The 139216-nt window shown below is 49.9% G+C and overlaps 8 protein-coding genes across 13 annotated transcripts; 5 read left to right on the forward strand and 3 right to left on the reverse strand.

Annotated features, from left to right (window-relative positions):
* The first annotated feature begins 1030 nt into the window (after nucleotides 1–1030).
* Nucleotides 1031–34722, forward strand: EVI5L (ecotropic viral integration site 5 like). 3 transcript variants are annotated; one of them, XM_036282038.1, is made up of 22 exons: nucleotides 1031–1190; nucleotides 4933–5037; nucleotides 7106–7219; nucleotides 13073–13256; nucleotides 16634–16841; nucleotides 17269–17493; nucleotides 17608–17682; nucleotides 18366–18491; nucleotides 19859–20002; nucleotides 20149–20238; nucleotides 21404–21501; nucleotides 21585–21645; nucleotides 25758–25811; nucleotides 26932–26964; nucleotides 28038–28178; nucleotides 30285–30413; nucleotides 32138–32278; nucleotides 32390–32545; nucleotides 32645–32791; nucleotides 32874–32969; nucleotides 33042–33137; nucleotides 33274–34722. In XM_036282038.1, exons 3-22 carry the CDS (start codon nucleotides 7126–7128, stop codon nucleotides 33544–33546), a joined length of 2571 nt encoding a protein of 856 aa, XP_036137931.1. In that variant the 5' UTR covers nucleotides 1031–1190; nucleotides 4933–5037; nucleotides 7106–7125; the 3' UTR covers nucleotides 33547–34722. The 3 variants fall into 3 exon arrangements, with proteins under 3 accessions (XP_036137931.1, XP_036137932.1, XP_036137933.1); XM_036282039.1 differs by lacking the exon at nucleotides 7106–7219 and having other exon boundaries at nucleotides 33274–33546; XM_036282040.1 differs by lacking the exons at nucleotides 7106–7219; nucleotides 13073–13256.
* Nucleotides 34723–36189: 1467 nt separating this feature from the next.
* Nucleotides 36190–39704, reverse strand: PRR36 (proline rich 36). The gene is made up of 5 exons (XM_036282172.1): nucleotides 39425–39704; nucleotides 39209–39308; nucleotides 38838–38950; nucleotides 36921–38744; nucleotides 36190–36737 (listed from the first exon to the last, which is right to left on the reverse strand). The coding sequence occupies exons 1-5, from the start codon at nucleotides 39702–39704 to the stop codon at nucleotides 36235–36237; spliced, it is 2820 nt and encodes a 939-aa protein (XP_036138065.1). The 3' UTR covers nucleotides 36190–36234.
* A 5711-nt stretch (nucleotides 39705–45415) lies between these two features.
* On the forward strand, nucleotides 45416–52404 carry LRRC8E (leucine rich repeat containing 8 VRAC subunit E). The gene is made up of 3 exons (XM_036241194.1): nucleotides 45416–45467; nucleotides 49052–49194; nucleotides 50058–52404. Exons 2-3 carry the CDS (start codon nucleotides 49057–49059, stop codon nucleotides 52299–52301), a joined length of 2382 nt encoding a protein of 793 aa, XP_036097087.1. The 5' UTR covers nucleotides 45416–45467; nucleotides 49052–49056; the 3' UTR covers nucleotides 52302–52404.
* Nucleotides 52405–54949: 2545 nt separating this feature from the next.
* MAP2K7 (mitogen-activated protein kinase kinase 7) lies at nucleotides 54950–66443 on the forward strand. Of its 2 annotated transcripts, XM_036240603.1 has the most exons (12): nucleotides 54950–55156; nucleotides 56887–56934; nucleotides 61104–61245; nucleotides 61419–61485; nucleotides 61593–61706; nucleotides 61794–61913; nucleotides 62065–62172; nucleotides 62259–62438; nucleotides 62541–62621; nucleotides 62721–62863; nucleotides 63456–63501; nucleotides 63627–66443. In XM_036240603.1, exons 1-12 carry the CDS (start codon nucleotides 55033–55035, stop codon nucleotides 63759–63761), a joined length of 1308 nt encoding a protein of 435 aa, XP_036096496.1. In that variant the 5' UTR covers nucleotides 54950–55032; the 3' UTR covers nucleotides 63762–66443. The 2 variants fall into 2 exon arrangements, with proteins under 2 accessions (XP_036096496.1, XP_036096497.1); XM_036240604.1 differs by lacking the exon at nucleotides 56887–56934.
* Nucleotides 66444–67189: 746 nt separating this feature from the next.
* TGFBR3L (transforming growth factor beta receptor 3 like) lies at nucleotides 67190–68930 on the forward strand (the record flags this gene model as incomplete). Its single annotated transcript, XM_036282173.1, has 4 exons — nucleotides 67190–67387; nucleotides 67477–67815; nucleotides 68457–68583; nucleotides 68686–68930. Coding segments are annotated over 4 exons (909 nt in total), but the record flags the coding sequence as incomplete, so codon positions are not given.
* A 1711-nt stretch (nucleotides 68931–70641) lies between these two features.
* SNAPC2 (small nuclear RNA activating complex polypeptide 2) lies at nucleotides 70642–73288 on the forward strand. 2 transcript variants are annotated; one of them, XM_036240471.1, is made up of 5 exons: nucleotides 70642–70861; nucleotides 71640–71759; nucleotides 71902–71970; nucleotides 72262–72532; nucleotides 72625–73287. In XM_036240471.1, the coding sequence occupies exons 1-5, from the start codon at nucleotides 70679–70681 to the stop codon at nucleotides 72954–72956; spliced, it is 975 nt and encodes a 324-aa protein (XP_036096364.1). In that variant the 5' UTR covers nucleotides 70642–70678; the 3' UTR covers nucleotides 72957–73287. The 2 variants fall into 2 exon arrangements, with proteins under 2 accessions (XP_036096364.1, XP_036096365.1); XM_036240472.1 differs by lacking the exon at nucleotides 71902–71970 and having other exon boundaries at nucleotides 72625–73288.
* Nucleotides 73289–75746: 2458 nt separating this feature from the next.
* CTXN1 (cortexin 1) lies at nucleotides 75747–76229 on the reverse strand. The gene has a single exon (XM_036241333.1). It carries the CDS (start codon nucleotides 76227–76229, stop codon nucleotides 75981–75983), a length of 249 nt encoding a protein of 82 aa, XP_036097226.1. The 3' UTR covers nucleotides 75747–75980.
* Nucleotides 76230–77282: 1053 nt separating this feature from the next.
* On the reverse strand, nucleotides 77283–109687 carry TIMM44 (translocase of inner mitochondrial membrane 44). 2 transcript variants are annotated; one of them, XM_036241026.1, is made up of 13 exons: nucleotides 109683–109687; nucleotides 105120–105125; nucleotides 90244–90420; nucleotides 89135–89215; nucleotides 88230–88358; nucleotides 85156–85295; nucleotides 84776–84861; nucleotides 84018–84110; nucleotides 83795–83919; nucleotides 82317–82367; nucleotides 79087–79176; nucleotides 78188–78298; nucleotides 77283–77824 (listed from the first exon to the last, which is right to left on the reverse strand). In XM_036241026.1, exons 3-13 carry the CDS (start codon nucleotides 90325–90327, stop codon nucleotides 77705–77707), a joined length of 1110 nt encoding a protein of 369 aa, XP_036096919.1. In that variant the 5' UTR covers nucleotides 90328–90420; nucleotides 105120–105125; nucleotides 109683–109687; the 3' UTR covers nucleotides 77283–77704. The 2 variants fall into 2 exon arrangements, with proteins under 2 accessions (XP_036096919.1, XP_036096918.1); XM_036241025.1 differs by lacking the exons at nucleotides 105120–105125; nucleotides 109683–109687 and adding exons at nucleotides 92833–92934; nucleotides 94760–94964 and having other exon boundaries at nucleotides 90244–90414.
* Between the last annotated feature and the right edge of the window lie 29529 nt (nucleotides 109688–139216).

Below are 139216 nucleotides of genomic sequence, written 5' to 3' on the forward strand. Positions count from 1 at the left end.
CCCACTATTAATTTAATCACTCATTCATCAAACATTTATAAACAGTTCCCATGTGCAAGTCCGCTGTTCAACAATGCTGGGGACCCAGCGAGACCCGACTTAGGCCCTGCATGATCCTTCACCCCCAGCAGCCATCAGTCCGGGGAGGTTGGGGTATGAAAGGGCCATGTAAGCAGTGATAACACAGCCTGATCAGAGTTTTAATAGGGGAACATAAGGCAGTGTGAGCCTCAGAGAAGATACTTAACCAGGCCAAACTAGACTAGGGCAGACCAGCCAGAGTCCTCGGTGTGGCTTCCGCCTCCAACAGCCCCGCCCCCAACACAGAGCCTGTCTCTAAGAAGATGCTCTCCATCACCTCTCCTTCAGCTTTAGAGATTTCTGGTAACGCCCCTTCTCAGATCCACCTCGTTAGCCTCTCCCCTATCTGGCCCCGCCTGTCGCTGTCTAGGCCCCACCCCTTTAGCCCCGCCCCTACGTCTTTCAACGTAGGTTTCAAGCCCCACCACCGGGAGGTTAACCTCACATTAAATCCCATTGGCCACAGAGTGTTACTTCACTGCCCTCCTTTCGTTGTCAATCTTCTTTATAGAGTCCCAACAGTTGCCATGGCTTGGTTTGAGGGGCAGACGACAATGTACATCTCAGGGAGCCTCGTTATTGGGCAGAAAGCACGGTTCTGGGCGGGGCTTAAAGCCAAACGCTTGGCTGCCTCAGTCGGGTTCGTCAGGGCCGTAGCCTTCTCTCAGAGACACACCCCTCTTTCCTCGCTATTGGCCCTGTCAGGTGTTGATCAACAGAATTCCACATTTCGATAGGCAAAACCATCCGTCCTTCACTGCTTCCCTAATTTCGATTCGCTTCTCTCCTCAGAGACGGCAACGTTTTGACCGTAGCCAGAGCCCCCCCATCACGGACTGGCCACGGATTGGCTAAACGTCCCGTCACTCCTGGCCGGTGGGCGGAGCCAGGGTAACGGGGTGGTGTATTGGCTGACAAGGCTTCGGAGGCAGGGCAGCGGCTCCTGTCAGCGGGTGAAATGGCAGCTGCGGAGCCCGCGGCAGCAGCGGTCCCAGGGGACGGCTGAGGGAGCGGGGCAGGAGCTGCGGAGCTAGCGGCGCGGCGCGGATCCGGCTGTGGGGCCCGGGACGGAGAGGCTCGGCACGGCGATGGAGGCGCGCTCGGCGCAGGTAGGGAGGAGGCGTTATACCGGGCGCCTTTTCAGGCCGCCGGCTCCGTGCTGCGGCCTGCGGGGGGCCGGGCAAAGCCCAGAGTCGGGCTGCCTCGCCCTGGAACCCGCTCTGGGAGCCCTCTGCACTCCCAGCATGGACACTGGCCGCCATCAACCTCGGGCCCCGACCTCCGCCCACACGACGCTTCCCGACTTCTCAGTGCCCTTCCCCGGACCCTTCCGGAAACCGCCCCGCACCCCGCCCCTCTCGGGGAGTACCCCTCAGGCCCGTGACCCTCACCCACCCTCTTTACTGACTAGGACCCCTCCCGGGACCCTTCAGGGCCTCCCCCAGCCCCCACCCCGCAGATCTGCTCCCCGCGGGCCCAGGACACCCCCCACCCCCACCTATCCTTTAGAATCCCTCCCAATTGCAGACCCCTTACCACCCTGTCCCTCCTCTCATTTCCCATCCTGTCTCTGGGCCTAGACCTGCCCCCACCCTCAAGGTTACCAGCCTCAAAGTCCTCCTTGCTCCTCCCTTCTGACCCCACAGGACCCCTGCTTAGACTCTGTAAATCAGGATTCCTGTCCACAGGCCTCACCTCAGTTTGCTGGCCCATCTCCTACACTCAGCACCCCTGAAAAATACTCCTGGGGTCCTCCCAGCACACTCCATTAGCTCCACACACACCAGTCATCCTGACCCATCTTGATCCCTGCTTCCTGAAGTCTACCCTTACCTCATGCCCAGCACTACCCTCAAGTTGTTCTGAGAGCCCCCTACAGCACACACACGCGCATACACACACACACGCCCCTAAGAACCAACAGTTCTCAAACAGAGATACCATACCCATGAACACCCCCACACCCACAAAAAACACATACTGACAGGCATCCTGGCACCCAACACAGACATTCAGGAGCCACTGACATGCACACACACACACAATCAGACACTTGGATCCCCAACATATACAAAGAAATTCAGGACCTCCAACACAGACCAGGCATTTGGTACCCCCCAACACACACACACACATACATACTCACTTTCACACAGGGCTCCTCAACACCCCTTCTTGGACTTTACCTTCCCAGGTCCTCCTGGAGTCCTAATGCTTCCAGCTCTGGCAAAGACTCAGGTATGAGCGGACTGCCTTGCCCCAGGTAGTCAGTCTGCCCAGCCATACCAACCTCCCTGAGCTGGCACCCCTACTGGGACCCTGGAGGTGGTAGGGTGACCCAAAATCTCCTAGCACCCCTGTGGATACATGCTGCAGGCCTCTTCTCCTTTATCCATCTCTCCCCACGTTGCCCTTCTTCCAAGGAAAAGACACTCTCATTCACCAAAGTCCCCCTAAAAGAACCCCTGCCTGCCCCCTGATTTATGCCACCCCATGGTGAAGAAGGGAAGTTCAGACTGCTTCTGGTTCTGAAGTCTGACCAGACTGGTAGGACCAGCATGCTGACCCAATCACACCCACCCGCTGGCCTCAGATGGCAGGACCAGTGCTGCTGTCCATGGGCAGCTCCTGATAGTCCATGTAAGTTCTTTCACCCACAAGTGTATGTTTTGCCAAAATGAAACAGTTTCCTCCTCTCCTGCCATGGGGCTGGGTTTAGGACTGCCAGAAGCAGACAGCTCTTTGTTAAGGAATATTTTCAGAAAGGGAAAAATGTCCACATGTCTTCCTGGGTTGTGTTAGCTCTTCCTGCCCGTCCTGCCACCCTACTGCCCTTGCCCTTGGGTCCAACCTGTGGTTTCTCTGAGCTTCTGCAGTTGACTGCTGGTGGCTTTTAAGAACTACAGGTGACTTGGCCCTGGCACAAGAATGAGGTGAGAGAGACAGAGAAGAGCAGATTACAGAACTGGCAAGCTGGTGTGGCCAGACTGCAGGGAGTAAGGTGGAGACCTGGGTCCCCCATGCAGATACCAGATCAGTCTAGCTACCCTGCATTGCCTGTCTGGACTCCTTCGAGCTACACAGGCATTCCTAGAAAATCCCAGGTACATAGGACCAGGCTTCTTTGTGGATATTCACCAGTGGATTCTGGATGGCCTGGAAAAAAAAGCACGTCTTGGCTTGGGGCCTGAACTTCATCTGGAAAATGGGGTGATCAATTCTTAGAACAATAGTTCTTACTGCAGGGGAGCTAGTGAGGTTAGAATGTGGCTTTGAATGTCCCCTGGGCACCGTGTGGAAGGAGTCCATGGAGTCTAGGGAGGGCAGTAGCCCATCTATAGGTGCTAGGCAGAATCACGAGCCACCCTGGTTCCCTGGTTGGAATTAGTTGATGCCTCACTCTATAATGACTGTCTCTCTGTGCCAATCTGCCCCATAGGAAGCCAGCTTGAATCAGGGCTGAGAGATAGTCTATTGTGTAGGGGGGCAGAGGGCAGTAAGGGGCCTGCTTGCTGGCAGTGCCATTCCCGCCATGGACCTCTGGCACTGGGTAGGGAGAGGTTTGTTCTGCCCATTTGCTGAAGGTCATGAGGTACACAAGAAACTAACCAGACAGCCTCCCCAGGGTAGGACCTTGCATGGGGACAGTGGGGTCGGAAAGCTTCCCAGGAGAGACTGAACTCTTTAGGAAAACACAAGAAGGCTCCCAGGGAGGGCTTGTGAACAATGTCAGTGCACTTTTACCCTAGTCTGGGGTACAGGTCTGTGTCTTTGTGTATGTACTTTAACGGGTGCAGGGGCCAAGGGGAAACATAATTTCAACTTCGTCATGCAGAATATAGATACTGATTGTTCTGGGGGAAGCCCCATACCAGGAATTGAGTCAGATACTGGGGTCTGGAGGAATGTCAAAGATGGTCCCTGCTCTACATCTAGAAACCCTGTATACATCTCCAGACGAGGTAGAACCAGCAGTGCACACTGATCAGGCCCATGCCATGTGCTAGGCCCTGTACCAAGTATCTCATTTATTTATTTATTAATTAATTTATTTATTTTTATCCTCACTCGAGGACATTTTTGCATTTATCTCCAGATATAGCAGGAGAGAAGGGGGGAAGAGAGAGAGAGAAACATAGATGTGAGAGAGACACATCTAGTGGTTGCCACCCACACGACCCCAACCAGGGCCAGGGACAAATTGCAACCAAGGTACATGCCCTTAGCAGGAACTGAACCCAGGACTTTCTGTTCCACCAGCTGACGCTCTAACCACTGAGCAAAACCGGCCAGGGCCTAAGTATCTCATTTAATCATCCAGACAACCTGGAGGAACGATGCCCTTACCATCACATCCCGCTGCCTCCTGTGTGGAAGCACAAGACAGAATTATTAATGGCATGCTGCTGGAGAAGCACAGGAAAAGGCCCTGTGCATATCTAGGGTGTCAGGGAAAGCAGAGCAAGAATGATATATGGAGCATTCTAGGCAGCCGGAGTGCTTAAACAGAGGCCCAGGAAGCTGGAGCAAGTGTGGCAAATTCAGGGAAGCATGCTTCATTTGATGGGATTTATCCTAGAAGCCTTCATGTCTCAAAGGTGATCCATAGTGCACACACCTTGGACACTTCCTGGTCATAGCAATTCATAGTTAGAAGAATCAGAAAAGCAGCAAATCCCACCCGGCTAGGGAAGTCTGCAGCACATGTGCTCTAGATGCCAAATGGAGACAGTGGAAGGAAGGAGGTTAGTTAGAACTAACCCACTGGAGTTAGGAATAAATTGGCCTCTGCTGGGAAGATTTCCAAGGCCCTGTTGGCATAACTCACTATACTTTTCTTCCACTTTACAGTGCACCGGATGTGTCTGTGAGATTGTTTCATCTTTGTCTGTCTCCCACACCAGCCTGTGAGTCCCACGAGGGAAGGGCACGTGTCTGTTCACAGTTAAGTCCCAGGTAAGTCTAGGGCATGTAGCAGATGCTCAGTAAATGCTTGGTTGGTTTAGAACTGACAGTCTTCTCTACTCACTCACTTTTGTAAAAAGGCCTAGATCTCTTCTGCAGAAAGAGGTCCATGCATCAGTCTTGGAGAGCTTCCAAAGGGAGGGCAGACCCACCTCACCTCTGTCCTGACACAGTGCTTTATAGCAGGAACGATACCAGCTTGGCCTTGAAGAGCCAAAAACTTTTGCAAGATAGTGTTTCTTTTATTCACCTGTCCCTGGAAAGCTTATGAGGGCTTTACATTTTTTCTTTTGTCATTTTCAGGGACACTAGATATAGAAAAATTAGAGATTTGCTAGGAATGAACCTGTTTTGGTATCAGAAAGTGAGCTGGTGACAATACAGGGTAATAAACTTTTTTTTTTTGGTCAGAAGGGACTCCACAGGTCATAATGGTCCACCCCTCAGATTTTAACCTGAAAGTATTTGCTGCTGCTGCAATTATCAATAAAGATGATTTTAGTTTTACTGAGTTTAGTGTTTAAACAGGGTCACCACACAAGGGTTCAGCCTACTGAGGAGGGCAGATTTGTTTATTTATTCCACAAATATTGGGTGCCTAAAGACACACTAGATGCTGGGATCCAGTAGTGGGTTGGAGCCCCTGCCCTCATGGGACTTTTTACCCAGCAGGGAATAAACGTCATAGGCCAGCTCCTGTTCCAATCATTTGACAGGTTTTTGTTTAGGTATTCCAACAAAACCTGTGAGGTAGGTGGTATCATTAGACCTGTTTCCAGATGAAGAAACTGAGGCAAAGTGCATCGTACCCAAGATCACAGATAGAAAGTGATAGAGGAAAGATTTGAACCCAGGCTGCTAGGTCTGAAGTTCTCACAGGAAGCCAGGAGATCTGGGATCAGTTAGCCACACACACAGCCATGATACACGGATGTGGAAACATCCAGAATAACATGGAGGAGCAGCTAGAAGTGGGAACAAGAAGAGGACAGGCAGTGACCTCAGAATTCCAGCTGCTGTCCTTGAAATTCATGGGGCAGCTGGCCCATCAGTTGCCTACTCCTTGCCAAGGAAAAGGACCCAAGACACCAGGACATTTTCCCCAGAGTTGGAGCTAGGCAGGGCCATGGTGCTCTGCTTGGCAAATGGGGTCAGCTAGCATCTTTCAAGGCTTCTGATTCAGAAATGATTCTGTGTCCCCATAATCATTAGAGGTAGAGGATCTGAAGCCAGGGGGAGGGGAGGAGGGAGCCAAAATTAAAGGAAATGAGGCCTTTATTCCTGCCTCTGAAAGATGGCTCATACACACTCACCAGCTCTCCCTGTTAAAAAAAAATAACGACTGCCATTTACTGAGTGCCACTACACTTGGTGCTTCATGTATATTATTTTTAAAGTAAAAGAATACAGAGAGAGTGGCAGCACAGCAATCAATGTAGGGCAAAGACTCAGGAGTCAGAAATACAAGTTTGAATTTTTCTTTCCCTAAAGCCTGGTTGAGGGACCCTTTGAGTGACCTGCTCAAGGTGACACCTCTCATGTGTTAGAGCTGTCCTTCCTGTACTTTTCTGTCTACACTGGTATAGAATCACTTTTTTTATATATATAGAGAGCGGGAGGGAGAGAGGGAGGAAAAGAGAGAGAAACATTGATGTGAGAGACACACCGAGTGGTTGCCATCCACACAACCCCAACCAGGGCTGGGGACAAACTGCAACCGAGGCATGTGCCCTTAGCAGGAACCTAACCCAGGCCTCTTCGGTCCACTAGCCAGCACTCCAACCGCTGAGCCAAACAGGCCAGGGCGAATCACTTTTTTTTTTATCTTTAAAATAGACTTTATTTTTTAAAACAGTTTTAGATTTACAGAAAAATTGAGAAGATAGTACAGAGAGTTCCCACAGACCACACACCCAGTTTCCCCTGTTAGTAACATCCCAGGTTAGTCTGGTACCTTTGTTATAATTAACAGACTAATGTTGATACATTGTCATTAACTATAACATGCACTTTATTCAGATCTCCTTAGTTTTACCCTAACATCCTTTTTCTGTTCCAGGACCCTATCCTGGATCCCACATGACATTTTATCATCACATCTTAGACTCCTGTTGGCTGGAACAGTTTCTCAGACTTTCCTTGTTTTTGATGACCTTGACAATTTTGAGGACTGGTCAGGAATTTTCTAAAATGTCCCCTAATCTGGATTTGTCACACGTTTTTCTCATAGCTAAATTGGGTGATGTGTTTTGGGGAGAAAGACACAAGGGTAAAGTGCCCTTCTCATCTCATCATATCAAGGGCACATGTTCTTACCATGACTTATTACTGCTGATGTTGACCTTGATCACCTGGCTGAGCAGCACAGAAATTTTTGTCTTCGTATATTCAGCACACATTTATTGAGCACCTAACTAAATGCCAGATGCTGTTTTATGGGCTTGGAGTAGAAAATTTAAAAACCAGGCCCTTGCACTCAGAATTTTCATGACCCAATAGGGCACACGGGCATGTACAGAAGTAATTGCCATAGAATGTCTTGGGCTGGGGTGTAGGGAGTAGATATTTTCAGGGATAGAGAGGAGAAGTGAACCAGGACACTACAGGCGGGTTGTTGACGGGAAATATTTCACAGAAAAAAACTCAAACCAAGTCTTGGAGAATACCTTTCCAGTCAAAGGGAACAGCATGTGCAAAGACAAGCAGGGAGAAGGAGCTGCTCTTTGTTGGCTGAATGTAGAGGGACTGGGATGTGGGAGGAGGTAAGGCTGGCAGGGCTGTATGCACCATGCATAAATGTTTCAGCTCCATGTCTCAGTAGGGAGTGGCTAAAGGGTTTGAAGCAAGCACCAGGAGGGTAGTACCAGGACTAGCCTGAGCCAGTGGATGGCAGCATTGTGGACCCAGGTAGGCCTACCTACAGCAGGAGGAGGGGCTGGCTTTAGTCAGAGAGTTGGCTTAGAGGAGCATCTTCACAGTGGGGATCAGGAGGGTTTCCCTAAGGTGTAAACCCAGTCAGGTTCCTGCCTTGGCCTACAGTACCCTATGGGGTTCTGGCTCCTGCCTAGTCACTCCTGGAGTTGCGCCCACCCCTCCCCACTGCTTCTGCACCAGCTTCTTCTGCCAGCCCACTCCAGCCCTTGCTTTCTCTTAACTGAGATATAATTTACATTACATAAAATTCACCCTTTTAAAGTGAACAATTCAATAGATCTTAGTACACTCACAAAATCGTATGACCTCTACTACTGTCTAATTCCAGAACACTTAATTACCCCAAAAAGAAATCCCATAAGCAGTTTCCACCCTGCGCCCATTCCTCCCACCCCCTAGGCTCCAGTTTCTGGCAACCATTAATTGACTTTCTTTTTTTTTTTTTTTTTTATTTTATTGATTTTTATAGAGAGAGAAAGGGAGAGGGAGAGGGAGATAGAAACATTGATGAGAGAACATCAATTGGCTACCTCCTGGATGGCCACCACTGGGGATTTGACCCACAACCAGGCATATGCCCTGACCAGGAACCGAACTGGTGACCTCTTGGTGCATGGGTTGACTCTCAACCACTGAGCCATACCAGCTGGGCACTAATTGACTTTCTGTCTCTAGGAATTTATCTATTCTGGACATTTCATATAAATGGAATCATGTCACTTTTGTGTCTGACTTCTTTCACTCTGCATCATGTCTTTGAGGTTCATCCATGTTGTAGTACATAACAGAGCTTCCTTCCTTTTAATGGCTGAATAATACTCCATTATATGGATGGACCACATTTTGTGTATCCATTCATCTGCCGATGGACATTTGGGTTATTTCCACTTGTTGGCTATTGTGAATAATGCTGCTATGAACAGTCATGTACAAGTTTACATTTGGATGCGTGTCTTCCATTCTCTTGGGTAGACACCTACGAGTAGAATTGCTGGGTCATGTGATAACTCTTGTTGAACTTTTGAGGAACTGCCAGACTATTTTCCACTCTACCTTATCTTTTATTCCAGGCATTTGTCTCCATCTGTAGTAGAATGTTTGGATGACTGTTTCTTGGTCTCTTCCCCAGTATGCTCTGGGTAGGCAGAGGCTGTGTCTCTCTGCCCCCAGCCTTCAGTCCTCAGCATGGTACCTAGCACCTGGTAGACATCCAGTATAAATATTGGTGGGTGGACAGGTTGGTTCAATTCCTCAAATATTTCTCGACTCTTAGGTTGTACTAGGTTCAGTGGGGGGCACTGGCAGGGACCCAGACAGTGGCGATTCCTGCCCTGGCCAGGGGTCTGATGGAGCTATTCAGGAGCCAATTGACAATCTTGGTTGGTGGGCAGGAAAAAGGAAAAGCTGGGAACAGAGGTGTCACAATCACTGACATATATTCAGTCACTTAAGCCATGAGAGTGAGATCACCAAGGGCATGAAGGGACAAGGACCAAGGCAAAGCCTATGGAGGAACAGGCACCATGTGAGTGGCTGAGAAGCCCTGGACAAAGAAGCAAGAGACCCAGGAGCCCAGCCTCTTGTAAACTGGATGGGAGAGGTCTTCAAAAAGGAGGAGACAAGACCGACAGACAGTGTCCAAATGTCCTTAAGAGGAAGAGGGAGAAGGAGGTGGGAGATGTCTGGTATCTGGACTTTTCTGCCCCTCTCCCTGCCCTAGCTCACCAGTAGAGTCTTTTCCCACCCCTCTTGCTTGGCTCAGCTTCCTAAGCCATGGACCACCCTATAGGGGTGAGGTGGATGGTGGCGATTGCCCACTATGCAAGAGCCAGGACCCTCTCCCCCCTTTCAAGTGGCTGAGGTAGAATACAGTCAGGACATTAAGTTGGGGGACACTGAGAGGCTGGGACCCCAGTCCTAGAGGGACCCTGTGTGTGGATTTTAGAAGCATGGCCCCTCAACACTAGATGGGACCTGCCTTGTCTCTGCATCTCTGTGCCCATCTAACAAGGGAGAGAAGGCTGTGTGCCCTGTGGAGTTGTGTTCTCATCATCTCATTCCACTCTATGCCTAGAACAGTGCCTGGCCTCAGTAAGTGCCAGGGAAGGAATACTTGAGCCAATAAGAGTCATGGCATTCTGGAAAGGGAAGTGGGGCTGCACACAAAGCTAGGATGGCAGCAAGCCAGTGTCCATCCCAATCTACACTATTCCAAGGATGATGAGGTCTTCTCAGTGCAGAAACTATACATGTGTGGGCGTGCAAGAGTGTGCATGGGTGTGAGATAGTGTGTGCAGGTGAAAGTGAATGTGTGTGTGTGTGTGTCTGCCTGCCTGTATATCTGTGTGAGTTGTGTATGGGTGTGAGACTGTGTGTGTATATCTGCCTGGATGAGTGTGAGTCTGAGTGTGTGTGTGCATTCATCAGGAGATGGCTTCCAGAGCAGAGAAGTGTTTAGAGAGTCTGAGGATGAGTCAAGGTTCCTGAGGGATCAGAAGTTTCTGCCTGTCAGGCAACAAAATTCAGCTCTGTGTATTGAGTCTATTTTATTTTCTGAATGAAATACACATTAATATATGATAAATAGCTGAACACACTCTGCTAGTGGATGGCTCCTGGTTGTTGTTTTTTTTTTTTATCCTTACCCAAGGACTTTTTTTTTTCTCTCTTTTTGCATTTATCTTCATTTAGAGGGGGAAGAAGAGAGAGAAACATCAATGTGAGAGAGACACATTGACTGGTTGCCACCCGCATGACCCCAACTGGAGCCGGGGACAAACTGCAACCAGGGTACATGCCCTTTGCGGGAACTGAACCCGGGGCTCTCTGGACCATGGGCCAACGCTCTAACCACTGAGCCAAACTGGTCAGGGCGGTTGTTGTTTTTAATTAGAAACTAATACCTGAATCATTTTCTCAGATACTTTAGGGGAGAGAGTGGGCCAACATGCTCTGAGGCTTGGATCCCTTGGGCTCAGCAAGGAGAGTGTCCCAGGTCTCTTTTTGTGAGGCCCCCACTGCTCCCCAAATCCAGCTGTGCTTCTAAGGCTCCAATTCTCATCTCCACTACCTCCTCCCTGTCTCCCAGCCCTGAAGCTGGAAAACCCTTGTGGCCTTCCCAGCCCCTCCCTGCCCAGAGAAATCCTTCAAGGTCAGCACTTCTTGTCCAAAGACTTTGACCCTGCAAGAGGTCTTGGAGCAGCCCCCACTGTCCCTCTATCAGGAATAATTAACTCCTGGCTAGGTGGCTTAATCTTTGGAGAAGGTGGTCCCTGGTCAGCCAGGCAATGGGAGCTAATGTTCTTCCCGTTCTGCCAGAAGTTGCCACCTAGAGTTTGTACCACTCACTGAAAGCCAGAACCCTCAGCATCCAACAGACTGGGGGAGCCCTCAGGAACCAGAGAAAGAACCAGGTGCCTATGGAAGGGAGGATTCTAAGCCCCTCATGAGGTAAAAGAAGAATGGCACCCCTCATGGCAGGGCAGCACGAGGAAAGGAGGCCAAAATCAAGTGCATGGCCAGGATCAAGTCCAGTCAACCCATGAGCCCTTGGGTGTTGGCTGGGGCTAAGCTGCAGGAAGGTACCCAGTAACCTGAGGTGGCAGGCAAGTGTGAAGGGGTCTACTTTTATCCTGTCACTATCCCCCTGCTGCCCAGGTGACCAGTTCCCACCTCTCTGGGGGCTAGGCAAGGGCCCTTATGCAGGCTGAGATGGCAGAGCCAGGTCAGGTGGGGTCCAAGAGCACATAGTGGACTTCTGGTACAGAGCATGCAGGAGAATGGGTGGGCATGAAGGAGACGCTCACGGTAGTGGTAGGGGAGCAGGATTTTCTTCCTGCCTCCATGACCCTGGGGATCACTATCTTAGACCCTTTGTCTGACCTGGACTCACCAGAAACAGCATGACTGAGTAGAAGGAATGCCATCCCCAGCTCCTAGCTGTTCCTGACTTCTAGAACCTCCCACAAGATGATTCCAACCCCCTCAGGTGTCCCACAACAGGCATATCAGAACCCTGGAGCCCTGATTCCCAGCTAGTCCTCAACCCCAGCCCCAGGATGGATAGTAATAGCCAATGTTTATGGAGTGATCACTAAGTATCAGACATTGTCTCACAGTCACACTCTGAGGTCTATGGAGACTCAGAGAAGCCAAGTGACTGACTGGTCCAAGGCCACACAGCTGGTTGAGAGGGTGCCGTGCTTTAGGCATAGTTCTATCTGAGTCTGGAGCCTTAGGTTTGGGTATGGTGCTAAGTGACCACTCATGAAACTGGCAGAAGGCAAGAGGCCAGTGTCCTTGGAGCCCCTCACCCCTGACCCACCCAGGAGGGTGAGGCCAGACCATCCCCAGGAAGAATAGGAGAGATGACCTGATGACCTGATACCTCCCTGGCACACAGTAGGCCAAGATCAAGATACCCATTAGAGCCTGCGGCTCTCACTCATGTCCACCAGGGCACAAACTCCCAGCACTTTGATGCATCCCTGGCTTCCCAGCTCAAGGGGAGTCAACTCTTCTGGCAATTGGCAGCACCAGATAATTAACAATAGAGAATGATTGCTTCAGGCTGTGCTAGCAGCCCACTTTGGTTGATGAAACAGGGAATGTCAGATGCTGAGGCAGGCCTCCCAGGGCCGACCACAGCAGGAGACAGGAACCAAGGATGTCAGGAAGAGCCGCCAAAGCAGGGGCTTCTGCACCTCAAGGTCCCAGCAGGGGTCCTGAGTAATGGGAGCCTTGTCCTCAGGCTCTGCTGAAGACTCAGGCGTGTGGAGTGGAGCCTTGGCCTGCATGCGCATGGACAGTGGGACAGCTTGGGCCCTGCTGTGATCCTACTGTATCTGTCCAGGCATCTGGAGTACACAGACAGGGATCCTGGTAGTCAGCATCTGGAATTAAAGGTGCTGTTATGGCCACCAGCTGGGCTGAGGTGTATGAGGATAAGGGGTATACTGAGTGTACACAGCAGAAGTGGGAGCCCAGAGTGAGGAAATGTGCATAGGTAAACAGCAGGCTCAGCTGGCCCAGAGCTGGCAGCATGGTGTGGAGACCCAACCCAAAGCTGACCGTGTGTGTCTCTGGCCCCCAGACAGAGCTGTGACCTGGCACAGCTTGCAGCTGATGAGCCTGCCCACCATGGCAAGCCCCACTCTGAGCCCTGACTCCTCATCCCAGGAAGCCCTGTCAGCCCCCACCTGCTCCCCCACTTCTGATTCCGAGAACCTCAGCCCTGATGAGCTGGAGCTGCTGGCCAAGCTCGAAGAGCAGAACCGGTGAGTTGGGGCCTAGGGTAGGAGGAGGAGGGTGTGCAGGGGATAACCTGGGCCCCAAACAGGAGTTCCTGGGTACCCCTTCACACTCATATCTGGGTCTAGCCCTGGACAAAGTAATAGCCCCCCTGAGGCAATGTCATCCTCCTAACCCTGAGTGAACAGACAGTTCCCCATTCAGAGGAGAAGACCAAGGTTTCTAGAGTCAGAGTGAATCTGTGAACCTGGCTATGTTTCTCAAGCCATTGTTGGACAGAATAGTAAAGCCTCTGTCTGTGAAGTCAGGCCTTCCCCTTGTTTTAAAATGTAGGTTTATTCCCAAACACTAAGTCGAAAGAATATATGCACCCCTCTGTTCATTGCAGTGTTATTTACAGTAGCCTAGATATTGCCCTGGCCAATTTGGCTCAGCAGTTAGTGTCAGCCCATGGACTGAGGATAGCGGGTTTGATTCCCAGTCAAGGGCACATACCTGGGTTGCAGGTTCAATCCCCAGCCCCAGTTGGGGTTGTGCAAGAGGCAACCAATTGATGTGTCTCTTTCACATCTGTTTCTCTCACTCTCTCTCTCGCTCTCTCTCCCTTCCTTCCATTCTATCTAAAAATCAATAGAAAAATGTCCTCGGGTGAGGATTAACAAAATATAAATAGATAAATACAATAGCCAAGATATAGAAGAAACCCAAGTGCCCATCAATAGACACTTAAGTAGATTAAAAAAGCTATGGAATATTCTATATACAATAGAATATTACTCAGCTATAAAAAAAAAGAATGAAATCTTACCATTTGCAACAGCGTGGATAGGATCAATACCAGAGGGCATTATGCTAAGTGAAACAAGTCAATCAGAAAAAGACAAATAGCATATGATTTCACTTATCTGTGGAATCTAAAGAACAATGTAAACCAAACAGAAACAGACTCATAGATACAGAGAATAGACTGATGGTTGCCACAAGGGAGAGGAGTTAGGGAGGGGAGTTGGGGGACTGGGTGAAGAGGTAAAGGGATTGAGAAGCACAAAATAGTTATGGGTATGTAACGTACAGAATAGGGCATGTGGTCATTAATATTGTAATAGCCCTGGCTGGTTTGGCTCAGCGGTTAGAGCTTCGGCCCGCAGACCAGAGAGTCCTGGGTTCAGTTCCCACTAAGGGTAAGTATCTCAGTTACAGTTTGTCCCTGGCCAAGCGTGTGGTCGTGTGGGTGGCAACCACTCGATGTATCTCTCTCACATCAATGTTTCTCTCTCTTCCCCCCTCTCTCCCTCCCACTCTATCTGAAGATAGATGCAAAAATGTCCTCTGGTGAGGATAAAAAATATATATAATAATAATAATATTGTAATAACTATGTATAGTACCAGGTGGGTACTGGAAATATGAGGGGGTTGGGGGGGAACACTATAAAGTATATGATTGTCTAATCACTATGCTGTACACCTGAAATTAATACAAAATTATATTGACTATAAACTCTAATTGAAAAAAACTTTTAAATACAATTTTTTTTTTTTTTTTTAAATCCTCATCTGAGGACATTTTTCCATTTTTTGTACAGATAGAGTGGGAGGGAGAGAGGAAGAGAGAGAGCGAGAGAAACATCGACGTGAAAGGGACACATCGAGTGGCTGCCACCCGCACGACCAACCAGGGCCGGGGACAAACTGCAACCGAGGTACATGCCCTTAGCGGGAACCGAACCCGGGTCTCTCCGGACCGCAGGCCGATGCTCTAACCGCTGAGCCAAACCGGCCAGGGCTAAATAAAAAATTTTTTAAAAGGGAATCATATTGATGCTTAGGCAAGTACCCATTGAAGCCCTTTAAATCTGCTCTGGCTTTTCTCCTTTGGCATGTAAGTACTTTTAATTTTCCATAGAGTTGTAGAAAAAATAATGATTATATTCATGAGTGTGAATATCTATTAAATGAAAGAGGACTAAAAATAGTAATACTCTCGGTATGTGCTTAGTGAACCTTTCTAAGTTGGAGCAGAGGCAGCAATCAAATCATGGTTTCTGAGCTTTTGAAGTGAACCTGTTATATGATTTCTCCTTTTTTTAAAAAAAAAAAAAAAAAAAAGATTTTTTTATTGATTTTTAGAGATAGAGGAAGGGAGAGGAAGGGAGAAACATCGGATGTGATAGCAAAACATTGATCGACTGCCTCCTGCACACCCCCTACTGGGGATCAAGCCCACAACCTGAGTATGTGCCCTGACTGGGAATCGAACTGATGAAACTTTTGGTACACAGGATGACACCCAACCATCTGAGCCACAAGGGCCAGGACTGACTTTTTTCATAAACAATGTCTTATAGCAAGATACATTTGTAATAAAAACTACTGTTTTAACTTAATTGTGATTAGAATTTTGATCAGTTATAGTTTCTTATTTTTAAAACGTATGCCTTTTTCCAGAAGTATAGCTTTGAATTTAAAAAAAATTTTTTTTCACATATTAAAAAATAAAATAAAATGTAGATTTATTATCATTCAGCTATGGCAAGGCCAACAGATCAGGAGAAGACTGCCACTGAGAAGACAGAAGCAGGAGGCAGGGCACAGCATGCAGGGCCCCACAGGGAGGTCACCTGGGTCAGTCAGGAGAGAGAGGGAGCCAGGGGGAAATGCAGGCAAGTACCTCTATTGTGGTTTCTGAGAGAAGAAATGGACAAGGCAGGGTAAGCAGGCCTGGGTTTAGATAATTTGAATAATTTCAGCATGCTCTGGGGCATTAGGGTGGCCTGGGGTGATCAGGACAGATAGTGGCCCTGAGTGTGAGAGCTTGATAATGGAGAGGTGATGAGTTTGTGGGTTCTGAATTCATTGATTTGCAAATGAAAGATGCACTAGCAGGTGAGTCCTTAACTATCTCTAGGAATTAGCTAGGCCTGGGAAGGGCAGGCCCTGCAGAGTCAGCCAGGACCCAGCTGTCAAAGCATTAGAAACTCAGGTTTCATACAGCTTCTCACTAGTAGAGTACCCCAAGCCAGCGGCTCACCCTCTCTGGGCCTCATCTGTAAAACATGGATCTTAACAAAAAAAAACAAAACCTGCTTTTCAGGGATTGTACAAGGCTCACTGAGCTAACCCACATGCTTCTCAGCCCAGTGCAGGGCACAGAATGGGACAAACAAATGGCAGCCTCTGCAGGGACCCAGGGAAATGGACCACAGCTCAGAGAAGTTTGGGCTCTGGCCAAGGCAACTCGACAAGAACAACTTTGACCTAATCACTGGTGGCCTCTGGAATCCCCGGGAGGATGGGCCAGGCTCCTCAGCAGCTACCTGTTTCCAGGGAGTCACTAAAGTCCAGGGACCAGGGTGGGAGGTACCTGCAGCCTGGACCTGCCTCTACCGGCCCTCCCTGCCTAGGCTCCTGGAAGCCGACTCCAAATCCATGCGCTCCATGAATGGCTCCCGGCGAAACAGCGGCTCCTCACTCGTGTCTAGCTCCTCTGCCTCCTCTAACCTGAGCCACCTGGAGGAGGACACGTGGATCTTGTGGGGCCGAATTGCCAACGAGTGGGAAGAGTGGCGGCGGAGGAAGGAGAAGCTGCTTAAGGTGGCAGGGATGGTGGAGGTGGGTGGGCAGCTGGGGGTCCAGCAAGGGCAGACAGCAGGTGGCCCTGCCTGGTCACTCTGCCAGTGAACAACAGTACCAGGGCCCCAGCACCTGTAAAGGGACAAAAGTGGAGATGTGCAGGCACTTTCAGGGAGCCTTGCCAGGGCAGGGGGAGGGGAGAGAGTATGAATGGGGCTGGCCAGGTAAGTAGCTGTCTCACTGATGTCTCAGGCACCCCTTTGTTTCCTACCCCACTATGTTCTGTCACAGACTGGGGGTAGCACATTAAGCAGTGTGGATTCTGCAGTGCAAAGGCTTGGCAGAACTCTTAAGCCACATGCATAGTATAGGCAAGCCCCATCTTGGGGGCTGGACTGGGTAGCTACGGGGAGGCTACACTGGGACAGCATCCAGCCTGGCCTGCTGCTGCCTACCCTGTCCCCAGGAGCTGATCCGCAAGGGCATCCCACACCACTTTCGAGCCATCGTGTGGCAGCTTCTGTGCAGCGCCACGAACATGCCAGTCAAGAACCAATACTCAGAGCTGCTTAAGATGTCCTCACCTTGTGAGAAGCTGATCCGCAGGGACATCGCCCGCACCTACCCAGAGCATGAGTTCTTCAAGGGCCAGGACAGCCTGGGCCAGGAGGTCCTCTTCAATGTCATGAAGGTGAGGCCCCCACTGCCCAGGCCCCCCCTCCCCACACAAAGAAACACTATCCACTTTGGCTTGCCATCTCTGAGCCTGGTGGGACCCTGCCATGACACTCACATTTCCTTGCAGGCATACTCTCTGGTGGACCGGGAGGTGGGCTACTGCCAGGGCAGCGCCTTCATCGTGGGCCTGCTCCTCATGCAAGTAGGTGGCCTGGGGCCAGGCTTATGGCAGGGGCCAGCCCATCTAGGCTCTGCTTCTAGGAGGTGGACAGAAGCAGAATGTAACACTCTATCTAGTGTTCTACTGTCAGAGCCTACCCATTTATCCACCTATGACCTCTGACAGTCCCCAGGCCAAACCCCCAGTGGGTGAGCACAGAGGGACTGACCGCCTGTTCTGTCCACTGTACTGTCCAGGGGCCGGAGGGTCAGGCCATCATACTCAGTCACCTCCCAGCATTGGACAGGGAACTCCATCAGGGACTTAAGTTGGCCAGTGTGGAGTTTATGAGGCTAGGGGTTTTGTCCAGAGAATCCAGCAGGCTTAGGAAGAGAAGAACAGAGATGCTGGAAGTGGACCAGTGGGTATCCTGACCGTGGGCTCTGGAGGTGGCCAGACCTGGGGTTCAAGTGCCAGCTCCACTGTTCCCTGCCAGGTGGCCTTCAGCAGGTGACTTCAGCCACAGTAGGTTTCCCATCAGTAAACAAGAATGACCAGAGGTTTATTGTGAGAGTCCAGGCAGCCAACACAATCCAGGTTCAGTAAACATAAATAGAACAGAAACAGGCCAAGCACAGTACTCCAGGGCCATGAGAAGAGCATTGAGTACCCCCCTCCCACCATGCCCACACTCACAGCCTTCTTCCTGCCTGCCCATTCCCTAGATGCCTGAGGAGGAGGCCTTCTGCGTGTTTGTGCGGCTGATGCAGGAGTATCGCCTTCGGGAGCTCTTCAAGCCCAGCATGGCCGAGCTAGGGCTCTGCATTTACCAGTTTGAGTACATGCTGCAGGTGAGCGGGGCTGGGGGTGGCCCAGCACCGCCCACTTCTCTGCAGCCCACAGCCATGGGCACTAACCTAGGCCATCCCAGTGAGTCTATTTGACTGAAATTTCCAGGGCTGAGAAATTATATCCAGAGGTCCCAGCTCAGAAAGGGGACCATGTTGCACTGCCCCCAAGCACACTTCCAGGGACAGGTCAGGAACAGCCATTCATGGTGGGGACTCCTGAGCGCTCTGGGCTTCCAGAGCCCGAGGGCAGAGGGATCAGGCTGGCTCTTGCCAGACACACCCACAGCCCCCTTACTGTCTGCCTGCCTTTGATGATTATGGAAGAGCTACAGATCTTTCTATTTATAAACAGCAACCCCCACAGGGGTGCTCTTGGCTGGCAGACAGAGCTAAGTGTGCATGCAGGGGAAGAATATACACACACTCATATACACACACACAGCCTGCTCCGGAAGCCTGTCACAGGTGGGGCTATGAAACTGCACAGCAGTTGGGGGTGAAGGTAGGGGGGAAACAGGAGGTGGGGCCTGGGACAAGCCTGGTCATGAAAGCCCCACTCCTCAGGCCTGAAGGCCTGGGAGGTGCTGCTGTTGCTCAAGGGAACCTGGTAGTGCCAACAAGCAGGGGGCCAGAGCCTGCAAAGAAGTGGCCCCGCTGAGAGCTCCCACAGCAAAGTAGCTGGACAGCAACAGGGAGCCCCTGGGTCTGTAAGGAAGCCCAGGGCAGGTTGCTGGAGGGGGCATCAGAGACTCTTCTCCCAGTGAAGGACATCCAGGGGGTCGTAACACTTTCTCCAGGCTGTTTTCCCAGTTTCTGTCACTTTTCAGCAGTCTGAAGTTCAGGCCAACCAGACCGGCATTCCCTGAGCATTGCTGGGCACAGAGCATCGTGAGGGGGCTGTGGGGAGATACAGCAACTGGCAAGTCATGGAATACAGGTTGAGCTGCAGTGGGCTCATGCCATGCCCCACCTCTCATTCTCTGGGTGACCTTCAGGAGTTATGTAAACCCACCCCAAGCCTCAAGCTCCCTGTCAGGCTGATCATGAGGATTCCATGAGCCAGGAGGAAAGCAGTTGGGCCACTTTCTACCCAGGGTGCATACCCAACACCCATGAGCTGCTGCTACTCCTACCACCCCTACCTGTATCCCCACCTCATGCTACACAGAGGTCTGGGATGTTTCAGCCTCGCCCAAACACAGTGCTGAGGGCACACAGAGGAAGGGACCCCAAGGGCATATAAGAGAAGGCTTCCTGGAGGCAGGGTCACTGAGATCCAGCACTTCCAGGTGGGGAAGCCTGTGGGCACAGACAGCTGTGCCTGATTCTGTCCTCACAGTGCTGGGCCTCCTTCCCCAACCCCTCAGGAGCAGCTCCCGGACCTGAACACCCACTTCCGCTCCCAGAGTTTCCACACGTCCATGTACGCCTCATCCTGGTTCCTCACGCTCTTCCTGACTACCTTCCCACTTCCTGTCGCCACTCGTATCTTCGACATTTTCATGTATGAGGTCAGGAACCCTTCAGCCTCTTCCTCTCCCAAAGGCCCCACACTGGAAATAAATTCCAGCCAGGAAAGGGCCAGGGCTTGGGGAGGGATTGGAGATCTCTCTGAGAGAGCAGGACCATGGAAGCACTGTCACCACTGCCTTTGCAGGGCCTGGAGATTGTGTTCCGCGTAGGCCTCGCCCTGCTGCAGGTGAATCAAGTGGAGCTGATGCAGCTGGACATGGAGGGCATGTCCCAGGTGGGCCAGGGGCCCGGGGAATGGTGGGATTGCCCCCCCCCCCAACACCAGCAGGGGCTCCTGGGCAGGTGAAGCTTCCTGTGAGACAGGAAGGCTTGGAGTTCCTGAGTAGCCTGATCCTTCCCTCTGCCCTGTGACCCCTGAGGCCTCACTGGAGAACCAACGTGGGCCCTAAGGAACCCCAGGCTCTGCCAGACACAGTCCAGGGCCAGCAGCCTGGCAGTGGGACAAAAGGAAGTCCCAGGCCCTGGCTCTGGGAAGTTTCACTCCTCCTGCCCCCAACTTTGTTTTCCCTCAAAGCTTTTGTGGCAAATAGTTATACTAGCCGAACTACAAGACCTTGGGTGTGGTTTTTGGCCCCAGCAACTGGGCGAAGTGAGGGCACAGGAAAGAGTAAAGGATCTGGGCAGCCTCACTGGCATACCCTACCTGAATTCCTTGCCTGTTGGAAAAGAGACCTGCTTGTTTCTCACCACCATATCCCTACCATGCAGGCCCCTGCCCCCTCCCAGTGTCCTCCAGCTGATACTTCAGGGAAGAATACACAAAAGCCATGGTTGTATCCACAAACACGAGTGTTCATTGTCTGCAGCTACCAGAGGGGACCAGCTGGGGAACAGGAGCCAGCCTGGCCCCAACCAACAGCAAGCTGTGGCCACCGGTGTCTCACATTTAACCCTTTGTAGAAGCCTCAGGCGAGCAGGTGGACCACTGAGGGGTCTTCCCTCCATGTTGCTTCTGTCTGCTCCAATTCTACAACCTCTTCAATCTCCTCTCACTGCCCTGGGGTACAGCATGCCACCCCCTTCCTCCATGAAGGTGTCCTGTGCTCAAACCCTACCTCAACCCACCCCAGGGCCTTCACCCTCAGGAGCTCCCGCAGCCTGCTTTTCTCCTACAAACTGAAATCCTGGCTGCAGGCGGCTTCTCCCCAGAGGCCTGCTTCTCATAATCACTCACTTGCTCCACAATGATGGAGCACCCACAACAGGCAAGCCAGGCACTGCACTGGGTACATGGTGATATCCCAGGCAGATCTGCCCCTGCCCTCCCTTCTGGAGCACCCAGGTCCTCATCCAGAGCAGTGGGCACTGCAGGCACAGCAGGGGTTTAAGCACTGCCCCTTACCCATCCCCATAGTCTATGTCTACCTATGTCCCCACAGTACTTCCAGAGGGTGATTCCCCACCAGTTCGACAGCTGCCCAGATAAGTTGATCCTCAAGGCTTACCAGGTCAAGTACAACCCTAAGAAGATGAAGAGGTCAGTACCCAGCAGCCAGGGTGCTGGTGGAAAAGGGGCCCCTGAAGGTGGGGCAGTGACCACATCAGCCTTCTCCTCTGCAGGCTTGAGAAGGAGTACACAGCTATGAAGAGTAAGGAGATGGAGGAGCAGATCGAGATCAAAGTGAGTCCCTGGGGAGGGGGGACTGGCTCAGCAGGCCCATGGGAGCTTCCCTCCCAACAAAAGAAGCGGGTGACCACTAGGGGGTGGCCCTGCCCAGCACACGAGGCTGTACTTAGGCTCTGAGGGGTTACCCCTCTACCAGCTGCCCCTTCACTACCAGACCAGTGTGTGAGTGAGGGCCCACCTGACACTGGAGACATGGCAGTGTACAAAGTGGACCTGCCCTTGTGGGGCTCCCATAGCAGTGGGGAGACAGTGAACCAATAAGTAGAGTATGAACTCTAGAAAGAACTCTGGGTAAAATGTATAGGGGAGAATGCATCAGGTCCAGGGAACCAAGTGCTAAATGCCTGAGTAGCAGTGGACCTAAGAGGCCTGAGGAACATCAGGAAGGCTGCCCTCAGTGGTGGGAGCCCCAAGATCAGAGGCAAGGGGGAGCCCTGAGGCAGGCAGAGGCCAGATGCCAGAGAGGATAGGCCAAGGTACAGCACTCACCCATGGCTACTGGCTCCTGGTGCCTGGCCAGCCAGCCCTACTAGGTTTAAAGGTACAATTCTGTCACCAAGTACAATGTGTGGGTTTTTTCCCCACACCACCAAGCAGTTCTCCAACACCAGTTCTGTATCCTACAATTCAGCTTAATTCTGACACCATCTACCTGGAGACAGTGTCAGACCCACAGGTTAAGGGTACCGTCCCACAAGACTGCCACTCCCCCCTTCAGAAGCCAGTCACAAATCTAGGTTGTCACTATGCTTCTGACCAACTGGCTATAGATCACAGGTTCCTGTGATCCCCTCCCTGGGTTTGATTAATTTGCTAGAGTGGGTCACAGAATTCAGAGAAATGTTACTACTAGATCATTGGTTTGTTATAAAGCAGGGATGGGGAACATCAGCTAACATCACACACCTCACCAAATTAGTCTGACCAAATACAGCAGACTAATTTTTAAGTTGATAATTGTGTATGGCCCTCGAATGATGTTATAAATATCCAAATGGCCCTTGGCAGAAAAAAGGTTCCCTACCCCTGTAAGGATATAGCTCAGGAACAACCAGATGGAGGAGATTCGTAGGGCTATATAGGGAAAGGGCACAGAGCTCCCACACCTTCTCCATGTGCACCACCCTCACAGCACCTCCAATTCTTCATCAACCTGGAAGCTCTCCAAACCCTGTCCTGTGGGGTTTTATAAATTTATACAGGCATGATTGATTACATCATTGGCCATCAACAGTTGATTCAACCTCTAACCCATCTCTGATCTCTGGGGATAGGACTAAAAGTTCCAACTCTCTGACACATGGTTGGGTCCCCTGGGAACCAGACCCTATCCTTAGGTGACCTAGGGACTTTCTAAAAGTTGCCTCATTAACATAACAAAAGACACCTTTATCCCTCTCTTCCCCCAGGAAATTCCCAGGGTCTTAGGTGCTCTGTGCCAGGACAGAAGACCAAATATATATTTTTTCCTATAAATCACAAGGAGTTTTCTGAATGTGCAGAATCTCTGAACCCCATCTTCTTGTCCTCTTTCCCTCTGCTTTCATCCCTCCACACATGATATTAGTTATTCATTCAACAAACATTTATTGAGTACCTACTTTGTGCCAATCACAGCAGAGTTTGAGGGCCAGTAGAGATACAGGGACAAACATTAAACCAAACCCCAACACTTTGTCCTCTGTCTACAGACTGGCAGAGTACCACTGTGGCTGGGACTGGAGTCCCACAGACCAGGGTTCAAATGCCAGCTCTACCACAGACCAACTGCGTGACCTGGAAAGGTGAATTCACCTCTCTGACACCTCTCAGTGTCTCCTTCTAAGAAATGGGAATGACACTCTGCTGTTAAATTTATTCTTATTATCACTACCACCACTATCATCATCATCCCACCTCCTCTAGAAAAGCAGAGGCAGAACCTACATTAGAATCCAGGTCACCTGCCACCCAATCTGAAGGGGAAAGAGGGCAACATTGTTCTGTTCCTGTTTATAGGATTTCCAGAAATAGTTTTGTGTCTTACATTTTTAAGCATCTCTCTTTCTCAGGAGTAGCAACCTGACTGATGCACCAGTCCAAACGTGTGTGCGCATGCGCGCGTACACTACTTGTACACCAAAAAGGGCCTGCTCCCATCTGGTGACTGTGAGGGCCCAGCAATAGGTAGGTACACAGCAGACCCTCAGACCACATGCCCAACTTGGAAATTTCCCACAAGAGGACCCTGAGCACCCCACAGGTTTTAAAGGATTCAGGCCAGTGCCTTCTCCCTTGGCCCTGCCCTTTGTTCTTTCACCTTTAGCCTGTTTTAACATGTCCCTGGGATTTGTTTTAATCAGGCATGGTAAGGTGACTGACACAGAGACAACTGCCTTTGAAAGAAGAGTTTATTACAGTTCCCAAGAGGTGGGGCACACCAGGCCATGCAGGGCCATATGGGGAAGCATCAGGGTCAGTTAGGAGGCAGAGGGATCAAGGGGAAAAGCAGGGGCCAGAGCCTTTTTATAGTTTTCAAGCAAAGGAATGGGCAAAGCAGGGTAGGCAAGTTTAGGATTTACTAATTTGAATAATTTCAGGAGCTATAGGAGTGGTCCCTAGTTGTCCTGTGACTATTTCTACAGGGGAAATACTGGCTCGGTATGTGAGAGTTAAATAAGAAAGGTGTGGCACGCCCTGGTGGGTTTGGCTCAGCGGTTAGAGCATGGGCCTGGGGACCAGAGAGACCTGGGTTTGGTTCCCTCTAAGGGCACATACTCTCAAAAAGACAAAAAAAAAAAGATGTGACAGAGGGTAGTGGGGTGGGGGCTGTGGAATTAGCTGGTTTTCCTTGGCAGGTAGGTTGTTTATTATCTATAGGAATTAGCTAAATTCTGGGAGGGGCACTCTCTCCAGGATTAGCCAGGCCCCAGGATGGCAAAGCATCAAAATACAGCAAGTTTTTTTTTAAGTCTTACCAGTACATAGACTCCCCATAGTTCTTGTTTTCTCTCTATTTCTATCTCTATTTCTGTCTCTATCTCTATCTCTCATTTTGCCTTTGGAGTAAGCAGGAGAGAGGTGAGTTGTCTGCAGGGCACATCCAGCTCCTCCAAGGATGGCTGTGCTTATGCCAAAGGGGCATCAGAGAAATCCAAAGGTCATGGATCAAGACTCTGAGCTCCAGATCACTGTGAGGGACAGAGACCTGTACTTGAAACAGCTTGGGAGGCTCAGGAGAGACACTGCCCTACTCCAACTCAGTTTCCCCATCTATGACATGAGTCAATGGCCATCAATCAAGTCTGCCATCTCTCTGATCAATTGCTTCCTAGGAATGTTCTAGATGTCTCTGTCACCTTTTTCTCCCCCAGAAGAAACCAGAAAATGTTCTGTGTGATCCACAGGGAGGCAAGACCCTCACTAACCTGCTCATCAAAACTGTTTGTGTACCTACCTAACGGGTACACACCTGTTTCCCAAAAGGCTATTATAGGAAAACCTAAAACCACAAATATCTAACCAGAATCCACCAGCCCAGGATGGAAAGCAAAAGCAAGGGTGTTGGCCTCCCCAGCTAAGGGGAAGTAATGACTGTGACTGTTGGACACAGCTGGCAGGTTGTCATTGGGTCACAGAGATGTAGTTGTCAAGTCAAAGGAAGTGGGGGTGTTCAGCAAGATTCCCTCCCCTGCAGCCAAATTCCCAGAGGAGTTTGTCAACTAAGAATTGAACCCTGGGGCTGGAGACAAAGAAGTGTAGAGTGGGGGCTGTCTGATAGCAGTTTCCCCCAAAATGCAGAAGCCTTTGCTCTGTGGGAAGTGGACAAGCCCAAGTATGGGGTAGAAAAAGGTTGCCAAGGAGGGCATGGGTGCAGACCACCTACCCCACACACAGTGTGTATCCACGTAAACATGTTATTTTTATTGAACCAAGGTTTATCTTTTTAAAAAAAAAATCTAATGGACCATTCTGAATGGAAATTGGCCCTGTTTTCTGGGATCACTGACCCAGAAAGTAAACCACGGGCTCTGTCCTGCCTGGAGGTGGCCTGGCCCCTTGGGCAACAGACCTCAACATAGAAATGGGAGGCAGAATCTGATATGCTCTCCCCTCTCCCCACATAGAGGCTTCGAACAGAGAACCGGCTCCTGAAACAGCGGATTGAGACCCTGGAGAAGGTGAGGGGTGTGGCCACCAGCCTGTGGCACTGAACCCTCCAGGCCCCAAGCAAGACCTAACAGCCAAAGGGCCAGCCAGTCCCCTGCCCCAGGCCCCATCATGAACCCCACTGATATTTGAGCTGCCATATAATTGGACCATGGGGAAACTTAGCTTGTGGCTAGGAGTTGCGTTATAACCCAGTTAGCTGCAAACACCACAACCCATTTGTGTCCAGTGCCCTCCGGGCTGCCTGGGTGGGGAAAAGGAGGTAAAACTGCTATTTTGACTGAAGTCCCTGGAAATGGGCCACAAGACACCCCACCCTGTAATTTGGAAGCCTTGTTGTCAAAAGGAAAGAGATGGGAGGGGAGGAGTAAGGGGCAGTCTTGCCACTGGCTCCATGGTGGAGTGCCACAACCTTGACCCTGGTCCCAGTCTTCTTCTTGTTGTTTTTTTTATTTTTTTCTTTATTGATTTTAGAGAGCGAGAAAGGGAGAGGTAGAGAGAGATAGAAACATTGATGAGAGAGAACATTGATTGGCTGCCTCCTGCATGCCCCACCCTGGGGATTGGGCCCACAAGCTGGGCATGTGCCCTGACCAGGAATCAAACCGGTGACCTCTTGGTGCATGGGTCAATGCTCAACTGCTGAGCCACACCAGCTGAGCCCAGTCTTGTTTTTAAAGATGAGAGTAGAGGTAGAGGCCCCCATTTCCTGCTCTACCCTCATTTTCACTTGACCCTCCACTGACCACAGGTTGTCTACAGGATTTTATTGCCCTTGCCCCAAAGCCTCCACTCGTGTTCAGACTCCAAATCAAACTTGCTGAGTTTTCCCAGTTGGCCCCAGCCTGGCCAACCCTAGAGGGGGTAACCAGGGGCTGGCTCTCCCTGCCTTCCCACTCAGCTCACACACAGACTCCTCTCCTGGAAGGAACTGGCTCTGGCTTTGGTCTTCTTCCAGGTCCTCTCCTGCTGGTTTTCTGGTTCTCGGGTCTCACTCTTGTCTCCCCTGCTTCTAGATATAGTCCACTGCATTAGTGACAAATGGTTCTTGTCTGTCTCTCCCCCTCTCCTGTCTCCACACCTACCACTCTGCCTCCTCCCCCTGTTGCTGGGAACCCCCTCGCCGGGTAGGAGAGCGCTGCTTTGGCTGATAGGTTAATCCAGGTACTGTAGCTTTTTGTCTCACTCTCCTATTTTCTTCCTAGTCCCTATATATGACAGCCAATAACCACCTCTTCCCTGGTCCCTGCCATCCATCCCAGGGGCAAGGGGGCAGGCCTGGCACCATGCATGAGGGTGGCTGGAAACTGCTTCTGAGGGAGACAGGTGGCCATCTAGAGGAGGAGGCTATGCATATGCAAATGTGCCATTTTAGGGTGTGTCTGTGAGTATACATACTCACACAGAGACACAAAGCTTCCTCCCTCAGGAACCCAGGAGGGTTCAGGGACCCTAAGGGTGCATCAACAGCAGGTCTTAGTGTATGCACCTGCTGAGCCTCACACACACACACACCACCATTACCACCTCTTCTGGCCCTTCATGTCTCTACTTCAACCTGCAAGGCCTGCCATCTTCTCTCACCTGCTTCTGCTGCTGCCTCATCTTGAATGGCTTTATCTGAAAGCTTCTGCCTGCCACCTGGTGGCTTGGAGTTTGGAATGGGGGGACCCACATTGGGTGGAGTTAGGGATGAGGCTGGAGGGTAGATCTTAGCCCCTGGCAGTTAGAGGCCCCCCGGGGTCCAGGACTGGGGAATGCCAGGGGAGAGGCATATTCCACCTCCCAACCCTGCCTGGGTGAGCCAGCCCTTAGCTGCCTCCACCCTCGCCAGCAGAGCCTGACCTCTGGTGTGCCATCATCCCTGAATAAGGACTTGCTTCTCCTCCCTTGGGACATAGGCTAACAGTCAGACACCAGGAGGGGACAAAACGGTCAGCAGCCCCAGCCTGGGGCCCGGTCTCCATTTAAGCCCCACAGAGCTCCACCCTGGGTTGGGGGCTTGTGTCTTCCTCAGGTTCCTGCTGGTGTCTTGTATCTGCGTACCCCTCACCTTTATGCCCAGGCCCCATGGGGCACCCTATCCCAGACTCTGAGTGAAGGAGGTCTCACCCCTCTCCCACAATGCCTCTGTCCTCTTTGGGTCTCCCCCCTAAGGTGGTCCTGAGGCAGGGCCTGAGGTGTAAGCAGAGGGTCATGACCCACCTCTCACTACCCACTATCCTTGATGGGCTCAGGGACAGGTGACACGGGCACAGGAGGCCGAGGAAAACTATGTCATCAAGCGGGAGCTGGCAGTGGTGCGGCAGCAGTGCAGCTCAGCAGCAGAAGACCTTCAGAAAGCGCAGAGCACCATCCGGCAGCTGCAGGAGCAGCAGGTACCAGGCAGAGCCACCTCTATGAGGCTACACTCCTGCCCCCGCCTGGCAGCTGCTGTCTGGGCTCACCAGCAACTGGCTGGAGATCAGCCCTTCAGTTACTACCTGGTGGAATGGGGGTAGCACCCAGAGCCAAGTAGATACTCTCCTCCAGCCCCACCCGCAGCAATCAGCCCCTGACCCAAGGGGGAATCCTGTGGTTTCCATGTTCCATCACCCTCAGGGGTGCTTGGCCTTCCACACTGAGACCAAGGCAGTCAACCTCCTCTGGTTTCATCTCATCATAGGAACCAGGCTATCCCTGCAGGGCTTCCCTCCTGGCACAGGCATGCGAGCTTGACTGATGGGTTATTGGGCTTGAACTTCAGGGCTATTGGGCTTCGCCAGGGGCTAGCCAAGCAGAGTAGGAGCTAAGACGAGAGGGGGCTCCCTCTTCCAGTGCCCAGGACTTTGCACTCAGAGGACAGACTGGTCGGTGCCCACCACTCTGAACTGGTAGGGTAAGGGTGAGTGGGCAGTGCAAGTCTATTATGGGGTCTTAAACTCAGTGGTGAGAGGGTTCACAGGCTAGAGCACTGTGAAAAGTGTCTGCCTCTCCCATAGGTGGCTTTTAGAACCTTCAGATTTACCCAGCAGGCTTCCTTCCTTATCTGATGACTTGCCAGCAACTGCAGCCCCAAGCTCAGAGTGCATGTGTGTACACATGCCCTGGAGGGGCACGGAAAGATGCTGTAGGCTCCCTGTGCCCCTGCAATTCAGCCCTGGTCCCAGCAGAGCCTGGCAGTGAAGTGGGATCCCTGATTTGGAGAAACCCCAGGTGCCCAAGAAACAATGGGTAGAGAGAAGGAAGGGTGGTTGGTTCCCTGGGAGATGCCCTCACCCGGGCCTGGAGACCTTGGGTCAGGCCTTAGTTCAGGAATTTGAGCTGCTGCTTTGTTTCTGGGGATAGGAAGCTTCACCATTTCTCACATGTGTCCACCTCCCACCCCTCACCTGCCAGTGCTGTGGCCCCCCACCTCACTCTGAAGTAGCTGGTCCAATGGGTGAACCCGGGCTGGACTCATCCCACCACTGGTGCAGTGCCCTCTTTCAGGCCAGTCTGAGAGACATTCACTTGCCACCCTTGAACTCCAGCCTTTAGGGGAGGCAGGTAGTGCCATAGGTGCTGGCCATTGAACACCATCTCTGGGAGAGACCCTTGGAGAAGATGCAGCCTGGCAGGGCTGGAACTTAGTGTGGGGCCTGAAGCCCATCTGGGCCAAGGGAAAGCCATTGGCACCCATGGGTCTGAGACCCAAAGTGGTTGAGGGCAGCAAGCAGGCCTGGGTAGCTAGGCAGGAGGCCAGTGGGGAAGAGAATGGTGGTAGATGGTGGGGGGGGGGGGGGCATCTCCCAGAGAATGCCCTGCCAGGCCACCCTGCCAGGCCGCCAGAGCACTGAGTGGGGACCCAGCTCCAGCTCCAGCTCCAGCTCCAACTCCAGCCCCAGAGCTTTCCTTACCCACCAGCCAGGTCTCCTTTATTGGACCCAGCTGGCAACTGTCTGAGAAGACTCAGCAATGTGCAAGAAAGTACCCCAGCAAACTCTTATCCCATCCTTTCATGTTTTGAAATGGGAGGGAGAGGAGAGGAGGGAAGTGAAGAAAGAGGGCAGGAGTGCCATAGCCCTGAGCCCCACCCTGCCCCACCCCCACCTTGTGGCTAGGCCACAGACCACACAACAGGAAGGATACCTTGGAGAACCTTTCCTCCACCTCTACCCCAGCAATCCTGGTAACCGACCATTAACATACCTCAGGGAGTATCCTGAGGCCATGGAGGACCCCTTCAGAAAGATCCCTCTGTGTTGCTTTCCCAGGAAGGAGGCTAGGCCTGGCCATCAGGGTCCGCATGATGGGGTTCCGCTCTCCTCCCATAAGGGCAGGAGGCACAAGAAGAGGATCCAGGGTTTTTCCTCACCCCCCTCTACCCACTGCCTGAGCCCCCTCCCAGCCCAGAGACTCTGGGGAGTAGGGGGCAAGTCCTGAGCTCACAGCCAGCTGGCAGGAAGGCTTCCCACCTTCCAGCTGCAGCCTGAGGCCTGATGCAGCCCTCCACCTGCCCCTAGGATAACCCTCGCCTCACTGAGGACTTTGTGGCCCACCTGGAGACTGAGCTGGAGCAGTCACGGCTGCGGGAGACAGAGACACTAGGAGCCCTACGGGAGATGCAGGACAAGGTTCTAGACATGGAGAAGGTGCAACTGGGCAGGCCGGTTTTGGGGGGGCCTCTGGGAGAGGGGAGGTAGAGTGCTGCATGTGCTTAAGGATGTACATGACCAGGTCTGAGTCAAGAAAGGGCTGCCAGGAGAACCAGGGGGAGTGTCAGATACCCCTGCCCCAGCAGTCCCTGAGGAACTCAAGACTGCTTCCTCCATGGTCTCCACAGGAGGGTCTGAGCAGACAGAGAGTGGGCCCCCTTACCCCTCAGACTCTCCCAAGTCCTAGAGGTACACACACACACACAGAGACACACACACATTATGCACCAGGTAGTGTAGTGGCTTTCATGGGCTTCCTGGAAAGTCTGTCCCACCTGTGTGTCCCCTCAAGACCCTGGGTTCCAGGAAGGATGGAAGGAGGGGAAAGGAAGGCCCAGGCCCATCAGGGCTGTTTACCCCACCCCCACCTCCATGGACACATTACCCAGGGGACAACTAGGGCCCCCCCTCTCCTGCCTGCAACCCTGATACGGGCACCAGGCCTGGTGAGTCGATCCCCAGCTACTTTCAGACTGACCGGGTTTTTTTTTTTGTTTTTTGTTTTTTTATCCTCACCCGAGGACATTTTCCCATTTTTTGTTCAGGTAGAGTGGGAGGGAGAGAGAGGAACAGAGAGAGAGAGAAACATCGATGTGAAAGGAACACATCGAGTGGCCGCCACCCGCACAACCGACCAGGGCCGGGGACAAACTGCAACCGAGGTACGCGCCCTTAGCGGGAACCGAACCTGGGTCTCTCAGGAACACAAGCCGACGCTCTAACCGCTGAACCAAACCGGCCAGGGCCTGACTGGGTTTTGATTCAGCTTCCACAAAGCTGCCAGAAGAGGGCAGCAGTACACACTCACTCTGGCAGTAGCCTCCCCAACCATGGGGAGCCAGCACTATTTGGGGTGCCCTCCCAAGTGTCTCTGCCACAGTCTCTCAGTGGCTATCAGCCAGCACAGAGATGGGCTTCCCTCCACATCAGAGGGAAATGGGTACCCCGTAGATCCTGCCTGACTCCCAGACCCAAACAAGGGTCGTTGAGGTCCTAGGGTGGCAAGCTGGATTTTGTTCGAAGAGGCCAGAACACAAATCTCTCATGCCTGAACCTTGGGAGGCCAGTCTTCTCAGCTCCCACTGGGGCAGTTCCTGGCTCTGATCATGGGCTCCACAGGGGTGGATCTCAGATCTCAGGTGAGAAAGCACTGATGCCTGGTGTCAACAGTAACATGGAGGCCCCACACTTCATGAGGTTGCTCTAAGACAGTCCTGTTCACGAGCAGGCACTGTTCTTACGGCCATTTTATTTTATTGATTTTAGAGAGAGGAAGGGAGAGGGAGAGAAAGAAACATCAATGGGTTGCCTCCCAGATGGGCCCCAATGGGGTTTGAACCACAACCTGGGTGTGTGCCCTGACCAGGAATCGAACCCACCACCTTTTGGTGTATGGGATGATGCTCCAACTACTGAGCCACACCGGCCAGGGCTCTTACAACCAATTTATAGGTGAGGATCTACAACTGGGGCAACAGAGGTGCTCTGCTTCCTAGGGTCTGGTCCACCTTCCCAACATATTTTTGGTCCAGGGTACACCCTCTCCCAGCTGGGCTACCTCAGGTAGAGCCCAGAAGAAAGGAGGGAAGGCATCTTGGTCTACAGGAAGTGGTGTATGGCTACCAGCTGCCCTAGGCTCTGACCACGCCTGTCCCTCTCAGAGGAACAGTTCACTGCCTGACGAGAACAACGTGGCCCGGCTGCAGGAGGAGCTAAAGGCACTCAAAGTGCGGGAAAGCCAGGCGGTGGCTTCTGCGAGGGAGCTGAAGCTGCAGCTGCAGGAGCTATCTGACACCTGGCAGGTGAGGACCTCGCCAGTGGACAGGAAGCAACCCTGCAACCAGGAGATGTGCCACCCTCTATGCTGAGGGGACCTCAGAGCCCCTGGGCTGACCACCGGCCTCTCTTGGCAGACCCATCTGTCCCGCGGGGGCCGCTGGAAGGAGTCCCCACGGAAGCTGGTCCTGGGCGAGCTGCAGGACGAGCTGATGAGTGTGCGTCTGCGTGAGGCCCAGGCTCTGGCCGAGGGCCGTGAGCTGCGGCAGCGCGTGGTAGAGCTTGAGACCCAGGTGGGCTGCGGCCGCCTTCTCAGGGACTTGGTATCCATGGTTGGCCCCTTGGCTAGGCTGTGATCTCCCGTGACCGCCTATACATCCTCCCTACCCCAGGACCATATCCACCGCAACCTTCTGAACCGTGTGGAGGCAGAACGCTCAGCGCTGCAGGAGAAGCTGCAGTACTTGGCGGCGCAGAACAAAGGGCTGCAGACGCAGCTGAGTGAAAGCCGCCGCAAGCAGGCAGAGGCAGAGTGCAAGGTGCCCACCTCCCGGACCCCGCCTCCCCACCCCCAACCCAGCCCACCTCGCCCTTGACCTGCCCTCTCCTCACTGCCCTCAGAGCAAGGAGGAGGTGATGGCTGTACGCCTGCGAGAGGCAGACAGCATGGCGGCAGTGGCAGAAATGCGACAACGCATTGCGGAGCTAGAGATCCAGGTGAGGGGCGGGGTGGGGATCCGTCTCTGGGCAGGGATGCTACCTGACCCCTGTACCCTGGTTCACCCTCAGAGGGAAGAGGGCCGCATCCAAGGCCAGTTAAACCACTCGGACTCTTCGCAGTACATCCGCGAGCTCAAGGACCAGATTGAAGAGCTGAAGGTGGAGGTGAGCATGGGAGAGGCCTGAGAACCCTGCGTGTCCTCAGTTGGTGACCAGCCAGGAGTCCAATCCTGGGGTGCAGGAGGGGAGGGTGCCTAGCAGCACGTGGGTCAACACCTCCAGCATGCTGGTCTGACCCCAGGTGCGGCTGCGAAAGGGCCCACCGCCCTTCGAGGACCCACTGGCCTTCGATGGGCTAGGCCTGGCGAGGCACCTGGATGAGGACTCACTGCCGTCGTCTGATGAGGAGCTGCTGGGCGTGGGCGCAGCACTGCAGGACACACTCTACCCGCTATCGCCCCGCGATGCGCGCTTCTTTCGCAGTCTGGAGCAGCCCACCAAGGACAGCGAGGGCAGCTCAGACAGCGATGCAGATGAGCTGGCCACACCCTATAGCCAGGGCCTGGACAACTGAGGCCCTGCTCTTGAGCCCAAAGCTGGGGCCACACTTAAACTCCACGCTCACCCCAAGGGCGCAGCAGGGTGCAAAGGGTAGAGCTGGAGCCTGAGGATCCTCAGGGTACCTGTCATACCCACCCTCCCCAGCACTGTTTAACCATCTTGGTCAGTATTCCTCTAGGACCAGTTACCTGGAGGTCTGCCCCTCTTAACAGCAAGGGAACAGAGGACACAGGTTTCAGAACTGGGTAGTAGAAAGCGCCCTCCTCCCACCAGGTCTCCTTCTGGGACAAGGGTAGCCCTGCTGGGAAGGGCCCAAGAGCTGGAGGCGGCCTGAGGAAGAAGGGGCCACTCTGGGCTGGACAACAACACCCCAAAATACCCCAGGGACCTTTGGCTGCCAGGGATAGATGGCCAAGCTGGCCTGATGTAGGCCTCGTGGCCCAAGCAGAAACCAAAGTCCATCCTACTATGTGCAGGGCCACCTGGTGTGTGCATGGCCATCAGGAACCAGGCCAGGGCAGAGCAGCTTTGAGGAAGTCATGAAACCCCTGTCCCCAGCACCCCACATCTTCCTCTGTGAAACACCCCCATCACCCTCTCTAGGCCAGTGATGGAGGAGAGTCTAGCCTTTTTCCAGAAGGTTCCCAGCTTCCACTTCCCTTCCTTCTCTGGGTCCCCGGCTCCACCCTCCAGCCAGGGCCAGGCCCCAGGGGAGGAGGCTGCCCAGCGGAGTGGTGTCCCATGCTTCCCTCCTCATGGTGGTCCTGTGGTCTCTGCAAAGTCAGAGCCAAGAACGTGCCAAAGTTCAACATTGTCCCCCGCCCCCGGGGGGGGGGGGCCTTTTGACCCTCGGGGCTGACGCTCTCAGAGCTCCTGGAGCAGCCTCTAAAGCAGCCTCCTCAGCACTTACTGGAGTGGGGATTCATGCTCAGCTCCCTACCCTTTCCCACTTGCCCACTTCTCAGTGTTACAAAACCTGGGGACCAGGGTGGGCGTGGTGAGGCTCTCCCATGTGCCTCCCACACTGCCCACCATCATTTTGCACACTGCCTGTTCACACTCCACAAGTCGCCCAGGTGGGGATAGAAAATAAAGTGTATTTACACAGTCAAGAACAAGGGATGCTGAGTGGGGCAAGCTTGGGACTAAGGGGACTACAAGCAGCCTCAGGGCCACAGACCCTTGTCCAGCAAAGAAGTGTGTGTGGGGGGGGGAGGGAGGGGGCAGGCTGTCCTTGTCCTTGGGAGCTTCTCAGAGAGATAGAGGCCATATCAGGACAGCAGGGGGGCCAAAGAAGTGCCCAGGTTGGGATGCAGTATGAGGAGGGAAGAGCATTTGCTGGTTCAGTGTGAGGTTTGGGAGAAACAGTTAGTATGGGGGGACCTTGGATGTCATGTTCACAGATGGACCCTGCTAGCCTGGCATTTTCACAAGGGTGGCTCTGAAGATGGTGAGGACAAGGGGCATGATTTCCTTCCTGGGCAACTCAGCTTGGGCCTCCAATGAAAGATGTGGAACAATCTGGCATCTCAGGATCTGGTTGTGTTCATTAAACACTTCCTGAGGCCCTCCTGGTGCTCTGCTCCATGCCTGGCTCTAAGGGATCCCCAGGGTAGTGGAGGTAACAGACACTGGTGTGGGGGTGGAAGCTGAGCCTTCATGCTGATGTGACAAGTGCTCAGTAGATGAATGAGCAGAGAGATCAGGGAAAGCTTCCTGGAGGAGGGGTGTTGGGGATCAATGAAGAGGCCACCCCTTTCCCTCCAGCACACCAGGGGATACAAGGTAAGGGTTACACACTGGGAAGAGGATCCCTCACTCCGACCCCCAGCGAGCCCCTCCCACGTGTCTTCTCCCTCTCCCCAGGGGTACTGGCTCCCCTGGCCCAGTGTGGGGAAAATTTGAGCCCTTCCTCACGCCAACCACGCACTAGCTCACCCACTTGGTGGCGCAGCCCCACCTGGGACCTTCCTGTGCCTCAAGTTTCCATCAGAAGTTGGGCAGGGCCCTGGCCGGTTTGGCTCAGCAGTAAGAGCAAGGGCCCGCGAATTCAGTTCCCACTAAGGGCACACACCTCGGTTGCAGTTTGTCCCGGCCCAGGTTGGGGTTGTGCGGGAGGCAGCCACTCGAAGTGTCTCTTTCACGTCAATGTTGCTTGCTCTCTCGCTCGCTCTCTCTCGCTCTCCCTCTCCCTCCCTCCCACTCTGAACAAAAATGGAAAAATGTCCACCGGTGAAGATAAAAAAAAAAGTTGTGCAGGAAGAAATCTACATTCACGCACGTGAGTGGGTAGGTGTGCCACACTAGACCACGCTGGGCATCGCCGGGTCCCATCGCAGCCTTGGTCCCCGCGGCGACAGCAAAGGCACACAGGCTGCGGTGTCCCGGTTTTATTGGGCTGCTGCGGTAGACAATAGGCTGAACAGGGACTGGGGCCTAGGCTGAGGGAGGAAGCGAAGCTCGAGGGGAGAGGGAGCGTGTCCTAGGCCAAAGGGGCGAAGCTCGAGGCGTGGACCTTGCCCAAATGTGTGGATGGGTAGCGAATCTGGGTTAAAATTCTAGGGCTCTAGGGTGGCTAAGACCAATCCCACGGAGATCTGGACTCCAGAAGGAGCGGACGGGATCTAAGACCAAGAAGCGTAACCAGAGGGGCGGATGCTAAGGCAGGGGTGGAGTGTGGTCGGCGGGGCTAGAGCCTGGCTCAGTGAAAGGTCTCCACCTCCACCACGGTCCAGTCACCCTGCGGGGAAGCCAAGTCGTCCGGGGAGAAGCTGGTGACCGAGGTGATGCTGGCGCGGGACTCGTCCAGGGGAGACAACAGTTCGGCCCAGCGACTCAGTTCAGCACCGCTGAACGCAGTTCGGGCGCCCCCGGCGCCGCCGCCACCCCCAGCGCTCCCCGGGCCACCGCCGCTGCCGACAGCGGCACCTTCGGTCGCCGCTAATAACAGGGTCCTGCTCAGCAAGTGCTGTACGACGCTAGCCTGCAGAGCCCCCAGCGGCAGCTCGCCCAGGCACGCTGGCTTCACGCCGCGCGAGGCAGCCGCCGCCGCCGCCGCCTTCCCACCACCCGCGCCGGGCCCAGGTCCAGGATCCAGCATTCCTTGGTCGGAAGTCGCCGATTCCGACCCTTCAGCCTCGTAGATTGTGCCCAGGCCGTCAGCAGAGCCAGACCCAGCAGCGGGAGGCCAAGGCATGGGTACTCCTGCAGAGACAGGAGCCAAGCTGGCCACAGTGAAGAGAAGCCCCGCCCCGCCCCGCCCCTCAACTCCGCCCCCATATCCAACTGCGGCACTTCGGAGCGGCGAGGCCTCACTTTCGACCCCGCCCACCTATAGTCCGGTACCTCGCCCCTCCCACAGCTCACGGGGTCCGAAGGGCTACTTACCCGGGGTGCCGCGGACAGCCAGCGGCGAAGTGGGACCTCGGCTCCAAGCAGCCGGGTGGCAGGCGGCGAGCTCTGCGTCGGTGGGGGGGGAGGCGGCGGTGCCACCCTCCGGCCCACTATCATAGCCGCGCAGCTCCTCCGGTGTGCTTGTGGCGCTGCTGCTGTGGCCCGCCAGGTCCGGGCCGCTCAGAGTACTGGACGGGCTGCGCGAGGGCGGTGGCGGCGGGGCCGAGGCTAGCGCCAGGGTCAGCCGTGGGCCCGGGATCGGAGCATCGGGACCCGGGGTCGGGGGACGGCGTGGGGTCGACCGAGGGGGTGACGCAGGGGGAGAGGAAGGGACCTGCAGAGGAGACAATGCCAGATAAGATGGAGCCGGGGGAGGGAGCGTGGCCATGGAAGAGGGAGGGTTTTGCAGAGGAGGCACGGCCAGAGGTTGGGTTTGCACAGGGGCCATAGCCAGTAAAGAAGGAATAGCCTGCAAGGGGGACATGGCTGGAAAGGGAGCCGTCTTCAGAGGTGGTGAGGCCTGAGAAAGTGAGACCTGTAGAGGTAACAGAGTCTGAGAAGAGGGAGAGGCCTGTGGAGAAAGTGTGTCCAGGGAAGATGGACTCTGTGGAGGGGCCGTAGCCAGGGGAGAGAGAGGGGTTTGCAAAGCTGATGAGGCCAAAAAACGTGGAGCCTGTAGAGGGGGCAGAACCAGAGATGCAGTGGCCTGAAGAGGGGACGTGGCCAGAGGTGGTGTCTGCAGTGAGGACGTCGCCAGGGAAGGAGGGGCCTGCGGAGGGGATGGGGCTAGAAGAGGGTCTTGCATGGGAGGTGTGGTCAGTACATAGGCCGTGGCTTGAAGATGGGGCGGAGACAGAGGACTAGCCAGTGGAGGGGGCGTGGTCAGAGCAGAAAAGTCCTGCAGAGGTGCTGTGGCTAGGGGAGAGGGTAAGTTCCTCAGAGACCTTGCCTGAGAAAGACGGACTTGTAGAGGGGGCGTGGCTAGTGGCAGAGGAGCCGACAAAGGAGGTGCAGTCAAAGGAGAAGGGATAGTCGGAAGAGGGGGCAAAGCCGGAGAAACCTGGGTGGGGGACGTATTCGACAGAGGGGATGAACCTGAAGGAGAGAATGGAGCCAGAAAAGTGGCCGTGGGAGAGGCGGGTGCCTCCGGAAAGGATGTACCCAGGTGTGTGAGTGGAGCTTGCAAAGTGAGTGTGGCTGGCAGAGAAGGGAGGGTCTGCGGAGAGATTGGGGCAGAAGCAGGAGGGGCCAGCGGAAAGGGCGTGGCCAGGGGACCCGTTAAGGCCTGGAGAGGTGGCGCGGTCGGTGGAGAGGTAAGGGGCGTGTCCCGCAGAGGAGCGGCTGTGATATGGATAGGCGGTGCCAGTAGTGCGGTCGGACAGGATGGAGATGATACCGCCAAAGGAAGAGAAAGGCTCTGCAGGATTGCTGTGCCCTTCCTTGGGGGTGCGGCCTGCGGGGGGTGCAGAGCCTGCAGCCCTTTCGACTTGGCCTGTGAGGGGAGCCCCAGAGCCCGGGGTGTTCCACCCAGCAAGGCCCGGGAGCGCGCTGGGGAGGACAAAGGGTTGGTGCTGGAGCCCAGGAGGCGCGAAGCTGGCCTCTGGAGGCCCCCGCAGGAGCTGGGTCGCCTCCTGGCAGCGGGGCTCGGCTCCGCGGTGCTGCGCTCCGGGGCACTGCTCACTGATTTCCTGGAGGCTTCATTCAGGGGTCGGGGCCGGGCACTGGAAGCTGCCCGGGGGAGCCCCACTTCAGCGCCCCCACCTCGAGACCGATGAGAGATGGCTGGGGAAGGGGCGCCTGGGGTGGGACCGGAAGAGTCTAGGGACAAAGCAGAAGGCCAAAGGGTCATCGATACTCACAGACTAGTCCCCCTCACTGCCCAGGAGCCCCACTCCTCCCCAGGTCACGTACCTCTCCGTGCCCCCACACTCAGGGCACTCCTTCTGGGAGTTTCTGGGGGTTTTCCTCTGCCCATAGGTTCCTCAGCTGGAGGACAAAGCCCTTTCTGCCCTAGAGGGCCTAGCCTGGAAGTGGGGGGGGGGGGAGGGCGTAATGAGGGCAGAGCCTCCCCCACCCCCTGTTCCTTGTTTGACCTCCAAGGGTCATATTTTCTTTCTCATCTGTGAAATGGGGCATATGGCCCTCTGCCACCTTAGAATGGCTTTCACTCCATTTGCGCCCAGAGATCTGCAAGTGTTCCTATGCCTCAATTCGTGTGTAAAAGGATTCCAGAGAGTGACATTAACCTTGCCTAGGGAGGAAAGGGGGGGGGGGCATGTTACCTGGTAGTCCCACTAGCATGTCCCAGGCTAGAGACAGAGCCTGAACCAGGGGTCTTGGCAGGGGTCCGATTCCCTCTCCCAGACGCTGGGGTCCTGGTGGCTGCGAGGAGAAGGCTGAATCAACCGAGTACCCCCGAAAGCAGGGGAAGTCTGGTACATCAGAAGGAAAGGGGAACAGGGAGATGGGGTCGAAATTGGGGAAAGAAGCCAGGAAACCTGGGTTGCCCAGGCCTGTCCGGGTGCTCCTCGTGGGATCCACCGGGGGAGTAGCTTCCGGAAGAGCAGCTGCCCGGATGCTCCCCGCTCGCTGGGCCAGCGGCCCTCGCCCCCCAGCTCCCACTGCTCCCAGAACTCTGAGGGCTGTGGGGATTACTGGGGGAGGGGATCGAGGAGACGCTGGAGGCCTGGAGGTTTTCCGAATGCCTGGAGGGTGAGAAGCCATCATCGTCGCTGCGGCTCCTGCCTTGGCCTTGTCCCTCTTATCCATCTTGTCCATCTCGCACCTGGTGAGGACACAGATCGGTCAGCGTCCCAGGTCTTGGCCATTATGCAGCCTGCAGGGACCTGGGTCCTAGTACTTCCCTGTCCCTTATCCAGTGTCGCCACCCATGGGCAACTCCAACCTCAACCTCGATCCATTTCCCTCCCACCCAACCATCCACTCACCAAGTCCCACCCACATCACCCTCCTCCAGCCCCCTCCCCCTGCCCCCTCCAGTCTCTGCTCCCTTTCAGAACCGGAGATCCACGCCCCTACTCCCCTCCCCCTAGGGACCCAGACGACCAGCCTCCGGACAGAGGAATGCCACAGGCTCCAGATGGGGTGGGGAGACGAGAGCCCACACCGGGGTCCCCTCGCCAGCTTCGAGGGACGCCAGCACCTGCCAGGAGGAAAAGTGGCCCTGGCTGCCCGCGCACCAGCTCGGGGAGACAAAGAACCGCGCCCCGAACGCGATCCCCTCGCCCAGCCCAGCCGAAGTCCGCACCGCCCACTCCACTTGGTAGCACTGCGCTCACCTCGGGCTGGGTCTCCCGCCGCTCCAGGCCGGATTGCCCGGGGTGGGGCAGTGTGGCAGCGCCGCAGAGGCCACTAGAGGCTGGCAAACGAAGGGAGGGGGCGGAGGCGCTGGAAGCCAGGCCCGCCCCTCGACCGCGGGCGAGGAAGACTGGGGGGTGCGCGCGCCTGATCCAGACAAGGGAGGACGGCAGCTTGCGGGTGGTGGGTAAGAGGCGGGCTTTGGAGGGAGGGGCGGCTACCCGCGCTGCGCCTGAGTACCCGCAACCCAAATGGGGGGACTGGGGAGAGGAGGAATCCCTTGAGGTCACCGATCTGGCCTCCCCACCACCACACACACACACCACTGGCAACCAGGGGGCGTGACCATCGCGGCACCATAGACCAATCTGGCCCTTCTGTGTCCTTGGTCTCTGTCCTGGCCATCGCGACCAAGAGGCCAAACACCCCAGGGTTCCTGGAGGCATCTTGCCCTTCTCATGCCCAAAGGCTTTCCCAGACCCCAAGAGACCCCCTACATGGTGGTGGAGAGGACCACTGGGAGAATGTAACCCTGGGAATTTAGGGGGAAACCACGAATTTGAGGGAAGAGAGGGAAAAAGGAAGGTCTAGAGGGAGAGAGAAACTGAATATGGTGAGAGGTGACCTAACCTTCTTCAGGGAAAGGCACCCCCAACCTCCACACCCTCCTGTCACATGAAGCGGGGAGGTCAGGTCAGCAAACGCTTCCTGGCAGAGCCAGAATTTTGGGGGCCAAGATTATGGGAGGTTAGGAGGTGTCAAAATGGGTACATGAAGGAGCTGAAAAGATCCTGTCTGAGGTTCCCAGCCCAGCTGGTGGGAGGTGTCATTCTGGTGTCTTCCCCAACTTATTCAGAGGTTTCAGAAAAGAAACTTGATAGGGGACTGAGGCATGGAGGGCATGGGAGTGTGAAGAGGGAGATGGCCATCCTCAGGTGTCCTGTGCTGGCCAACTGACACCAGGTGCCCTCCCACACCTTCATGTCCCCCCACATACATACTGTGCTTTCTGCTCCATGCATTAATATGCTTAGCCCCATCCCAAAGAACCATCTCCCTCTGCCCCATCCCTTTCCCTATCACATACATTTGTGTCCATGCCCCCCTCCCCCGGCACACACACAAACTCAGAAGCAGCTCATCCTTGCCTGAAACTTAGGAGGCTTCCAAGCACAGGACCAGAAAGGGTGGCACTTGGCACCAGGGTGAACCTGTCATGCAGGGAGGGGAGGATGAACTTAATTAGGTGTATGTGAACCATGTTTTTAAATCTTTTTGTAATGCAAAGGCCTGATTGAACTTTGATTGCAGAGGCATCCACATCAAGGATGGCCATCTCCAGTAAACACATTGCCAGCCACACAAGTAGATGAAGAGCCAGGCTGCCTCCCCCACTGAGGGCCTTTTGTTTTAGAAAAGTTGGTTGACCATTTGGGCCATTTTTTTTCCTTTCCTTGCTTTATTATTATTTTTAACCCTCACCCGAGGATACTTTCTTCCATTTTTATCTTCAGATAGAGTGGGAGAGAGAGAAACATCAACGTGAGAGAGACATGTCGACTGGTTGCCTCCCACACAACCCTGACCAGGGCAGGATCCAACCGCAACCGAGGCACATGCCCTTGACAGGAATCAAACCTGTGACTCTTTGGTCCGTGGGTCAGCACTCTACTGCTGAGCCAAACCGGCCAGAGCTCCTTTCCATGCTTCAAATTCACCACTAACGAGTGAGCTCATGAAACCCTAGGCCTCACCCTCTACCCCGATAAAAAACCCCAGGCCTGCCCTGGCCGGTGTGGCACAGTTGGTTGAGTGGGGTTCAATGCACCAAGAGGTCCCAGGTTCCATCCCAGGTCAGGGTACATGCCCAAGTTGTGGGCCAATCCCCAGGCGGAGGCGTGCAGGAGGCAGCCCACGAATATTTCCCTCTCTCATTGATATTTCTCTCTTGTCCCTCTTTCTCTGTCTAAAATCAATAAAAACATTTTTTTTAAAAAAGAACCCCAGGCCTGCCTACCCCCTCCCCCATAACCTGTGTGGTCCCAGGTGTACTATGTAATTTTCAGGTCCTGTAAGGTGTCTTGCAATCATAAGAACCACCATGGCTGGTCCAGTCACAATATTTGTTATTAATAGGCTGAGATGGACCCAAAACACTCAGGTGTGGCTGGAAGCAGGGGTTTGTGTTTCTTGCTTCAGGAATTGTGTCCACAGTTGAGGTTCAGGGAATGGACAAAAAAGAGAAGCCAGGGTCAGAACTGAACACCCTGCTTTGGCTAGTGAAAGCTGATCTTCAGAACCCATTCTTTCAATTAACCATCCCTCCAGCCTAGGAGGCGTGCTCCTCAAAAACAACAACCCCCCCCCCCCACCCAGGGTGCTTCCCTCTGGACTAGATCATTGTAGGCCTCATCTCATCCCCAGGTCTATTGAGGGTCACCTGTATGAGTCCCTTCTGGCATGACAGCAGCCTGGTTCCCCTGTCTACCTGCTCACCCATCCACCAGCAGTGCCCTCCTAAGTCTTATCTGCCTGACCAGAGGCCTGTCCTGCTGTCTTCTATGGTGCAACGATCCCTCCAAGGCTAAGCTGACCCCATCCTGTATTTCATTGAGATCTGGACTCTGCCCTCATCTAAGAACATTTCCCTCAAATTTGGTCCATCAACAAGGGGATGGATTACACAAACCAAACATACCCCGTAATCCCTACAATGGAATAGTCCTCAGCAATAAAAAGCAACAAACTACCAAGACACTCAAAACAGGGACAAATCTCAAAAACATTCTGCTGAACAAAAGAAGCTACACACACACACACACACACACACACACACAGAGCCTTCACTGTATGATTCCATTTATAGAACATTCTGGAAAAATGCAAGCTAATCTATAGTGACAGAAAGCAAAACAGTAGTTGCTAGGAGCTGGTGGGGTGGGGGAGACTGTTGGACCACCCTATCGTAGCCACTCTCAGATTCCTAACCCTCAGAAACTGTATGACAATGAGTGCTTGTTTTAAGCTGCTAGGTTTGGGGGTAATTTGCTACACAGCAATAGCTAACTACCTCAGGTTCACAAAACCTTAGAAGCTGGATATTCAGTACAAGTGTTGGTGAAAATATGGAGAAATGGGAAACCTTGTGTACTGTTGGTGGAGACGTAAAATGGTGCAGCTGTTGTGAAAGAAGACAGTATGGAGGATCCTTAAAAAATTAAACTGAGAATTACTATATGATCCAGCAATTTTACCCAAAAGAATTGAAAGCAGGGACTCCAAGAGATATTTACACACTTGTGTTCATAGCAGCATTATCTACAATGGCCAAAAGATGGAAGCAACCCAGGTGTTTATTATTGATGAGGAATGGATAAACAAAATGTGGTCCATCCATAAGATGGAAGATCATTCAGCCTTAAAAAGGAAGGAAATTGTCGCACAGACTACAATATGGATGAAATTTGAAGATATTAAGCTCAGTGAAATAAGCCAGTCACAAAAGAACAAACACTATATGAGTCCACTTATATGAGGTTCATTGAGGAGTCAAATCTATAGAGACAGAAAGTAGATGGTGGGTGCCAGGGGCTGAGGGAAGGAGATGGGGAGTTATTGTTTAATGGGGACAGAGCTTCAATTTGGGAAGATGATAATATTTTAGAAATGGATGGTGGGGATGCTTGCAGAACACTGTGAATGTATGTAATGCCACTGAACCATACACTTAAAAATGGTTAAGATGGGCCATGGCCAATGTAGCGCAGTAGTTAGAATGTCAGCCCACACACCAAAGGTTCTCAAGTTTGATTCCCAGTCAAGGGCCTGGGTGCAAGAGGCAACCAACTGATGTGTTTCTCTCACATTGACATTTCTCTCTCTGTCTCTTTCTCTCCCTCTCCTCTTCCTCCCTCCCTTTCACTCTCTCTCTCTGAAAACTGATGGCAAAAATATCCTTGGGTGACAACTAACAAAACAAGATGACAGCTCAATCATCCACTCCTCCATCATTAACTGAATGCTTACCACTGTATGCCTGGCACCATTCCAAGAGCTGGGGACACTGCAGGGAGCAGAAGAGACCCCTACATGGAGCTAATAGGGCTTCCAGCCAAGTGACCTCAGATTCTTGCATAAGTATGCCAAACTGAACACTGATGGAAAGGGAGAAAGTACTTTGTCTCAAATGGCTCCTCAGAGGGAGTTCAAGACATACAGAGGCGGAGTCCCAGAGGGTGGCATGCATTGCAGGGTTTCACAGAGGAATCTAAGTTTAGGGAGTCCCAATCTTCAAGGTTTCAGGGTCTCAGGAGGCTTCTAATCTGGTGAATTCTGGGACTTCTTTGTCCCAGTGGGAGAGGGGTCTCACTCTCCTATTCTAGTCTAGATCCCCTTCCTTCTTTTGTAGACAAAGCAGATCAAGGTTCAGCTGCCTATACGACAGGCTGAACTGGACAATTGGCTAGTCTAAGACCCAGCCCAGGCCTCCCTGGGGGGGAAGGAAAGGGTGGGCATGGGGAGATAGAATCATCATTTCTAGAAGCTGGCCTCCCAGACTGGATGGATACTCTAGCCCCAGTTCCCAGATCCCTCTTACCCCTGCAACCTACCCACGGACTAACCAAGGATCTGCAGCAGTGCCCTTCCATCTTATTCCAGTGGATAGAGGGCCAGCCTCAAGTCTGGGCAGAGTGAGACAGGTAAGCACCCCCACTCTGCTTGGCTTCCCTGACTGGGTGGTCAAAGCAGAAAGGTGGAAACCCCCCTTCCTCATCATTGGTTCCTTGGCTGGGCCTCAAAGCCCGTTGGCTGCACCTTGGGGTGGGCGAAGGAGGAGGCCCTTCCACGTCTGTTCAACTTGGCTCCAAGGAGAGCCCCCCCCCCCCCGCAGTTGCGCAATGCCTCAGATCCCCCTCAATATGCTTCAGGCCAGGTCCCAGCCAATGGAAGCCGAGCCCAGAATTCAGGGCCCCTGCTCCTAGGGCCGGCTGCTGGACCACCTTGGGGAGAACAAAATTAGGGTCACCCTTTTCCACGATCCCAGGGCGCCAGGAGTCGGGGGCCACCTGAGAGAACCCGGAGGGAGGCAGGACTGAGACGTCAGGTGGGCGGGGCGGGGCGGCACCTGGCTACTGTCCCGCCCTCCCCGATTCACCCAGCCAGGCCCGGGAACAAACTGCGGGAGAAGGGACCCAGGAGTTGGGCCCAGCTCTGCTCTGAGCGGTGAGTAGATGGCCCTCTCCGCCACTGGGAACTGGATTGCCCGGTGTGTGGTCGGGCCCATGGGAGGACTGCCCCAAATACGGCTGGCACTGTGGCCTGAGCCCACGGCCACAGTCCAGAGCACACGGCAACTGGGAAGAAGGTGGGGGCAGAAAGAGAGTAGGCCCTGCTCAGGCCAAGTGCGCAGGGCAGGAGGTTAGGCAGGCCTGGCCAGGGGCAGAGTGAAGATCAAGAGGCTGGGGTCTATTAAGTGGGGGGGTCTTCATCATATTCCCCTCTCCTTGGCGGCTGAGAAAATAGCAACAACTCATCTCTGTGAGCCCCTCAAGGCTCCAGAACCACCAGTTGGGATCTTCATCAGGCTGCCCCCTCCAGGACTCTAGAACCTCAATATTCCCCAGACCCCCAAGTCCTGGCAGGGCAGCTTGGAAAAGTATTAGGTTGGGAGTTCCCAGGTGTGGGGCCCCACCTGAGATCTGCTACTAAGGGTCACCCTCCCCTACCCAGGCCTCAGTTTCTTCTGCCTTGTATAAAAGTCAAAGGTTAGACCTTGTGCCCTCCAAGGTCTGTCCCAGGGTTAACAACTGCTGCTGTGTCATTCTTTCCCCTTACCATGGACTGTGGGTGGGGACAGGGGCTAGACCAGGAGTACTCACTAATGCCATGGTTTTAGAGGCAATTTGGGGGATTGGGAAGGGCCTGAGGGAGGAGAAGCAAGGGTCATTTGTGGATAGTTGGAGCTAAGACTGGGTAGGGGGCATGTACCTGGTGCTAGGCTGACAGAAACTCCTTCTTCAACCTGGCATGCAGAGCAGCCACAACCTGACCAGGAATCAAACCCCTGCATTCCCCTACTGAAGTTCTTTTGGCAAAGATGCTGGTTTCCGCCAGAGGTTTTCTCCCAAAGTGGAACAGAGTGGATGCAAACAGACAGATGGGACTTGGGGGTTGTGCCTCAAAAGCCATCTGTATCTGTGAAAACTTGAGCAAGTTTTTTTTCTCCCTTTGAGTCTGGAAACAGAGGGTTCCAACACCCATGCTCACTGAGATATGGTGGCTGTAAGTTGTGTGGTCCCATCGTTGTTTTTCTTAGGGGTTTCCCCCGTGCCGAAAGTCCTTTTCTCTAGACCCTCCCACTAACCCTGCTCAGACAAAGGGGGGGCCATTGTGTCTGTGGAAAGCTTAATGGCAGGTTCCAACTATCAAGTTTGAGTCATGGAGACACATAATGATAAACCCTCATGTCTGCCTCTGATGGTGTTGTATATGTACCTTATTCCATGGGAACCACTGGGCCATCTGCTGGAGACCTTGGGGGTCTCTACCTTCTTGACTTTGAATGTGAACCCCGGAAGTGAGCTTCCACTGTTGTGAGATGGATCCTGAAGTGTGACAGAGACTCAGGTAGGAAGTCTCTGACTCTGTGTATGGCATTTCTGCTGCAGCCCCCAGAGTTACTGTTCTTTGGTTAACCAGCTGAGCAATGTCCTTTACAGGGACAGGTAGCTAGGGCAGGGGAACAGTGGGTGGCAGGGACTGGAAAAGGGTATATGGTGTCTCCCTGGTCCTAGGTCTCCCCTCAGCTCAGTGTGTGTGCAGTTATGCCCACATGCACCAATATGCACACTTCAGAATGCCCCTAGGTGATCCTTTTGATGGCTGAAATGTACTCTGGGCACTGGGGGCTGTTAAGATGCCCTGGGTGTGTTTCTATCAGATTCCCTGGTGACTGAGACTGACTGGGATGCACTGGGGCATTTTCTTTTTTTTTGGTATGTGCCCCTAGAGGGAACCAAACCCGGGACTCTCTGGTCAGCAGGCCGACGTTCCAACAGCTGAGCCAAACCAGCCAGGGCCGTAATGGGGCATTTTCACTCAGCTTTTTAAGATGGTATAAAACTGAGTATGAGGGATGAGCCATTGCACAAGGAATCTTGTGTTCTCTGTGTACCTCCTTGCATGTGCCTGGTACTGGGTGAGTCAGGGACTGAGTCAAGGAACCTAGAAGTCCAGATGTAAGCAGACGTGTACCCACCTTGCTGGCCTATCCCCATCCTGGTACAGTAGGATTAGCGGGTGGGGCCTGTATCTTCTATCCCCACCCACTTAATCCCCAAGGCTTTCAAGGGATGAGAGGATGGAAAGGGAGGTATAGAGGTGTTGGAGCCTTTGGCCAAGGTGTGGGACTGAGTCAGGTTCCCCCTAGAAATGGGTGAAAGGCTGGAGGACCAGCTGGTGGCCCAGATGCTCCCTTCATTGCCCAGCCTACACCCAGTGAGGCTATCAAGATGAGGACAGCGGGCTCCAGGAACCCTTTGGGGAAAAAGGAGTATAGAGTCGGCCCTCATTTATCGCGGTTAATCAGTTCCAGGCTCTACCACTGTGATAGAGTAAAGCCGTAAAAGGCGAAGCACAAAGTGGTGAGGGACGACTGTACATTGAGAACCATGGATGCTGGGAGGGGCAGGTGGCCTAGGAGCCCCCTCAGAGGCAGTAAGGGCCTTGTTGCCTCCCTCCTTCCACCTCCAGCCTCCAGGAGAGAAGTGAGAGGCTCCTGGTCCAGGCTTGTGGCCTTCGTGTGATTTGCACTTGGCCATCTGTATCTGGAATAATACCTTGGTCTAAAATGAAACCCAGGGACAGGCAGTGGGCTCGCTGCCCAGGAGCCTGACAGCCCAGTCCTGTCCCAATCGTGGGTGTCACACTGGCTTTCTCCCTTAGTTTTTCATTTCCTGATCCTCTACCACAGCCTCACCCACCCTGGCAACCCTCTGTCCTAAGCCTTTCAGAGCCCAAGTGTCTGTTTTCTGCCTCAGATTCTGGACACTAGCCCCTCTGGAAACCTAGGTGTACTAGCCACCCCACCTCTACCCCCCCCCCCCCACCCCGACACCCCCACCCCCCCCCCCCCCCCCCCCCCCGGGTGGGGGGGGGGGCTGACCAGACTTCAGTTTTGCCACTCCCTACCCCTGGGGCCTGTAACCAGAGCCAGGCTCCAGCCGGCTTTTCCGGTTGGAGCTTGGAGGTGGTGCCTCAAGCTCCCCTCAAAGAGGTGGCAGGGGAAGTTGGAGTTTGGAGGTGGTGCCCCAAGGTCCCCTCAAGGGGGTGGCAGGGCCCACGCCCCGGAAGTCCTGAGCTTTAACTTTATCCTCTGGTTCAGTGGTGCAGAGAGCTGGGTCGAACACCCAGATACCTAGTGTCTGGAGTCTAGAGAGCAGCAGAGGGAGTTTTGCCTGGTTCATCGCTAAGGGAGGGCGATGCCCTGGTTCTGAAAGGACACATGGGCTAGCTGGGGGACAGTGGCTTTGTGGACAGCCCGTACTGAGCTCTGAGAGGGTAGGCAGGTTCAGATTGGTGCAGAGATTCCAGGGAGCAGAAGTGGTGAGAACATTAGTCCCTTGGCTCCAAGAAGGAGGTGTGTTCTGGGGGAGAAGGAAAGGGGACACACAGCTCCAGGGTTCTGCCAGATTTTGGCAAGGTTCTGACAGATATGGAGCAGAGTCATGAGTCTGGCTCCCAGGGGGTCCAACCTGCAGGCACCCCTGCTTGAGGTCTCAGCACTCACACTTCCTCCTCTCCCTTAGGCAGGATGATTCCAGTGGCTGAGTTCAAGCAGTTCTCAGAGCAGCAGCCAGCCTTCAAGTTGCTCAAACCCTGGTGGGATGTACTGGCTGAATATCTCACAGTGGCTATGCTTATGATTGGGGTCTTCGGCTGCACCCTCCAGGTAAGGGGAAGGGCAGGGCAGGCCCTGAAAAAGACACTGGAGAGGCAGAGTCTGTATGGGGGTGGAGCTTTAGAGAGTGTGGCCTGGGGAATTCTGGAAGTCTTCCTCTTACCCAAGGAAGGGGAAACCAGAGGCCCCTGTACTCACAGACCAATTCAACACCTTTCCATTTCCTCCAACACTGGCAGCAGCACCAAAATCCTACACATAGCTATGATAGTCCATACTTGTATAATGCTTTTGTCCCTAGGACCTAGAAAGAACTGCAGTTACCTTATTAGTTTGGTAGGGCTGTCATAACAAAGTATCAAACTGGGTAACTCAAACAGAAATGTTTTGTCTTACAGTTCTGGAGACTAGAAGTCTGAAATCAAAGTGTCAACAGGGTTGGTTCCTTCTCAGGGCTGTCAGGGAGAATATGTCCCATGCTTCTCTCCTAGATTCTGGTGGCTTCAAGCATTCCTTGGTTTATAGATGATGTTTTCCCTATATGTTCATAATATCTTTCCTCTATGTGTATGTGTTTGTGTCCAGATTCTCCCCTTTTAAAAAAGACACAGTCATATTGGTTTAGGGCCCGCCCTAAAGTCGTCGACTTAACTCAACTCCATCTGCTCTGGAAAGACTAGTTCCAAACACTGCTACATTCACAGGTATTGGGGGTTAGGACTTCAACATCTTTTGGGAGGACACAATTCAACCTAATTCTTTTTTTCAGACAAATACAGAAGCTCAGGTTTAATGACTCTTCTAAAGTCACAGTTAGCTGGAGACAGTCAGGGATCAGGGCCTCCCAGCTCAGCCTACTTCTCTCCCAATTCTCCAGTTCCCTCACCTTTTTTCACCCTCTTCCCTATCCTCAGGTGACACAGGACAAAATCATCTGTCTTCCCAGTCATGAACCCCGGGAAAACTTATCTGAGACCCCGTGTCAGCAACTGCTGCTGCAAGGAGTCCCCGAAAAGATGGGGGATTTCCAGGAAGTGAGCGGCCTCAAAAACAACCTAGACCTGCAGCAGTACAGCTTCATTAACCAGCTCTGCTATGAGAAGGCCCTCCACTGGTACCCTAAGTACTTCCCCTACCTGGTTGTCATTCACACGCTCATCTTCATGGTCTGCACCAGCTTCTGGTTCAAGTTCCCCGGCACAAGCTCCAAGATTGAACACTTCACCTCCATCCTGGGCAAGTGTTTTGACTCACCATGGACCACACGGGCCCTGTCTGAGGTCTCAGGGGAGAACCGTAAGGGCCATGCCACTAGACAGGCAACAGCAACTATGGCAGGTGAGGCAGGACCAGAAAAGGCTGGGGAGGGTGAGAAAGAGAAGGTGCTGACAGAGTCTGAGAAGGTGGTGACTGAGCCACCAGCTGTTACCCTTTTGGACAAGAAGGAGGGTGAACAGGCCAAAGCCCTGTTTGAGAAGGTCAAGAAGTTCCGTGTGCATGTGGAAGAGGGGGACATTTTATACACCATGTACATCAGGCAGACGGTGCTCAAAGTCTGCAAGTTTTTTGCCATCCTGGTCTACAACCTCATCTATGTGGAGAAGATAAACTTTGTGGTGGCCTGCACAGTAGAAACTTCAAGATTCACGGGCTATGCCAGCTTCTGCTGCAACCACACCAAGGCCCACCTCTTCTCCAAGCTGGCTTTCTGCTATATCTCCTTCGTATGTGTCTATGGGATCACCTGCCTCTATACACTCTATTGGCTCTTCCACCGGCCGCTCAAGGAGTACTCCTTTCGTTCCGTGCGGGAGGAGACTGGCATGGGTGACATTCCTGATGTCAAGAATGACTTTGCCTTCATGCTGCACCTCATCGACCAGTATGACCCACTGTACTCCAAGCGCTTTGCTGTCTTCCTCTCTGAGGTCAGTGAAAGCCGCCTGAAGCAGCTCAACCTCAACCACGACTGGACACCTGAGAAACTTCGGCAGAAGCTGCAGCGCAACACCAAGGGCCGGCTAGAGCTGGCACTCTGCATGCTCCCAGGACTGCCTGACACTGTCTTTGAGCTCCGTGAGGTGGAGGCACTCCGGCTGGAGGCCATCTGTGATATCACCTTCCCCCCAGGCCTGTCACAGCTGGTGCACCTGCAGGAACTCAGCCTGCTCCACTCTCCTGCCAGGCTGCCCTTCTCCTTGCAGATCTTTCTGCGGGACCGCCTGAAGGTCATCTGTGTCAAGTGTGAGGAGCTCCGTGAGGTGCCCCTCTGGGTGTTCGGTCTGCGAGGCCTGGAGGAGCTGCACCTTGAGGGGCTCTTTCCCCCAGAGCTGGCTCAGGCAGCCACCCTTGAAAGCCTCCGGGAACTGAAGCAGCTCAAGGTGCTGTCTCTTCGGAGCAATGCAGGCAAGGTCCCAGCCAGCGTGACCGATGTGGCTGGCCACCTGCAGCAGCTTAGCCTGCACAACAATGGGGCCCGCCTGCTGGCCCTTAATAGCCTAAAGAAGCTAGTGGTGCTACGAGAGCTGGAGCTGGTGGCATGTGGGCTGGAGCGCATCCCCCATGCTGTCTTTAGCCTGGGCGCACTGCAGGAACTTGACCTCAAGGACAACCACCTGCGGTCCATTGAGGAGATCCTCAGCTTCCAGCACTGTCGCAAGCTGGTCACGCTCAGACTATGGCACAACCAGATCGCCTATGTCCCTGAACATGTGCGAAAGCTGCGGGTCCTTGAGCAGCTCTACCTCAGCCACAATAAGCTGGAGGCCCTGCCCACCCAGCTGGGCATGTGTTCTGGCCTCCGCCTGCTGGATGTCACCCACAACGGGCTGCACTCCTTGCCACCTGAGCTCGGTCTCCTCCAGAACCTGCAGCACCTGGCTCTCTCCTACAATGCCTTGGAGGCCCTGCCCGATGAGCTCTTCTTCTGCTGTAAGCTTCGGACATTGCTCCTGGGCTACAACCAACTGAGTCAGCTGTCTCCCCAGGTGGGGGCCCTCAGGGCCCTCAACCGCCTGGAGCTCAAGGGCAACAGATTGGAGGCACTGCCCGAAGAACTGGGCAACTGTAGAGAGCTCAAGAAGACAGGGCTTCTGGTGGAGGACACCCTCTATGAGGGCCTGCCGGCAGAAGTTCGAGAGAAGATGGAGGAGGAGTGAAATCAGGGAAGGGCAGGTTGAAGTGCAGACTTTCTGGATGCTTCTGTCCCAAAATCTCTACCATTGTCTTCAAGGGAGTTAGCCAGGTAGGCCCAGGCCAGGAGAGGAGGAACAGATATGTCAGCTGGTGGGGCCCAGGCATGATCCTGGAACTGGTTTGTCTGGGGAGATGGGAAACTGTGGATCTGGGGTGGAACAGCATGGAGAGATTAACTTAGTCATAGGATTCTCAAACTAAAACCACATCTCTGTCTTTGGCTGGGTGGCCTGCCCCCAGCCCTGGGCCAGAACGAGAGCCCTCCCCCTGGACATTCTAGCTCAATCACTGCCACAAAACGGGGAGGGGACTCATCCCAACAGGATTTCTCCCCCTCACCAAAACAGCTTATATCTGGGGTTCTCTCCCAAGAAGGGGACACCAACACAAGGAACGAGCACATACTGCTCCAACTTAATGTTAATCCCTTATATATAAGTTGATTGCTATGGACACATGAACTCAGAAACAAGGTTCTCTTATTTGGCTATGCATCAAAATCAATATTCCCAAAACACATCGCAGGCCCCACCCCAAAAGACTGACTCAGAAGCTTTGGCTGGAGGCCAGGAACTTGCCTATAAATAAGCATTCCAGGTAATTCTGATGCATGTGGTCCTAGACCTGTATGTTGGGAAATGCTGACCTACAGAGGAGATAGCTGGATATCTAGAGTGGGGATTCTGAACCCTTTGTAGGTCCCTAGACCCTTTGAGAATCTGATGAAAGGTAGGTACCTCCTTCCTCAGGAAAATGCTTATATGCACATTCATGCACAATTCTTCAAACAATTTCAGGCAGTCAATAAATTCCACCAGCTCCCCAAGGGCTATTCATGGCTGTCCTAAGGATTGCAGACCCCAGGTTAAGAACATCTGCTGTAGAAGGTACTTTTTTTTTTTTATCCTCACCCGAGGACATTTTTCCATTTTTTTTGTTCAGATAGAGTGGAAGGGAGAGAGAGAAAGAGAGAGAAACATCGACATGAAAGGGACACATCGAGTGGCTGCCACCCATACGACCCAACCAGGGCTGGGGACAAACTGCAACCGAGGTACATGCCCTTAGCGGGAACCGAACCCAGGTCTCTCTGGACCACAGGCTGATGCTCTCACCGCTGAGCCAAACTGGCCAGGGCTAGAAGGTACATTTTAAAAATAAATAATACTAATTATCAGAACTATCATTCTGATTTCCTCTGTCCACCGCTGTTGTTGTCTAAGCTATTTCACTATATCAATTATAGGCAAGTGGTCACATGTATCACAATAAAGAGCAGGAGTCTCTGTCCTAGATACTTCAGGTAATCAGGAAAAATTAGGTGGCATCTCCTGTCTAGCTTTTTTCCTGAAGAATCCCTTTTCTTATACCTTCCCTGTTATCCTCCTGACTCTGTACTTTTAAAATTTATTTATTGATTTGCAGGGGGAGACATTGATTTGTTGTTCCACCCATTTATACATTCATTAGTTGCTTCTTGTACGTGCCCTGACTGGAGATCAAATGCACAACTTTGGCGTATCCAGATAATGCTCTAACCAACTGAGCTACCCGGCCAGGGCTAACTCTATACTTTAGTATCTGCTTCAACCCTAAGTCATCATCACGAGGGGTCCCCTCAGCTGGACCAGCCTGCCTGACGCTGACCTCTTGGGCTTGGTCACCTCCTAGGTTTCTAAAAAATGCAATTCTCCTTCTGGCACCTAAGAACAGAGGCAAGCTTCTGTTTAATCCGGGGATCCAGGATTTCAGATGGGGACATTTTCCCACCACCCTCAGACCAGTTAAAGGAATATTTAGGCGGTAGGGACGCCAGGCAGAGACACTTTACCCCAGGGCCAGTCTTCTGCATTGTCCAGGCAGGAGCAGGGCTCGCGTTCTGGATCAGGAGAGATGGGGAGAAAGTCTTAAAATGCCCTAGGCTAGTCTGACCTGGAAGTCTAATCACTACTTTGGCCGTCGCGAGGTCAGGGGTCACACTGCTGGGTTCCCAGGGCCCCCGACAGTGGCCCAAGACCTTCCCAGGCTCTCCCCCCTGCCCTTAGGCAACCCTGGGTTTGCTGAAATGGAAGGGTGCCTAATTTTGATGAGGCAGCAATTATGCATAACGGATCCTAATGAAGCATGTCCTAAGTGAAAAAGGAGTTCTGAGAGTGCGTAGGTGCCAGAAGGGCCCAGCCAAAAACACCGAAGAGAAGACTGAGGACACAGCCCTGGCGACAACTCACGACAGCGCCCACACAGCAGACACCAGGGGGGAGACTTTGTCTCCTGTTCTGTACACTTTCCCCGCCCATCGCTCTCTTCAGAAGGCGGAGTACAGCTTCCACACACCGCGGCTCACCAGAGCCCTCAAGAACTCCCTCAAGAGCATCTCAGAGAGAGTTTTTTTGTTTTTATTTTCTGGTAAAATTTATATAATGATATTAGTGGTTTGGGCCATAACCTTCAGCGGGAGTTTTGCCAGCCGCAAGCTCTAGGTGGCGTCATCCCTTTGGCTGAGAGGACGCACGCACGCGCGGAGGTTCGCACGAGGGGGGCCAGTGCGCACCGCGGGCATGCGCCTGAGGGGTGAGACGGCGGCTCGGCGGGGTCACCCAGACGCAGGCGCAGTGCGGTGTTTGTCTGCCGGGCTGACGGGCGGCCGGGCAGTGCGCGGCGGCGGCGGCGGCGGCGGCGGCGGCGGCGGGAAAGATGGCGGCGTCCTCCCTGGAGCAGAAGCTGTCCCGCCTGGAAGCAAAGCTGAAGCAGGAGAACCGCGAGGCCCGTCGGAGGATCGACCTCAACCTGGATATCAGCCCCCAGCGGCCCAGGCCCAGTAAGCACAGCGGCGTGGGGGAAGGGGCGGGCGGGGCGGGACGCGCTCTGCGGGAGGCCCCGCCCCCGTGTATAGGCCCCGCCCCCTTTCCGGGGCGCTTTGGCTTCTCCTCTTCACCGCTACCCCCACCTGTCGGCTCGCGTGGATAGGGTCACGGTGACCCCGGGCCAAAGGGGCTGGCAGGCTCCCGGGCGGCTCTACCCCGGCCTGGGGGATTCTCCCTTATGGGGCCTGGGAGACTAGTTACCCGGGTCCACCTGACGACCCGCCCCCATCCCCATGAACTCCGGAGCCTCTATCACCTATGTGAACCGTGTTTCCCCTACTCCATGCGACTGGGACTCCATCTAGGTCCTCTGCAAATTCCCACACATCCTTTTTGACCCAGTGGTTCTACTCGCTCTATCTCAGTGATTGTTAAGAGGCCCATACTCTCTCTCCACGTATGGGTCCTTGTCATACGGGTTCAAGGGATGATCCACTCACATACACCTGGCCTGGGATATCTGAGGTCACTTGACCACATATAACCCCCCTTATTCCTTTGACCAGATGATTCTCCCACTCCCTTCCTGTTGATTGGGGATCCCTTCACCAGAGTCGGACTAGGTTATTGGGCTCGGCAGACTCCCGCCACACTCTATTCACATACACCAGGCCCCTTCATACTCCTCTGACAAGTTTCACTACTGTCATCTTGGTGACTGTCTAGCCCCTCAAAAATGCACACCCAACTCCCATCCTGGACACTTTGTCATTTGTGCTCAGTGACTTCCTCTTCCCTGCACACCCATACTGACTTGGCCAGGGGACACCTGAGGCCAATATGGTGATACCTAGCATCCCAGCACTCATACACTTCTCTCAGTGCCTACTTTCCTGACATCTTGTCATCTGGAATTAAGAATTGTCCCCGCAACACTCCCAACTGCCCTGGGATCACCATGATTACATTTAGTCTCCTTGTTATGTCCCACAGAACCTCCTCAAGTCCTCTCAGCTGGAGGGCATCAGATTTCCATGTCCACACAGACCCGATGAACAGCACCTACAACTCTTTCTGTGTCTTTCTTGCCCTCTTTAATACTCTCTCTGATATGACCCTTGTAATTTATGTAGCTCCTGTGGGGTCATTTTGACAGGAAGAGGAGATACCCTATATCTGAGTCCTCCATCTACCCCCTACTCACCCAACCTGACCTTCACAGCTTGACACCCACCCCAATCCGTGTGTAGGACCCACTCCCCATCCTTTCCTCCCTGATTCAATGTGGGTTCCTCCCTAAGAGGGGTCTCCTGGGGGCCCAGAGAAAGCCTTGAAGTGGCAATGCTGGTGATGGACACTCCCTGGGGCAGGAAACCCAGCCAGGAGTGGAGGGTCCATGCTGGACTCTGCAGTGCTGCCCTCTCCCCAGCATGAACAAGACAGGGCTGGGTATGGGGCCTGGATGCCTTATGGGGGTGGCTGTCCCAGTTGCAGAACGAGGCACAGCGAGGCCCAAGGCGGGCAAGCCCTTGAGGAGTCCCACTGTAAGCATCTGTGTCTGTGTCAGCTCCATCCCATCCTTCCAGCCCTCCCATCTGTCAGTTTCTACCCATCTCTGCAGTTTGGTGCTTCGCACCTCCCCATCCTCCTCATTATGATTTGATTTCTTTTCTTTTGGACAAATTGGTTGTTTATGTTGTGATTTATTGTCGTGTTGTTTTTTTTCTTCCTTCTCCCCATCCAGTTATTGTGATCACTCTAAGCCCTGCTCCTGCCCCGTCCCAACGAGCAGGTACCAGCCTTTTTATCATTGCTGCTTGGACATCTGCACCATTGACTTAACCGCTGCCCCGGCCGCAGAATCCCATCCCCATCCCTCCATGCCGTGTGTGTGTGCGCGCGCGCGCGCGTAAGTGTGTACGTGCACGTACACATACGTACAAATCTCCTCAAACTCTCTCACTTTCACTTTCTCCCTCCATGAGATCCACCCCACCTCTTACTCTGTGTCCTCTTACCTCCCCCTCCTCCCTTCCTCTCAGAGGCAGGTTTGAACTCCCTGGAAGAGGAACTGGGCTCCCTCACTGTGTGTCACTTGTGAGGGAGTCACAGGTGTGTGCATGCATGTGTATAAGTGAGAAGGAGAGAAAGGGATACCAGTGGGTCAGCTGTGCCTATGTATCCATTTCAGCAGTTCAGGGAATATGTTTTGGCCCCTGTGTGCTGTGCCTCTTCTAAGCTCCAGGGACACAGCAGTGAACAAAACAGACCAAGTCCCACTCCTTGTGCAGCTGATGCTCTACTAGGGATGAGCAGTGAGCAAATACCTGGTTAGGGAGAGCTGGAGAAGGCTATGAGCCTTGGAGAAAAGGCACAGTAGAGCAAAGTTGAAAGTTCTGCAACTGGGCAGTTGGGGCAACCCTCTGGAGAAAGTAGGATTTTTTTCTATTTTTTAGCAATTAAAAAACCTGTATGTATGTATGTATGTATGTAAGTATTTATTTGTTTAATTAATTAATTTATTTATTTTTCATCCTCACCCGAGAACATTTTTACATTTATCTTGAGATAGAACAGGAGGGAGAGAGGAAGAAATATAAAGAAACATAGATGCAAGAGAGACACATCTAGTGGTTGCCACTCACATAACCCCAACTGGGGCTGGGGACAAATTTGCAACCGAGGTACGTGCCCCTAGTGGGAACCGAACCCGGGCCTCTCTGGACTGCAGTGGTTCTCAATCTTCCTAATGCTGTGACCCTTTAATACAGTTCCTCATGTTGTGGTGACCCCCAACCATAAAATTATTTTCGTTGCTACTTCATAACTTATTTTGCTACTGTTATGTCTTAGACGACCCCTGTGAAAGGGTCATTTGACCCCCAAAGGGGTCACAACCCACAGGTTGAGAACCGCTGCTCTAACCGCTGAGCCACACCGGCCAGGGTTATTTATTTATATTTTAATTCATCTTTACTATTGAACGTATTACAGATGTTCCCCCCTCTTTAAAATCTGTATTTATTATATGTTTAAAACATGCTTCCCCTGGCCAGTATGGCTCAGTTGGTTGGGCATCATCCCATGTACCAGTAGGTTGCCAGTTCAATTCCTGGTCAATGATACATACCTGGTTTGTGGGCTTGATCTCTGGTAGGGCGTGTGCAGGAGGCAGCCAATCGATGTTGCGCTCTCACATCCATGATTCTCCCTCTCCCTTCCTCTTTCTCTACAAGTCAGTAAACTATTCTTTAAAAAAAAAAATGCATGCTCAAAGTAAATTCCACCAGTACAAGATTGTAGAATAGTAGATGACAAGCCCCACCATGTCATGGAGGATTTCACTTACTGGATACACAATGATAAACAAAACCACTTCTGTTTTATTCATGAAAATATATGGAGAGCCTTGGACTGTATCTTTGTGGTGGGCTCCCCATTATTTTTGGTATATTGTGCATGGTTCCAATGGCCTGTCACTTGGGGACACTGTAAAATTATTTCTTCTGGAAACAAAGTCTCGTGAGAGGTGGGGGGAATAGGTGAGTGGAGGTAGAGTAATGGCCCTGCCAAGGCCTAAGTGCAGGTGCTAGTGAGTCTGGGAATGGATATGTGCAGCACAGGCCCACGTGTGGGTGTGTGTAAGATATACCAGATTGTGGGTCTGGCCCTGTTGGTCCTGGTGGATAAGTAGGACTAGGTTGGGCAGTGATATGTGTACAAATTTGTGTGTGTGTTTGTGTGTATGTGTGTGTAAGATGGTGTTGGGGGCTCTGGGTTGTGTTGTATAGCTGTCCGCATGTGTGTGTGGGTTTGTGCCATGCTGTGTGTGTGTGTGTGTGTGTGTGTGTGCACGCGCGTGCATGTGCATGTGCATGTGCATGTGCGTGTATGCTGGCTGACAGCCTGGTACATCTGTGGTTCCTGACAGCCGCATGCCCCCATGTTCTCATTCTCTCTAATTCATTCATATATATGTCTATTTCTCTCTTTCTCTCTCTCTCTCTCATTCATCTTCATGTTCTCCCTCTGTCCTTCTGACCTGCTTCACGGCCCATCACCACCTCAGTGCTCACTGACCATTCTGAGACTATATGAATCTCTACCCCCTGCTCCATCCACTTCAAATCCCACTGTGCTTCAGTTTGCAGGGCTGGTGGAAGCCTCTGTCTCCCAGCAGCCTTTTCCAAGGGGCAACTCTCAAAGGCCCAGTGGTCTGTGTGAGGGAGGGCACCCATGGGGCACCAAAAAGTGTGGAGATGGTAGAGATGTGGTCCTTGCTGCAGAGAGGTGACAGTGCAGGGCAGAAAAGGGGTCCAGATACCTCTTGGGATGAGACCCTGACAGTGTCTCAAGAGAGTCCAAGTATAGGGGGAGTACAAAGTGAGATTGTTGAGCCAGAGAGGGAGGGTTTACGACTCCGGTTCAGGCTATGGCAGAGCAGAGGTATAGGGATGTTACAAAGCCAGGGGTGGGGTGGAGGGGCATGGGAGTCGAGGGTTCTGTGCTTGACTATGTCCCTAGAGTCCATAGAACTCTTCCTTTACTCCTGCCAGGCCTTAGCAGGACCTTGTACCCCTTCTAGAACTGCAGGCCAGGGTCATATACCTGTTTCCTCACTCTGGCTAGGATCAGGGTCCTGGACCAAGAGGGTAAGGAGAGTGCCTGGCCACCAGCAACTTAAGCATACCCATTGGTCCCATGTTACTAGATGCTTGCAGAACTGTGGGAGGAAAAGGTGGGCTGCGGTAGGAGGTGTGGAAAGAGAGGAGAGGCATCAGCTGGGAGCAGGCCCAGGCCTGGTCTCCATGGGAAAGTGAACATGGGAGGGTGCTTGTAGCCAGTGTCCACCCCAGCCAAGAACCCGCTTCCAGGGTGCCAGGACCTCTGGGGTATGACGATTCAATGAAGGATTGTCAGTCTCCTCCGGAGGCCACAACAGCCTCTGCTCCTCCACCCTGTTGCCAGCCCAGCCAAGGGAAGCTCCTACCCCCTTAGTGAACCTGCTCTCTTGTCCAGGCCCTTCTCTGGCCTGTCTGTAGCACCCCCAGTCTTGGGCAGCTGGGCCCAGTTTTGGCTCCTGTCTGTTTGTTTCCTGCCCTCCCCTTCCCTAATGCTGCCTGCCTATCCTGGGCTGTCCGCTACCTTCCCGCTGCCTGCCTGCCTGCAGCATGCTCAAGCCATCTACATGCAGGCTGCTGGAAAGAACCAGACCCCTGCCTGGCCTAGCACCCCCTCCAAATCCCACCAGTCCTGTAGGGGCGGTGTCAGCCAGAACCCCTCATTAGCAGGACATAGGCCCAACTGGGGTCCTGCCCTGACCCCTGTCTCTGTTTGCCCGTTATGCAGGCAAGGCTGGGAGGCTCATGAGCCTGCTGTCCAGAGAGTGGCCCTCCCTGACTCTGGAACAGAATGTGGGGTAGGGGAAGCCTGGGTCCCTTGTCCACTATCTCCCCAGGGTGATCTGCCTCACTGTTGTTGGGCAGCCAAATTCATTGTGGCCCACAGGGCCAGAGCCCAGGCTGATCCTGGGGAGACAGTCCTTCTGAGCATGGTCCTGAGCATGGGCACTGTGGCCCTGGGCCTGCTTCCTGGACAGAGTTGGGGAAGACAGGGACACACCAGGGAGGATGCCTGTTGAGGGATGCCATCAGCCTCCAGGCCTTGTTTCTCTGTCAACATAGACTTGGGGATGAACCCTTGGCCTCTGGAGACCACCATTCCCATCCAGCCCACTCCATCTCCTTCTAGGGGAGGGGGATGAGAGAGTACCCTGAGAATGGTTCCAAGGGTGAGGATCCCAGCTCCTCCCACCCAGCAGGGCAGGAGGCCGTGTTAGCCTACCTGAGGGTTCTGGGGAGGGGAAGATCAAGGTCCCTAACCCCCTAGATGCTAGCACTGTAGGTGGGGCCAGCTGGACACTAACCCTATCCATGCCCCTGGCTCTCACCCTCCCCTCAGCCCTCCAGCTCCCACTGGCCAATGATGGCGGCAGCCGCTCACCATCTTCTGAGAGCTCCCCACAGCAACCCACACCCCCTGCCCGGCCCCGTCACATGCTGGGACTCCCATCCACATTGTTCACACCCCGAAGCATGGAGAGGTGAGCCTTCAGAACGGGGCCAGCTGGCCTTTGGGAGGTCAGCATGGAGAGGGCTGCTGGGCTCGCCCCAGGGAGGAGGTGGTGAAATCTGTGGGAACCCGTTTTGGGAACTGGGGCGGCCTCAGGTTGGTCAGACCCCCCCCTCCACCCACACCCACTCCCTGTTCCCCCAGTATCGAGATTGACCAGAAGCTGCAGGAGATCATGAAGCAGACAGGCTACCTAACTATCAGGGGCCAGGTACCACCCTTCCCCCAGCCTCCGGGGGGTGGTAGGACACAGTGGGGCTAGGTCTATGTGGTGGGGCAGAGACTGGACAGAACCCCAGCCCTGATTCTTCTCACCAGCGCTACCAGGCAGAAATCAATGACCTGGAGAATTTGGGGGAGATGGGCAGTGGCACCTGTGGCCAGGTATGGAAGATGCGCTTCCGGAAGACAGGCCACATCATTGCTGTCAAGGTGAGCACCCACCCCACCAGGGTGAGTCCCATGCCCTTCTGCTCTGGTGCTAAGGATCTCCTCCCCTCCTTCCACCATCCCATTCAGCAAATGCGACGCTCGGGAAACAAGGAAGAGAACAAACGGATCCTCATGGATTTGGACGTGGTACTCAAAAGTCACGACTGCCCCTACATTGTGCAGTGCTTTGGGACCTTCATCACCAATGTGAGCCTGACTGCCTAGCCCCTTCTCTGCCCACTGCCTTGAATCTCCTTTCCTGCTCTCTGATCATGCCCCCAAGCCCCTGTCCTCTTCCCCTGATTGGGGTGGGCAGGAGAGTACAGCCACCCCCAAGCTAAACCTGCTGCCCCTGCAGACAGATGTTTTCATTGCCATGGAGCTCATGGGCACCTGTGCTGAGAAGCTGAAGAAGCGGATGCAGGGTCCTATACCTGAGCGGATCCTGGGCAAGATGACAGTAGCAGTGAGTTGCCAGGCAGGGGCTGGGGCAGGTGGCCCAATCCCCATCTTCCCCACACCTGGTCACAGTGCCCTCCCCTTTTCTCAAAGATCGTGAAGGCTCTCTACTACCTGAAGGAGAAGCATGGCGTGATCCACAGGGACGTCAAGCCTTCCAACATCCTTTTGGACGAACGGGGCCAGATCAAGCTCTGCGACTTTGGCATCAGTGGCCGCCTTGTCGACTCCAAAGCCAAAACACGGAGTGCTGGCTGTGCTGCCTACATGGCAGTAAGTGGGGGCCTGGGCGGTCTGGGCATTGCACCCACTTCAGCCACAGGGGTCCATTCTCCTCTTTCCCTGTCTATTCTTCCCCCACCTCTTCCCCTACAGCCTGAGCGCATTGACCCCCCTGACCCCACCAAGCCAGACTATGACATCCGGGCAGACGTGTGGAGCCTAGGCATCTCCCTGGTGAGTTGGGGCCCCAGGGAGGACTGGAGTGACTCATTCTTGAGATATAGGAGGGCAGGAGCCTGTTCTCCGTCACTCCAGTCCCCCATCTCTCCTTAGGTGGAGCTGGCAACAGGACAGTTTCCCTACAAGAACTGTAAGACAGACTTTGAGGTCCTCACCAAGGTCCTGCAGGAAGAGCCCCCACTCCTGCCCAGTCACATGGGCTTCTCGGGGGACTTTCAGTCATTCGTCAAAGACTGGTGAGGAGTCCCTACCCGGGCCCTCTGCTGGGGAAGACAGGTGGCTCAGGTGTGGCCCTGAGCTCCAGGCATTCAGGGAGGTTTTGGGATGGAAAGTCTGCCCTAATGGGGTAGGGCAGCTATGGGCCAGAAGGGGCTCAGGGCAGGTGCTGCAGGCAGGAGCCAGAGCCCTGGGAGCCATGGCTTGGGTTTGGACCTGGCCTGAGGTTCAGCTGGACCCAGGGCATTTGGCTGGGTGGCCTGGGGCTTCACCTTAGGAGGTTGTCAACCATTACAGGACAAAGGGCTTTGGTTGTCAACAATCAGAGGACAAAGGGCTTTGAGTATCCTGCACCAACAAGCAGAATTATGTAGGCAGGACGTTCATACTGGATTCTCCCATGGGGGAACCCCTTCTGCTGGCACTTCACAACATGGTTCAGGTCCCCGTCCTAGGTGGTGTAGGCCCCAGGTCCTCTGAGATTTCCCAGCTAGTGGGCTGGGAGGATGTAGTAGCTCCTTCTCACAGCTTTTGCAGACCCCTGGATCAGCAGGTAGAATAGCTGAGCCCCTCTCCAGGCTCTCACTTCCCTTTCCTCCCTTCTTTCTCCAGCCTTACTAAAGATCACAGAAAGAGACCAAAGTATAATAAGCTACTTGTGAGTACCTGGGGCCCCTCCCACCCTATCCCAGCCTCACTGCCTACTTGTCTGGACACCCAGAGCCTGGGTGAGGCCAGCAGGGAAGCTCACCTTGTCCTAAGCTTCCTCTTGGGGTCCTGCAGGAACACAGCTTCATCAAGCGCTATGAGACGCTGGAGGTAGATGTGGCATCCTGGTTCAAGGATGTCATGGCGAAGACCGAGTCACCGAGGACTAGTGGAGTCCTAAGCCAACACCACCTGCCCTTCTACAGGTAGCCATGTGGCGGCAGCCAGCCCCACTGAGGGGCCCAGAACGTGGCCACAGGCCCCCTCTTCCCTACATGGCCACCCAGCTGCCCACCAGGGGAGACCTGGGAACTGGACGGCCTCCAAGGGCTGAGGACAGAAAGTAGGGGATGCTAACCCAACCCTGAGTCCCTACCCAGCAGACATGGACAAATGGGCCCACTAGGCTCTAGCCCTAGCCCTGGGGTCAGCCGGCTATACAAGTTCCCCAACAGACACTGTGAACGGAAGACAGCAGGCCACAAGCAGACTTGCTATTTATTCAGTTGTAACCTCTGGGCTAGGGTGGCCACGGGGGGCCAGGAGAGAGTCATCCTTTCTGCATTCTCACACACTTACCCATGCTGTCCCTTCCGCCTTTTGTGGTACATATGCTCCCTGTCCCCATCTCCCTCTGTCACCTCTTTTGATGCCTCTCTGGTTTTCCCTGTCTCCCTTCCTGCATCTGCCTCTTTCCTGACCCACACCCAGGCTCTGTTTGTTACCCACAGCAGGACCCCTCGGTCCACCTAGGTCTGTGGCGAGTGATGAGTCCCTTGGCTGGCATCATCATCCCAGGAAGGCGGGCTGGGCATTGTGACTGAAGCTGACCCAGGCTGCTCACACTCTCTTGCTCTCTCTCTCCCTCTCCCTTTACCTCTACCTCTCCCTCTCTCTTTGATCTCAGGGGGTCCTTTTTGGAGTTTATTTTATTGTACTTGGTGGGGTGTTTGGGGGATGGGGGAAGAAGAAGAGCTTGTTCTCATGGGGTTTGTTAGTACCTTCAGAAACTTTTACCAAAGTCATATTTAGCTGCTTGTGATATAGCCCTCAACCTCCCATGGGCATTGGGAGACTGGAGCCAGGAGTCAGGCACGGGCATGGGCCACTGTGCCTTGTCAGGCTGACCTAGAGAGACTAGTTCCAAAGGTGGGTGCTGGGGGTGGTGGCTCCTCCCTTCAGGCTGGAGACTCACAACTTGGGGTGAGTTGAGGACCTCAGGCCATGTGGAAGGAGCCCACGGGGCCATGGCCACACAGTGGCCTTCAGGGAAGACAGGTATGGGGCATGGTGGAAGGCAATAAATGCTGGTATGGCAGGGAGGAAGTGAATGACAGTAGTGGGGGCCACAGGGCCCAAGGAGGCAGGGATTGAGGGTATAGGGAATTGATGTGGGGGTTTGAGGATGTGTGACAGGGACAGAAGAGAGGCAGGCTGAGGGCTGGGGTTGCAAAGGCAGTCACGCTCTCACAGTGCCCCGAGCACCCCTCAAACCTCCCCAGAGCTGGCCAGTCCCCAGTCCACTTTGAGGCTAGGCCATGGGGCCCCTCTCCCCCCCAGCCCTCAGCAGCAGTCAGACCAGGAAGGGATGTGTTTCCTTTTTTTGTTGATGATGCATGCAAATCAGTGGACACACACACACACACACACACCAACCAACCAATGCCAAAGGTGATTAACCTCCCTGGATGTAGCTGGAGCAATCTACACTCAGCATAGGCATCACTGTAACCTCTCTCTCTCCTATTGACGCTTGTTACTCATAACATAGTCACAATAGGCCGCATGTTTAAAAAGTACTCCTTGTCTTCTCTCTGCTCCCTCACTCCAGGGAGGGAGAGCAGCCACTTCTCTTGCCCACATCCCCTTTGTGACTGGATGGGGTGGGTGTGGGGGCAACAGGCCTGGCTCCACCCTTGGGGTGTCCCAACCACGGGGCTTTTGCCCATAACCAGAAGGTTGAGTGTCTGGCTTCAGGGCCAGCAAAGGCCAGAGGCCACTGCCCAGGTTTATTTTTATTTAACTTAATTTTGTTTCATGAGTGTGTGTCTGCCTGCCCCTCTCCTTCAGTGTTAAGTGGGAGCCCTGGGGGAGCCTTATCTCCCCCCCTGCCTCTACCCTGTTTCCTCCCTCTGTCTCCAGTCACCAGCCATTCTTCTGGACCAGGCAGAGGGTTGAGCGGGCAGGCAGGAGCCTGGGGCAACTTGGCCCAGCCCACTAGTCCACAACCCCTTCTCAGGCTGCCAGTATTCCCCTTTCTCTTTTTAAAATGAAACACCCTTGTTTGTAAATCCTTAGATGCTTGAGAATAAAACCCCTCCCTTTTCTTCCTCTGAGTCTGTGGTGTTACCTGAGCTTTGGCAGGATGTGGTGTGAGATGTGGGAAAGGTCTATAAGCCCTGACCTTGTGGTTTGGGGAGCTGGGAAATAGTGCCATTCTGGTGGATAAGGTCTCTGCATCAGAAAGGAAACTGAGGCAGGGTTGGGGTTGGTAGGGTGGTCTTTGTAGTGATTTGCCCAATATCAAGCAGGCAGTATGAAGGGACACCTGACCCCCATTAGCCACATGATTAAGAGAAGCTCTTAATCACTGGCAGGCCTTGGGTAAGGGCTCTGATGTCAGCCCCTTAGTCTGCCGCCCCCGCTCTTTGCCTCCCAGAGTAGCTACCCAGCCAAGGACAGGGCCACCTGCCTACCTGCTGGGCCTGGGTGCTGCTTGGGCTGGTGCCTTTGCCTCTGGCCCCCATACACTTACTGAAGCCAGCCCAGCATGCTGGGTACCGCGGTCCTACTGCTGGCCCTGTTTCCAAGGATCTCCACCTTGCCAAGCTGGCCACCTGGTACGTAGGGACAGGGAGACATATATGTCTTCATGCTCCCATTCTTGCACCATCCTTTCTGGACCTCCCATCTACCTTGCCTGGGGTAATGGGTGGGTGGGTGGGCAGTGAGGTGTACCCCTGTCCCCCAACTTCTTCAAAGTCCCCAGCAGCCATGTGAGATCAAGGAATGTGGGAAGGAAGGGGTCTGTGCAAATGATTTTAGGGAATGTGTGTGTGGGGGTCATCATGAATGTTCAAGAGAAGGACCCAGCTGAGTGCCTCCTGAAGGCAGACATCTGTATGTCCATGTGTGCACTGCATGTGTTGGTGCTCCCCAGTGCCTCTACCCTTTGCTGCCATTGCCCTCAACCTGGGAGTGAAGAATCTGGACAAATGGCAAAGCCCCAGAGCCTGGTGTGCTGGCTGAGCTTCAGCTGTGCCAGAGGGCTGTGGGAGAGCACCCCTATCCTCCCCACTCCCTTCTGTTGTTGACAGCACCTATTTCCCCTTAGAAAGGGAAGGGTAGAGCCAGCACACTCCTGGCCCCAAGCTGGCCCTATTGCAGCCCTAGGCCCCCCATGCCCTTACCAGCCTAGAATTCCCTTGCTCACTGTTGGGGAGGAAATCAAGCTCTAGCAAGGGGAGCCCCTCACCAGGGGCACACAGCTTTGTGCCAAGCCTCAGCTGCTGGGCTATGATACCTCAGTGGGCTCCAGGAAGTACATAATAGCTGCTATCCTAATGGTAGTGAAGGGGGAGCTCACTGTGGGTGAATTCTCCACTGCATGCATTTCCCAAAGGAGGCCAAGAGGTTGAATCCTTTGCCGAAGGGGCAGCCAGTACTCCTCTGTGCCCCCCCTTTCTCCGCTGCCAGCGCCCCCGTTTCCAGCGGCGCCCCCCGGGTCATGGCTGCGCCGACCCCTTTTCAGTCTAGAGCTCTCAGACGCGCAGGACACTTTGCAACGCCGCGCAGGGCCACTCGAGGTCCCTGCAGACAGCCGTGTGTTCGTGCAGGTGCGGATGAGGGGCGAGCCGGGGTGAGGCGGGCCGGGCAGGTGGGGGCAGTGGATCCTGAAGTCCACACTCCACCACCTCCCACCCAGGTGGCCCTGGCCCGTCCCTCCCCGCGCTGGGGCCTTGCCCTGCACCGCTGCTGGGTAACGCCATCCTCCCGTCCAGCCCCGGGGCCCGCCCTGGCGCTGCTGCACGGGGGCTGTCTCACCGATTCTTCAGTCACCTTCCTGCCACCGCTCGGTGGGGCTGCTCCGCCACAGAGCCCTGAGGCTGTTCGCTTCAGTTTCCGTCTGCACCAGGTCTTCAACGCCTCTGTGCAGTTCTTGCACTGCCAGCTGAGTCGCTGCCGCCGCCGCCGCCGCCTCCGCCTCCGCCTCCAGGGAGCCCGCCGGACTCCTGCGCCTCTGTCGCTACCGCCCCAGTCACCTGTGCGAGAGTGCAAGACAGGGAGTCTGGGCTCCGGGGGCTGGTCGGGGGCTAGGCAGGAGTGCCTCCAGCATCTGGAGAAACCTCTCGGGGGTTTGGGATTTTGGAGTTAGGGCTCTTTGGAACCTGGGGCACAGGTCCCTCGGAGCTGAGGGTAGGCACTGGGTCTCTTTAAGGCTATGGGCTGGGCACTGGGTGCTTGAGGGGACCGTGGGGCTCTGTGCAAGGGTTCTTCAGGGTACAGGAAGTAGTAGGCAATGAATTCCCTCATGGACAGAGCACTGGGATTTCCTCGGGCAGGACTCTGAGGTCCCTCTAGGGCTGGATGGTTGGATAAAGAAAGCCACTAAAGGGGCCAAATCTCTGGGTACCTAAAGTTGGACTTCACAGAAGGTTAGGTGCTCAGATATCCGGGTTGTGTGACCTTGGGGGCTGAAATTTGGAGTCTTTGGGGGCTGTGCGGCTGGCTGCTTGTATATCTTATGGGCTGGGCTCAGGGATCCCCAAGTGGCCGGATTTCCAGGGGTCTGGTGGTGGGACTCCTGGTTGCAAAGAGTACTGGATACTTCGATCTCTTGGGAGCCCTGAGAACCATCCCCTGTATCCCGGGTGCCTCACGTCTCCGTCCCTCTACTCCTCCCAGTGTCTGCCTCAGGATAAGGCGTGCGCCAGCACTGGCAGTGGCAGCAGCGAGAGTCTGGGTGCTGACGGCCCCCACCTGCACACGCTGACGCAGCCCATTGTGGTCACGGTGCCACGGCCGCCCCTCAGTGAGCGTGCAGTCCTGCTCTGCGGGGTCCTCGGGGCAGGAGAACTGGGTTTGGGAGGACTTATGGGGCCTGGGCCCAGTCTTAGAGTTGTACTCCCCACAGGGCCAACCAAGGGTGTCCCCAGCAGAGCCGTACACCTGGAGAAGCCTCCTGCGCCAGCCCCGGTGGCCCTGGAACCCACTCCAGTGGTAGCACTGGTGGTGGCCGCGTTCTTGCTGGGTGCCGCGCTGGCCGCTGGGCTCGGCCTTGTGTGCGAGCATTCAGGTACCAGCCTTGACCCGCCGGGACTTTCGCCTGGCCCCCAGCCTATTCCGGCTATTCAGGACCTGGGGTCCACGCGATCCTAGCCAGCGGGGCCTGATCATCCTTACACGTGTCTCCCTTACGCCCGCAGCAGCCTCCAGGGGGCGCCTCTGCACCAGACCAGCATTCAGCAACCCCTTCCGCTCCGCAGCCTGCCTCTTCCTTCAAGGGCCCCCACGTACCGGCCCACCCCCTGGCCCAACCCTGAGAGCCTCCCCTACCAACCCCCAGCCCAGAAGACCCCAGTGAGGCAGGTAAGAGAGAGAGAGAGAGAGAGAGAGAGAGAGAGAGAGTGTGTGTGTGTGTGTGTGTGTGTGTGTGTGTGTGTGTGTGTGTGACTTAGGGTCCATAGGAGAGCTGGAGGAAGGAGGTGATGATAATGACTCTTTATAGCCCTTTCTCTGTGCCTGGCAGAGTTCTAAATGTTTTACATATATTACCTAGTTTAATCCTCATAAAAACCTTCAGGTAGATACTATTATAATCCCCATTTTAGAGATGAGAAAAATGAGGCACTCTGAAGTTAAGTAATTTATCACAGGTCACAAAATTTGGTGGAGCTGGGATTCAAACTCAGGCAGCGCAGCCAGAGGGCACTAAGGCGAGAATTTGGGATTCAGACCTAGCATCCTCACCCCCGCTCACAGGCTGATAGGGGAAGCCAATGATCAGTTTAGGACAATCTATGTAGTGTCCTCTTTCTAGCGTAGCCTGCCTGGACTGCCCCTTCTAGGGATGGCGCGCCCCCAGCAGAGTCCAGAGATGCACCAGCCAGACTTAGGTCAGACTATATTCGCCAGCCAGTCTGGACCGGCCGCCGCTGACCTCGGACTCCATAAGACCACGATCCCTGATCCCCGTCCCCCTCACTCCTTCTCCCACCTGGGCTCAAAATAAACATCTGGTCTGATGCGCTGAGTTCTGAAGTGTGCTCAGGGTTCGGGGGTGGAAGACAAGAAGCGAAAGCTTAGCATAAGGACTGGGATTCTGGGCTGGAAGAGGTCTGCACTAGAGGGGTAGAGCTTGGGAATAGGGCTCATATGCCCATATGCTTATGTGCAGATAGGGGCCAGGGGAGACCCAAGGGCATTCTGTCCCAAACAGAAAGGGGCACCCGACCCACCAGGTTAAATTTTAAATTCCTCCACCCCCCACTGGACCACCTGCCTCTTTAGATCTTCCCCAAAACAGGCCTTCTCTGCTCTCCACTCGCACCGCCCGGACTCTGTGCTAGCTAGGGCCTGGACCTCCAACATCTGTTCCAGTCTCCTCTCCTGTCTAGTCTGGAGCTCCTTAAATCCTTCCTGTCCGAGGTCCTCTCTCCCCTGAGTGTTGACAAGTGCGAAACAACTAGTTCCATTTTACAGATGAGACTACTGAGGATGGGTACAGCTAAATCACTTACTCAAGGTCCCCAGGGTTGGGCGACCCCACAGCCCAGGCTCGTGGCTATGACTGGGCAGCTGCCTTTCCAGCTAGGAGCCATCCCTCTTTGAGAAGCACTGTAGGAGTTTCACGAGACAGTCCAGAAATGGAGAGACCGCACGAGATCTAAGGTCTGGGCTCCAGTTTACAAGTAAGATAAAATGCGGATGGAGAGGGGAATCACGTTCGCCCCCGCCAGTTGGGATGTCAGCTTCTCCATTTCTCATCTACATGGCTCCCTCTGTCTCGCAGAACCACACCCCCCCGTCTGTTTCCACTTCCGCGTGGTGCTTTATGGCCCCAGCGGCCTCCGTAGCCCCGCCCCCCAGGGAAGCGGCCCAGCAGCACCAACACTGTTTTCACCGGCATGAAGCCCCCACAACGACGACGAGCTGCCCCCGTGCGCTATCTGGGCGAGGTGACCGACACCACCGTCTGGAGCACCCGTGAGAAGCGGCAGCTGCTCCGATTACTGCAAATGCGGCGGGGCCAACTGGAGCCAGACGCGGCTGAGCTGGCCAGGGAGCTGCCAGGCCGGAGCGAGTCCGAGGTGAGGGTATCCCGGGAAGGGAGCGAGGCTGGAGGCGGACCTAAGATGTGTCCCGGGTGGGTGCCGGGTGTAGGACTACTGGCGTGGCGTGGGCAGGATAAGTAAGCTCGAGGATGGGGGCGGGGCAAACTTGGCAAGACTAGCGGAGGTAAAATTTAGGGGCGGGGCGAACTCCGACAAGGACTGATTGGAGACTCTGACGGGGCTGTCAGGATGGATAGTACTGCGAGACTAGCAATGTGGTTGAAATGAGAATCAGGAAATGGATGGAGTAGAAGCAGCAGGGAGGTGAATAGGGTACTCTATGGGGAGGATCTTACTTTTTGTTGTTAATCCTCACCGAAGGATATTTTTTCCGTTGATTTATAAAGAGAGTAGAAGGGAGGGGGAGGAAGAGAGAGAGAAAGAGAGGGGAGTGAGAAACATCAATGTGAGAGAGACACGTCGATTGGTTGCCTCTCGCACGCGCCCCAACAGGGCCAGGGATCGGACCTACAACCCAGGTGCCTTTGACTGGAATCGAACCCTCGACCCTCCAGTGCACGGCGGACCCTCTAACCACTGAGAACGCCGGCCAGGTCTGGACCTTACATTTTTATTAGGTCACACCTGGGCCTTGGCCCCAGACACTGGGCATTGTCGCTGTGACCCTTAACATCTGGCTAGTAAGAGGCAAGAAGCAGTAGCCACCTCTGGAGCAGGCAGTGGTCCTTGGTCTCTCTCCCCCAGCCCTGGGTTTGTAGAAGGCCCATTTGGTCTCCTCCTTTCTCTTCCCCAGATTCGGGATTTCCTCCAGCAGCTCAAGGGCCGTGTGGCCCGGGAAGCCATTCAGAGGGTGCATCCAGGTGGCCTAAAGGGTCAAAGGCATCTGGAAACACCGACCCCAGCTCCCATCGAGGTGAGGCAGGGCAAGACTCCCCAGGGCTAGTCCCTGGAAGATGGGGTGGGAGTCGGAGGATAACTGTCAGGGGATCCTCAGGATGAGCAAGGTTTGGGTTCACCCCTAGGCTGACCATGTACTCTCTGGTTGCCCCACCCAGGTATGGATGGATCTGGCTGAGAAGATAACAGGCCCGCTGGAGGAAGCCCTGATTGTGGCTTTCTCACAGGTACAGCCATCCTCTAGAGAGGCCAGGGGTATCCCTGGGGAACAGGGTAATACATAAGAGCCTAAATAAGGTGGATCTGTGTCCTGGGCTCTTTCTCTTGCCAATTCTGTGACTCTGACCAGTCACTGGACACCTTGAGCCTCGGTATCTACCCTCTGAGGCCATCTCCTATATGTGACACCTTCTTTGGGTGAACAGGTGGAGGTGGAGGGCTCAGCACAGTTTGCAGGGAAGGGGAGTGGCTGAAGGGAGGATTTCTGCCTTTCCTATCCTGATCTCTCTGCCTGACAGGTGCTCACCATCGCAGCTGTGGAGCCCATCAGCCTCCTGCACTCCAAGCCCTCCAAGCCAACCCAGGCTCGAGGAAAACTACTAGCCCTTAACACCTCTAGCAGACAGGAGAACTGGGGCCCTGAGGTGCCTGACCCCGCCCCTGAGACACCTCCTGAATTCCTGGATGGCCCTTCTGTTGAGAGAGACCTTGAAGTGGACTTTGAAAAGATCTACAAGTACCTGTCATCCATCTCCCACAGCTGCTATGGCCTTGAGCTTTCTGCATCTGGTGAGAAGAATGGGGAATGGGGGCTGTGGAGGTGGGGTCCCAGGCAGCAAGCCTGCCCTTCTCTTACCCCTCCCCTCTCCATCTACCACTAGAGTCAGCTGTGGTCCTTGACCTGCTTATGGCACTTCCTGAGGAGCTGCCTCACCTGCCCTGTGTAGCCCTGGTTGAACATATGATGGATACATACCTATACCTGATGGCCCCCCAGTCTGACCCCAGCAGTAGGAGCCTGGGATCAGAGGCTGAGGATTGTGGGACTGGCTCTGGGGTGCAAGAGGAGGCCAGCCAGGCCAATCCCCGGGCCCCTATGAATGCCAGGCCCAGCAAACCTAGATCTGTCTGGCAAGCAGCTGGGGTCTGCCCTCTGAACCCATTTCTGGTGCCCTTGGAGCTTCTGGGCCAGGTGGTCACCCCTGCAAAGTGAGGGGCCCAGCAGGCAGAGGACACACCAGCCAGACTTCTGTAAGCCTCTAGCGCTCAACTCTGCTTGGGCTATCACTGGGTATTCATGAGGAAAATCTCTGGCTTGGTGTACAGTATGAAGTGGCCTTTAAGACATTCCATATAGTAGCAGTCTTGGAAATGGAAGCCAGTTGTATAGTTCAGCCACAGAATTGAGGTGGAGGCAGCCAGATGGCTGGGCTAAAACCATCATCAAATACTCCCTCCCCACATTGGTGCCTCCTTCCTGCATTCTGTTGCGTATGCTCTATAACTGAATAAAATTGTCAATCTGCCTCACTTTTTTTTTTTTTTAAGTTGACAGAAAGGAAGGCAGAGAAAGAAACATCAGTTTGTCGTTCCACTTATTTATGCATTCGCTGGTTGATTCTTTTTATTTTTTTAATATCTTTTTATTAGTTTTTTAGGGAGAGGTAAACATTGATGTGAGAGAGATACATTGATCGGCTGCCTCCTGCACGCCCCCTACTGGGGATCAAGCCCTCAACCTTGGCATGTGCCCTGACCAGGAATCAAATTAGACCTCTCAGTCCATAGGACAATGCTCAATCTACTGAGCCACACTGGCGGGGCTCACTGGTTGATTCTTGTATGTGCCCTGAGTATCAAACCCACAACCTTGGTATATCAGGATGGTGCTCTAACCAACTGAGCTACCTAGCAAGGGTTGTCTCGCTCTTTTTTCTGATCTACAGAGCCCTGGCTGTGTGCTCAGTGGTTAGAGCACTGGCCCACACTCTAAAGGGTGGGTTAGATTCCCAGTCAGGGTTGTGTACCTGGGTTGCAAATTCGATCCCCAGCCCTGGTCAGGGTGCATGCAGGAGGCAACCAGTTTTGTCTCTCTCACATTGATGTTTCTCTCTCTCCTGCTCCCTCCCTCTGTTTCACTCTCTCTAAAAATCAATGGAAAAAATATCCTCGGTTGAAGATTAACAACAAAGGTGACAGTGGTGGCTCAAAGTACAGAGGGAGATTTTAGAGGTGGGAGAGACAGAGCTTAGGGTCTTCGGGACTGAGGAGGGCATGTCAGGGAGGTGGTATGGCCACCAAAGGCTACCACTGACAGGCCTGCTCCAAAGCTACTTGGAGTGACCTCAGTTTGGCTATGAGGGGACCCTTGGTGATTACATGGAGGGTCAAGACAAGCCTGAGCCTGACAGGTGTCAGGGAAAGGTTTTCTGACAGGGGTGACCTTACATCATACAGATGGAAGAGGGACAGCAGCAGAGTGAGGGCGTGTCAGGTGAAATGAGTCTTTGTACTTAATGAGACCATGACACTGGCACCAGGACCACCAGTTTACCCCTGAAGGTAATCCATAATCACCTGAAAGGAATGTTCTTACATAGATACGTGCCTCCTTTCCCTTATGGTATGGAGCCACTCCTGTCTGTAAGTTCCCTTAGTGAACTCTTGATATCATTCAGTTTCCCAATAGGGCAGCCAGGAGCCAAGCCCAAGGCTGGGGGGGTGGGTCTGAGGGTTAGGGGTGGGCTGTCGCATGTTGCAGGTTAAAGAGGGTCCCTGAGGTAACCTTGGGGGAGCAAAGGGAGGAGGAGCAGAGCTGGGTAGAGTAGGAAGCTGGAGTCCCAGCTGCTATCAACAGCCCCCAAATTCTTGGAGGTGCTGTTAAGTTTCCTTGCAAGGGGTTCCCCCTCCACCAGCCTCCAAGGGTGTGGGTTCAGGGGCAGGTTGGGGAGGGCAAGACAGGAACCAGTTGTTCTCCCATGGAAAGGTATTCCTCCAGGCCTAACTAGTCCTCTGAGAATTGGTAAATTTTCTGTTCAAGAGCCTGTGCACTCAATCAGCCTTCCTTTTATAGAAACCCTCACTTTTCCCCACATACATTGCACTTGGCTCCCCCAGGGTGCACAGCACAACACATCTCCCAGGCAGCTGCAGTCAGCCCATTCCATGATCATGACCCCCCCCCCCCAATACACCTGATGATGGTGGGGAGAAGGGACCAGGGTCAGAGGGGTTTGGAGCTGAAGATGCAGTCGTTGCAGCAGGAGGCATGCTAGCTCTTGGAGTCCACCTCCAGGCTGGCTGAGGGCACCTCATCCCAACTTCCCACTCAGCTAAGTCCATCCCACAGCCCCCAGAGTCTCCCGAGGTCAAAGGAAAGAGGAGGGTGTCTTGGCTGTACCTGGAGCTGGGAGTATTAAGGTGGTAACACACCAATCCCTCAAAGTGTGAGTCTGGGTGTCTTTGCAGCACTGGGCAAGAAGGTGCTAATTCAGCTTGCTGCTTGGCTCAAATAAGTGCTCAATAATAACTTTTATTATCACCATCAGCTAAGAGGCAGAGTTAGAAGGCATGGGGGGCAGGGTGATGGTTTAGGGATATGGCAGGGGGGATCAGGGAGGTGGCAGGGTTGTCAGTGACTGGCATACGGAGGTGGTGACTGAGGGAGGGGTGTGCTGATCTGACTGGGGCCTGGGCTGGAGACAGGAGTGAGTCTGCCCATGCTTTGCCCTCAAGGACTGTGCCAAACATCCTGCACACAGCAGCCATTGTTGCTCTTCAGGCTCGGTCTCAGGGCAGGAGGCACTGGGCATATTGGTATGCAGCATCCACCCAGTGGGTGCAGGAGGGAGCCCAAGGAGGGGTTCAACACCTATGGGATGGAGTAGTGGGATGGACAGATGACAGGGGAGGGGGAAGACAGGAGTCCCTGCATCCAGGAAAGGACATAACATTTATACTAGCGGCAGGAGAACAGCAGAGCCACCTACACGCTGCGGGGTTGGTAAGTTTGGGTGCAAGGGCAGGATAAAGGCACCAGGTGGGGGCTCTGGCTTGCCAAGGAGGGATGATGATAAGGGCCTGAGGGGATGGGGAGGGGCTGAACTTCTCACATCCTCCCCTTTGGGCTGGGCTCTAGGACAGGATTCTGAGCAGGTCTGGGTCGGCAGCACCCCTGATGGGTGGGCCGCAGGACAGCGATCCAGATCCACGGGAGGGACACCGAGGATGCCAAGGCTCAGACCAGCGCGTAGTCGAATTGGCCACGCTCCAGCGCCTCCTTGTGGTCGGTCCAGGATGAGGCGGGCATGCGGCTGTAAGGGTCAAGCAGGATGCGCACGCAGCGCACCATCAGCAGCACCAGCACCACGAGCAGGCACAGCACGAAGGCGAACACTGTGCGCTGCTCGGCGTCCAGGCCTGCCCCCACCGGGGGCCCCGTCGACGGCGGCAGCGGCTCGGGGGACAGCGTCCAAGTATTGCTCATGGCTCACATCGCCGCGAGCCCTGTGGATAAGGGTCACCCCGGGAGCGGCTATGAGGCTGTGCCTTCCCACATGGCCCCCTCGCCTGTCTGCCCTCTCGTCTCCCGGCAACGCCCATGAGCCACCCGTAGACACACCGCCATGCGGAGACCCAAATCCACATGGGCGGGGGCGCTGAGAGCAGGAAAAGGGGAATCCCGACCTGGCCAACTAGCACACAACAGGTGTGACCATTCAGCCCGCGGGCACGGCAGTAATCTTCCCCATCCCCCACCTGCTTGTCTTTGTTCCCGGCATCCCGGGGACCCCTTCCCCCACCACTCCTGCTGTTCCCCTCACCCTGGCCTCGACCATGACAGGAACCGAACGCCCAGCAGCCGTGCTCTCCTCCAGGACCCGGGCCGGCTCAGCTCTCGGATTCTCCCTGGCGGTGGTGATGGCGGCGGCGGCGGCGGCGGCAGCAGCAGCAGCAGCAGCAGGAGCAGCCGCCACCGCTGCCGGGGCTTAGCCCACCCAACCCGCCCCTGGAGCGGCAGAGACAGAAGCAGGCGAAGCCCAAGAGAGCCAAGCCAACGCGGCTGTTTCCATAGCGACGGAGGCGGAGGCAGCGCAGGGAGTGGCGCACAGCAGCGACCCCGCCCCAGTCTCGGGATCAAGGCTCTCTGGCCCAGAACTTCAGGCATCCAGAATCCCACCCTCTCCACCCCCACAAGCACCCCAATGCTTCCATCCAGATCCTAGCCTCTGCACCCCCATTCTTCACGATGAACCCTTTGCCTAGGCTCCCTGTTTGGGGATCTCAATCGCCCCCTAACCAGCACCACTCATGGGTACTTAAGCTCCCCCAGCCCTAGGGACCCCAACCCTCAACCCTCTAGGCCAGGTCATGGAAAACCTCCCTAGCTTTTCTTGTTACTGGTCTCCTTCCCCCACAGAGGGGTGCAGGGTCCTAACCAGTCAAGGCGCCCCTCTAAGTCAGCAGTGACCTTGACTGCCTGCCATGACCATCTGGCCCACTCAGCCACCCCAGTGACAGACATCTCAGACAACCCAAGTTGCTCTCCTGCACTTTGGTGTTTTATTATCACTTCCAAATCTCAGCCATACAGGTTAATAAGGGCATACATTTTTTTTTTTTTTTAAGTGAAAATAAAACGGCCTGGCTGATGTAGCCAGTGGGCCCCACTACTCTGTCCTCAGAGGAGTCCCTGGGCCAGAGCCTCTTGGAATTGTCTGGCCTGTGTGCCTTGGTGACCTTCTCTGCCAGTAGCCCCTGAGCAGCAGAGAGTAGTGTAGGGGCTGGCACTGTAGGGAGCAGCCCTCCACAGTTCCTGGCTCTTCCCTGTCCAGCTGGTTCTGCAGCCACCCTGGCAGACAGTCCTGTCCCCAGAGGTCTGTTGACACAGGTGGACATCATCCCCACCCCGTGCAGCTGCCCTGCCATGATACAGCCCGGGACACCTGGCCATGGCAGAGCTCAGAGGACCTGCTCTGTGCTGGAAGCAGAGATGTCCAGGAGCCGCCAGGCTGCATAGGGGTTGAGCTCATCCTGGTCCCGGCACAGTGCCCATACATACAGCATACGCAGCACCTTGTCCTGCAGGAGTGGGAATAGGTATGGGCCCAGGGGCAGAGAGCAGCACAGCAGGATGAGGCTGCCAGGTCAGGGCATGGGGGATGTTGGGAAGGACCAGGACGGGGCGTTGGGGTGTGGGTCGGGGGTCCAGAGCAGAGGCTGGGACAGAGCCTAAAACTCAGGACTTAGTAAAACTGGACAGGTCACTCTCTGACTTCCACCAGGCCCAATATGGGCCCTGGGACTTCTCAAGGCACCACCCTGCTGTCCCTTCCAAGTCACAGAACCTCTGGCTCAACTGCCACCAGTGCAAGGTGGCTGATCACTGCCATCCAACTGGTCCTGGGATGGCCGCCTGCCCATCCGGCACCCTCCCTCACTCACCGGGTCGCCCTCGACCACCTCGCCTTTGGGGTTCTTGATCACCATCACCAGCTGGGCGTGGAAGGTGACGATCAGCACGGGCCCCTGCTCCATCATTTTGCCCATGGCCAACTGTGGGGGGAGCCAACAGGATGGGTGGACCTCACTGAACAGTCCCTTGCCACTTTTCTGCTGCTCCCCTTGACGTGGAGACCCTGGTTCCTGGGATGCTGCCAGGAGGAGGCCCCAGCACCTCAACATCTCAACTCATCACCCAGGAGAGACCCTGAGGAGCCACCCCAATCAGTACTCCAAGGCTATCACCTCCTGCTGGCCTGTTTATGTGTAGGGATTTCCCAGAAGTCCCTTCCCCTGTACAAGTCCGAGCCCTCCACTGAGATGGAATCTGAATTGCTGAGAACCCATGTGGGCTCCCAACACACTGGCAGCCTCTTAGTCCCCTCCTGGGGCCGTGCAGGGGCACAAGGACCTCACAGAGCTGGGTGCCTGGCTTCTCTCCCCCTGGTCAGGTGCGGGGAGAGAAGCTAGTGCTGGCATGCCTTCAGCCCTGTACAGGGAGGAAATTGGGGTGACTGTGGCACAGCAGACCTTCAGCAGCCTGAGAAGTCCTGACAAAGCCCCACTCTTCCCAGTGAAAGTGCAGGCATACCACTGCCTTGGGGGATCCTGGGGGCCCTGAGGTCTGGGCAGCAGCACCCTCTATGCTCACCACTTGCTTAAGGATATTCCAACCATAGGACTATGGAAATCTTTCACTGCAAGGAACCATTGAGGTCATTTAATCGAAGTGCCCTTCTATGCTGGAACTCCTCCAGGGATGAGGAGTTCACTCCTCATGCCGATCAGTATACCTTCCCAAACCCAAGGTCCACCCAGCTCACCCAGGAAGAGGCACTCACATCAACATTGTCAATGTCCAAGATACGGGAGTGGAACTGGAGGCCCAGCGCTTTGGCCTGCTTGATCGGGTGAGCCAGCTGGCTATAGGTCTGCAACAAGAGGTCAACATGCCCATCTAAGGACCACCCAAGCCCAAGCCACACCAAGGCACCATACCACAGGAGAGGGCTGGTGCACCCGCTAAGGCCTGCCCACCCTGGGCCAGTGCCAGCATCCTGGGACACTCTTGCTGCAAGCAGCTCACAAGCAGAGTTTCCTGATTTCAACTCCTGCATCTTCCAGAAATGGCCATGGTGCCTGATTGTGCTACATCACGAGCGGCAGATGCCAGAAGCATGGGTCTAAGCAAAGAGGCGGTGCCACTAGTTTGCTGGACCAAGTCACATACTTCCTTCTCATTATAAAGACAGCACTGTGGCCCAGCTGGTGTGGCTCAGTGGATTGAGTGCTGTCCCATAGACTGAGAGGTCCTAGTTCAATTCAATGAGGGCACATGCTCGCAACCCGGGTTTGATCCACAGTAGGGAGCGTGCAGAAGTCAATCCATGTTTCTCTCTCATATCAATGTTTCTATCTTTCTCTCCCTTCCTCTCTCTCTAAAAAAAAAATCAATAAAAACATATTATAAAAAAAAAAAGAAGACAGCATAGTGTCAGGACTACCAAATGAAATAGGTAACCCTCCTGGAAAGCCATCTGAAATGCACTCGCAGGGTTATGTTGAAGCCTGCTTGGCTGATCTTAAATGCTCCCACATTTACCTCCAAGTCTTGGCCTGGAATCAAATGCTTTTTCTAGGATTTGCCCTAACCATAGGTGGCTCTGAAACTAACTGCCTTGTTCTCACTGACTAGCTCTTTGTAGATAGTTGACCACTGCAGGCAGCCTGTACTTCCTATGGAGATAGTGGAGCCCCAAATGACACTCTTAATCCCCTCATGCCTGTTACCAGATCCAAAACACAGCCTCTGGGACATGTGCAGCCTCATGTCGCAACAGGCAACCACAACAGAAGACATTCCAATAGAGAAAAAAATATGATGCCTATCCTATTTCTTGTGAGGTTTCTTAAAAGATGACATTTATAAAACACCTTTGTGGGGGTGGCGGGGGAGAGATAAACCACAGAACTTATGTGCATGTATGCATGAACAATGGACATGGACAACAAAGCTGGGGACAGGGGGGAATCAGTGGGGGAAAAGGAGAAACATCTGTAACAAAAATTAATTAATTAATACAAAAAATAAAAATAAAACATAAAAGTCAAAGAAAAATAAAAAACACCTCTGTGAGTAGCTACAACTTCAGCTGTGTTTTCCGGGGGCACCAGCAGTTCTCTGGCAAAGAGAATCTACCATGACCTAATGGTCCCAAAGTTTAAAAAAAACAAAACAAAAAGAAAACTTGTAACTGACTGCTGGATTAGTCACCATGCAGGGGTGCTTTTAAAAAGAAAACCTGACAACTTCTCTGCTTTTTCCAAATTGTTTTTGAGCTCGCACAGAATAGAATCAACCATAAAAGCCTCTGAATTGCTTAATACAAAGAAGATAGAAGAGCCCAGCCGGTATGGCTCAGTGGTTGAGCATTGACCCATGCACCAAGAGGTTGCTGGTTCGATTCCTAGTCAGGGCACATGCCCAGAGTGTGGGCCAAATCCCCAGTGAGGGGCATGCAGGAGGCAGCCAATCGATGTTCTCTCTCATTGACGTTCCTATCGATCTCTCCCTCTCCCTTCCTTTCTCTGTAAAATCAATAAAGGAAAAAAAAAAGATGAAAGAAAACACCCCATGAAGACACAGGTTAGGAAGTGAGCAGGGTGAAGCGAGGTGGCCAGAGAAGATGGAAACCCTGATGGGACAAGGAGGCTGCCAGGAACAGGGCAGACAGTGTGCTCCTAGTGACACTTGACCTGCCTCCTCATAGCCTAGCACCACCTGTGACTCTTGGACCCCCAAGCCCTGACTCTGGGGAAGTAGTGGGGTCTCATCAGGACCCATGGCTCTGCCCCACGCAGGGTATTTATTAGTGTCTATTTTTATCTGTATTCTGGAATCTTGATGCAAGAATAGCTTATGATGCCCTAGCCCAGCGGTTCTCAACCTGTGGGTCGCAACCCCTTAGGGGGTTGAACGACCCCTTCACAGGGGTAGCCTAAGACCATTGTAAAACACATATTTCTGATAGCAATTCATAATAGTAACAAAATTACAGTTATGAAGTAGCAACAAAAATAATTTTATGGTTGGGGTTCACCACAACATGAGGAACTGTATTAAAGGGTCACGGCATTAGGAAGGTTGAAATCATTGCACCTAGTCAGTTTGGCTCAGCAGTAAGATCTTCAACTGATTCCAAGTCAAAAGCATGTACTTGGGTTGCAGGTTCAATCCCTGGTCAGGGTCATGAGGGAAGTAACCATTCTATGTTTCTCTCCTTTCCTCCCGTCCACTTTATCAAAAAATCAATGGAAAAATACCTTGTGTGAGGATTAATAACAACAAAAAAAGAATAGCTAATGAATTTATCTGGTGCTTTGTGCACCCTGGAATGCTGCTTCTGTGTTCCAGCTGTACCTCATGAGACAGGGACAATGGTGTGACTCTGGCTTAGGGAAGGAAGGTGATGAAAGCCATTGGGGCCATCAACTGCTCTTTCTTCAGCACCCAAGGACTCCATGGGGAACACCTAATGCAACCCAGAGTTATTTATTGTCCATTTCCACCTCAACTCTGGACTCCTAGCCTGTATCCCAGGCCACTCTGCCCATGGTACCTTGCTTTATGTCACTTAGGGCTACCTGAAACGGGGCAGATAGGCCACAATGAAACCTCATCTTACTCAGATGTTTTTCTTACTATCACTTTTCTCCCCTTATCCTTGTTAAACCAGAATTAAGAAGGAGGAAGGGTTCTGGATGACAAGGCAGAGGACCACCCTAGCTCCAGGCCATCCTTTAGGCCAAGTAAAAGAAGAAAGAAAAGCTGGAAGGACCATCCCTGACTAGGAATTTAGTCTGGAAGGAACTATAGGTTATGTGGCAACCCGTCTACAGCATGAATGCGCATAAAGGACTGAAGGGTCTGTACTCAAGAGCATGTCAGACATAAGAACCTTGGTTTAACTAGGACTCCAGGCCCTATCATGCCCTCTCTAGACCAGCTGCCCAAGCAGTTCTCCAAACTGATTTCTTTTTAGCCCTTAATAGAAAAAAAGAAAGTACTCACAGCTTCATAGCACCAGTCTTTGAGAATGTCAAGCTCTCCAGAAATCATGGCCTAAAAAGGAAAAGATTAAAAAAAGTACGAGAATGAGAATGGGCTTTTGAGGCAGAATAACTTTCAAGACTGTTCTCCAATGACAGCCTTTCCTCTGCAGAACCCCTGACAGTGGGTTCTGGTTAAGGAAGGATGGGGGACTTGAGTCAGGCTGCAGCAGGGGATGCCATCTCCCCAGACCCCTGGGAGCAAAGTTCCTGCATGTGACCACAGGGTGGCCCAAGGAAGAAGAAGGTGGCAACATGCCAGGCTCTCACCTTGGCAGTAAAATTGAGCCAAGGAGGTAAGAAGCTGCTTTCTGCCTCCTCTGGGGATAGTTTAAGATGGCCAGGCCCACATAGAGAGGGGGAATAGGGGCTGCTTCCACAGGAACCTGGAGTCAGGGCTGGATATGGGGAGCATCAGGGAGGAGCCCAGAGAGGGGAGGGGGGCCAGGTGCCTCTGAGAAACTTGGTAGGCCGAGTGCTGAGCTACCCTTACCCTGAAACTGCCTGAGCTTGGACTGCTGCTTTCAGGAATCACCCCATTCCCACCTCTGCCCAGCCCTGCCTAAAGTGTCATGAGGGATATCAGCAACCACAGGGAGAGGGGACCACATGGTAGCAGGCAGAGGGGACAGACATCCAAATGGAGTTTTGGGGTTTTCTTTGATTCTACTAAGTCCCAAAGGCCTGGTTTGGCTGGGCTAGAGGTTGCCTAGGCTCCGGCCACATCTTGGGGACTGTGAATGGGCAGAGAAAAGGCAGCTGACCTTGGGCAGGGGCCTCACGGATGGTGGGACCTTGAGAAAGCCGCCCCCTCCTCATTTCTGAGCCAAAAGGAGAGGAAGGGGACCAGAAAATGGGATTCAGGATTCCTACGGAGACCTACCAAGGAGGAGGGAAGAGTCTCCTGCTGCGGTAGTAGCCCTGGTCCAGCCTCCCAACCCTGAGGGTCTGGTTTGAGCTCACATGCATTCCCCCCAAGCCCTCCTCATGGCTCACCCCAAGAGCCAGCAGCCAGCTTTTCCCTAACTCCTGAAAGGCCTCTAGCACCTGGAAGACAAACACCGGACCCTTGGCAGCCATGAGGGAATAGCTTCAGGCAGAGAACATGAGGGAAATGAGATGGAAAGAGGGAAATGAGATGGAAACTAGATGGAAAGAGAGACTCAATCCTAGAGGCAGACATACACCAAGGGTCACAGCCATCATCACAAGGACCAGAGGGGGACAAGGGCAATAGATGCATTCTCAGAGGTACTTGATGGACAAGGCCTAGGAGTGGGGAATGCTTGAGCTCTGAAGATTGAAGACTTGTCTCTGCTGAGAAAACACCCTCCTTAGCCAAACATCCCCAGAGGAACTTTCAATCTGGTCTCAGGGTTGGTGGTGCACAAGAGGCAGGACAGTGAGGACACTCAAGGAAGGGCCTTCAGGGGCACCCACCTCCAGGATGTTGGGGATGATGTCATTCTCACACTGCTTCAGGAACTGCTCCTTGTCAAAGGCAGGGTCCACACGTAGGATCTCCGTAAGCACCTCTGACATCTCTGTCTTCGAAAACAGACCCCCTGGGGGCAGCCAAGCCAGGAGTGGGTAGGGCGCTGGGAACCCCTCCCTGCTGTCCATGTAGGGGTGAGGCAAGATGGTCCTGAAGCCACCCACTCACCCAGCAAGTCTGTGACCTTATCTGTCAGAGCACGGGAGGCCCGGATGAGTGTGTTGTCACTCTCATCATACTTCATCTTCATCTCGAAGAATCCTGCAGGAGACCGGGTCAGGGATCAGGGCTCCCTTCCAAACACCCACACCTCATCCTGACTTCTGGGAGCTCCTTGTGGCCCTGTGTGACTGCTCCAGAGACAGGCTGGGTAAATGAGCGGCCCACTCTGAGCCTGCTTCCTCTGCTGTGCAGAGACTGGGCAGCCAATCTACCTCAGGGGCTGCAGTGACCGCTCAGCTGTGGGCCTAGGGGAGTGTGAGAACAAGGAAACACAGGTCTCTAGTGTGGTGCGGTCCTACACTATCAGCATTTGTGAAACACCATGCACCAGTGAAAGCAGATAACTCCAGGGTCCTGAACAGGCTTTGGCTCTATCTGCACCCGGTCTCTCATGCTTCCTTATGAGGGAGTGTCTCTCGGAATCCAGGGTGCCTGGCCACCCTGCTATGACCACCAGCTCTGACAATGGCCATGAGGGTGACCCAGCCCTAATGGCAATGTCCCTGCCCACTGGCCACCTAGAGCACAGTACCCTACTGCTCACTTACTGAATGACCCTGCAGAAATGAGAGGTCCTCTCTGACCCCAGTCTCCTCCTCTGTAAAACTGGGGTCTGGCTTGTGCCCAGAGCCTGCAGAGTGCTCAGTAAGTGGCCCTTGTCACAGTCTTGCTGTTAGCCAAGTGTTGGTGACATGAACACTCACGGTTGAACACCACGTTGTTGTCCCTGAAGTCCTTCCACTGCTGATACCACTTGGAGTCCTTGTGCAGCACGACTCCCAGGGCATCCCTGGGGAAGATGGGGCAGCTGATGAGTAGCAGCTGGGGAGTGACTGGGCCTAGGCCCATTGCTACAGGTAGGGGGCAGCAGGATGGCCCAAGCTCAGGAGCTGCAGAGACCCTGTCCTCACCACTTGGCTTCCTGCCTTCTCTATTCCCCTTCCCACCACCTACCCCCCCCAAAATTCTCCCAAGGGAGCCAGGGAACCTGGAGCAGAAAATAAACTCAATAACTGACTTGGGTGGAACTTTTGTGAAGCTGAAGGGGACAGTGAGGGGAATCCCCAGCCGGCCTGGTACCTACTCATTGGGCTCAAACACTTTCTCTTCCTTGAACTTCTCTCCAGGAAACTCCTTCCTTTTCCTGAGCCGTTCAGGCCTGCGATAGGGTGCAGTCTGGCCCAAGACACTTTCATCGATCTCCTTTTTCACTGACTCCATCCCCTGGAGGAGAGCAAAGAAGCTCGGGGTGGGTACTAGGGACCCTCCTGACACCCATAGACCAGTGTCAGTCAGTGCAGTTGTGCCTAAAGTCAGGAAGTGTCTTCTGTGAACCCCAAACTTGGGCCCAAATGGCACTCTGGGGCCTTGCCTTCCCCAGGTATTTTGGACACCCAGCCCAGAGCACCCACCTGACCTAATGCAGGGCAAGAACATGCCTGAGCCTCCAGGAAGACCCCAATTCTGCCTAACTTCTGCCTCTTCCACTCCAGGAGCAGCAGATATACCTCCCCTGCCCCCAGATGACCCTCAAATTCCGAGACCAACACCCCACTCACCCTGGAAACCCGAGAGGGCATCCTAAGTTCTGCCTCTGCACCATTCTCCCCATTCAAGCAGACTCAAAGTTTGTGGATCCACCTCCCCAAATCTCTGGAACTCATTCCCCTTCCTTCCCCTCTAAGTGCAGCTGCATCAAGACACTCTCAGAACTCCTCTGTGCCACTGCCAGAGTCCAAAGTGAATAGCTGTGCCTCTTCTACACCCAATACAGGCATACTTCACTTTACTGCACTTTGAAGATACTGTTATTTTTTTTTAAGTATGTTTTTATTGATTTAGAGAGGGAAAGAAAGAGAAAGATAAAAACATGGATGAGAAAGAAACACCAAGATCCTCCTGTACACCCCCTACTGGGGATCAAGTCCACAACCCAGGCACGTGCCTTGAATGGGAATCAAACTGGCGAACTCCTGGTACATGGGTTGATTCTCAACCACTGAGTCACACTGGCTGGGCAGATATTGTTATTTTTTTATCCTCACCCAAGGACATTTTTTTTTTTACATTTATCTTCAGATAGAGCAGGAGGGAGAGAGGGAGGAAGAGAGAGAGAGAGAAAAACATTGCTGTGAGAGAGACACATCGAGTGGTTGCCACCCACACGACCCAGACCGGGGCTGGGGATAAACTACAACCAAGGTATATGCCCTTAGCGGGAACCGAACCAGGGCCTCTCTGGTCCATAGGCTGACACTCTAACCACTGAGCCAAACTGGCCAGGGCAGATGTTGGGTTTTTTAATAAATTAAAGATAAGACCCTCTACCAGCAAACAGATTAAGGCTCAGATGATGGTCAGCATTTTTTAGCAATAAAATATTTTTAATTAAAGTATTTAATTAATACTTTAGCAATAAAGTATTTTTTAATTGTGATTTTAGAAATAATGCTACTGCAAATTTAACAGATTGCAGTATAGTACATCATAACTTTGTATGCCAAAGAACCCAATTAAAAAATGGGCAGAGGAACTAAATAGACACCTCTCCAAACAGGACATACAAATGGCTAAGAGACATATGAAGAAATGCTCAACATCACTAATCATCAGAGAGATGCAAATTAAAACAACAATGAGGTATCACCTCACACCTGTCAGAATGGCCACCATCAACAAATCATCAAACAAGTGTTGGCGAGGGTGTGGAGAAAAGGGGACTCTAGTATGCTGCTGGTGGGCATGCAGACTGGTGCAGCCACTATGGAAAACAATATGGTGTTACCTCAAAAAATTAAAAATTGAACTACCATTTGACCCAGTGATCCCACTTCTAGGAATATACCCTAAGAAGCCTGAAACACCAATCAGAAAGAATATATGTACCCCCATGTTCATAGCAGCACTATTTACAATAGCTAAGATCTGGAAACAGCCCAAGTGTCCATCAGTAGACGAATGGGTAAAAAAGCAGTGGTACATATACCCAATGGAGTACTACGCAGCTGTAAGAAAGAAAGATCTCTTATCCTTTGAGACGACATGGAGGGACCTGGAAAGTATCATCCTAAGTGAAACAAGCCAAACATATTCTCACTTATTTGTGGAATATAATGAACATAACAGTCTGAGGAATAGGGTAGTCCCAGAGATGTGGAAGTGGGATACAGACTGACAATCCCCAGAAGAGGGGGTTGTGGGGGAGACATAAATCACAGAACCTATATGCATGTATGCATGAACAATGGACATGAACAAAGCTGGGGACAGGGCAGGGAGGGAGCGGGAGGAGAGAATCAGTGGGGGAAAAAGGAGAAACGTCTGTAACAAAAATTAATTAATAAAAAAATAAATAATAATAATAACTTTGTATGCACTGGGAAACCACAAAATTTCTATGGCTGGCTTTACTGTTATATTCGCTTTAGTCAGTAGTCTGGAACTGATCCCACAATATCTCTGACGTCTGCCTGTATCCTTCTTTGGCTCCTTGTCACTTTCTGGAGGAAACCTAAAGTCCTCTGAGTGGCCTGTAGGACCATTCCAATGGTCCCTGCTTTCCCTCAGCCTCCCTCTGACACCCCTGCAGTTGCCCTGGCCATGCCAAGTATTATGGATACCCCAATCCAAGTATTATGTGCTTGAACCCTCTGCAGGACCTGCTCCCTCTGTCTGCAACCCCTTCCCTATGTGTTCCTTTGTCACATCACTCAGAAACTGCCTGCTCCCTTCCCTGTGCCCCCCTTGAGAGCAGAAACTCTGACTTTTTCTTCTGTGGCTCCCATATCCAGCAGAGGACTTGGCATATAATAAGGTTCAACAACTGTCATAGGGATAAATTCAGGACTTCAAGTCACCCTCAGCATGACAGATCTCTGGGTTATGGACATAAGTTCAGGCTGTTAACAGCTGAAAGTGGGCAAGAGGCTTTTAGTGCACAGCAGCTCCCTAGGGGCTATGATTTGTCCAAGGTCATCCAGCCAGGAGGGAACCAGGACCTGGCACCTCAAGTGGGCCCTCCTCACCAGTCCACTTCACACCTCTTAGTATAGCCAGCCTTCTCTGAGGTTGAGCTCTGAGGTAGGAACTCTGGCTCTCAGCTCCAAAGAGGGCCAGAGCCCAGAGTATCCTCAGCCACAGGCCCACCATCTAACTCACCTGGGAGAGAGCTTTGAAGGCCCCACCCTTGGACACCGACTCAGCTGAATGCTTGGCAGTTTTGGCTGCTTCTTCCATACCTTCCTTGATTTTCCGACCAAGGTCACTTTTACTGACTTCATCAATGCTCTACTGAGACATAAAAAGGAGATGTCAGTGCAGTACTCCTTGGAGTCCCACAGGAGCTTCCTTGGAACTAAGGTCAGTCCTTATTCTTCAAAGGGTATGTGGGGACAGGCGCTCTGAACTCATCTGGCTCCTAAGGCCCCAAAACTTAGGCACACACATTTGAGAACACTCCCTATAATTTCTGGGATGTTGGACCCTGGGTCAACCGGCCTTTTCTCAGAATAAGAAGGAGCCCTAAGTCTTCATAGGATGCCACAGAAGCAGCAGCCCAGGAAGAGGGAGTATGAAAGAAGGTGAGGGAATGCCATATTGAGCCTAGAACCCGCAAAGCTCTGTCCCTCCTCTCCTGCCCACAAGAACAACAGAACCAACAAGAAGAAAGCCCCCACACCATCCAAGGGAGGGCAGTCTCACTCTCATATCTACCCTCCCCAGGAGGCAAATTGTCCCCTCCCTTTCTATTTTTAGGCAGGCAGAAAAAAAACCTTTACTTTATCCTCCTCTTGTCTGGGCTGGTGGCCCCCTTTACTTCTAACTTAAGTAGTAAACTGCTCAGCAGGTGGGCAAGTCTGACTTCCCCTTCTTCCTGAAGGGTGTTGTGTATCTCAACTTTGGAAGCTTCCAGGCCACGCTGGCTCTCCTCATGTTAGCCACCTACCTCCCAACCCACACCTATTTATCCATGGCTGCCAACACCACTCTCCTCCTGAGTGGTGAGGCACAAATGGGCCCTGGAATCTATGACCAGGAAACTGAGGGGACACAGAGGCCATTACCTCCTTCACAGTGCCCGTGATAGCCCCCAACTTCTTCTTGATCACCTCGCTTGTCCTCACAGTTTCGGATTCAATGGTTTTCTACAGAAAAAATGTTGTTTCCTTTTGTTACCATATAGCAGTTACCAGACAACCAAAGGCCCAAAGCAGCATTTTCTCAGTAGCCCCTTCCTTCCCAAACTGCCCCCTCCCACCTCCCTCTTCTCCATCCCAAGGGTCCCTCGTTGCCCCACTGCCTGGTCTGTGGGTCTCAGCAGCTGAAGGCCAACTACGGGCTGACTGAGCACAGGAAGCCCTGGCCCTGTATCTTTCTCTGGGTGGCAGGGGGTGGTCTTGCCTGTCAGCTCATCAGCATTCTCCTGCCCCATTTTGCCCCCTATCCAGCCACCAGTCACTGCAGCATCTCCCATAATGACCCAACCTCAGCATGCTCTGCCCCCAAAGGACCCCTCAGCTCACCCCCCTCCTTAATAAAAAAGGGTGATCTTCCCTTGGGTTGAATCCCCATATAGGTAGTTACACCCATGTGAGAGACTTGGGGACACTTAGAGGGAATAGGGCTTGTACAGAGCCTGGAAGGGGAGCCAACAGAACAAAAACCAAGGGACCTGGGGTAGTGTCCACACACCCATTCACAGTGGTGTGCACTTGGCAGCTACTTAATAAGAGGTGGCAGTGGTCATTAGTAATTATACAAGTACCCTGACCCACTTTCGACCCATTTCATCCAGAGGACCATGATTGGGAAGCTCTCAGGAGCAGCTCACCTCGAATCCAGTGCTCAAGGGATCACAGGGGGGCTGTAGAGATAAAGATTCTAACCCAGCAGTAGAGAGGGCTCTGATGCCCTGTATTTCTCACAAGCTCCCAGAAGCTAATGCTGCTGATGTATAGAGGTGCTGCACTGTCTCATGGGAGAACTAGAAAGCTGGGAGACCCATTTTTGTCCCCCAGGCGGCTATTATCAGTGAGGTGACCTTACCTGCACACAAACCACACCTCTCCCAATCACACCCATACTGAGCGCTACATGCTGTCTGGGACCAGGGAAATCCTGGTTCTGAAAGTGAATGTGCCCACTGAGGGAGAAACAAAGTAAAGGGACTCACGTATTTCCTTCTGGCTTCCTGGAGTGCATCTGACTCTTCCAACTTCCGGGCCTCATCTCGGAATTTTTTTATACTTTCTTTCATTTCTTTGTTTTTGGCTAATTCTTGTTTGATATTATCTAGCAAGCCAGAGAGAAAGCCTTTTCTGTTTCCAGAAGAATAAGATTTGGACTGGAAAGATGTAAAAGAAATGAAGGATTTAAAATTTTTTTTCCCTTTCTGTTTATACAGATTTAACAATAAATGATAAAAGATGAATTTAAAATGTTCCAGGCAATAAAACAGACATCCAGACAACAAAGTATTATTTAGCAATAAAAAGAAATAAGCTATCAAGCCATGAAAAGACATGAGGAAAACTTAAAAGCATGTTACTAAGTGAAAGAAGCCAGTCTGATTCCAACTCTGTTAAATTCTGGAAAAGGCAAAACTGCGGAGACAGTAAAAGGATCAGTGGTTGCCAGAGGTTGGGGTTCGGGATAAATAGCTAGAACAAAGGATTATTAGGGCAGTGGAATTATTCTATATAATACTATAATGGTGGATACACATGACTATATTTATATTTGTCAAAACTCATAGAATAGCCCTGGACAGTTTGGCTCAGCAGCTGAGCGTCAGCCTGTGGACCAGAGGGTCCTGGATTCGGTTCCCGCTAGGGGCACGTACCACACACACACACAAAAAAACCCTCATAGAATATACGAGTGATCCTAATGTAACCTATGGATTTCAGTTAACAATAACATACCCATATTGGCCCATCAGTTGTAACAAATGTTCTACTCTGATGCAAGATGTGAATAACAGGGAAACTGTGTGCTGAGCGGGAGAGAAGATATATGCAAACTCTCTGTACTTTCTACTCAATTTTTCTATAAATCTAAAACTGTTAAAAAGATAAGTTATTAAAAACAAAACAAAATGCCAGGCTCCCTCTTCAACAGAGGAAACACTGAACAAGAAACAGGAACAGCTTGAAATCTTCATGGGGATTCAAACATGCTCACCCAAGGCCAAGGTCAACACCAAAGGGGCCTGTGACCCAAACTGAAGTTGAAAGGACTCTGTAGTCCCTCATCCCAAAGGAGCTGACATAGGGTCACACTCCCTGGGCTTTTGGGACCAGGTAACTTCTTCCTTTGGGGCCACTCCCAAGTCCCCAGTTGGGACTTACACGTCACCCAAGGGTCTGGAGACTGGTCCAAACCTTCTTCTCTTGGCCCATTGGATCATAGTCACTGAGAGCTCAAGCTCAGAGTTCCCCTCCACCAGAAAACCCAACACACCCAGAGGCCAGACCCTAAGGAGGCCAGAAGAGGCCCTGCTCCAGGCACAAGCAACAGTGTTGTACACTACTCAAGACACAGGCTTCGGGGTTGGACAGAGCCAGGTTTAGATCCCTGCTTTGGCACCTATGTAACTAAGAGCAAGCTCAGAAAAGAGAATGCTTGGGGATGGGGGGGGGGAGGGGGTGTCAATGGGGAAAAAAGGAGAAACGTCTGTAACAAAAATAAATTAATAAAAAAAGAAAGAAAAGAGAATGCTTAAAGAACGATTGTGAGAGATTCAAGTCACAGTGAAGTGGCCGAGTGTGCTCAGCTGCTCCCACCACTTCCACCACAATGTGCTGGGTATGCTGCCATGGTTGGGGGCTCACTTTACCGGTTTCAAGAGTGACTGGCTCCTCAGCCCTGTCAAACCTCAGGGAAAGTTTTGACAAGCCCAGGAAGGGTGGCCAGGCCTGCTACTGGCAGCCTGCTGTCTTGTCCAGATGCATCCTGACCAACGGTTCTCTCCATGGAACTCCAAGTTCTAAGACTATCAGGGACCATGCCACCTTGCAGCAGCCCTGCCACTCAGGAGCTATGATAACTAACTACAGGTGAGGGAGTGGGACTGGACAAGTAAGGGGAAGGGCTACAGGGCCTGTAACAACACAAGGAGAGGATTGGGGAGATAAAGCTTGACCTAGGCAAGTGCGGGTAACTAGCTGTCTGCATGGAAACAGCTGAAATGAGACTGCAAAGGGAGAGTGGGCTGCCTAATGCAGGTTGGGGAAGGTGTCAGGTTTTGGGCTTTCCTCCCTGTGGTGGTAAGGCACCAACAGAAGCATGGTTAAAGAGTAGTGACAGGGAGGCCTAAAGCTCTAGAAAATACTACCTGTGAAGAACAACATAAAGAGTGGGGGAGATGTAGCCTGGGGAAACTAAGCCCCAAAATATGATGGATAATACTGCTCAAATGCTTAGAGGGCTGTCACCTAGAAAAGGGAACAGCCTTGCTTGGTGAAGGATCCACTGGTAGAAGCCACAGAGGATATCTTTCTAGCCATCAGAGTTGATACAATGTGCTACTTTGCGAGGCAAGATTCTATCCCTAACACCTAACAATGTCAAGTACTTCTGGGAATAAGGAGAGGTTCAAGCACCTAGGCTCTGTAACTATGAAGGCCTTGGATATGGAATGCCTGCCAATCAGATGCTAATGGCAGTATGGGCAACACCTTGTAGCCCTCTCTCCTGTCAACCAGTTCTGATTTTTCAGGCCTCTCACTCTGTCCACTTGCTCATGTCTTGAGTTACTCACCAGGAGCAGCTCTCCATCTGGTCGGCATCTCTGATAGGTACCACAGTGTAGTGGTATTAGGTTGTGGCTGGACAGAAACTGGACTCCACTGCCGAGGCATCTCTAATTGGGGGAGAAAAGAGAAAAATCCATTCCGATAAGAGAGTAACTAGGAAGTAAGTAAGACCACACTTAAAAAGCAGGGGTTGCCTGAAACTCATTTGTCAATTTTTATTGCATGTCCGCTACTTGCTAGATGCTCTACAATCTTCCCAAATTCTGAGAAGCCAGTGGAATCTGGTGAAAAGAGAAAACACTGGATCTCCATCTCCAGAGCTCATATCTATCCTCCTGCCTCTGAATCTGGGGAAAACCAGATGGGTTCCAGGAAATGCCAACCTGCGGTGGAACAAGGCTAAATCCCAATTTGATCCCTTAGTCTAAAAATGGGCAAGCTGAGCCTCAATGCTGGGGGCAAGCAGTTTTCTCTCACAAGCCCACCCACCCTACTTCTGCTGGCTTTGTAAGACCAGAGACCTAGACATTAAGAGGTAAATGCTGATAGCCATGGCCAAGTAGCTCAGTTGGTTAGAGGTTGTGGTCAGGGCACATACAAGAATCAACCAATGAATGTGTAAATAGATGGAAGAACAACGTGACGTTTCTCTCTCTCAGTATTTTAAAAAAGAGGTACCAGGCACAACCCTGGAATAAACCCACCATGTCCTGGTCCAGGGTTGGGCTGCAAGCAGGGCAACTTAGGGAGTCACTTGGGCAAAAATGCTGCTAACCTCATGTGAAAGGCCTTTCTTCTCCTACCAAACAATGAACTTAAGCTTCATGATAGAAGAGCCTGTGCAGGTCCTGTTCAGTGTTGCATCCTAGCACCCAGTATGGAGCCAGGCACATTGATGTCAATGACCCGACAGAACCAATCTTTCATTTTCACATTCCATGGGCCTTTCCTCTCCCTGTTCCACACCCTAGGCAACATCCCAAACTTATACAGATGCCATTATTTCCTAGAGCTAGTCTATGTTAACTTTGGGAGTTTAACTTGTTTTACTTCTCTATATGCCTACACCCACTGGTCCTGGAACCAATGACTTCAGCAACAATCTGATATAGAAGATGGCTAATTTGGGAGAGAAATCCCATAACCGGACCAAACCTGAAGTTGGTTCCATTTCTGTCCAAATCCAAACACATGCAAATTCAACCTCTAAACTCTGACTCAAAAGACAAAAGCCAAGAAAAAAATCAGTCCAGGGTCAAAAATAACTTCTTTCTCCCGGCACTCAGATTCCAATGAAATATTTCCCTTCCTCCAGAATCTGGTTCTGGGGTCAGCCAACCCACTAGCTCTGAGACTGTGCTGGTTACTTAACCAGGTTGTCCCCAGTTTCCTAAACTGTGAAATCGTCATAAGCAACAGCAACATAAAGTTATATTTTCTCAGTGAACTTGACAAGCCCCGACTCCCACCGCAACTCTGAGACAAAGTTCCTAGCAAGGGCAAGTTTTTCCTCCCACACTTTCACACGGACGGATTGGAGAGGCAATGCAGGAAATGCTCTCAGAGAGGACCTGACATAAACGTGACCTTAACTGTCAGGGTTTTTTCCCTTCTCCTCGTTACTTTTTCTCCACTAGGCGCCAACCCCCCGGGGTGTGATCAGGAAGCGAGGAGTGGTGATCCGCTCCCGCCTAGCCCCGCACAACGCCGTCCCCGCCCCGCTCGGCGCCCACACTCAGACTTGCTTGGGATCCCTTGACCAGGCCTCAGCTGACCCAACGACCCAACCCCAAGCCTCTCGCAGAAACCAGGGAAGGGCCGAGGGGGCCAAAGGCCTGAGCAGAGGGAGGCCCTAGAGGTCGTGGGCCAGGAGCTTCCTAACGTCCGCCATCCTTCTGACACTCGGCCACCCGGTCCCACAGGTCTGCTCACCCGCGGGCAGCGGCACCAGCCTTTCCGCAGCGTTGCCGCCGCCATATTGGAGGATTCCTTGTGACCTTCTTTCCGCGCGGCTTGATGGTGTCATCCGTCTCGTTTGCCTGGAACGCTGTGGACCTGGGACAAGCAGGCCCTGAAGGCGGGGTTGAGGAGAGAAATGTCTCTGATTGGGTAGAACTCTTAAGGGAGGCGGGCCTTGGAGAGAGGTCTCCGATAGGGGTGAGGACTAATAGGGAGCGGGAATTCCTGATCTAGGCCTCTGATAGGACAGGGTTTCAAAAGAGCGGGGCCTGTATCTAGATATGACCCGGGGGGCGGGAACTCCTGTGAGGCAGAGACCTGTGGTTGGATAAGATTACGAAGGGGCAGAGCCTGAGGACTTGGATTCTGTCATAGGTGGAGATTCTCATATAAAATACGCAGGGTTCCAGTGGCTGGAAGGACGCGTAGGCCAAACGACCCACCACAAGAACTGATTCAGTTGGATTCTGATGGACTGACCAGCGAACCAGCTCGATAGTGATTAATTCTGACTCTCACTGACAATGGCTGATTGACTGACAGTGACCGCCAGACGGTCACTTGAGTTGTTCCAAGAACAAGAGCGAATGAGTCCACTTTTGTATAGCACATTGGGAAGGCTCCTGATGATATGGATCCAGAACAGGTGAGAACTGGCTGGTGTGGGTCACCCCCTCCATCGATTTAGTGTGAATTGACACGCCTTGCTCTGAAGCAGCTCAGGCCTCTGTCCTTTCAGCACCCTGTTACTATTTTCCCTTCGAAAATGCCACCACCAAGCTAACTGTGGGGAGAGGAAGGGTTGGTTTCTTGGGGTGAGTTAATATATGCTATGTTTGCCCTATTTGAAACCTTTTGCATTATTAAATTGTGATAAGATCTATGGGACTTGAAAGGGAGTGAACATATACTCCCTGGCTTCAGAGTTGGACAGACATGCATTCGCTGTCCCTCAGGAGCTCCACTGAGGTGGGAGCAAGGTATGCCGGTTCCACTCTGGCTTTGAAATGTCTTCACTCCATACCTCGGCCAGTTTGGTTAAGTGGTTAGAGCGTCCGTCTGCGGTTAAGGGTTTGATTCCTGGTCAAGGGCACGTACCTGGGGTGCAGGTTCGATCCCCTGCCCTGGTTGGGGTTGTACTGAAGTCAACCAAGCAATGTGTCCCTCTCACATCCATGTTTTTCTCTCCCTCCCTCCCTTCCACTCTATCCAAAAATTAATGGAAAAATATCCTCGGGTGAGGGTTAACAACAGCAAAAAAAGAAAAAGAAGTGTCTTCACTCTAAGAGGAGCAAACTAGCTGAGAAGAAGGTCTTGTCTTCTTAGTTGTAGTTGGGACCAAGGAGTTGGACAAGGGTGCCCAAGGAGAATGTGTCAAACAGGCATATCAAAGGCCCAAAGGTAAAGTGGAGGAAGAAGAGCCCTTAGAAGAGACAGGGCAGGACTGGTCAACAGGTAGGAAGAGAACCTGGAAGGCCTTGGAGAAGGCAGATGGGGTAAGCAGGGCTGAATGCTGCAGAGAAGAACTCAGGCAACACAGGCCAGGCCAGAACTATACCTATCATCCTTTGACTTTTACAATATGGAGGTCCTTGGTGAGGTAAGCAAGAAGGTTTTTGTTGAATAGTGGCTGTGGAAGCCAGATTTCAGTGGGTTGAGATTTTTTTACAGGGGTATACTGGCTGGTGAGAGCCAACTGTCAAATTTTTAGACATTTTGGAGCAGTTGCCGAACAGCCATTATTTAAAAATTGTTGTATAAACTTATGATCAAATGGATTATATTAAGACAAGGGTAATAAATACTCAAAACTCACTTCCTAATTATTTTACTGTCTGTGCTGCTGAGGTTATTTACATATATCATATGTGTATGCTGGAAACACTATATGATGTGTGCTGCTGCACTGCTTACCAATCCTGTGTCTAATGACGCCACATTAGAAGTTTGAAATTGGCCATGGTGGGAGTATTTACTCTATAGGAATTGACAGACACTACAGATAAGGAGCTTTTTGGTTTTTATTAAACATTTATTAAACATTTCATCAGCACATGGAGTGTGCATAGACTCCTTTGAGGAATCTTTGCTGTGAATAGAAAGTGAAATGATGACAGCTTCAGAAACATGTGGAGGAGTGAGAGTGGTTTGTTTTTCCCACCTTTTATTTTGAAAATTTTCAAAGCTACAAAAAAATTGCAAGAATAATATAATAAACATTCATATATTCCTTCACTTAGATTCATTTAGCCACACTTACTTTAGCCTTCTCTATTATACATATATACAAACAAATATATTTGTACAAACATACACAGACGGCTCCCAACTTATAATGGTTCAACTTACAATTTTTTGACTTTATGATGGTGCAAAAGTGATACACATACTTTGAATTTTTTTTTTTATTACATGCTTCGAATTTTGAGTTTGGATCTTGTCCCGGGCTAGTGATATTCAATCAGATACTGTCCTGTGGTGCTGGGCAGTGGCAATGAGAGGATTTTGCCCAACCAGAGGCTAATGTAAGTGTTCTGAGCATGGTCATGGTGGGGGCTGGGCTAAGCTGTGGTGTCAGGTAGGTTAGGTTATATTAAATGCATTTTCGACTTACAATATTTTAAGTTTATGATGGATTTATCGGAAAATAACCCCATTGTAAACGAGGAACATCTATACAGAAATGTTTGTTTTGCTAAACAATTTGGAAGAGTTGCAGACATCATGATTCTTCCACTTCAACATTTAAGCATTTAAGGATCACCTAAGGGCATCCTCTACAAGACCACAATGCCATTATCACCCCAATACAGTTATTATAGTTGATTAAATAATTCAAATTCAACAAGATAAAATTCTGTTATCCTTTCCCTAATTTTCTCTTTGTAGCTTTTTAAAACAAAATCTAGAGTTCAATCAAGTTTCTCTTATTACATTTGGTTGTCACATCTCTTTCAGTTTCCTTTAATCTAGAAAAATTTCAATTATATTGGGAGGGTGGGGAGTCTTGCATGACTGATGATTTTGAAGTCCTGTTGTCTTGTAAAAATGTCCTACATTCTGAAGTTGACTGATTGGTACAGCGATTAGTTTCAAATTTTGCCAAAAATATTCCATGAGTGATATTCAATAGGTATAAAGTTTTAGATATGCAAGACAAATTAGTTCTAGAGCTCTGTTGTGCAACAGTTAACAACACTGTATTGTACACTTAAAATGTTGTTAAGATGGTAGATCTTCTGTTATGTGTACCCCCTCCAAAAGTTCCAAGAAACAAAGGGATAGGAGGAAACTTTGGAGGTGATGGATGTTTATTACCTTGATTATGGCATATGTCAAAACTCATCAAATTGTTTACATTTAAATATATACATTAAATTGTATATAATAATACACATTAAATATACATACAAATGTATTAAATGCAGGTTTTGTATATCAATTATACCTCAATACACTTTATATTGTGGAAGAAGCAAGGGATCTCTGTGGAGCACTTGGGGCACTTTTATAAGAAGCATCCAGAAAATGTAATGGCTTAAAGCAAGTATGTGTGTTCTCATACTTTCTGTGTGTCAGGAATCTGGATGCCATCCAGCTGGTCCTCTGGATCAGGGTGCCCTACAAGTTTGCAATCGAAGTATCTAGTGGGGCTGTAAACTTCTCAAGACCCAACTCGGGGAGGTTCTTTTCCAAAATCACTCCTGTGTCTATTATAGGATTCAGTTCCTTGTTAGACGAAGGGCCTCAATTTCTCACTGACTATTGGCTGGTGGCCCTCCTCAGTTCTTTGCCACATGGGGATACAGCAGCTTCCAACATGGCAGTGGGCTTCCATCTAAAGTGCAAGAGGGAGCCCTGGCTGGTTTGGCTCAGCGGTTAGAGCATCGGCCTGCAGTCCAGAAAGACCCAGGTTCGGTTCCTGCTAAGGGCACATACCTCGGTTGTAGTTTGTCCCTGGCCCTGGTTGGGTCGTGTCCCTTTCACATTGATGTTTCTCTCTCTCTCCCTCTTACTCTGTCTGAACACAAAATGGAAAAAGTGTCCTCAGGTGAGGGTTAAAAAAAAAAAGTGCAAGGGGGGCCAGCAAGACAGAATCAGAGTTTTCTATAACCTAATCTCGGATGTGATAACCCACCACAATTGTCATATTTTGTTAGTTAAAACAGACTCACTAGGTCCTGATTACACTCAAGGAGACAGGATCAGACAAAAGAGCATGAATATAGGAGGTGGGGCTGCCCCCACCCACACTCTTCATAAGTATTAGAGTGATTTGATTATATGGCTGGGCTTGTAAGACTTGGGACTCAGAGATAACTCCAGCTTTACTTGTTATACTTGTGCCATAAAGAACCTGGGACTTGGGCAGTTTTTTTTTTTTTTTTTTTTATTCTCACCCGAGGACATTTTTGCATTTATCTTCGGATAGAGCAGGAGGGAGAGAGGAAGGAAGAGAGAGAGAGAGAGAGAGAGAGAGAGAGAGAGAGAGAGAGAGAGATACATTGATGTGAGAGAGACACATTAAGTGGTTGCCACCCACATGACCCCAACTGGGGCCGGAGACAAACTGCAACCAAGGTATGTGCCCTTAGTGAGAACCGAACCCGAGAGACTCTCTGGTCCACGGGCCGATGCTCTAACCGCTGAGCCAAACCGGCCAAGGTGGCAGTTTATTTTTGTGCTTAGAAATTTCTTTCTTGGCCTGTGTGTGTGTGTGTGTTGTTGTTGTTGTTACTGTTCCTTGAAAACTTGAAGAAAATATCCTTTCAGATGACATGGAGGAACCTGGAGAGTATTATGCTAAAGGAAAAAAGCCAATCAGAGAAAGACAAATATCACATGATCTCATTTATTTGTAGAATATAATGAACAAAATAAGCAGATGAATAGTATAGACCCAGAGACATGGAAGTAGGGTTCAGACTGACAAACCTCAGAGAAGGTGGGCAGGGGGGAGGGAAGAGATAAACCAAAGAACTTATATGCATCTATGCATAACCAATGGACATTGACAACAATCCTGTGGGAGGAGGAAAGTGTCAATAGGGGAAAAAGGAGAAACATCTTTAACAAAAATAAATTAATTAATAAAATAAATAAAATGGAAATAATAAGAGTATTGAGGGGAAGCAGAGTTTGCCACCCCACAATATGACTTAACATTAAAAAGAAAGAAAGAAAACTTGAAGAAAAGCTTCACATCAACCATGTACTCCTGATAAGATGTGATATGATGAGAAGGGCCCTTCACCTCTGGTTTCTTCTTCCCAAAACCCATCACAACACCCCAGTCTAAATGTAAGAAAAACCTCAGACAAGTCCCAACTGACCAGTCCTCTTCCTTCATGTCAAGGTCATCAAAAACAAAGTCTGAGAGGTTGTCTCAGCCAAGAGGAGCCTAAGGAGATGTGATGCTGACATGCCATGTGGGGTTCTGGGGCACAGAAAGGACACTAGGGAAATTTTGAGGAAATCTGAATAAAGTATGGACTTTAGTTAATGATAATGTATCTCTGTTGGTTTGTTAATTGTAACAAAATCCTGTACTAATCTGTTATGAGTAGGGGAAATGGTGTGGGGTGTACGTGAACTCTGTACCATGTTTGCAATTTTTTTGTAAATCTAACTGTTCTAAAATAAAAAGTTTATTTTACAAGACCTACTTATTATTTGTAAGGTATATGAATTATTTTATTAATTATAACATTTAAATCCTCTGTGTCATGATTTTTTATGAATAGATGCATACTTTTTTTGTTTGTTTGTTTTTATTCCTCACCTGAGGATACTTTTCTATTTATCAACAGATAAGAGAGTGTGTGTTTGTGTGTGTGTGTGTGTGTGTGTGTGTGAGAGAGAGAGAGAGAGAGAAACCTCAATGTGATAGAGCCACATTGACTGGTTGCCTCCTGCATGACCCATCCAGGACTGGGGATGAACCACAACCTAGGTACGTGCCCTTGGCTGGAATTGAACCCGTGACTCATTGGTCCACAGGCCAATGCTCTAACTGCTGAGCCAAACCAGCCAGGGCTAGATGCATAAGTTTAATGTATTCATCTTACTAAACAGTACTAGATTCTCAATATAGGTATTAATGTAAAAATAATTAGTGACCATTCTTTATCTAATTTATTATTTTTATTTTTGTTAATTCTCACCCAAGGATATTTTTTCCATTGATTTTTAGAGAGATTGGAAAGGAGGGAGGGAAGAGTGGGGAGAGAGGGAGAGAGAAAATTTTCTATGTGAGAGATACATCAATTGGTTGCCTCTCACATGTACCCCAACCAGGGCCAGTGATCAAACCTGCAACCCAGGCATCTGCCCTTGACCAGGAATCGAATCTGCCACCCTTCAGTCTGTGGGCCAATCCTCTAACTGCTGAGCCAAATCAGCCAGGGCCATGTGCAGGGTTTTTTTTGTTTTGTTTTTTATCCTCACCTGAGGACATTTTTGCATTTATATTCAGATAGAGAGGGAGGGAGAGAGGGAAGAAGAGAGAGAGAGAGAGAAACATTGATGTGAGAGAGACATTGACTGGCTGCCACCCACACAACCCCAACCAGGGCCAGGGACAAACTGCAACCAAGGTACGTGCTCTTAGCGGGAACCGAACCCGGGACTCTCTTGGTCCGCGGGCCGATGCTCTAACTGCTGAGCTAAACAGGCCAGGGCCCATGTGCAGGTTTTTGTGTGAGTTTTCACTTCATTCGGATGAGTACCAAGGAGTGATTGCTGGATCATTTACTTCTTTTTTATACACTCAATGTGCTATAGGATAATATTCAATTTTCACTGTAATTATGTTTCTGTCAATTTTATCCCTAACATTTTTTTCATTTGGTTATTAAATTTTATGACGCATATAGGTTTAATAAGGCCAGGTCTCTAATTTTATTGTAATGTTTATCATTATATAATCAGGTTCGTATTCTTTTCGACCAAAATGATATTCTTTTCTGGTATTAATATTGCCAACAAAATAATCTTATTATTATTTTTGTTAATCCCCATCCAAGAATATTTTTTTCTTTATTGATTTTAGAGAGAGAGGAAGGGAGAGGGAGAGAGAGAGAACATCGATTGGGTTCTCCCTACATGCCCCCCACTGGGGATTGGGCCCACAACCTGGGCATGTGCCCTGACCAGGAATCGAACTGGTGACCTCTTGGTGCATGGGTTGACGCTCAACCACTGAGCCACACCAGCTGGGCCAAGGATATTTTTTCCATTGATTTTTTTAGAGAGTGGAAGGGAGGGGAAGGAGGGGGAGAGAAAGAGTGAGAGAGAAGCAGAAACAGTGATGTGACAGAGACACATAGATTGGTTGCCTCCCACACACGCCCTGACTGGGGCCAAGGATTGAACCTGCAACCCGGGTACATGTTATTGACTGCGAATCATACCTGAGACCCTCTGATACATGGGCCCACGCTCTACCCACTGAGCAACACTAGCCAGGGACAACCAACTAATCTTAATAACACTAATCGCTACAATTTATCAAGCTTTTACTAGGTCAGGCAGCATGCCAAGTGTTTCACATACTGGTTTAGTTAGGCCCTTTGTAGCAGCTATAAAGAACCTGAATGAGGGAGATGGGCATCTAACCATGCAGATAGGCCTCATGGACAGAACTGGACTGCCCCTCCAGCCTCACAGAAACTGGATCAGGACACAGCTACATCCTTAGCAAAAGACATCTGTTGCGCCTGGCCAGTGTGGCTCAGGGGTTGAGTGTTGACCCATGCACCAAGAGGTTGCTGGTTCGATTTTTGGTCAGGGCACATGCCCAGGTTGTGGGCCCGATCCCCAGTGGGGGGCATGCAGGAGGCAGCCTATCGATGTTCTCTCTCATAGATGTTTCTATCTCTCTCTCCCTCTCCCTTCCTCTCTCTCTAAAATCAATAAAGAAAAAAAAAAAAAAAAGAAGAAGAAGTCTGTTGCACGCTGGCTGGTGCAGCTCAGTTGGCTGAACATCATCCCATGCACTGGACGGTCACCAGTTTGATTCCCAGACAGGACACACACCTGGGTTGTGGCCTCAATCCCCAGTAAGAGGGGGTGTGCAGGAGGCAGCCAACTGACCTTTCTTTCTCACATTGATGTTTCTCTCTCTCTCTCTCCCTTCCTCTCTCTCTGAAATCAATAAAAACATATATATTTTTCAAAAGTAGTCTGTTGCCTCCAGTCTAATGCTCTTCCTGCTCTCTTACCCAAGGAACCCTCAATGGCTGAATGATGTCCCTCCAAAGTCATGTGTTGAATCCCTAACCCCCAACACCTCAGAATGTGATGTATTGGGAGATATGGTGTTTAAAGAGATACTCAAGATAAAATGAGGTCATTAGGGTGGGCCATAATCCAATATGACTGGTATCCTTATAAGAAGAGATTAGACTTCCAGTCAAGATGGCAGTGTAGGTAAATGTGATACAGTCGTCCCTCTCTATTTTGCGCTTCGACCTTCATGGCTTCACTCTATCACGGTTTTTTCAAATACAGTATAGTATAGTATTTGAAAAAACCACAATAGAGTGAAGCCGCGACTGTTGAAGCGCGAAGTGGAAAGGGACAACTGTATATAAATAAAGAATCCTACTTCGCAGAAATTCACAGTAGAATCTGGAACTGATTAATCGCAATAAAGGAGGGCCGACTGTACTCGCCTCCTCCCATAACCACATAAAAATTACAACTAAAGTACAGAATAACCATCCTTCAGAACCACCTGAAATCGAGTTGAATGGAAGTCCTAGAGCTACAAAATTAAAGAAGCCACATCAAGACTGGTTGGAGGGGTGGAGATGCAGACGAGCTAGTCCCACACTCATATATGGCAGATAAAAATCAGGAGGGACACCTTGGCTGTGAAGGTCCTCCCTGAGGAGTGAGGGGTCCCTGTCCCATACCAGGCTCCCCAGCTTAGGGTTCCAGTGCCAGGAAAGAAGTTCCCATAACTTGTGGCTATAGAAACCAGCGGGGTTTGAGGCTGAGGCTGCTAGAGCCCCAGGCAGCTCCTCTTAAAGGGCCTGTGCATGGACTTACTTGGAATCACTTCCTCCAGGCTCCAGTGTGGAGGAGGCAGCTTGAAAGGCACCAGAGACATATGGTGAAGAACCGAGAGGCAGCTTTCTCCTAGACAGACGTGTTGGCTGAGGCCGTTGTTCATTTCGTGAGCCCTTCCCCCATGGGGTAGGCATAAGGGCACCATATCTGGGACTCCAGCAACCAGGCTCACACAGTTTGCTCTGCCCTGGTGATTCCCTTAGGCCAGTGGTTCTCAACCTGTGGGTTGCGATCCCTTTGGGGGTCGCCTAAGATATAACAGTAGCAAAATTACAGTAGTGAAGTAGCAACAAAAATAATTTTATGGTTGGGGGTCACCACAACATGAGGAACTGTATTAAAAGGGTGGCGGTGTTAGGAAGGTTGAGAACAACTGCCTTAGGCTCTAACCCCCTTCCCCCCTTTCGGGTCTACCCAAGCTGTTTCCAGTGGCTTTACCACAGGATTGGCCTGTCTTGGGGCCAACTTCAGATTTTCCTAAATTCTCTCAAACCAGCAGCATCTGCCTCAGTGAGCCCCATACCTCTCCCTAAGTGGCCCCAGGTCTGACACTAGAAGCAGCCAGCCTTGGATCACAGCTTGGCTTTGCCTGGGTACCTCCAAGCCCAGCACAAAAAGCAGCCATCTGCAGATCACTTTGTATCTTATGCATGGTAGAACATAGGCTGTGGCTGACCTTGCCCCAGAGCCAGCATACTCAGTGGACAACTTCAGACCACATCAAAGCATCACCATCCAATCACCTCCACAAGAACACACTCAAGGAGTGAACTCAGTGGGTGCCAGAGCCCTGCTGAAGTAAGTCTTGCTCTGTGTCTCCTGCGCCATTGATACTCCAAGGTAGTCAGAGGTCAGTAGTCAGTGGGCACAGCCAGTCCTTGAAGCTGATCGACTTGAGTAAATCCCTCCTATTGACATGCCAACAGCAATCAAGACTCAGTTACAACAGAAAGGTTTACAGTCCACACGAGGAGTGTACCTCGAGGGCCCAGCTGGGATGATCAGGAAGGCTGTGCCAATGGACCTTACAGGATACCTACTACAACAGGCCACCCTAGGAAGCCTAGGAGGATTAGCAACTGTATCTAATACATAGAAACAAACACAGGGAGGCAGCCAAAATGAGGAGACAAAGAAACATATCCCAAATGAAAGAATGGAACAAACTCCTGGAAAAGAACTAAACAAAATGGAGATAAACAATCTAACAGATGCAGAGTTCAAAACACTGGTTATAAGGATGCTCAAGGAACTTAGTGAGAGCCTCAAGAGCATAAAAAAGGACTAGTAGAAAATGAATGGTGCACAGTCAGAAATGAAGGAAGCACTAACTGAAATATAGAATAATTTCCAGGGCCCGGCCATGTGTTGTTCAGTGGATTGAGCATTGTCCCATGCAACAAGAGGTCACTGGTTCAATTCCCAGTCAGGGCATATGCCCAGGTTGCGGGCTCGATGCCCAGTATGGGACATGCAGGAGGCATTCAACTGATGTTTCTCTCTCATCGATGTTTCTTTTTTTTTTATTTTATTTTTTATTTTTTAGTCCTCACCCGAGGACATTTTTTGATATTTTGTTCAGATAGAGTGGGAGTGGGAGAGAGAGAGAGAAACATCGACGCGAAAGGGACACATCGAGTGGTTGCCACCCACATGATCCAACCAGGGCCGGGGACAAACCAACTGAGGTACATGCCCTTAACGGGAACTGAACCTGGGTCTCTCCAGACCGCAAGCCAATGCTCTAACCGCTGAGCCAAACTGGCTAGAGTTCATCGATGTTTCTATCTCTCCCCCTCCCTTCCTCTCTATATAAAATAAATAAATAAATAAAAATATATTTAAAAAGTTTTTAATCATTTGAAATCAATGGATATAAAAAGAGCTTCCCAGACAAGAAAAAGCTAAAGGAGTTTATCACCACCAAACCAGTATTATATGAAATGCTGAAGGGTTTTCTTGGGGGAAAATAGAAGATAAAAAATATGAACAATAAAACGGCACTAAATACATATGTATCAATGACTGACTCTACCAACAAAATGAACAAGCAAAACAGAAACAGGCTACAGAGAACTTTTGGTTGGCTGCCAAATGGCTCAGCAGTTAGAGTGTCAGCCTGTGGTCCAAAGAGACCCGGGTTCAGTTCCTGCTAAGGGCACGTACCTCGGTTGCAGTTTGTCCCCGGCCCTGGTTGGGTCATGCGGGTGGCAACCACTCGATGTGTCCCTTTCACATTGATATTTCTCTCTCTCTCTCTCTCTCTCTCTCTCTCTCTCTCTCTCTCTCTCTCTCTCCCCCTCCCTCCCTCCCTCCCACCCTATCTGAACAAAATATGGAAAAATGTCCTCGGGTGAGGATTAAAACAAAACAAAACAAAAGAATAATGTACAGGGAATCAATAGTAGGGTAGGTGAAGCCATGAAGCAAACCATCAGTTTGGAATATAAGGAAGCTGAAAACACCCAATTAGAACAACAAAACGAAAAAAGAATTTAAAAAAATGAGGATAGTGTAAGGAGCTTCTGGGACAACTTCAAGCGTACCAACATTCACATCATGGGGCTGCTGGAAGGAGAAGAGAGACAGCAAGAAATTGAAAACCTAGTTGAAAAAATAATGACAGAAAACTTCCCTAACTTGGTGAAGGAAACAGACATACAAGTCCAAAAAGAACAGAATGTCCCAAACAAGATAAACCCAAAGAAGCCCACACCAAGACATATCATAATTAAAATGCAAAGGGTTAAAGACAAAGAGAGAATCTTAAAAGCAGTAAGAGAAAAGCAGTTAGTTACCTAGAAGGGAGCTCTCATAAGACTGTCAGCTGATGTCTCAAAAGAAACTTTGCAGGCCAGAAGGAGTGGCAAGAAATATTCAAAGTGATGAAAAGCAAGGACCTACAACTAAGATTACTCTACCCTGCAAAGCTATCATTTGAAATCAATGGATATATAAAGAGCTTCCCAGACAAGAAAAAGCTAAAGGAGTTTATCACCACCAAACCAGTATTATATGAAATGTTGAAGGGTTTTCTTGGGGAAAAAAAGAAGATAAAAAATATGAACAATAAAATGGCAATAAATACATATGTATCAATGATTGACTCTACAAACAAAATGAACAAGCAAAACAGAAACAGACTACAGAGAACTTTTGGTTGGTTGCCAGATGGAAGGGGTGTTGAGGGGGTGGGCAAAAAAGGTGAAGGTACAAATTAAGAAGTACAAAGTGGTTGTTAGACTGACAAACCTCAAAGGGAAGGGGGAGGGGAGTGGGAAAAGATAAACCAAAGAACTTATATGCATATATGCATAATCAATGGACACAGACAATAGTGTGGGGAAGGCAGGAGTGGAACAGAAGCGGGGAGGAGGGGGTCAATGGGGGAAAAGGGAAGTAATCTGTAATACAACAATAAAGATAAGTTTCAAAAAAAAAGAAGAGATTAGGACACAGACACATACAGAGGGAAGACCATATGAGGACACGGGGAGGAGAATGCCATTCACAAGCCAAGGAAAGAGGTCTCAGAAGAAACCGACCCTGCCAACACCTTCATCTTGTACTTCTATATTCCAGAACTGTGAAGTAATCCATGTCCATTGTGGTAGCTTTTAGGGCAGCCTCTGCAAACTCATATAACAGGCCCTTTCCATCTCCCTTCAGGTTCAGAGGCCCTATCCACTCCCAGCTTCTGTTGCTCACAGGCCTTACCATCTGTCTGCCTTCTGTGTGGCTTCCTTCCCACTCTACTTCCTCTTTTCTGGACTGTCTCCTCTTCATCTCTTGTTCTTCCTCTGGAGTTATAATAATAACTGCTGGCACTGGTCTTGCAACTCCTCTGTTCCAGACTGGAGCTCTTGGGGCCCCAGGAAGCAGTATCTTATTTAGCACCATTGATGTCACAACCCTTCATCAAGTTGGATGCTATTATTGGCCTTATATAGACAGGCACCCAAAGCTGGCAGAGTGGAAGGAAGTTGCTCACAACCACACAGCTAGTGTCAAAAAGAGAATCTGGCTGGCCCTAGCTAAGGCAGAACCTTTTTCTCATGTCTTAACAGATCCCTGGCCTGTAGGCTGTGTATGGGCAGGGTGGTATGGAAGCAGAGGTCAAACAAAGTGCAGGCACTGAATTTTCCTTAAAACCCATGAAGTCAGCAGCATTAGTTGTGGGGTAGGGGGGGTTGGAGGATGGACATTTTGTAGACTTGTGTTAATGCACTCTCAACCTTGTGTTAATGCATTCTCGGAAACCTGGCCCGCCCAGGTGCACTGAGTGCTTCATTTGCATGTGAATAAGGGTTTGTTATCTTTTGGCTTCAAAATCTCTACCCATAAAAAGCAAGAGACAAAGCTAGGGTGTATGGTTTGCAGAGACGCCATCTCAAGGAAAGAATTTACATAAATCCACTTGTTGCCTGGGGGTACCAATCTGCAAATAAATGGGACTGCGTCCAAAGATCTGGAGCATTTGCTCCTTTGCAAAGCTCCCTGTCACTCCAAGCAGCATGTGCTTGTAGTTTCATTGCATTGCACCAATCCCGGCAGGCCAAGAGACAGCAATTAGCCCCCATTTTCTAGGCAAGGAGGTGAGGGCCTCTAGGGGCTAAGCCACTCAAGTGCTACAATGGGGGAAATCAAAGTATCTGAGAAGCTCTTATGGGCAGCTAGACTTTCCAAGGCTTTGTGCAGCAAGGGAGGGTTCAAGCAGGATGTGGGGGAGGAAAGTTCCAGTGCCAAGTGGCTTACAGGCTCTTAAGACAATCAGACCTTTTAAGGAACCAAGCTGTAACAGAATGAAATGCTTCCTCTCTCTGATAGACTGCCAATAAGCTCCTGCTGTAGATATGCTAGTTAACTAGAGGAATTCTGCTTGACATTTGAGCAGCCCCCTTGTCAGCAAAGAGTTGGGGAACTACGTACAAAGTAATGACTATTTCTCAAAAATTCACAGTAGTCTCCATAACTGGACACAGATCAGCAGAGGTCAACAGACAAACTGGGAATAAAGGGATTGAGAAAGTTCACACTGTTTGGTTCCCTTTTGAGACCTACCTGACTAAGGCCAACAGCCACCCCTTGCCTTGTCCCTTCTCCCTTCCCTTAAGAATAAAAGATGCCTGGATTCCAGACTCTTTTAAGATGAATTTGAGAATTAGTCCCCCTGTTAGATAGAATAGATAGCTATTAGGGCAGGAAAGAAGAGAAGGGAAAAAGAAGGAAAGTTTATCTCACCCAATGAACAAAGAACTCACCCATCTTAGGATTTGCCAAACAAGATCATTAGATATATGTACAAACATTCTGAGATAAGCCACAACAGTGTAGAAGGGGACTTTGAAACCTAGTCCACTACCCAAGATATCTTGCAGGGGAACCTTGAAACCTAAAGGGGGAAAGTATATATGAAACTCCTTGAACCCCCACCAGGATGGGCTCTCAGACTAGCTGAGTTGCCTGCTTTTGCTTTACACCAGTGCATTCTTTAAAAAAAAACTCTTGCTTTGCTTCCTTAATAAAGTTGATTGCTTTGCTTAACCACTGCTTTCTGTCACTCATCTAATTCCTTCTTGCAAGATTGCCATGAGCCGAGGAGAGGAAAGCCAACCACTCTGACTCAGGGGGCTCTTGGTAACACTCCCATCTTCTCAAGCTAGGTCTTCTTGATCAATAAACCTTACCTTGATCCAAACTTTGATCTATTGAGCATTGGGCTTTCTTTTGAAACATCAGGCACAGAAACACTGGGCCCGTAACAAGGCCTGACCTCTTAGCAGGGATGACCTACCGATTGAGTTTCTAGGGCCCACAATACTTTGAAGGCCCTTGCAAATGTTTCAAAATAATAATAATAAAATATATATATAATTTAGGCCCAATTCTGTTAAACTCTAGGCCAACTCAGTTGTAAAATATAACTTTTATTTATTTATTTTTTGGTATGTGCCCCTAGCAGGAACCAAACCCAGGACTCTCTGGTCCGCAGGTCGACACTCCAACCACTGAGCCAAACTGGCCAGGGCTAATTTTTAATTTTTTAGAATGGAGGATGGGACCCATGAAGGCAAAATTTCCTGGGGCCCATGAAAGTCACAATGGGGAAGAGAAAAATGGTAACAGAGTGAATAGAAGCTACACAGACCATCTCCCAGGACCAAACTGGAATTACAACTAAAATAAAGAAAAGTCATCTGGAAAAACCAACTGAAGAGCAGCTGGAGAGAACCCTTATAACCAGGGACATAAAGAGGACCCCAAATTGAGACTGGTGGGAGCTGCAGAGACATGAGAGGGTTGGCTGGATGCCCATGGGCAGCAGCTGAAGCTGTCTTAGCTGTTAGCAGTTCCCTCTAAGAAGTCAAGGGTTAAAACCCCAAGCCACAGCTGAAGCTGTCTTAGCTGTGAGCAGTTCCCTCTAAGAAGTCAAGGGTTAAAACCCCAAGCCAGCTCCCCAGCACAGAGTGGTGGGACAGGGAAAGGTGCCCACATAAGACCTGGCTGAGAAAATCACCAGAGCAGAGGTTCTGTCAAGCAGGGGGAGGCACAGGGAACACCAACACATCTCTGAAGGGCCAATGCACTAAATTACAGTTACAGCCACTCACCTTGGGCTCCAGCAGAGGGAGAGTGGACTGGACTGGAACCGTGTGAGGAGAGTTAGGGGTTTGAGGCACTGGGGAGAGAGCTGGCAACAAGGCCATCAGGAGCTCTATGCTGAGTCACTCCCTCACAGAACAGTAGCCATTTTCCTCAAAGAGCCCCTCCCCAAAGTGGCCTTAGCTCAGGGGACAAGCAACTGCCCCTCCCTCAGGAATTTAACACCACTCAGCCCAGAGAAGTGCAATTTGAGGCTCATTAACAGCTAGAGACTACCTGCCAGCCAGCAGGCAGAGAAAAGCTTCTGAAAGTTTTCAGGTTTGGACCTAGCTCTCAATGTTGGGGTCATGGCTCTGGAAACTGAGCTTTCTGAAAGCTGAGGCCTGGACCCCCGTGCTGAGCCAATAACCCACATGCAGAAACCACTATCTTATCAAAGCAACTTTAACCCGGAGGAAAGCAATTGCCCCACCCATTGGAAATCCTCTTAGCCTGTCCATCTGAGAGATTTTTATTCAGCTGAGGGATATAACTTGAGGCTCATAGTCAGCCTGCAGCCAAAAGCTCTAGGATAACTGAATATTTGCTTGGCCTACAACTCTACCCAGGAAAGTAAGACTAGACATTAGTGTTTAACATGGTCCCTTCCATACCCATCCCAACCCTGTAGAGAGAGCCACAATCAGCAGAACACCAATACCCACAGGGAAAATTTGGCAGGCTCCAAAACCCACTGAGACAGCCAAAATGGTGAAACAAAGAAACAAATCCCAATTAAAAGAACAAGATAATTCTACAGAAGAAGAGATAAATGAAATGGAATTTAAAAAGTTAGAGGACGAGGTCAGAGTTATGTTTATGAGGAACCTCAATAGCATGAGTAAAGATATAGAAACAATGAAAATCAACCAACTGGAAATGAAAAACCACCAAGCAGAAATAAAGAATGACATAGCAGAAATAAAGAACTCATTGGAAAGAATAACCAGCAGATCAGCAGAAGCCGAGTATTGGATCAGTGAATTAGAAGACAGGGTAAAAACAAAAAACAAAAAACAAACAAAAAAACCCCACCCAATCAGAGCCAAAAAGAAAAAGAAATTGAAAAACAGAAGGACAGTTTAAGAGAGCTGTGGGACAACATGAAACATAACAACATCCACATCATAGAAGTTCCAGAATACAGAGAAAATGAGCAAGGGTTAGAGAATATTTGAAGAAATAATGACAGAAAACTTCCCTAACCTGGTGAAGGAAAAAGGCATACAAGTTCAGGAAGCAAAGAGAGCCCCAAGTAAGAAGAACCCAAAGAGGCCCACGATAAGACACATCATGATTAAAATGACAAAAATTAAAAACAAAGAGATCATTTAAAGGCAGCAAGAGAAAAGCAACAGAAAACCCACAAAGGAGAGCCCCCATTATGCTATCAGCTGATTTTGCAACAGAAATACTACAGGCCAGAAGGGAAAGGCATAAATATTCAAGGTAATGAAAAACAATAATCTAAATCCAGGACTACTCTATCCAGCAAAGCTATAATTAAAATAGAAGAAGGTGAAATAAAGAGCTTCCCAGACAAAAAAAAAAAAAAGGCTAAGGGAACCAGCTCTGCAAGAAATGTTAAAAAACAAAAAACAAAACTGCTATAATAAGCAGAAGAAATAAAAAGAAAACCATAGCTATAATAAACAAAAATGGCAACAAATAATGACATATCAATAATAACCTTAAATGTAAATGGATTAAACACTGCAATCGAAAGACACAGAGTTGCTGAATGGGTAAGAAAGAATGACTCATCTATATGTTGTTTACAAGAGATCCACCTCACAACAAAAGACTCACTCTTACAGGTTGAAAGTGAATGAATGGAAAAAAACTTTCCAAGAAAACGGAAAGGAAATAAAAGCTGGGGTAGCAATACTCATATCTGCTAAAATAGATGTCAAAATGAAGACAAATAGAGACAAAGAAGGGTACTACATAATATTGAAAGGACCTATCCAACAGCAAGATATAACCTTGGTAAACATATATACACCCAATATAGGAGCACGAAAATGGATTTAAAAACTTCTATACAACTTCAAAGGAGAAATAGACAGCAATACAATAATAACAGGGGACTTCAACACCCCACTGACATCACTGGATAGATCCTCTAGACAAAAAACTAACAAGGAAACAGCCTGGCCGGTGTGGCTCAGTGGTTGAGCATCAACCTATGTACTAAGAGGTCGCCGATTTGATTCCCAATCAGGGCACAAGCCCAGGTTGTGGGCCCGATCCCCAGTGGGGGCATGCAGGAGGCAGCCAATCAATGTTCTCTCTCATCGATGTTTCTGTCTGTCTCTCCCTCTCCCTTTCCCTCTCTCTAAAATCAATAAAGGAAAAAAGTTTTTTAAAAAAATTAACAAGGAAACAGAGACTCTAAATGAAGCACTAGATCAAATGGATAGTAGATATTTACAGACTTACAACCCAAACTGCAGAATTCACATTCTTCTCAGGTGCACACAGGACATTCTCAAAGACAGAACACATGTTAGGACATAAACTAAGTCTCTACAAGCTCAAGAAGATTTAAATCATATCAGGAATCGTCTCAGATCACAATGGCATGAAACTAGACATTAATTACAATAAAAACACTCAAAAACATTCAGACACTTGGAGGCTAAATAGCACATAACACAATAAATAGGTTTACCAAGGAGATCAAGGAAGAAATAAAAAAAAAAAAATCCTGAAATCAATGAAAATGAACACACAACAACACAAAATCTATAGGATGTAGTGAAAGCAGTCCTGAGAGGGAAGTTCATAGCACTGCAGGCTCAAGAAACAAGAAAATTTTCTAATTGACTATCTAACTCTACAACTTAAAGAACTAGAAAGTAAACAAAAAAGAAAAACTCAGGGCAAGTAGAAGGATAAAAATAGTAAAGATCAGAGAATAAATAAATGACATAGAGACTGAAAAAAACAATTAAAAATATCAATGAAACAAAGAGGTTCTTTGAAAAGATAAACAAGATTGAATAACCTTTAGCCAGACTCACCATTAAAGAAAGAGAGGATCGAAATCAGCAAAATCAGAAACAAAGGAGGAAAAGTAACAACTGACAGCACAGAAATACAAAGGATTGTTAAAAAATAATATGAACCAGGGTGGAGGGGGGTGGGGTGGGGGGTGCCAATGGGGTAAAAAGGTAAAATATCTGTAACAAAAAAATAAATAAAAATTCATTAAAAAAAAATAATAATAATAATAATATGAACAATTATATGCCAACAAATTGGACAATCTAAGTGAAATGGACAAATTTCTAGAATCCCACAGTCTCCCAAAACCAAACCGATATTAGACAGAAAACTTAAACAAACCAATAACAACTAGGAAAATTGAAGATGGAATAAATAAATTCCCAGCACACTAAAGCCTGGGCCTGGAGGGCTTCACAGGAGAGTGTTACTGAACATTCAAAGTAGAACTAACTCACATTTTCCTCAAACTACTCCAAAAAGTTCATGAAGAAGGAAGACTTCCAAACTCTCTTTATGAGGCCAGCATAATCCTAATTCCAAAACCAGATAAAGACACTACAAAGAAAGAAAACTACAGGCCAATATCCCTGAACATAAATGCAAAAATCCTTACCAAAATATTAGCAAATTGGACCCAGCAATACATCAAAAAATTTATTCATCATGACCAAATGGTATTCATTCCAGGGATGGTACCATATTTGCAAATCTATAAATGTGATACCCCACATTAACAAAGTGAAAGATACAAACCATTTGATCATATCAATAGATGCTGAAAAAGCATTTGACAAAATCCAGCACCCATTTCTGATAAAATTGCTCAGCAAAGCGGGAATAGAGGGATCATATTTCAACATAATATGGGCCATATATGAAAAACTTACAGCCAATGGGCAAAAAATAAAATCATTTCCCTTAAGAACAGGAACAAGACAGGGATACCCACTTTTGCTACTCTTATTTAACATAGTAGTGGACGTCTTAGCCACAGCAATTAGACAACAAGGAAAAATGAAAGGAGGAAGTGAAACTGTCATTATTTGCAGATGCCATGATATTATACATAGAAAACCCTAAAGACTCTATCAAAATTCTACTAGATTTAATAAATGAATTTGGCAAAGTAGCAGGATACAAAATTAACATCCAGAAATCAATTTCATTCTTATATACCAATAATGAACACTCAGAAAGGGAAAGTAAAAAACAATCCCATTTACCATCGCTACAAAAAAAAAAAAAAAAAAAACCCTAGGAATAAACTTTCTTTTTTTACAGTGATATCTATTTTTATTAACACATTTGGTATGAGGAAGTCATCTCTGTTTCTTGATAGCCACGTAGGACACTAACAAGACTCCAAAAATGAAGGTCCCAGAGAGGCTGGCCACCCACGGAGCTCGGGATTTAGAAATAAACTTAACCAAGGAGGTAAAAGACCTGTTCTCAGAAAACTACAGGACAGTGGAAAAAGAAATAGAGAAAGATACAAAAAAGTGGAAACATATACCATGTTCATGGATTGAAAAAAAATCAACATCGTTAAAATGTCCATACTACTCAAAGCAATCCACAGATTCAGTGGAATCCCTATTAAAGTAACAACAGCATATTTCACAGATCTAGAATAAATACTCCAAAAGTTTATATGGAAACATAAAAGATCCCGAATACTCACAGCAATCTTTTTTTTTTTTCAATTTTTTAAAAAATTATTCTCACCCGAGGACATTTTTGCATTTATCTTCAGATAGAGTGGGAGGGAGAGAGAGAGGAACATCAACGTGAGAGAGACACATGGACTGGCTGCTACCCACACGCCCCAACCGGGGCCAGGGACAAACTGCAACTGAGGTACGTGCCCTTAGCGGGAACTGAACCCAGGTCTCTCTGGTCCATGGGCCGATGCTCTAACCACTGAGCAAAACCGGCTAGGGCTTAATTTTTTTCTTTATTGATTTTTTAAGAGAGGAAGAGAGAGGGAGAGAAAGATAGAAACATCAATGAGAGAGAACATCGATTGGCTGCCTCCTGCATGCCTCCCACTGGGGACCTGGCCCACAACCTGGGCATGGGCCCTGACTTGGTATGTAACTGGCAACCTCTCAGAGCATGGGTCGATGCTCAACCACTGAGCAACACCAGCCAGGCAGTCACAGCAATCTTGAAAAAGAGGACCAAAGTGGGAGGAATCACAATGCCAGATATCATTATACTACAAAGGCATCATAATCAAAACAGCCTGGTACTGGCACAAGAACAGGCATATAGATCAATAGAAAAGAACAGAGAACCCAGATATTGACCAAAGACAGTATGCACAATTAATATTAGACAAAGGAGGCCAGAGAATACAATGAAGAAAAGACAGTCTCTTCAATAAATGGTACTGGGAAAATTGAACAGCTATATGCAAAAAAATAAAACTAGACCACCAACTTACACCATATACAAGAATAAACTGAAAGTGGATAAAAGACAAATGTAACCCGTAAAACCATAAAAATCCTAGAAGAAGGGAACTTCTGGTCAAGATGGCGGGGAGGTAAATGCGGTATCACGTCCTCCCACAACCACATCAAAGTTACAACTAAACTACAGAACAACCATAATTCAAAACCGCCTGAAATAGAACTGAATGGAAGTCCTATAACTACGGAATTAAAGCAGCAGCCACATCCAGACTGGTAGGAGGGGCGGAGGCAGATGGGCTGGTCCCACACCCACGTGTGGCGCATAAAAATCAGGAGAACACCTCGGCTGGGAAGGTCCTCTGTGAGGACTGAGGGCTCCCTGTCTCACACCAGACGTGCTGCTCAGGGTTCCGGTGACAGGAAAAGAATCCCCATTGACTTCTGGCTGAAAAAAAAACAGCGGAAACGGAGGCTCAGGGAGGCTGACTCGGCTGGAGCCCCAGGCAGCTCCTTAAAGAGCCCGCACACAGACTTATCGGACTCACTCCCTCTAAGCTTGGAGGGGAGGCAGCTCCAGGGGTGCCAGAGACATACAGGGAAGAACTGAGCTGTTTGGCATTGAAGCGAGGGCTGGAGAGGGGGCTCTCTCTGGGACAAACATGCCTTCAGAGGCCTTTGTTCCTTTGGTGAGCCCTGCCCTGGGTCGGCAGACAGCCGCCAGATCTGGGACTCCAGCAACCTGACTCACACTGGTAGCTCCGACCTGGTGATTACACGAGGCCCCACCCCACCCAACTTTCAAGCCCACCCAAGCTGTTGCCAGTTGCTTAACCATAGGCCTGTCTTGGATCCTGCTTCAGGTTTTCCTAAATTCTTTTTTTTTTTTTTTTTATTCTCACCTGAGGACATTTTTCTATTTTTTGTTCAGGTAGAGTGGGAGGGAGAGAGAGGAAGAGAGACAGAGAGAAACATCGATATGAAAGGTACACATCGAGTGGCTGCCACCCACACGACCGACCAGGGCCGGGGACAAACTGCAACCGAAGTACATGCCCTTAGCGGGAACCGAACCCGTCTCTCTCCAGACCGCAGGCCGACGCTCTAACCACTGAGGAAAACCGGCCAGGGCTTCCTAAATTCTTTAAAACAAGCAGCATCTGGTCTCAGATAGCCCCTTACCTCTCATTAAGTAATACACAGAAACAAACACAGGGAGGCAGCCAAAATGAGAAGACAAAGAAACAAGTCCCAAATGAAAGAACAGAACAAAACCCCAAGAAAAGAACTAAGTGAAATGAAGATAAGCAACCTAACAGATGCTGAGTTCAAAATATTGCTTATAAGGATGCTCAATGAACTTAGTGAGGGCCTCAAGAGCATAAAAAAGGACCAGTGAGAAATGATGGATGCACAGTTAGAAACGAAGGAGGCTTTAACTGAAATAAAGAATAATTTACAAAGATTCAATAGTAGAGTACATAAATCCAAAGAGCAAACCATTGATTTGGAATATAAGGAAGCAAAAAACGCCCAATCAGAACAGCAAAAAGAAAAAGGAATCCAAAAAAATGAGGATACTGTAAGGAGCCTCTGGGACAACTTCAAGCGTGCCAACATTTGCATCTTGGTGGTGCCAGAAGGAGAAGAGCGAGAACAAGAAATCAAAACCCTGTTTGAAAGAATAATGGCAGAAAACTTTCCTAATCTGATGAAGGAAAAAGACATACAAGTCCAGGAAGCACAAAGGGGCCCAAACGAGATGAACCCCAAGAGGCCCACACCAAGACACATCATCATCAAAATGCAAAAGGTTCAAGACAAAGAGAGAATATTAAAAGCAGCAAGAGAAAAGCAGTTAGTTACCTACAAGGGAGTTCCCATAAGACTGTCAGCTGATTTCTCAAAAGAAACTTTGCAGGCCAGAAGGGAGTGGCAAGAAATATTCAGAGTGATGAAAAGCAAGAACCTACAACCAAGATTACTCTATCCTGCAAAGCTGTCATTTAGAATCAATGGCCATATAAAGAGTTTCCCAGACAAGAAAAAGTTCAAGGAGTTCATCACCACCAAACTGTTATTATATAAAATGATGATGGGTCTTTTTGAAGAAAAAGATAAAATATATGAACAAACAAAATGGCAATGAATACATATCTATCGACAATGGAATCTGCAAACAAAATGAACAGGCAGAACAGAAACATTCTCATAGATACAGAGAACATTTTATTGGTTGCCAGATGGGAGGGGGGTTGGGGGAATGGGTGAAAAAGGTGAAGGGATTAAGAAGTACAAATTCATCCCTGGCCGGTTTAGCTCAGCGGTTAGAACATCGGCCTGCGGTCCAGAGACACCCAGGTTCGGTTCCCGCTAAGGGCACGTACCTCGGTTGCAGTTTGTCCCTGGCCCTGGTCGGTCGGGCGGGTGGCAGCCACTCAATGTGTTCCTTTCACATCGATGTTTCTCTCACTCTCTCTCTCTGTTCCTCTCTCTCCCTCCCACTGTACCTGAACAAAAAATGGAAAAATGTCCTCAGGTGAGGATAAAAAAAAAAAAAGAAGTACAAATTCATTGCTAGAATGACAAACCTCAAAGGGAAAGGGGTTGGGGGATGGAAAGAAATAAACCAAAGAAATTATATGCATAACCAATGGACACAGACAATAGTATGGGAAAAGGTGGGAGGGGGGCGGGATAGGGGAGGAGGGGGTCAATGGGGGAAAAATGAGGAACATCTGTAATACATACAACAATAAAGATTAAAAAAAAAAAAATCCTAGAGAAAAAAATGGCGGCGGAGTGAATGGAGCTACACAGACCATCTCCCAGGACCAAACTGCATTTACAACGAAAATAAAGACAAATCGTCAGGAAGGAGCAACCGAAAGGCAGCCTGGAGGACCACATAACCAGGGACACTGACTCAATCCTGGTAGGCTTGCGAGGATGCAAGAGGGGGCCGGGAGCCCACGGTCTGCAGCGGCCTGGGCTGGGACCAGCGAACTCGGCTGGGACCAGGGGTCTCGGCGGATAGCTTCTGCCTCCTCAGCTGTATGCTAAGCCCTCGGCTGGTCCCGCACGAACTCAGCTGAGACCAGGGGGCTCGGCGGGAAGCTGCTGCTGCCTCGGCTGCGACTGTGGCTAAGTCCTGCGAACTCGGCTGGGCGCTATGCCCTCGGCTGGTGCCGCAGACTTGGCTGCACTTAGCTGGGAGCAGTGCCATTGAGTTAAAAGTCCCAGGCGGCTCCATGACGCAGAGTCTGGACAGAGGCTAAATTGGCAGCAGCCACTCACCTTGGGCTCCGGCAGAGGGAAGGCATACTGGACTAGAACTGTGTGGGAACACTCAGGATTTGGAGTGTGCTCAGAGCTTTTGCTGAGTGCAGCCACACAGGACTGTGGTCATCTTACTCCTTCCCAGTGCCCTGAGTGGGGGTGGGGGGGCTCCCTCAGAGGTTCAACCCCACCGGGTGGCCATTAAAATGCTAATTGAGGCCCATTAACAACCAGCAGCTGCCCCACCCTCAGGAAATCCTCTTACACTGAGCACCTGAGTTTTTCAGGCAACTCAGAAACCAAGGTTCTTCAGGTGACTACTACTAATAGCCTCCACGCAAAAAAAAAGCTAGAGGAAAGTTAAGACTTGACAGTGGTGGTTAAAGTGAGTCCTCCCTGCCTCATGCAAACCCAGGAGAGGGAACCACAAACAGCAGAACACCAACAACCACAGGGTAAATTTGGCAGACTCCAAAGCCCACTGTGATCGCCAAAATGGTGAAAAACAGAAACAAAAGCCAAATGAAAGAACAGAGACCTCTACCAAAGATGAGATAAATGAGGTGCAGTTAAGCAAGTTAACAGAACTAGAATTCAGAGCCATAATCTTGAGGATGCTCAACAGCATGTGTAAGGACATGAGCAATATGAGTAAAGACATAGAAATGTTGAAAATCAATCAGTTGGAAATTTAAAACGACATATCAGAAATGAAAAACACATTGGAAGGTCTAAAGAGCAGAGTAGAGGAAGCTGAGGACCGGATCAGTGAATTGGAAGACAAGGCAGAAAAAATCAACCACTCAGAAAACCAAAAGAAAAAAAACGATTAAAAAACAGGAAGACAGCCCTGGCCGGTTTGGCTCAGCGGTTAGAGCTCTGGCCTGCGGTCCAGAGAGACCCGGGTTCGGTTCCGCTAAGGGCATGTACCTCGGTTGCAGTTTGTCCCCGGCCCTGGTTGGTCGTGCGGGTGGCAGCCACTCGATGTGTCCCTTCACGTCGATGTTCCTTTCTCTCTCTTCCTCTCTCTACCTCCCACTCTAGCTGAACAAAATATCAAAAAAAATAAAATGTCCTTAGGTGAGAAGAAAAAAAAAAAAAAAAAAAAAAAAAACAGGAAGACAGCTTAAGAGAACTGTGGGACAACTGGAAACATAATAATATTTGCATCATAAGAGTCCCTGAAGAAGAAGAAAATGAGCGAGGGTTAGAGAATATATTTGAAGAAGTAGTAACAGAAAACTTTCCTAATTTGGTGAGGGAAGAAGGCATTCAAGTTCAAGAAGCCCAGAGAGCCCCAAGAAAGAAGAACCCAAACAGGCCCACACCAAGACACATAGTAATCAAACTGCCAAAAATTAAAGACAAAGAGAGAATCCTAAAGGCAGCAAGAGATAAGCAACAGGTTACCTACAAAGGAAACCCCATAAGGCTCTCATCTGACTTCTCACAAGAAACACTACAGGCCAGAAGGGAATGGCATGAAGTAATCAAGGTGATGAAAAACAAGGATCTGAATCCAAAGACTACTCTATCCAGCAAGGCTATCATTCAAAATGGAAGGTCAAATAAAGAGCATCCCAGACAAAAAAAGACTAAGGGAATACATTAACACCAAACCAGCACTGCAAGAAATGTTAAAAGGACTGCTGTAATTAGCAGGAGAAATGGGAAGAAAAATAGAACCACACTAAACAAAAATGGCAATAAATAAGTACATATCAATAATCACCTTAAATGTAAATGGATTGAATGCTCCCTTAAAAAGACACAGAGTAGCTGATTGGATAAGAAAGCATGACTCATCTATATGTTGTTTACAAGAGACCCACCTCACAACAAAAGACTCACAAAAATTGAAAGTGAAGAGATGGAAAAAAATCTTCCAAGCAAACAGAAAGGAAAAAAAAGCTGGGGTAGCAATACTCATATCTGATAAAATAGACTTCAAAATGAAGGCCATAACTAGAGACAAAGAAGGCCACTACATAATATTGAAAGGATCAATCCAACAGGAAGATATAACCTCGATAAACATGTATGCACCCAATATAGGAGCACCAAAATATATTAAAAATCTTCTGGAGGACTTCAAAGGAGAAATCAAAAGCAATACAATCATAGCAGGGGACTTCAACACCCCGCTGACATCTCTGGATAGATCCTCTAGACAAAAAATTAGCAAGAAAACAGAGACTAAATGAAGCACTACACCAAATGGATTTAATAAATATCTACAGAGAATTACACCCCAAAACTACAGAATTCACATTCTTCTCAAGTGCACGTGGGACATTCTCAAAGACAGACCACATGTTAGGGCACAAACTAAGTCCCTACAAGTTCAAGAAAACTGAAATCATATCAAGCATCTTCTCAGATCATAATGGCATGAAACTAGAAATCAATTGCAAGAAGAACATACAAAGACATTTGAACACATGGAAGCTAAATAGCATGTTATTAAACAATGAATGGGTCAACGAGGAGATCAAGGAAGAAATCAAAAACTTCCTGGAAACCAATGAAAATGAACACACAACAACACAAAATCTATGGGATGCAGTGAAAGCAGTTCTGAGAGGAAAGTTCATAGCACTACATGCCTACCTCATGAAACAAGAAAAATCTCTAATAGAGTAGCTAACCTCACAACTTAAAGAATTAGAGCAAAAAAAAGAAAACCCCAGAGCAAGTAGAAGGAAGGAAACAGTAAAGATCAGAGCAGAAATAAATGACATAGAGACCAAAAAAATAATTCAAAGGATCAATGAAACAAAGAGCTGGTTTTACGAAAAGATAAACAAGACTGATGGACCCTTAGCTAGACTCACCAAGAAACAAAGAGAACCCAAATACACAAAATCAGAAATGAAAGAGAAGTAATAACTGACACCACAGAATTACAAAAGATTGTTAACAACTACTATGAACAATTATATGGCAACAAATTCGATGATCTAAGCGAAATGGACAAATTTCTAGAAACACATAGTCTCCCAAAACTGGACCAGGAAGAGATAGAAAACTTGAACAGACCAATATCAACAGAAGAAATTGAAGATGTAATCAAGACTCTCCCAGCAAACAAAAGCCCAGTCCCGGATGGCTTCACGGGGGAGTTTACTGAACATTCAAAGAAGAAATAACACCCATTCTCCTCAAACTATTTCAAAAAATTCAAGAAGAAGGAAGACTTCCAAACTTGTTTTATGAAGCCAGCATAATTCTAATTCCAAAACCAGGAAAAGACACTACAAAGAACAAAAACTACAGGCCAATATCCCTGATGAACATAGACGCCAAAATCCTGAACAAAATACTAGCAAATCGGCTCCAGCAATGCACCAAAAAAATTATCCCAGGGATTCATCCCAGGGATGCAAGGCGGGTACAATATTCGCAAATCAATAAACGTGATACACGACATAAATAAACTGAAGAATAAAAACCACATGATCATATTAACAGATGCCGAAAAAGCCTTCGACAAAATCCAGCATCCATTTCTGATAAAAATGCTCAGCAATGTGGGAATAAAGGGATCATATCTAGACATAATAAAGGCCATATATGAAAGACCTACAGCCAACATCATACTCAGTGGGCAAAAACTTAAAAGCATTTCCCTTAAGAACAGGAACAAGGCAAGGATGCCCACTTTTGCCACTCTTATTTAACATAGTACTGGAACTCTTAGCCACAGCAATCAGACAGGAAGAAAAAATAAAAGGGATCCAAATTGGAAAGGAGGAAGTGAAACTGTCATTATTTGCAGATGACATGATACTATACGTAAAAAACCCCAAAGACTCCATCAAAAATTCACTAGACTTGCCTTGGCCGGTTTGGCTCAGTGGTTAGAGCATCAGCCTGTGGTCCAGAGAGACCCGGGTTCGGTTCCCGCTAAGGGCATGTACCTCGGTTGCAGTTTGTCCCCAGCCCTGGTTGGTTGTGCGGGTGGCAGCCACTCAATGTGTCCCTTTCACGTAGATTTCTCTCTCTCTTTCTCTCTCTCTCTCTTCCTCTCTCTCCCTCCCACTCTATCTGAACAAAGAATGGAAAAATGTCCTCGGGTGAGGATGATAAAAAAAAAAAAATTCACTAGACTTAATAAATGAATTTGGTAAAGTAGCAGGATACAAAATTAACGTCAAGAAATCGATGGCATTCTTATACACCAAGGATGAACTCACAGAAAGAGAAACTAAGAAAACAATCCCATTTACCATTGCGGCAAAAAAATTAAGATACTTAGGAATAAACTTAACCAAAGAAATAAAGGACCTATTTGCAGAAAACTACAGGTCATTGAAAAAAGTAATAGAGGAAGATATAAAATAGTGGAAGCACATACCCTGTTCATGGATTGGGAGAATTAACATCATTAAAATATCCATATTAGCCCTGGCCGGTTTGGCTCAGCAGTTAGAGCATCGGCCTGTGGTCTGTAGAGACCCAGGTTCGGTTCCCGCTAAGGGCATGTCCCTCGGTTGCAGTTTGTCCCCAGCCCTGGTTGGTTGTGCGGGTGGCAGCCACTCAATGTGTCCCTTTCACGTCAATTTCTCTCTCTCTCTCTCTCTCTCTCTGTTCCTCTCTCTCCCTCCCAGTCTACCTGAACAAAAGATGGAAAAATGTCCTCGAGTGAGGATGATAAAAAAAAAAAAAAAAAAGAACTTTAAACAACAACAACAAAAAAATGTCCATATTACCCAAAGCAATCTATAGATTCAATGCAATCCCCATCAAAATACCAACGGCATACTTCAGAGAACTAGAACAAATACTTCAGAAGTTCATATGGAACCAAAAAGGACTCGAATAGTCACAGCAGTCTTGAAAAGGAAAAACAAAGTTGGAGGAATCACATTACCAGATTTCAGGTTATACTGCAAAGTCAAAGTAATCAAAACAGCCTGGTACTGGCACAAGAACAAGCATATAGACCAGTGGAACAGAACAGAGAACCCAGAAATGGACCAAAGGCAGTATGCTCAATTAATATTTTACAAAGGTGGCAAGAGCATACAGTGGAGTAAAGACAGCCTCTTTAATAAATGGTGTTGGGAAAATTGGACAGCTACATGCAGAAAAATGAAACTAGACCATCAACTTACACCATACACAAGAATAAACTCAAAATAGATAAAAGACTTAAATGTGACTCATGAATCCATAAAAATCCTTGAAGAAACTGCAGGGAACAAAATTTCAGACATTATATGCAGCAGAATTTTCACTGATACATCACCTAAGGCAATAGAAACAAAGGAGAAAATGAACACATGGGACTACATCAAACTCAAAAGCTTCTGCACAGCAAAAGATACAATCATCAAAACGGAAAGGCAACCCACTGTATGGGAGAGCATACTGCCAATGATATACCAGATAAGGGGTTAATTTCCAATATATATAGAGTGCTCATACAACTCCACAAACGGAAGACAAAGAACCCAATTAAAAAATGGGCAGAGGAACTAGACACCTCTCCAAAAAGGACATACAAATGGCTAAGAGACATGAAGAAATGCTCAACATCACTAATCATCAGAGAGATGCAAATTAAAACAACAATGAGGTATCATCTCACACCTGTCAGAATGGCCGCCACCAACAAATCATCAAACAACAAGTATTCGCGAGGGTGTGGAGAAAAGGGGACTCTAGTACACTGATGGTGGGCATGCAGACTGGTGCAGCCACTATGGAAAACAATATGGTGTTACCTCAAAAAATTAAAAATTGAACTTCCATTTGACCCAGTGATCCCACTTCTAGGAATATACCCTAAGAAGCCTGAAACACCAATCAGAAAGAATATATGTACCCCCATGTTTGTAGCAGCACTATTTACAATAGCTAAGATCTGGAAACAGCCCAAGTGTCCATCAGTAGACGAATGGGTAAAAAAGCAGTGGTACATATACCCAATGGAGTACTACGCAGCTGTAAGAAAGAAAGATCTCTTATTCTTTGAGACTACATGGAGGGACCTGGAAAGTATCATCCTAAGTGAAACAAGCCAAACAGAGAAAGACAAGTATCATATGATCTCACTTATTTGTGGAATATAATGAACACAACAGTCTGAGGAATGGGGTAGTCCCAGAGACGTGGAAGTGGGGTACAGACTGACAATACCCAGAAGAGGGGGTGGTCGGGGAGAGATAAACCACAGAACTTATATGCATGTATGCATGAACAATGGACATGGACAACAAAGCTGGGGATGGGGCAGGGAGGGAGAGGGAGGGGGGAATCAGTGGGGGAAAAGGAGAAACATCCGTAACAAAAATTAATTAATAAACTCACAGTTCTGATTTTTAAAAAAATAATGTAAAAAAATAAAATAAAATAAAATAAAAATCCTAGAAGAAAATGTAAGCATAAAAATCTCAGACATCATACATAGGAGAATTTTCACTGATACATCACCTAGGGCAAGAGAACAAAGAAAATAATTAATAAATAGGACTACATAAAACTAAAAGGTTTCTTCATGGCAGAAGAAACCAGCATCAGTCCTGGCTGGTTGCTCAGGGGTTAGAGCATTGGCCTGCGGCCCAGAGAGACCTGAGTTCAGTCCCCACTAAGGGTACGTACCTTGGTTGCAGTTTGTCCCTTGGCCCTGGTTGGGTCGTGCGGGTGGCAGCCACTTGATGTGTACCTTTTACATCAATATTTCTCTCTCTCTCTCTCTCTCTCTCTCTCTCTCTCTCTCTCTCTCTCTCTCTCTCTTCCTCTCTCCTTCACACTCTATCTGAATAAAAAATGGAAAAATGTCCTTGGATGAGAATCAAAAAAAGGGGACAGAGGATTGGACATAGACATCCACAGAGAAAAGATGCCATCTGAAGATGAATGCAGAGATCTGGGTGAGGCTACCAAAACTGTGGGATGCTAAATTTCCATTGCTAAAGCCACCCTAGCAAAGTAATACATAGACCTTCAGTAAATGTCTGTTGGAAGAGTGCATAGACATTCAACATTCCCCATGTGAGCTGGCCCACTTGGCAGGACTGAGTTCTGAAGAAAGATATCACAAATGCTGAGCACCAGTGATCAGGTCAACTGGTCAATCGTGCATGTCAAACTCTTGACAGTTAAGCCCCTAAGATCATTTTTTAATTTTAAATGTTTAAAAATTAATTTGAGAGAGAGAGAGAGAGATTTTTATTGTTTGACTTACATATGCATTCATTGCTTGATTCTTGTATGTGCCCTGACCAGGTATCGAACCTGAAACCTTGGTATATCGGGACGATGGTCTAACCAACTGAAGCTACCTGGTCAGGGCATGATTTTTGTTTTTAATTGAAGTAAAATTCACATAACAGAAATATATTTATGTATATATTTAATCCTCACCTGATAAGAGAAAAAGGGCGAGAGAGAAAGAAAAACATCAATCAGTTAGTTGCCTTCCAACCTGAAATCAAACCGGAAACCCAGACATGTGCCATGACTGGGAATCAAACTGGCAACCCTTCAGAATACAGGGCAAAATTCAACCAACTAAGCCACTCTGGCTGGATAAAACGTCATTTTATCTTATTTTATTTTAATTAATTTTTGTTACAGATGTTTCTCCTTTTTTCCCCATTGACACCCTCCTCCCTATCCCCCCACCCTATCCCCAGCTTTGTTGTTTATGTCCATTGGTTATGCGTACACTCATATAAGTTCTGCGGTTTATCTCTTCCCACCTCCCCCACCTCCTCTTCTGAGGATTATCAGTTGGTACCCTACTTCCATGTTTCTGGGTCTACCCTGTTCCTCAGACTGTTATGTTCATTATATTCCACAAATAAGTGAGATCATGTGATATTTGTCTTTCTCTGCTTGGCTTGTTTTACTTAGGATAATACTCTACAGGTCTCTCAATGTCATCTCAAAGGATAAGAGATCTTTCTTTCTTACAGCTGCATAGTACTCCATTGTGTATATGTACCACTGCTTTTATTTTTAATCTTTATTGTTGAATGTATAATGTTCCTCATTTTCCTCCCATTAGCCTCCTCCTCTCCACTCCCACCCTCCTCCTGCCTTTTCCCACACTGTTGTCTGTGTCCATTGGTTACATATAGGTTTTTTGCTTTATTTATTCCCACCCCCTCCCAACCCCGTTCCTTTTGAGGTTTGTCAGTCTAGCAACCAATTTGTACTTGTTAATCCCTTCACCTTTATCACCCATTCCCCCAACCCCCCTCCCATCTGGCAACCAACAAAACGTTCTCTGTATCTATGAGAATGTTTCTGTTCTGCCTGTTCATTTTGTTTGCAGATTCCTTTGTCAATAGATATGTATTCATTGCCTTTTTTTTTCAGTATGTGCCCCTAGTGGGACCCGAACCCAGAACTCTCTGGTGCACAGGCCGATGCTCCAACCGCTGAGCCAGACTGGCCAGGGCTATTCATTGCCATTTTGTTTGTTCATATATTTTATCTTTTTCTTCAAAAAGACCCTTCAACATTTCATATAGTAACGGTTTGGTGGTGATGAAGTCCTTCAACTTTTTCTTGTCTGGAAAACTCTTTTTTTTTTTTTTTTTTTAATTTTTTTTTTATCCTCACCTGAGGATATTTTTCCATTTTTTGTACAGATAGAGTGGGAGGGAGAGAGAGAGAGAAACATCGACGTGAAGGGACACATCGAGTGGCTGCCACCCGCACGACCAACCAGGGCCGGGGAAAAACTGCAACCGAAGCACGTGCCCCTAGCGGGAACCAAACCCGGGTCTCTCCGGACCGCAGGCCGACGCTCTAACCGCTGAGCCAAACTGGCCAGGGCTGGGAAACTCTTTATATGGCCATCGATTCTAAATGACAGCTTTGCAGAATAGAGTAATCTTGGTTGTAGTTTCTTGCTTTTCATCACTCGGAATATTTCCTTTGATACTTCCTTTTGGCCTGCAAAGTTTCTTTTGAGAAATCAGCTGACAGTCTTATGGGAACTCCTTTGTAGGTAATTATCTGCTTTTCTATTGCTGCTTTTAATATTCTCTCTTTGTCTTGAACCTTTTGCATTTTGATGATGATGTGTCTTGGTGAGGGCCTCTTGGGGTACATCTTGTTTGGGACTCTCTGTGCTTCCTGGACTTGTATGTCTGTTTCCTTCACCAAGTTGGGAAACTTTTCTGCCATTATTCTTTCAAACAGGTTTTCGATTTCTTGTTCTCTCTCTTCTCCTTCTGGCACCCCCAAGATGCGAACGTTGGCACGCTTGAAGTTGTCCCAGAGGCTCCTTACAGTATCCTCATTTTTTTGGATTCCTTTTTCTTTTTGCTGTTCTGATTGGGTGTTTTTTGCTTCCTTATATTCCACATCAATGGTTTGCTTCTTGGCTTCACCTACTCTACTATTGAATCTGTGTAAATTATTCTTTATTTCAGATAGTGCCTCCTTCATTTCTGACTGGTCCTTTTTTAGGCTCTTGAGGCCCTCACTAAGTTCTCTGAGGTTCTCACTAAGTTCACTGAGCCTCCTTATAAGAAGTATTTTGAACTCAGCATCTGTTTAATTTCGCTTAATTCTTTTCTTGGGGTTTTGTTCTGTTCTTTCACTTGGGACTTGTTTCTTTTTCTCCTCATTTTGGCTGCCTCCCTGTGTTTGTTTCAGTGTATTACTTAATGAGAGGTATGGGGCTAGTTGATACCAGATGCTGCTTGTTTGAAAGAATTTAGGAAAACCTGAAGCAGGATCCAAGACAGGCCAATTTTATGGTTAAGCAACTGGCAACAGCTTGGGTGGGCCTCAAAGGTGGGTGGGGCAGGGCCTTAAGGAATCACCAGGGTAGGGCATCCAGTGTGAGCCAGGTTGCTGGAGTCCCAGATATGGCGGCTGTCTGCCACCGCAGGGCAGGCCTCACCAAAGGAACAAAGGCCTCTGACAGCATGTTTGTCTCGAATAAAGACCCCTCTCCAGCCCTTGCTCCAATGCCAAACAGCTCAGTTCTTCCATGTATGTCTCTGGTGCCCCTCAAGCTGCCTCCCCTCCAAGCTTAGAAAAAGTGAGTCCGATAAGTCCGTGCGTGGGACCTTTAAGAGGAGCTGCCTGGGGCTCCAGCCATGTCAGCTTCCCTGAGCCTATTACCACTGGTTTTTCCAGCCAGAAGTTATGGGGACTTCTCTTCCTGGCACTGGAACCCTAAGCCGGGCGCCTGATGTGGAACAGGGACCCCTCAGTCCTCAGAGAGGACCTTGCCAGCCAAGGAATCCTGATTTTTATCCACCACGCGTGGCTGTAAGACCAGCTCCTCCACCTCGCCCCCCTATAAGTCTCAATGTGGCTGTTGCTTTAATTTCATAGTTGTAGGACTTTCATTCAGCTCGCTTTCAGGCGGCTTTGAATGATGTTTTTTCTGTAGTTTAGTTGCAACTTTGATGTGATTGTAGGACGACACAATACTGCGTTTACCTACGCCGCCATCTTGACCAGAAGTCCTGTACCACTGCTTTTTTAGCCATTCATCTATTGATGGACACTTGGGCTGTTTCCAGATCTTAGGTATTGTAAATAGTGCTGCTATGAACACGGGGGTACATATATTCTTTCTGATTGGTGTTTCAGGCTTCTTAGGGTATATTCCTGGAAGTGGAATCACTGGGTCAAATGGTAGTTCAATTTTTAATTTTTTCAGGTAACACCATAGTGTTTTCCATAGTTGCTGCACCAGTCTGCATTCTCACCAGCAGTGTACTAGCGTCCCCTTTCTCCACACCTTCGCCAACACTTGTTTGATGATTTGTTGATGGCGGCCATTCTGACAGGTGTGAGGTGATACCTCATTGTTGTTTTAATTTGCATCTCTCTGATGATTAGTGATGTTGAGCATTTCTTCATGTTTCTTAGCCATTTGTATGTCCTGTTTGGAAAGGTGTCTAGTTCCTCTGCCCATTTTCTAATTAGGTTCTTTGTTTTCCAGTTTGTTGAGTTGTATGAGCACTCTATATATACTGGAAATTAACCCCTTATCTGGTATATCATTGGCAATTATGCTCTCCCATACAGTGGGTTGTCTTTCATTTTGGTAGTTGTTTCTTTTGCTGTGCAGAAGCTTTTTAGTTTGATGTAGTCCCATGTGTTCATTTTCTCCTTTGTTTCTGTTGCCTTAGGTGATATATCAGTGAAAATTCTGCTGAGTATGATATCCGAAATTTTGCTGCCTACATTTTCTTCTAGGATTTTTATGGATCAACAACTCACATTTAAGTCTTTTATCCATTTTGAGTTTATTCTTGTGTATGGTGTAAGTTGATGGTCTAGTTTTTTTTCTTTTTTTTTGCCTGTAGCTGTTCAATTTTTCCAACACCATTAAAGAGGCTGTCTTTACTCCATTGTATGCTCTTGCCACCTTTGTGCAATATTGAGCATAATGTTTTGGGTGCATTTCTGGGTTCTCTGTTCTGTTCAAGTTTTCTATCTCTTCTCAGTCCAGATTTGAGAGACTATGTGGTTCTAGAAATTTGTCCATTTCGCTTAGATTGTTGAATTTGTTGCCATATAATTGTTCATAGTACAGTGATACCTCGGTTCTCGAACATAATTCGTTCCAGGAAGACGGTCGAGAACCGAATTGTTCGAGAACCGAAGCAATGAAACCCAATAGGAAAGCGTGACTCCACAAAGCGTGACTCTCTCTCTGCACTCACACTGATGACGCAAGCAAGGCGCGCTGGGCCGAATGAACGCCATTCGGCTCAACTCGGCTCATCTCGGAAGTTCGAGTTCCAAATATTTGTTCGGATTCCGAGACAAAAGTTTCTCGAATCTCCTGGTCGAATACCGATTTGGTCGAAAACCGAGGCGTTCGAGAACCGAGGTATCACTGTATTTGATAACGATCCTTTGTATTTCTGTGGTGTCAGTTGTTCCTTCTCTTTCATTTCTGATTTTGTGTATTTGGGTTCTCTTTGTTTCTTGGTGAGTCTAGCTAAGGGTCCTTCAGTCTGTTTATCTTTCTGAAAAACTAGCTTTGTTTCACTGATCCTTTGAATTGTTTTTTTGGTCTCCATGTCATTTATTTCTGCTCTGAACTTTACTATTTCCTTCCTTCTACTTGCTCTGGGGTTTTCTTTTTGTTTGCTCTAATTCTTTAAGTTGTGAGGTTAGACAGTCAGTTAGAAATTTTTCTTGTTTCTTGAGGTAGGCCTGTAGTGTTATGAACTTCCCTCTCAGAACTGCTTTCACTGCATCCCATAGATTTTGTGTTGTTGTGTATTCATTTTCATTGGTTTCCAGGACGTTTTTGATTTCTTCCTTGATCTCCATGGTAACCCATTCATTGTTTAATAACATACTATTTAGCCTCCATGTGTTTAAATATCTTTGCATGTTCTTGTTGTAATTGATTTCTAGTTTCATGCCATTGTGATCTGAGAAGATGCTTGATATGATTTCAATCTTCTTGAACTTGTAGAGACTTAGTTTGTGCCCTAACATATGTTGTATCTTTGCGAATGTCCCATGTGCACTTGAGAAGAATGTGAATTTTGTAGTTTTGGGGTGTAATTTTCTGTAGACATCTAGTAAGTCCATTTGGTCTAGTGCTTCATTTTGATTCTCTGTTTCCTTCCTAATTTTTTGTCTGTAGGATCTATCGCGTGATATCAGAGGGGTGTTGAAGTCTCCTGCTATGATTGTATTGCTGTCGACTTGTCCTTTGAAGTCCTCCAGAAGATTGTTAATATATATTGTGGTTCCTATATTGGGTTCATATGTTTACCAAGGTTATATCTTCCTGTTGGATAGATCCTTTCAATATTAAGTCGTGGCCTTCTTTGTCTCTAGCTATGGCCTTCATTTTGAAATATACTTTATCCGATATTAGTATTGCGATTCCAGCTTTTGTTTCCTTTCCATTTGCTTGGAAGATTTTTTTCCATCCCTTCACTTTCAACCTATATAAGTCTTTTGTTGTGAGGTGGGTCTCTTGTAAACAACATATATGTGAGTCATGCTTTCTCATCCAATCAGCTACTCTGTGTCTTTTTATGGGAGCATTCAATCCATTTACAGTTAAGGTGATTATTGAAATGTACATATTTATTGCTATTTTTGTTCAGTGTAGTTATAATTTTTTTTACCTATTTTTTTTGTTTTTTGTTTTGTTGTTGTTGTTGTTGTTGTTCAGGTAGAGTGGGAGGGAGAGCGAAGAACAGAGAGAGAAACATCGATGTGAGAGGGACACACCGAGTGGCTGCCACCCACACGACTGACCAGAGCTGGGGACAAACTGCAACCGAGGTACATGCCCTTAGCGGGAACCGAACCCGGGTCTCTCAGGACCGCAGGCCGACGCTCCAACCGCTGAGCCAAACCGGCCAGGGCTTTACCTATTTTTTCTACTAATTACAGTCCTTTTAACATTTCTTGCAGTGATGGTTTGGTGCTAATGTGTTCCCTTAGCCTTTTTTTTTTTCTTTTTTTGTCTGGGAAGCTCTTTATTTGACCTTCTATTTTGAATGATAGCCTTGCTGGGTGGAGTAGTCTTGGATTCAGATCCTTGTTTTTCATGACCTTGATTACTTCATGCCATTGCCTTCTGGCCTGTAGTGTTTCTGTTGTGAAGTCAGCTGAGAGCCTTATGGGGATTCCTTTGTAGGTAACCTCTTGCTTATCTCTTGCTGCCTTTAGGATTCTCTCTCTGTCTTTAATTTTTGGTATTTTAATTACTATGTGTCTTGGTGTGGGCCTGTTTTGGTTCTTGTTAGTTGGGGCTCTCTGGGCTTCTTGAACTTGAATGCTTTCTTCCTTCACCAAATTAGGGAAGTTTTATGTCACTATTTCTTGAAATATAGTCTCTAACCCTTGCTCATTTTCTTCCTCTTCAGGGACTCCTATGATGCGAATATTATTACGTTTCCAGTTGTCCCACGGTTCTCTTATGCTGTCTTCCTGTTTTTAAAATTTTTTTCCTTTTGGTTTTTTAATTGGTTGATTTTTTTCTACCCTGTCTTCTAATTCACTGATCTAGTCCTGAGCTTCCTCTACTCTATTGTTTTTTCCTTCCAATGTGTTCTTTATTTCTGCTATGTCTTTCTTCATTTCTTCTTGGTGGTTTTTCATTTTCGATTGATTTTCAATATTTCTATGTCTTTACTCCTGGCATTGACGTCCTTACTCATGCTGTTGAGCTTCCTCAAGATCATAGCTCTGAATTCTACCTCTGATAACTTGCTTAACTGCATTTCATTTATCCCATCTTCGGTAGAGGTCTCTTGTTCTTTCACTTGGGATTTGTTTCTTTGTTTCACCATTTTGGTTATCTCAATGGGTTTTGGAGCTTTCCAAATTTTCCTTGTGGGTGTTGTTGTTTTGCTGTTTGTGGCTCCCTCTACTGGGTTTGGATGAGCATGAGGGGACCCACATTAAACACCACTGTCAAGTCTTCCTTTCCTGGGAAATTTGCAACCACAGGAGTGGTTCAGTTATCCTCTAGCTTTTTGCCTGGAGGCTATTAGTAGAGGTTACTTGAAGAGACTTGGGTTCTCAGTTGAATAAAAAACTTCCTGAGGTGTTCAGCATAAGAGGATTTCCTGAGGTGGGGCAGATGCTGTTTGTTAATGACCCTCAATTTGCATTTCAATCGCCCACCTGGATGGGGCTAAATCTCTGAGGAGGGGGCGCAGCCCCTCCCCAGAGCTCTTGGAAGGAGTAAGATGGCCACTGTCCTGCGTGGCCATAACTCAGCAAGAGCTCTGAGTGCCTTCCCAATCCCAAGTTCCTCACACAGTTCCAGTCCTGTCTGCCCTCCCTCTGCCAGATCCCAAGCTGAATGGCTGTAACTATTTTAGCATTCTGTCCTGATCCGCTGCGCTGTGGAGCAGGCTTGAAATTTTAACCCCAAGGGTGTTGCTCACAGGTAAGACTGCTACTGTTCGTGAGCTCCCAACCCCCCTCTCGGCCCTCTGCAATCCTACCAGGATCTATTCAGTGTCCCTGGTTATATGGTCCGTGCAAGCTGCTTTTCTGTTCCTTTTTCCCAATGATTTATCTTTATTTTAGTTATAATTCCAGTTTGGTCCTGGGAGATGGTCTGTGTAGCTTCCATTCACTCCACCGCCATTTTGGAATCCGAAAATTCATCATTTTAAAGTGAACGATTTATCCCAGCCAGTGTGGCTCAGTGATTGAGCATTGGCTCATGCACCAAAAGGTCGGCAGTTGGATTCCTGGTCAGGGCACATGCCCAGGTTGTGGGCCAAATCCCCAGTGGGGGGCATGCAGGAGGCAGCTAATCAATGTTCTCTTTCATTGATGTTTCTGTCTCTCTCTCCCCCCATCTTTCCTCTCTCTGAAATCAATAAGGAAAAAGAATTTTTTAAATAAATTAAAGTGAACAATTTAGTGGCCTTCTGTACAGTCACAATGTTGTGCAACCACCTCCTCTACCTAGCCCCAAACATTTTCATCCCTCCAAGGAAAACTCTGTAACCATTATGTTGTTGCTCCCCATTCCCTCCTACCACCCCATTCTCTGGCAATGAACTAATCTACTTTCTATGCAATCTACCTATTCTGGTCCTTTTACACAAATGGAATCACACACTGTGTGGCCTTTTGTGTCTGGCTTCTCTCACGTAGTATGTTTTCTCAGTTTTTCCACATTATAAAGTGTTATAGCTTCACTCCTTTTCAAGGCTGAGTAATATTCCAGTGTGTGGATGGACCACAATTTGTTTATATTCACGTTGATGGACTATCCTAAAATGTGTACACAGGAAAAATGTGTGGACTGAATAAGAGAATGGTTGGAAGGATACAGACAGAGGACAAGTGAACTATGGGGGACAAAGCACAAGTGGCCCAGGCCCTGCCACCCTCCATTAGGGCCAGGATTCTGGTGGGGGGTCTGTAGTTAGCCATGGGAGTGTGCGGAAAGATGGACCTGGGGATAGGTGATATGGGGGGTGATGGGTGAGGAAAGCAATTTCTATCAGATAGTGAGATCATGAGAGGAGTGTGGGGCTGCTGGCAGGGATATGCAGGTAGCACACAGACAGACAGACAGATAGCCACCAGCTGACAGATAAGATCCTATGTAATGAAAAGGCAGATCCAGGAAGGCTGGGAGAAGTTCTAGATGTACTGCCCAAAGGGAACTGACTTCTTCCCCAGCAGGTGGAGCCTACAGGGGCTAGACCAGGCCAAGTCAGGCAGAGCTCAGGTTTGGGTGGAACCCCAGGAGGGACAACACCAGATCGTGGCAGGATGGAAACAAGGATTCTGCTCTTAGAATACAATCACCATCCATCTTGCTTTTCCTTTGTACCAGGTGCCACTGGTCAGTGAACACACTGTACATTTTCACATACAAGACCTGCACCAGACATGCCCAGCTGCTATAATGCCAGCTGTGGGGAGCAGGCTTCTCCCCACCTAAGCACCAAGAGCGGGGGAATCTTGGCTACACTGGGAAGTTTCTGGCTGCACCCAGAAGCTGGTATAAAACACAGCCAGTTGGGGCAATGTTGGCCCCCAGGGTGGCCACCTAGACAAGGAACCCATGCATACACATAAGGCCCTGGCTTGGTTTTATGCTCTCTGCCACTGCTGTTTTGCAACTTTTTTCTCTTATTGAATTTATTGGGGGGACAATGGTTAACCAAATTATACAGGTTTCATGTGCACAATTCTACAACACATCATCTGTACATTGTATTTTGTGTACACCACCCCAAGTAGTCTTTAAATATTTTTTTTTTTTTTTTTTATCCTCACCCGAGGACATTCTTCCATTTTTTGTTCAGGTAGAGTGGGAGGGAGAGAAGAACAGAGAGAGAGAGAAACATCGATGTGAAAGGAACACATCGAGTGGCTGCCATCCGCACAATCGACCAGGGCCGGGGACAAACTGCAACCGAGGTACGCGCCCTTAGCAGGAACCGAACCCGGGTCTCTCAGGACCGCAGGCCGACGCTCTAACCGCTGAGCCAAACCGGCCAGGGCTCTTTAAATATTTTTTTAAGAATAGTTCATTGGCCCTGGCTGGTTTGGTTAGAGCATTGGCCTGCAGTCCAGAGAGACCGGGTTTGGTTCCCGCTAAGGGCACGTACCTCGGTTGCAGTTTGTCCCCGGCCCTGGTTGGTCATGCGGATGGCAGTCACTCGATGTGTCCCTTTCACATTGATATTTCTCTCTCTCTCCCTCCCACTCTATCTGAACAAAAAATGGAAAAATGTCCTCGGGTGAGGATATTAAAAAAAAAAAAAAAAAAAGTTCATTGAGTTTTAGAGGAGAAGCGAGAAAGAGAGAGAAAGAGAGAAACATGGATGTGAGAGTGTAACATAGATCAGCAACCTCCTGCAAACCCCCACTGGGATTGAGCCCGCAACCTGGGCATGTGCCCTTGACCAGTTATTGAACCAGCAAACTCCTGGTACATGGGATGACACCCAACCAACTGAGCCATACCTGTCAGGGCTGTCTTAAAATACTTAATAATTATTTTAAACTTTAATTGTGGTAAAATACACATAAAACAATTTACCATTTTAACCATTTTTAAGTGTACTGTTCAGTGGCATTAAGTACATTCACATTGTGCAACCATCCCCACCATCCATCTCTAGAACTTCCTCATCTTCCCAAACTGAAACTTTGTCCCCATCAAACACTATTATCCATCCCCTGCCTCTAGCACCCACCATCTACTTTCTGTCTCTATGAATCTGACTCCTTTAGGGACCTCATATAAGTAGAATCATACAGTATTTACCCTTTTATAACTGCTTATTTCACTGAGCATAATGTCCTCAAATTGTAGCAGGTGTTACAATTTCCTTTTTTAAGGCTGAATAATATTCCATTGTATGGATGGAGCACAATTTGCACTGGACCCCACAAATTATGTAGCCCCACCTGCTGGCCTCTGTCACACTAAGTCAAGTAGGGTATACATATATCCTTCTACCCACCTGCTTAAAGAATACGCAGGAGTAACTTGGACAGCCTTGACCCCCTCCTTCCTTCCCCCACCTCCATGGTCCTCCTTGACATGCTGCCCACACCTTCCAGTCTGTTGAATTTTTAAGGATATAACTTGCATGAAGGGGAAGCAAGGGGAGCTTAAAGGGCCTGAAAAGGTGGTAAGAGAGGAAAGGGGGTGCTTTATATACATCATCTCTTTAAATTAAACATGTTTAAGACTGCACCTTCATGTGCAGTTTTATTTTTTAATCCTCACCCAAGGATATTTTTCCATTGCTGCAACCCAGGCATGTGCCCTCAACCAGGAATCAAACTGGGACCTCTTGGTCCATGGGACGACACTCAATTCACTGAGCCACACCGGCTGGGCTTCATGTGCAGTTTTAAACTGAAGGGTTTAAAAATAACTTGCAAAACACTGCAATATTATCTTGTTTCTTAAGTCATGGAAGCAGATGAGTGAAATGTTTTAGGATTTTAAAAAATTACCAAAAAAAAAAAAAAAAAAATTTCAGAAAGCCTATTCACAAAGGTTTAAGGTTTGTGCTTGTTACTTTGTTGTCTGGGCCCCAGAAGCTTCCACAACCAGTCATCTTCCTCCTGATTTTATCTTCACTCTCCGTGCAGTGCTCAGATCTTGCTACTTCCATATTTGACACATCCCTTTCTAAGATTCCCTTATTTATTCACTTTTCATTTTTACCTTGAAACATTTGCACTGTGGTCAACTTGCTCATCACCCCTGCCCTCATCTTCTCCATCAGGGCACACACCATTACCAAATGCCCTGTAAAACCCCTTTAAAATATTGTTGCTCCCATCCTGGCCCCAGCCCAGTCCACACAACCAGTGAGAGATGGCAGCCCAGCAGGAGAAATTTAAGCAGAGGGAATGATCAAAGGGACAAGGTCACTTCTAGCAAGGGCAACAGCACAGGCAAGGGCCTGGCATCCAAGGAAATGAAGACCAGTTCCCATTCACCACTGGCATGACCTTGGCATTCAAGGCCCCCACCACCTTCCTCAGCCCAGCCTGTTGGGGAGATCTGTGAACCTTTGAGAGACGTATACCCCGCTGCCCCACTCCCCAGGAAAAGGCCTGCACATCTATACCTGCCTTCAGAGCACCTGCCCTGATATTCTGGCTCCAGCACCCATGGATCTCCTGCAAAAGCCCACAGGACTGGGTTTAGGCACTCTGACTCTCTGAGGGGCCTCCATGTGAAATTTTTGTTGCCATGCATTTTGTATCAAGTCAGACCATCCCCATCACTCCATTTTCCTGGGATGCGGCAACTTTATTTACGTGGATACAGGAGAAAATTTACATTTATTTGTAGGTAAAAACTGGCTTGGGCCTTGTCCGGGTAGTTCACTTGGTTAGAGCGTCATCCCAATACCCAAGATTGTGGGTTCGATCCCCAGTCAGGGCACATATAAGAATCAACCAATGAATGCATAAGTAAGTAGAACAAATTTATGGCCCCCCCCTTCTCTCTAAAACTAAACAAACAAACAAACAAACAAACAAAAAGAATGAAGCGGGTATTCCTTGCTGTCTTAAAAAAAAACTGCCCTGGCAGGTTTGGTTCAGCGGTTAGAGCATCGGCCTGCGGTCTAGAGAGACCCGGGTTCGGTTCCCGCTAAGGGCATGTATCTCGGTTGCAGTTTGTCCCCGGCCCTGGTTGGGTCATGCGGGTGGCAGCCACTCGATGTGTCCCTTTCATGTCGATGTTTCTCTCTCTCTCTCTCTTCCTCTCTCTCCCTCCCACTCTATCTGAACAAAAAATGGAAAAGGGCCTTCATGCCTATGCCACCACAACAACTCCCTACCAACTCCCCAGCCCTGTTCCCACCCCCACTTCTTGTTCTAGGTCCCTCCAACTGGAAAGAACACTTCAGCGGGCTGCCCCCCTTCTGCCCCCAGCAGTGGCTCTCTAAGCTGAAGTTTCCTCCCACAGGCACCTGAGCCCCTTCCCACCCCTGCAGGAACCACATCTCCTCTGCACCCAAATTTTCCATCCCAGACTGAACCCCAAAACGGACAGTTCAGAGGCACAAAATTAAAGGGTAGC

This window comes from Molossus molossus, unplaced genomic scaffold (genome assembly GCF_014108415.1).
Source record: "Molossus molossus isolate mMolMol1 unplaced genomic scaffold, mMolMol1.p scaffold_m16_p_4, whole genome shotgun sequence".
Taxonomy (NCBI): Eukaryota; Metazoa; Chordata; class Mammalia; order Chiroptera; family Molossidae; genus Molossus; species Molossus molossus.

Bases quoted from the DNA above. Each gene is read 5' to 3' on its own strand.
- TIMM44 (XM_036241025.1), bottom strand. From the start codon at position 94,804: ATGGCGGCGGCAACGCTGCGGAAAGGCTGGTGCCGCTGCCCGCGG. The intron at 85,296-88,229 runs GTGAGTTAGATG...GCTCTCCTCCAG, and splicing joins CCTTCAAAGCTCTCTCCCAG to GGGATGGAGTCAGTGAAAAA. The intron at 84,111-84,775 runs GTGAGTGTTCAT...GGTCTCCTGCAG, and splicing joins CAACAACGTGGTGTTCAACC to GATTCTTCGAGATGAAGATG.
- PRR36 (XM_036282172.1), bottom strand. From the start codon at position 39,704: ATGGACAAGATGGATAAGAGGGACAAGGCCAAGGCAGGAGCCGCAGCG. The intron at 38,951-39,208 runs GTAACATGCCCC...CCCCACTTCCAG, and splicing joins CATGCTAGTGGGACTACCAG to GCTAGGCCCTCTAGGGCAGA. The intron at 38,745-38,837 runs GTACGTGACCTG...CTTTGTCCCTAG, and splicing joins GAGTGTGGGGGCACGGAGAG to ACTCTTCCGGTCCCACCCCA.
- EVI5L (XM_036282038.1), top strand. From the start codon at position 7,126: ATGACATTTTATCATCACATCTTAGACTCCTGTTGGCTGGAACAGTTT. The intron at 17,683-18,365 runs GTAGGTGGCCTG...CCCATTCCCTAG, and splicing joins TGGGCCTGCTCCTCATGCAA to ATGCCTGAGGAGGAGGCCTT. The intron at 20,003-20,148 runs GTCAGGAACCCT...CTGCCTTTGCAG, and splicing joins TCGACATTTTCATGTATGAG to GGCCTGGAGATTGTGTTCCG.
- CTXN1 (XM_036241333.1), bottom strand. From the start codon at position 76,229: ATGAGCAATACTTGGACGCTGTCCCCCGAGCCGCTGCCGCCGTCGACG.
- MAP2K7 (XM_036240603.1), top strand. From the start codon at position 55,033: ATGGCGGCGTCCTCCCTGGAGCAGAAGCTGTCCCGCCTGGAAGCAAAG. The intron at 61,914-62,064 runs GTGAGCCTGACT...CTGCCCCTGCAG, and splicing joins TTGGGACCTTCATCACCAAT to ACAGATGTTTTCATTGCCAT. The intron at 62,864-63,455 runs GTGAGGAGTCCC...TTCTTTCTCCAG, and splicing joins CAGTCATTCGTCAAAGACTG to CCTTACTAAAGATCACAGAA.
- SNAPC2 (XM_036240471.1), top strand. From the start codon at position 70,679: ATGAAGCCCCCACAACGACGACGAGCTGCCCCCGTGCGCTATCTGGGC. The intron at 70,862-71,639 runs GTGAGGGTATCC...TCTCTTCCCCAG, and splicing joins CAGGCCGGAGCGAGTCCGAG to ATTCGGGATTTCCTCCAGCA. The intron at 71,971-72,261 runs GTACAGCCATCC...TCTGCCTGACAG, and splicing joins TGATTGTGGCTTTCTCACAG to GTGCTCACCATCGCAGCTGT.
- LRRC8E (XM_036241194.1), top strand. From the start codon at position 49,057: ATGATTCCAGTGGCTGAGTTCAAGCAGTTCTCAGAGCAGCAGCCAGCC. The intron at 49,195-50,057 runs GTAAGGGGAAGG...CCCTATCCTCAG, and splicing joins TCTTCGGCTGCACCCTCCAG to GTGACACAGGACAAAATCAT.